The sequence below is a fragment of the Mchenga conophoros genome, linkage group LG15 (assembly GCF_057382185.1).
Source record: "Mchenga conophoros isolate Kocher_MC1m ecotype Shallow Benthic linkage group LG15, M_conophoros_male_GT1.1, whole genome shotgun sequence".
NCBI classification, from domain to species: domain Eukaryota; kingdom Metazoa; phylum Chordata; class Actinopteri; order Cichliformes; family Cichlidae; genus Mchenga; species Mchenga conophoros.
This window is the reverse complement of record NC_140540.1, coordinates 10,125,778-10,268,675: the sequence shown is the minus strand read 5'-3', so window position 1 is coordinate 10,268,675 and position 142,898 is coordinate 10,125,778. Positions and strand designations below refer to the sequence as shown.

Sequence of the window (142,898 nt, the reverse complement as noted above, 5' to 3'; positions counted from 1 at the left end):
ATTTAATATTAATTTCTAGTATCAGCTGATGTTTGCTGGAGCCACAGCTGTAAAGCTGCTGGTCATGATGTCGGTTTGGATATGTGGTGAGAGGGAAACATGAAGATGAAACCAGGAGATGTCCTTACTGAATCATCAGAGCTGTGATGGAGAAACAGGTTTACCTTTTAGGTGACATGAATGAGTTGAAGGGAAGTTATGAACTGTTTCTGAGAGACAAATAACACCAGCATCCTTTTCTAAGCAGCTGACAGCTGGTAACTGTGCAGGGGCGGATCTAGCAAAGTGTTGCCAGGGGACAGGTAGGGCATTAACAGGGAAAGGTGGGGCACAAAGAAATACTTTTCTTTCTTATTCTCATTTAAAATATCTAGCTTTTATTAAATAATTATCTAAATCTTACAACCAAAGTTTTTATCTGACGTAAAATGTATAGAAATCATACATATACCAACAAGACTGTACATCACTGTCACAACAGCATTTGTTTTCAGTCAAAGGCTTTATGGCTTTACTACCTGGGGGGCCGGTCTCTAGTCAAAATGCCCGATTTTCTGTCCCAGTCCAGCCCTGCAGGTTAATACTGGCAGTGTCACCATGCCAGCTGACTGGATTTCATCATCAGCCAGTGTTGTTCTTTATCAATATTACCAAAGTTTACCATAAGGCAGCATAGAAAGTATTTACTTGCCTTTAGGTTTTATTCAAATGTTAGTCTTTTCAGTTGTTTCCCCACTTTTTTCCTGTTTCACAATCAAACACCAGTTTGTGAGAAGATTATCTTCTTTTTTTAACAGGCAGATAAAGTTTTGCATTGGCTAATTTGTCAATTGTTTGTTACAAATGTTCATATTTTAATATTAAAAAATGTTTTTGCCCAAAACATATGTGTACTATATGTCAGTAAAAATACTATGCAAATATTGATGTCCTTGAATGCTGAGTAAACACTGACAAAGCACTGATTGTATCTCTTGTCCTTTAGCAACGCAGTATCTGAAAACTTTGCACAGTAGTGGTTAAAATCTCATTCTAATAAGAGTTAAAAGCGCATTCGGTTATTAGGTTTACAGGGTTATTGAATTATGGTTAATAGAATTGTTTTTAACATTATCTGCCAATTACATCTGCCACCCTTCTCCAAATCTGTGCCCCTACCTGGCCCCCCCAACAAAAATTTTCTAGACACGCCACTGCTGGGCGGCAGGAGTGTTTAGGGTGGAGGATGTAGTTGCAGGTGGAGGTGGTGCAGGACAAGCAGAGCAGCAGGTTTGTGAGTGTTTTTGACGTCAATTAAAAATATAAATAAGGGCTGACGAGGCTGCTGTGTGAGGTAGAGACAGGTATAATGGTGTGTATAAAGATTGGGTCCCGCTGTATTGGTCAGGCTGCGCTACAGCATCTATTCACAGGCGCGATCCCACTACTGAGCAGCACGGGGGCTTTGACCTGCTCCGTCTCCGACCTGGGCCGGTGCACCCCTCTTTAGACGACCTGGTGGTCCCGGGCTCCCCCAGGATCACCATATCGATGCCGAACTTAGCGCGGACACCCGATCGACACAGCCTGCTGCAGCTCAGAGCTCCTGAGCTCAAACGATCCTCCAACCTCAGCCTCCCAGTAGCTTGGATGACAGGCACGCGCCACCGCACCCGGCGAGAAGCAGCTACGTTCACAGGAAGTTTTACTTTCATTCATGTGAGCTCATCAGGTTAGTGGCCATCATCAGCCAAGATGAAATGCTGTAAAAGTAAAAAACCTAATCATTTCAAAATGAGGAAGTCAGCACAGTAATAACAGGTTGTTGTTTTATGTTGGCCTTTTCTTTTTTTTTGACAAAGCAAAAACATGACATAGCCTTTTTACAGTTTTTCTCAGTCGCTTTGGTGCGTTCCTCAGAACACCATTAACATTTGCACAGCAGTTAGTGCATTTCCCAAAACAATTAGTGCAAACTGCAAAACCTAGTGGATAGCCTGCAAAAGCACGTCACATGCACAGAATTGATTATCCATACCTCAAAAGCAAGTATCCATGTCAATGAAACTGTCAGTGCCATCAAGATGAAAAGTCTTGACACCATCTTTATGAACAAGATAGTCAAATGGCATTGTCATGTTTCCACTATGACAGTTTATAATTTCAGTGTTTCCCATTGCAAAAACAATTGGTGACACCTGAAAATGCTGACGACAGCACTATGGCCTACCTGTACAGCCATCTGAAATGTGCAGTAAAGTCACTGTAGATGTTATGGGAGTCTTGGGAGTAACTGAGACACTGAATACGTACGTTTCACATTTCCATTGTGTAGAAGTGTTTGTAATCCTACAGAATTGTGCAAAAGAAAAATATGCTACAGTCACTTGTTCACTGTAGAATACATGTAAACATAAAATCACCAATTTGGTAGAGCCTCCTCATGAGTGACAGCTGTAATTCACCTGAGATCAATTGTTCAATTTCGGAGACATTTCCAGGAAAAATGATACAGAAAGGTATAGGATTTGCTTGACAGATGGCCAATATTTGGCATGTGATAACTAGTTCAACAATTTTGTGTGTGATGACTTAAGCAATGGATGTATGACTATTAGTTTTATTGGGAATGACTATTCAGCATCCATAGGTATGATTACTTTTGACTGACATGACATAAGCAAATGGAAATGTCAGAAAGCAGCAGGGAAATGTATGGAAGCAACTGATTCATGTCCAAAATCATTTGCAGTTTGTTCAGAGAGAGGAGAAATTGCTACTATGATGTGCACAAATGACTGAGTGTTGTGGAGGTTGAACTAATAGTTATGAGAATTTCAATTCTGATCTGAGAAACGCACCAAAGCGACTGAGAAAAACTGTAATAAGCCGAAGGACAGCGTATGTGTACGTGTGTGTTTGTATATTATTGTTTTGTGTGTACACTGTCAGAAATACAATAAAAATGTTGAAGAATTTTTACTCAGTGTTTACAATTTTTGCAAGTATCTGATTGAATTGATGACAGCCTGTCATATTTTCATGCCATGACATGGGATGGGACCAGTCCTTATTTTAGGCTAATTGGAGTCAATAAGAAAGATTGTTTCAACTTGCTGAAAGTTTTGACTTCACAAAATCAGGTTTTTAGCACATCAGTGTCAATGTGAGCACATTCAAAGATGCACACATTTAGTTGTGCACCAGTAATCAGCTTCCTGTAGTGAATTTTATTAGAGTTATGTAGAATGTTTTTACAGTGTACATCATTATAAAATCCACTACAGTTCAGGGATGAACGGTGCACTGTGATAAGCAAGTTGTGAGAAACCTCGTGGTTTAACCAAATTTCAAGTGTATGTTGTGACAATATCAAGAAGAGCAAAGGGAGAGGTCAAGGTTTGCTGCTTGATTTTATATTTATATAGCGCCAAATCCTTTGGCGCTATATAAATTACATATTGTATTGTAAGGTAGTACACTCATTTGTCGAAACTTTAAACTAATGTGCCAGCCTTTAAAATGACTGTATATCAGTAACAACACATGAAAAAACAGTTTTAATTACCTGACAAAGACAGCTTCACATTTGGCATAATGCTAAGAAGCTTTTTCCAGCATGTTAGCATGAAGCTGAGAGCTGAGACTGAGTGATGTGACAGTTTGACAGGATGCAGGGTAGGTGTTGATGGTTGAATATGGTGGTGGTAGACAGGAGGTAGTGTTGGGAGGTATGTGACTTTGTGATGTGAACATGATGTGTTTGTAAAGCGACATGAAAAAAGGTATGAAAGCAAATATAGTTTGTAAATATTTATGCAGCTCTCTTCTTCTAACTAACAATAAAAGACCTTTCCTTTAAAAGCACTGTGGAGATCAATCACAACACTGTCTCAAAGATCCTTTGAAAGCAGATGAATATGTTTTTTCAGCTTTATATTCTTCTTCAAAAAAATCCAGTGATCTCTCGCCCTCAAAGAGTGATTTCTGAATAAATGAGTAAAGATGCATGATGTATGCAAATGCTGCTAGACTGGAGACATGAGGTCACAAGAAGGTTTGATTAGTATGGAGAAAAAAAAAGATATGAAATTAAATGCTATGGCCTTCACAGCCATTCAGAGGATTCCTCTGCTAATTGGAGTTTAAAAATAGAGGACATTATGGCCATCATGTCATGATAGCATCCCTACCACCTGAAACAGATTACATTTCTTTTAAAAATATAGAGCCTCAGAAATTACATGTTTTTTTTGACTCTGTAATTATTTTTCTTAGCAGCTAATAGCAGGGTTGCAGTCTATCCCAACTGGCACTGAGACGTACCCCGAATAGGTACAATTACAGATTATAAGTGATTAGTGTGATTAGACTTCAACATATGTGCCTATGAGTGCCTATGATTGAACTTGCAACTCTACCATCTGGATGGATGGATGGATGGATGGATAGATGGATAGATAGATAGATAGATAGATAGATAGATACAAACAACTTGCATGGGTGAGTGAATAATTTTGACAGTAAAGTGTAGTTGCCATCATACTCACCTTCTGTAACAGGTGTAACACCCACATTACACTTACAACTGTGTCATGACAGTCCTATAATAATACAATACAATGATTGGCAGCAATGGGAAAGAAAATCTCTCTTTTAACAGGAAAGTGTAAGGTAATGTGAAAAATTATAGGCCTAAGTTTCCAAACAAAAGCTTGGTTTTGGCTATGAAACGTTAATGTGTAGCTTGTATTTTTGATTTTTGAGTGACCAATGAAATCTGACTTTATAACGTCATAAGTGGGCAATCACACCTGAAGAATGAAGACTGTGAAGTTTTTATAACATGAAAAATAAATCATCGTTCTTTGTGGAGTTCATTCCAGAAATAAATTGCTGGTTCATGCTACACTGATGTAAGTGGATAAAATGCTGCGGTTGAATGGGCTGACATTTTCTTCAGAAAAATACAGCATGACATGATCTTCATTAGCAACAGGAAGGCTTTTAGTATCAGATCAATGCTGGACTTGCCTTCCATTTAAAAAGCTTTATATCTAACCGCATAAAAATCACAGAACAGTGGATAGATGGATTGTTATTAAGTGCTGCCAGTAGTGTCCATTTCCTTTGATTTCTTTCTAATGTGACTGTCATGAAAATCTCATGAGAGGCTTTGAGTGCCCACATCAGTCCATCAGTAACAATCATTGTGTATCACTCGCTACGGGCTTATGTATTTAGTGATCTCGGGCAGCTCAATGATAAGGGATTTAATTTGTTCCATTCATCATGTCTCATGTAAAAAATATTACCAAAAAGCTCCATAGAAGAGGTGGGTCAGTCTAACAGACAGTTGCCCTCTTTGATCATAACAGCGTCAGGTTTCAGCCTTTCAAGGGGGTCGCGCAGAGCAACTGGATAAGTCACTGTGCGGTGATGCAGTTTGTTTTTCCAACATGTCTAGGAGCTGGGAGGACCTTTGACCTCCAGCCATCGGCAGTGAGTTCTTCTGTTCTTCTCTATTGTCTTTCTGAATTATTTATACGACGACACTGACGCGTCAGCAGATTCATCAAGCGCACCATTGGCTGTGTCTCATTGTTTAGCCTGAGGAAAGACTTACTCGACCCCAAACGCCTCACTCTCTGTTAACCTAGGTCTCTTAATTTGATATAGCACAGACAAATGACACATAACGCACTAAATATTGCTGAGCTAGATCCAATCAAAAAACAACTTTGAATTTCAGTATTTAAAAAAAGTAAATAAAGAGCTTCTTTTGTTGCTAAATACAAAGACGTAGATGGTATCTTGCATATGATGTCAAGCTAAAATAAAAGCCAGTCATTCATGCCCCGTCCTCTTGACCTTCACTTCACATCACAGAAAAAGCATTTCAGACATAGTGTGCATTTCATGCATTAGTGCACCAGCGCAAAGTGGGGTTATATGTGTCTTGATGTGCACATCTGTGTGAGTGTGTGTCTTGCACAGTGAGAAAAGACATGGCTGACAAAATGTGCATTAGCTGGAAAATTGAGTCCCTTGTACTTTGCAAGTGCTGGTACAGTCACCTCAACATTTTCATGCCTTATTACAGAAAACCTGCTCAGAGCACCGAGCGCAGAAACACATGGCTGACATTTTCTTTGATGTAAACCGACAAAGAATAAACAACGAATGGCCCGAATCTCCTTATAAGAGAGCGAGGCATCAAAACCATCATAGCCAACCATACATTACAGAGCATCACAAGTGGTATATACAACCCTGAAATTAGACACAGTTTCTAAAGGTTACCTGCTGAAATCTCGAAAAGGTTAAACAAACAGCACAAAGTAAAAATTCGATGAAAAGAGACACTTTCCATACTGATAAAAATACCATTCTTGACTATTCAAAAGTGCCGTCTACCACAGTCGAATTTGATTCCTGGTAACTGCTGTCACATTTAATATCAGACGTCTGAGACGGGTCTCGCTCTCATGGCATTTGAAAGTTAAACGTTTGTTTTACAGCTGATTTGAAATTAAAGTGTTGGGATTAAAGCAGAAACGAGCTAAGGCCAGTAAGTGGTGTGACTTTCAGAAACAGTTTAAACAGTTTGAAATTACTAGAAGGTTTCATTAAGGAATCAGCAGAATTTAGAATTATTTCTAATGCAGGATTTTCAGGTGACTCAGGAGGTTTTACTCTCGGTGAGATGTGCTAGCACAAAGCACGCACTCTGTTCAGTGTTTCAGTCTGGTTTAATAATGAAGCAAAACAACAAACATATAGTAATCCCCATAGCCATGTTGTGTTCCTTAATTCCTAGAAATTGGCTCTTTTTTGTTGTTGTTGTTTTTTTTTTTTTTTATCTCAGATGTTCTGTTTTTAGCATTTCTTTCTCAGATTTGATGGCACCTGCTGATTGAATAAATACTTGTTTTCTCAACACTTAATGTTCCTGTGTCCACATACCCTCTGGCTACCTGCAGCATGGGAACACTCAGAGACTGAACAAGACATAGGCACCAATACACTTACGAAAAGAAAAAAAAAAGCCCACGCTGTTTCTTCTGCAGGTAAGTGACAACCTGCTGCTTACACAGCTTTTACACAACAGCGTTTACACAACCTGGATCACAGGGAAACATATTGATTTTAATAAATGTAAAAATTACCTAAGTACTCACACTCCTAACAATTTTGACAGAAATGGCTGAGCCGATGAGTCACAATTATTTAGTGACTTTGTGTTTTTTCTAAAATGCTGAACTAAAATGAGCTGCATGAACATTTCTGAGGCCACTGCTGCTAACACTAAAGTGAATCAAACTCCCTGCAGAAGCACACTGTATTTGACAGCCTATTTCACCGTGTGTGGCTGCTTTTGAGCAGAATGAAGTGCTGAATTAATGTTTTATGAGCGTGTCTTCGTGACCCTCCTCTCCCCCTGCCTGTAATGTAAAAGGGGATGCAGCTTCCCATACATTATCTATACAGAGTCTTCAGCTCTGGTCTCCTGCTTCTCCTGATTGTTGAAAGAAAACAAGGCTGCCGCCATCATGAAAACACTCATGAGCAGGTGTAAAATAGGAGGTCAGTTTTTTCCTCTTATTTATGATGTTTGTGTTGTCAGTTTTATATGAGAAGACTAAATATATAAAACTGTTACTACTGCTAAAACATTAATAGTATTATTTTTGTTTGTTTACTTTAAGCACATAAGTACATGCAATATTAATTAAATGACTCACATCCCAGCCATTGCCGACTTTTTTGTCACAATGAAAGAACCAAGCTCAGCTTTTTATTTTTACTGCCATCACTACTTAGAAATGGCTGTCTGTTAGCATGGTTATGTTTTTTATATATCAGTATGATATATGACCCTGATGGGTCATAGGGTACCAGGAGTACAGTGGCTACATTGGTAGTCCTGAAGTAAGCTTGCATAAGCCCTGATGAAGGCCATCAGAGTTGGCCTTCCTGAGGTGGAATCTCATGGAACACTCATGGGGTGGAATTCTGGTAGTTCTTATGACATCACTGCTATTGCACAGTTACAGTGCAGGTTTAAATGTTACAACTGAAACATATTTTTGACTCCAGCAACAAGCAGATACACACACAGCTGAACTAGGACATTTTCATAGAGCAGTTTCTTTGAAAAAGAGGTGAGTTTTGGGGGAACTGCTTTATAAGTGAAACTTACTTTTGACGCTGTAACTTTGATAGCTGATGGTAGATATTTACAGTGAGATTTTTGAGCATGCCCAACAGTACAGATGGGAAATGTACTGCTTAACTTGAATAACTTATGTCTTTGTGGGATCTTTAAAGCTCAGATGACGGAACAAGGAGATGGGGCCCATGCTCAGCCTAATGAGGGTAAGAACTTGATCTGTTATTGTACAAAAGAAACATAATGCAGTGTTGAAGTTTCTTTTGATTAGCTGTGACTTTGCTAACTGAACTTTCATGTAGAGCAACCACTCTTGGCTGAAGATGGTAACTGGGGAGATATGGACAACTTCTTTGAAAATGGTGTGGAATATGTTATAATGTTTGCACCACGTATCTTTGAAGTTGCGAGACTTTGGGAGCCAGAGCAGCTTAACAACAACAATGGTGATCACATCAATCAGAATAATTTCTTCAACATTCATTTTGAAATTGATGACAACAACTCTGATGATGGAAATGATGGCAATAATGCTGGCAATAATGCTGATGATGAAAATGACCACAATAACAGAGATACTGAAAATGACCACAATTATTGCAATTATAATTTTGCCGATGATGATCAAAATGCTGACAGCAGCAACGATGAAGAAGAACGCAATGAAGCTCATCAAGATGAAAATGACCTTGCTGCTGCTGAGGTTGACTATGAAGTCAACCCGGATGAAGGAGAAGCAGCGGAGGATCTGCTTCCTGGAGGATTTGGGAGACAGTTTAGAGAGGAAGACAGTGATGATGAGAAAAGTCATGCCAGCGAACAGTTCCACTGGTGGGATGAATTTGCTGACAGCGCCTCTGAAGAACAAGACTCCCTACTTGAAGGCAATAAAGAAAGCGATGAGGGTGATGAAGACGAGAGGTGAATCCAAAAGTGACATGCCAACCGTCACTCAGAGTGACTGAATGGAACCTCTTTAATAAAAATGCATCTTCTACTCAGTTGTCCTTTGATTAAATACGAGCACTGCAACACACTTGTTTTTAAAAAGATATAAAACTGCTTTTGTAAAACCAAATTACTCTTGCAGAATAGACGTACCAAGGTATGGCAGTATTCTGATTCTGATATTTAAACACAATCAATGTGCCATCCTACCAAAACAACTTAACACATAAACTTTAAAAGTGTAACAAGATGCTGAAAAATAGTGCTAAAACATCAGTCCTCAACCACAACATTTACTGTAATCCAGATGCTGATATTTTTTTAGATGTGACATTGACAGGATAGGTTAGAGTGTGATGCAGAGTCCACAGACTACTAAATGTTTAACATGTACAAGGGAAACCAGCAACATGACGAGATACTATGAACATCTCAGGAGCAAAAGGTAAACGGACTGGTACTTATGCAGCACTTTACTACTCTATTTGAGCACTCAAAGCCCTTTTTTTTTTACTACATTCACACTAAAAGGGCCAACTCTGTATGTAGTAACATGCCCAAGGATACTTTGATTACAGGACTCAAGGGGTCAAACCAGCAATCTTCCAAATGTTGGATGACCTCTTCTACTTCCTGATCCACAGTAACTGGGCGGTTACTGGTTATTTTAGTGGCGGTAGAGAGGATGGCAAGACATGACAAGAGGTAACAAGGAAAGCAGAGACAGTATGGGAACTAAACACAGCTGAAAACAATCACGATAAACCGCTACCAAAACAAAACAGGAAGTTAGCCACAGCTAATCAGGAGAGCAAGAAAGAGCTTGACACAAAGGAAGACAGGTATTGGACAGAAGAACGATAGACAAGTACAGAGAGAAAACAGAAGGAACCGAAAGGGAACACAGAGGGAACTAAGTAAATAGAACAAATTGAAACAATAATGGAACGAAATTACTATAAGAAATAAGGGGCTCACAACAACTTGGGAAAGAAATCAAAACAGGAATAATAGTAATAACAAAACTGTGAGGGACCAAGCAGCCAAGGCATAGAGGACACAGGCAAAAAAAAGATATCTTCAAAAAGGGTTTTCTTTATTTCAACCCTCAAAAAGTTCAAAAAATGACAAAGTTTTATTAGTTTTAATCTTTTAACTTTATGCATCAAGCAAAAATTTTATTATATGCAACATTCTCTGACTGGAAGAAATTTGTTTAACATTTAAACCTATTTTCTGCACATTCCAGCACATAAAATAAAATATTTTTTTGTGTTTACACTCAGTCTTTCAAATAAATGCAAGTGAAACACAGCAGAAAATAAATAAAATCAAAGACTCAGCGGTCCTGTTGCTCTATTTTCACCTGTATAGCAGGCAGATGTTTGCCCTGGTGCAGGTGTGCCGCAGCGGTCAGTGGAAGAATCCGTGAGTTTGTCTGTGAATTTCCCATTACGTGGTAGCGCACTGGGTGCTTCCTCGGAAGTTAAGGGTTTTTTTTAGCTGTAAAAAGAAGTTTTCTTCCCACGCAGTGAACAGTGGACACTAATGTTTTTGTCACTTTTTACAGAATCAAACTCAAAGTAAGGTCAGTACTTCCACGCTTTAAACGTTGCACGCTCATACTCTCTCCTGCACTCGATAGATTATCCATTGTTGATCTGCACACAGCTGTTGTCACAAACGTCGCACTCGCTTACGTCACTGTCATGAGACACGGTTTTAGTAATGCAGTAACGCGGCGTGCTTACGGGAAAGTAACAGTAATCTAATTACCTTTTTTTGCAATAGTAATCCCCTACATTACTCGTTACTTCAAAAAAGTAATCGGATTACAGTAACGTGTTACTTGTACTGCCCATCTCTGTTGTTGACAGACATTAACATTAACATCAGGTTGTTTTTGTTGTAATGATGTATGTTTCGGTGCAAAAACCTGTCATTGCCAAAATCTCAGTTTTTCTTTGCAAAGTAAAACTTTGTTAGTTTAGTAATATTGAAAAATCTTAAAAATAAACACACTGGTTGGTCTAAACAGTGTAAGAATGTTGAATGTTCACAGTTTTGCTTAATCATTTTAGGATCTGGATAATTTCATTATAAAGTTGTTAAACTTATTGCATAATTTCTCTTCTGGAGGAAGAAGAAATATATGCAGAACTAGCTGTTGACTGATTTTCATGGTGAGGGTGTGCAGGAGGTGCTATGATGAGGCAACATAATGACATTGGATGAGCCCATTAGAAACATGGGTTTTGCAAGTGATTATATTTTCAGATCAGCATTGCGTGAGGCGCATGTGGTTGTTATTCAAGGCCATGAAAAATTTGTAATTAAGATGTATTTGGTACAATTTAATAATCTAACTGTAAAACGTGTGTCTGTATGACTGTCCTCTGTTTTTCTTAGTGACTCATCATCCAATCTACTTTACTGTAGGAGGCCAAGAAAGTACAGTGTTAAGAACAAAGTCATTTGGCTGAGTAGGTGGCTTACTTTCAATGATGACATCATGATCCTTCACCATTAGGACCCACTGACAGAGCATTCACAAGAGCTGACTGACTGCAGCTTATTCTGTACTCAAACTGTAACTAAATGTATTATTACCCTCCACCTTCTTTTCCCTCAATGTCAAGTTGTTTTGGATGCTATCTCGGGAATTGGTTCTGCCACTACTTCTTTTAAAAGCACAGTGGTAAATGGAAGCGTGATGAAGGTAGGGGCCTGATTTCAGTGCACAGTTACACAGTGCTTTACAGTTTGAATAAAACCACACATTGAAGATAAGTAAACATGTTCCAGCATAGAGACAAAGTCAAATGGGTGAAAGACTGAGAAAAATGGACCTATAAAAATGAGTTTTTAGTAGTCTTTGAAAAACACCACAGATTTAGATGGCTTGATAGGCAGAGACAAGTTGTTACAAAGTTTAGGCACTTCATCCTCAAAAGCTTGATTGCCTCTGGATTTAATACTAAAGAGGGAAACAGTTAAGAGTTAAGAGAGGCTAACTGCTGGAATAAGGTCTCTGCTATATATGCAGGAGCCTGACCATCGAGCTTTTTATGTTTTTATTAAAATTTTTAAATGGATAAAGAATTTAATTGGGCAGTGAAGAGAAGAACGAAGAGGAGTGATGTATGAGTGTCAGCTAGTTTTTTGATGGGCCATCTCTTCGAGATGGAAGAAAGTTAAAGCATATATACTCAAGATTCAAATTAGAGGTTGGATTTTTGCAGTGTTTCTTAGACGAAAGAAACAAGATTGGATGAACTTTGAGATGTGAAATGTGCATTTCAAATGCTGGTCAAAAAATATACCAACGTTCTTGGCAGATTTGATATTAAGCCGATGTAATGACCCCCCCCCCACCCCAAAGAAGCTGTCGGGGTGAAAAAGAAGAAGCTTAGTTTGATTCTGTATTCAGCTGTTGTATTATAGTTAATTCCTCTTATTATACTTAATTATACTCTGTTATTCTGGCAGCTTTTTTTCTGCATTGCTGATAAAAACAAGAGTGTGGATGCTGATTTAGTAATTGGCAAAAATGAATAAAATAACATGGAGATCATTTATCCGAATTTCAGGAGCAGGCTCACACTTCATGCATCCCCTTTCCATTCTCTGTTGATATATGACCCCCCTGCACTATAAGCAGTTTGTTCTCATTTTCATGCCCCAACCTCCCTTGGGCAAACATGGGGATCTGCCCTGTCCGGAAGCCATCTCCAGTCCACTTAGAGACCTTTTCTAAATCGTAGACTCAACTCATTTTCATGCCATTATCTACTAGAAATGCTGTGAGAAATAAATGAGGATGTGGTCTCAGCCAGTGAAGCGTCTTACTAAGAAAATGTGAGATAATTGCTGTTAGATCCTCCTTCTTCTTTCAGCAGTTCTTAGAGCTCACCACAGCAGATAATATGCCTTCATCTCACCCTGTAACTAGTATTCTCCTCTGTCACACCAACCCTCCTCTGCATGACCCCTTTCATTCATTCATTCATTCATTCATTCATTCATTCATTTCTTTAAGTAGTCTTTAGGAATAGTTCTAGGACGTTTAAAGCTGTTGTTGAATGTGGGCTGACTTTTGTTTTGTTAGTCTGTCTGCCTTTTGATGCCGCTTATTGGTTCTTGCAATTGGGCTACCAGCTGATAGTGACACAGTGTAGAGTGAGGATATGGACATTTATTTTTATTGTACAGAAGGGTGACATAAATGGTAAAGGGGAAAACTGCTTCCAGGACAGAAACAACCACATTATTCTGCTAACACAACTTCAGTTCTTTGCAAGCATTTGTGCAGACAGCATGCTAACGCTAAGCTAGCCAAGATCCCCAAGTGCTCAGCGAATGCCGACCCCAGCAGCCAGACCCTTAATATCAGGTAACAAACAGATGAACAGTCAGGCTGTAGCCTCTCTTTAACATGCTGCATTCCTTTTAAGAAAAGTTTTCGGTGTAATGTCTGTGAAGGTTCTCAGTCATCCAGGTCATCATAGTGTAAGGAGCTTGGAAACAAAAGCGTCCGGACTTCTTTAAGTTTCCTTGAAGACGTTTCACATCTCATTTGAGAAGCTTCTTCAGTTCTAAGAGCAATTGGTGCAGAGTCCCAGATTTTAAGCCCTATGGGAGTGTCCCCAAGAGAGCCATGGACCCCTTTTGGTCCTACCTAATCACACGAGGCAAAGTGTGGAAACGGGTGTAGTCACAAGCAGCCAAGGTTTCGGGTGAACCCATTGTGAAACCTAGCCCCACCCTATCATGTGATTTACTGAGGTGAAATTGTCCATGTTCTGTTTAAAATGTGTAATAATTACTTTTTTGAGTAATGACTCCAACACTGATCTCAAAGAAGAGGGGAAATACCTCAACAAACATGAAACATTTGACACACAGCATGCAATTAATTTGCATTAATGTAATTTCTTTATTGCTGCTTAGAGATTGTGGTGACTCTCAAAACAGAGCCAATGAGAAACCAATGACAATCCATAAGAGAATCAATAAGGAATTGAATCGATAAGTAATATCAATAATGGAGTTTTTGGAATCTCTGTCATGCTAAAAAATGAAGCTGTTGCCAGTAGGAACTTTTATAGATGGTATTGCGTGGTGGATCCAAATCTGACAGTACTTTTCTGAGTTCATAATTCCATCAATAGTGACAAGCTCTCCAACACTGCTGGCTGCCCCAAGCCATGACAGAGCCTGCACCATGTTTTGCAGAAAACTGTTATATGTCTCGCCTGACCTCCTTCAAACATGGTTTGAATTAAAAATGTGGATAAATCACTCTCTGAGGCCCGTTGCCACTCATTTTTCAAACATTAAACCAAAGAAATGAAAACAAATTATGTATTTTTGTGACAAGCTGCTGTTAACAAAGTGGCTAAAGATACAATTTAAAATTGGTTCTTTGCTAAGTTGTCTGCTTAACACCGGTTCATCCCCTGAAATAGGTAAAATTCTTGAATTATTCATAGGTCAGTGTTAACTGTCTTAGTAAGCAAAAGAAACATTTCTCTGAAAATGGTCAGGTACAAGGACTGGACCGATAATGGGTAAAAAAAAAAGAAGGAAAAAAAAGCAATTGGCTTTGTTTTATGATTGTTAGAGCATTGAAATGAAATCAGTTAGCGGCACTTGGTGTGTCTTGTCCACTTTTTCTTATGTTCTTGGGGCATAGCAGGACATTGTCATGACTCACATTTGGAGAGTTTTATGTAATCAAGTGTCAAATAATTATGTATTGTGAATAAAAATGTTTAATCACACATTCACAGTATGAATGTGCTTTATCAAATGGCAGTGTTTTTCACACTGAATTGCAGCAGCTGCATTAGCAGCAATGATTTCTCTGCAGACAAAGAAATGAATATTGTGCTAATGTCATTGTAGGTGAAAAAAACTTGTATCACTTATACTAAGGACTTGGAGATCTAAAAGATATTACACTAACCAAAGTGCATTAAGGGGTTGCTGCATGGGGGTATACGGCACAAAGTACAGGAGATATTCTGACACTTTTGTAAATACAGAAAACAAAATATTGTAGTTAAAAGGGAATAAATAAGTTTGGGGTCAAAATACACTTCATCCCACACTACACATGCATTGAATACATATGAGTTCACACTATCCAGCCCTCTTCACTCAGGTGCCCTGATAGTAAACAAGGTCATGGTCTGTCATGCATGTGCGTCCCACACATGAGCACAGCTTTTGTGGCCAACGTAAAATCAATAAAACGCTGAATCTGATTTTATTGTTCTCCACAACATCCAGTCAACCCCACCTAAAAACAAAAATAAAACATAATCAAATTGGAGGTATGAGGTTTTCACATCATTTAATAATAACAGCTTCACTTACTGATGCTCTACAGTAAATCTGCACCCGATATCAGTTTCCTCATTGCATAGTAACATGTGTTTGTCATGACATTTGTTGTTTGGGGATCCATTACTATTACTGTGATTTCATTATACAATATATTATATTACACAGAATTGTGTTTCTTGCTGACAGGCATGGGTAAAACGATAACAGAGACAATATCATTTCACAATATCACCAATTTATTACCCATTACCTTCGTGCCTCTCCAAGAGTGGCTCCACAGTGTCTACGCAATACAGTGACAACATTTATTTCTTTTGTTTTTACAAATCGCCTGGCTCTATGGACATAGATGTGCATAGAGACAAGTTTGACTAGATATGCCACTATTTTTGGACAGGTAGTTGTTGGAAGAAGTGTAGTAAAAGATCAGAAATGTCCCTGAACATTTTTGTGGCTACATAAACAGGATTTTGTCCAGTAGTTGAAGGTGAAAAGCTGGTTGAGTTTGGTTGTGAATGAAACAAATGTAGTTAAGTTGTGTAATACAAAGCTGTCAGGACCTGATATGTGTATGCTGCTAATAACAAACAACAGATACATGTATCTGGCTCATTGTTTATTCATTATTGTTCCAAGGAAAAGAAAAAGAAAAGGATCTAATCAAAACACTGCAACACAATAGTTCATGGAGAAAGGAGGTCTGCCGCTCTGGATTTTATTCATGAGGCACACTGGAACCTGTGTGTGTCTGATGCTGCAGATTACCCTCTGATTACCCTTTCTTGTCATTTCTTGAAGTAAAAGAGTCTCTAGGCTTCTTGAAGTACATTTAAAGCTCTTCTTTGGATGTTGGCTGCCTTTTGAATTGAATTGAATTGAATTGATATACCTTTATTAGTCCCACAAGGGGAAATTTCATAAGGCTGCCGACCTATTGCACGCAATGGCGGCGCCATCTTACCCTCTGACCATACATACATTACACAAAACATCACATGGGGAAGACAGGTCAGAGAGGTATAACAATGGAAAATACACCACATGAGGAAAGATAAGGAGAAAAAAATAACTCCCCCCAGACTGAGCTCCAACAGGGAGATCAGTTTGAGAACAGAAAAAAACACCTCTGCACATAGCACATAAAAAAACTCTTAATACACCAAAGAAACACATGACAAGCAACAGGGGTGGGTAAAGGGTGAGAGACAGCTGAATTAGACAGTACATCCGAGCCTGCGTGCGCTGGTCTCCTTGATCCACCGTCAGCATCAGAAGGGAATAAGCGTCGAAGGCGTTTGGAAAGGGAGGGGGGATGAGTGTGTGCATATCAGTGTATATGTATGTGTGTGCGTGTCCAGAGTTCAGCTGAGACAGTGTCCTTCGCCCTGCTAGCCTAAGTAAACAGTCTTCCAGCCAACCCAGGTGGCCTTGCATGGAATGGGAAGGAACAGACTAAACACAGTCGTTACCAGGGTGTTGTTGTTCAGCTCCAGCCTTGAGACTGCAGCTGGCGCCAAAGGGGTATCTGCATGAAGTGATGGTGGTTTTTACTTTAGTGCGAACAGCTATGAATTTCAAAGCAGTTCTACAGTCCAACACTGGTCTCTCAATCTCCCGTTGGAGAGCCACGAGCTTCGCCATACTTGCATTCTGTGATGCTGTCATTTCTTGTGCTCAAGGAGCCAATTCTGAGAACTCACGGCAGTGTGCCTCCCCGAAATGTCATCCAATTTGCGCCCAGAGATGTTATTCCGAGCTAGCCCTTCCGAGATGTATCCAGTCTGCAGTCAGAGATCTTATTCTGAGTATTCACAGCAGCCGTAGCCTCTCCAAGATCTTATTCGTGCTGCACTCAATGAGCCCATTTTGAGAAACTCACGCCTCTCCCATCGTTCCAATCCCAGCAGGCAGCCTTGTGGGGGTTTGAACAGCTGGTTCCGCTTTCTTAATTCTTCAATAAGTCAGGGCCAAGCCAGCTCCGATCCGCCAGAACCCTGTTACCATGTTTCCGAATAGGTAGATATCTTCAGCACTCAGGCTCACCCAAGCCCAAACTTCTTGTTGAGAAAGGGGTGTCAATTGCATTTAGGGACCAGTTGATCCAATCCATAATTCCTCTTTTAGGTTTTAGAGAACAGACTGTGAGAGAATGTTCCAGGGAAAAGTAATACAAAAAACACGAGACTAGACAAGGACATAAGAGGCTAAGCAGGGAAGCTAAGGGAGAGGAGGAGGAGGAGAGGAGAAAAGTGCGACCGCCTTCGTCTAGCTCTCTGTTAAGATGATCCCACACTGCTTCAATAATGTTGAGTTCCAGGCTCTGGGGAGGCCAATTCCCAATAACTGATAATAATCTGTTGAGGTTTTTTTTATCCAGGTATGCCTTTGCTGTATTGCCAATGTGTTTGGGATCATTGTAATGCTAAATAATGAAGCCATTGCCAATGTCCAGATGGCATTGCATGGTGGATCAATATCTGACGGCGCTTTCCCTTTCTGTGCTTTGAAAGATCCCCAACACTACTGTCTGAAATCCAGCCCCAAACCATTAGAAGTGATGGATCAAAAATATTTTTTCATGTCTGTCAAACTGTTTTATGTTTGGCATTTTTCACACATTCACATTCAGCCAAAGAAATGGGAACGTGCCTATATATACAATTGCCGATTTTTTTTTTTGCTAAATTGACGTTATGTGTAGATATATCACTTTATTCTTGAATGATTCATAGGTCAGAGTTAAGTGGTTCATCAAGTTAACAAAAATAAATTTATAAAATTCCTCTAAAAACAAGCAGATTCAAGACTCGTGCTTTGCATACCCCCCCCCCCCCACACACACACACAAATCTCAAACTTTAGCTCCACAACTAAGTAGAAAATATGTGAAAGGCATAGTGAGACACAAACATAAGCAATATTGCGCAACTACCTTGTATTCAATGCACCATTTTGAGAAGTCTGCCACTCAAATGAGAAATTCTGAACTTAAAGAGCTGCACATACTTTTTCTCTCTTGCACCCTGTAATTTCAAAGTCTCCAAAGGCAACATGACAGGCCACTCATTCACACTGGTTCTGTTCGGTCTTTCGAATTTTTAATCTAACATGAGGAAATTGATTTGCTATGAATAAGGAGCCAACAACGGCAAACAGCTAAGTAAATACACGCCAGGCAAACCTGATCAAGTCAGAGGCTGCCAAACATTACACCGAAGAACATGTGCCATGTGTTCATGAATGCAGCATGCAGCCACAGATTACATTTTGCCCTCTGCGACCTGGTAACCATGGCAACAACACATGCATGGTCATCGTAGCAGAGTAAAAGTCACCCTCCTGCTCAGATGAAGGGAACAAGAAAAGTAGATGGATGAAATACAGTGAGGGGCCAATAATGGATGCGTGCAACAAACTACAGATGCATAAAAACAAGGTTCTGCTGCTGCTGTGCTCTGCTCTTGTGACTGACAGTGTGTAATGAATTGCCATAATCCCTCAGACTGCATGTCACTACATAACTCTATCCTCCCACTCTGGGTTTTTAACTTATAGCTCACTCAGCCTACTTTGTGTGCTAATCGCACTGCCATGCTTTCTTTCACATTTGCATTTGCATAATGACAATGACAGGAGGAATGTGTGCTTGTGTGTGCGAATGTGTTTGGGGAATCTAAAGTGTCCCTCTGCTGCATCTGTTAGGACTGTTATACAGTTTTTCTTGGGTATTCTCATTCAGCGTCATGAGACTAATTCTGCCATTAAGCTGGAGATCCTACAAATGACTCGCTATTCATTACCGCATCATCTACTAATTTGAAAGGCAATATTTAATAGTCATACACCAAAAACAATGAGATCATCCAGGCACTCAACTACAGGAGCCCTGTGCTCACATTAAAGTGATAAGATCCATCTGCCAGACAATATATCAGAACAAGATTTAAATTAAATAACCAAAAAGGTGTCATGGTCCTGGCAAGCCCCACTCTTCTTTCTCTTTCACTCTTCCTCTAGATTCCCCTTTTCTCTCATTTAGTGTTCGGAGCAGGTTTTCTGGTTCTCAGCTCCATCTCTGGGCAGGGCGGTGCCAGCCCCTCTGACCCAGCTGGCACACAAATCCTTACTCTTCTCATTACTCCTTAGTTCAATGGATTTAAGGCCATGCTAATTTATCATCTTTTGCCAGATTATTGTTGCCTCTATGGTGGTAAATTGGCCTCACAAGGTGTATGCCTGTTTCTGAAATCTTACCTGTTCCTGACAAAACTCTCTTGGGCCTCTCTTAGTTTATGTCCCTGCTTGTGCTTAGATGGATCCCTCAGAGGAATCGATTTACTTTCAGCTAAATCGCCTGTGATCTTCTCAAGCTGGTCTCAGTAAGCCATTCATCATTTTTACCTGTAGTTACCTGCCTACCCACTTCCCACCTTTTCGTCCTCTGAATTTATCCTGGCAGTTCTCCTCCACCTTCAGCCTAAGGAAAAGATTTAAGCGGCCTCCCTGGAGAATAGCTGCCCAGTCCCAGAAAAAGCCTTGCCTGACTTCAATCTGTCAGCCTCTGAGTCCAGATTCCTGAGGTCCTTTCAAATGAAGTCTTTTTAAACTAGTCACTGGTCTCTTGGGTCGTGCTTTAGAGTCCTTCTGCTTTGATATTAGACAAACGGGTAAAAAGAAAGACGTTTCCACCTGTTCAGTGTCTTCTTTTAAACCCTCTATTTTTTATAGCTATAGACTTTACCTGATCTCACACAATCTGCTGACTGCTAGTACTTTAATGAAAACAATGACTTGCTTTACTGAAATACTTGAAGAAGCTATTAGAAATACAGAAAAAAAGCATTGGTTAAAGCAATGTAAAGAGGGCTTATTAAAAATGTATGCAGTTTGATTCAGATCCACTTTCATAAAGTCATTAGATAAAGTCAGTACAAAGTTATTAGTATAGTTGTTTTCAAAATGGACATGATTTGTTATTTCCACATTTTCCCCATTTAAAAGCAGCCCTTCAAAAAATACTAGTAGCACCACTTTGTGTTTTAAAAGTTTCTGATGAAACTAAGGTGTCTTGTAGTTTACTCTTTCACACATGGGCAAACACACACAATGCTGCCAGCTTGGGCATTTCAGCAGGGAAGTGCACAATATAGAATAAAAAGTGTATTGGCTCTTGTCTTCAAAGATGGAAACTGTCAATCACTGATCATGACACCATATATAGTGGCATGTGCATTAAGCATCAAACACGAGGAAGCTGTCAAGGTTTAACTGTGTGGGAGGCAGAGTAGGGCCAAATTACAGGACTTAGAGACAAGGGATTACCTAAAAGAGGTAGTTTTATTGTTGTTACTACTCAATTTTACACAAATTCAGACAAAGAATGAAACTAGGTGCAAAGAACAAAGGAACAAATAACTAGGAAGAAACTAGGAGGAACTAGGAGATGAGGAGATTGGAGACATCTGGTGAACACAGCTGAACAGAATCTAACAGGGGAAACCAAAACAAAGGACAAGAGGCTATCATAATAATGAGGAAATCACTAACAGTGAAACCAGGACTAAAATATACAAACTTGAGACAAACACAGAAGATAAGAAACAAAGAAAAAAGAGTGGAAAGACAGACTAGGAAGACCAAAAGGGGAATAATCATCACCTATCAAGTAACAAACAGCACAGAAAACAGAATCATCATAAGCCCAGGAATGTAAATATAACATTATGACCAGATGACTAAATAATACAGAATATAGGATCCAAAAAATACAAAACCAGAAAAACCCAAATTTCCCAGGAATTCAAAACCCTCATCTAAAACCACGACAGAAGCAGTGCATTCCCGTCTTTCCAAAAACATGGACACGGACAGATATACCTCATTGTTATTACAAAGACATCAGGGCAATGTGTCCTGAAGAATTAGCTGACTCAAGAGCCTGGTGAGATATTTGTAAAGCAGGCTTCATTCATTCATCCAACAATGTCACTTATCCAATTCAGGATATCTGGAGCCTATCAGAGCTGTGGACAAATTGCTAGTCTATCACAAAGCAAACACGGAGAGCTAAACAACCAATCACGCTCACATTCACACACATGCAAAATATAGTTTCACAAAACTGACCTAACTGTGAGAGGAAGCCAGAGTACCTGGAGAAAACCTCCACAGGAACATGCAAACTCCTTGCCCTGTGTGGAAGCATCTGCATTCACTGTGTTTCTCCACTTATTCTGCATTCTTCTTATTTGTAAGTACAGCAGATCAAAGGTCACAAAGAGGACAGCAGGGATTCACATAATTCTTGCTTTTAGTGAGTTAAGTTCATGCTCATTTTCCATTTTCAGAATTTTATGAGATGTCGTTTTCTGAAAGCCTCAAACCTGCACCACTGCTTACAGGCTTGAGACAGTGATAAAGAAAATTGTATTCTTGAATTAAATCAAGGATTATATTCCATCCAGACAAGACGGATAATTAAATCTCTCCAAATTCAAGGGTCATTCGTGGTAACAAAGAAAAAAATCTTCTCAGGCTGAGTCGCCGTTCCCATGCATTTTATGTGTTTTGGTTTTGATAGATCCAAATAAAATATTGATGTGTGTTTACAGACATTTCTTAATATCACAGTTTTGTTCTTTTTTTTTTAAATTTTCTGCTAGTGCCAAAGGGTTTCTTTCACACTGCAGAGGCGGTTGTGAGAACAGGGCATGCATGGGGAGAGGTTATGTAACAAAGAAAGCAAAGTGCTGCATGTTTTAGTGCTGCCTCAGCATTTTGTTTTTAAGATGTTTTTGCCCAGTATGTGTTGCAGTCCCAGACAGTGACAGCCCTGAGTGATATAATCCAAAATATAAACATTTAATTTTCTCTTAAAAATCCACTTTTTCCATTAGGGTTCTGGAAAACTGTTTCTTATCTCATCTGTTTCACACAGTTTAGGTAATTACAGGCTGCTGCATACCACCAAATTACCCAAATCACTTCTCTTCTTAGCGCCTGACAAATTGCAGCATTGAGAAAGGTAGGAGGTTCTCCTTCCTCTGCCTTAATTTGGGGTATTTTTGTGGCACACAGATATTTGTAAGGTGAATGTTCAATACATGGCTGAATTATTGATAAATTTGATGAATTTTACAGTGGAAAGTTCAGAGTATTCCAGGTCAAAAAATTCAAAATGCATGCCCATCATAGGAGAATATATGATGTCCAGCACCTAGACTATGAAATCACATGTAATATTGGAATGGAGTCTGAACTCTACATGAGATGAGTTGTGTGGAGTTGAGGCAAATCTTGAATGTAATTAGTTAGTTAGTTTATCTGGTCTGGATGGGCCTGGGCCCCCTTTCCCTGGCGGGTCGCGGAGTATGGGGGTGCCTACTGGGGTCAGCGGGGGAGCTGGCCCCAGGGAGGGGTCACTTGCCCCTCCCTTCCTTCCCTCCCCATCTCCAGCTGCCTCCCTCTTCCCGCTCCACCACAACCACCCACACATGCAGGGCCTTGGAGTAGGGGTATGTCACCAGGGTGCAGAGGAGGCTACCCCCCCCTCTGTCCCCTTCTGGCTGCCTCTGCCTCAATTTTATCCCACAACTTAGACATTCACATTACTCACACTCTCATTACACATACATATAGGATCTTGGGGGTGGGCACGATACACGGAGTCCAAAGTACCATCAGGGTGTACACCCCACCCCTGGCATCGTTGCCCACCTCTCAATTTTAAATACACGTAGACATTGAGGGCTAGCAGGAGGGACCATGCGCTTACCTGCTGCTCTCTGGCAGGTAGCTCCATGCCCTCCTGGGTTTTAATTGCACCTTAGAACACACATGCATCAACATTACAATGAGCGGGTGGAGGGAGGTTTGGAGTCTTCTCTCACCCCCGTTCTCTGCGACCTGCTGGAGCAGGGGGGCTAGGACTAGGAGGAGGAGTTGGCCGTCCGACTGCGGTCTGGAGTGTGGAGCCTTCCTGCTGCTGCGGAGTTGGGGCGGTCTGCCTCCCCCCACCGCAGGGAAAAGGGAAACACCACCTGGGTCTGGGTGCAGTTCCCCCCTCCAGGGGCGGGGGCACCTAGACCCGGTTTGTAGAGTTCGCTTGGGGAGTGTGATCGTGTGTACAGCGTCTCTTTATGTCTGTCTCCACGTTGGTTGAGTGTGGAGTAAGTGCATATGAGAGCATGAGGGTGGGAATGGATGTTTGTATCTGTGTGTGCCTGTATGTCTGTGTCTATATGTCAGGTTGGGTGTCAGACGCCACCTCCCTGGGGACATCTCAGGCCCTCCAAGGTTTGGAGGCCTATCTCCCCCCACCACCACTTCCCCTGCCAGTGGCGGACCCCCTCAGACATCGGTGCGTTGGTGGTTCTTTGTGTCCGGGGATGGGTGTCCAGGTACACACCGGCTCACTCCTTGGCGGCCGCTTATCGGGGCCTGGAGCCTGGGGCTCGCTCGGGCCACTTCGGAGGTGGGGTGCCCCCGGCCTCTCGGCCTGGGGCTCGGTCACTCAGGCGCAGCTGGCTGCCGGCGGAGCTCACGGGCGCGTCACTGCAACTCCCCCTGGCTTCTGCTCCGCGGCTGCTGAGTGAGCCCTCATCTGGGACTCTCCTCAGCTCTTTCCGGGACAGTGGCGCAGCTGCCCCTCTGTTGGTCTTCCTTGGTCTCTTGTGTTCTGGGGGCCTCTGGATGTCTGGAGTTTTGAGCTCCTCCACACCTGCTTCACGCCCTGGAGGACGGGGCTGTGGCCCCCCCACACCCTCTAGCAGATTATTACATGAAGGAACCTTTTAAAAAAACAAAAAACAAGCGCGTCCATGCTCACAGGTGTACACACGGGTGATCACACCCACAAACTACACCCTTTTTGGCTCCTACCTCAAAGCACACTGTGTTCTGTTGATCTTATGTGCTGCACAATAATGTTTAACATTTAGTATTTACTGTCATATTCCCATATATCATTGTGATGTTGTTTATTCTATTACTCTTGTTCTCTTCTGCTTGCTTTCTTTTTTCTTTCTCAGCAGGTGATCCAGGTGATTGATATATGCATTTTTTTTCTCTGCCCGTTCTGTTGGTTTTTGTCTTTTGCCCTTCTCCCCCGTCCCTCTTCTCAGCTGTTTCTCTTTCCCTCTTTCTTTCTCCCCTTCTTTCCCCCAGTCAAGTCTGTCCCGTAGTCAGTAAGTGAAAATAAAATAAACAATAAAAGGTGAATCAAATGGACCATTACGGCAAGGCTGGGATGGTCAGTTTGGTAAAGTAAATCCGTTGGGCATCTTTCTTTGCCTTTAGACAACAATTAAAAAAAAAAAAAAAAAGTTAGTTTATTTGCTTGTTTTAATCAATTTTAAATCATGCTTTTTATTTGTTTTTGTTTCTAATGTCTCTGTAAAGCACTTTGAATCACCTTGTTGTTGAATTGTGCTATACAAATAAACTTGCCTTGCCTTGCCTTGCCTAATTTAAAAACCTACCTAATTTTAACAGCATAATATCCAATCTTATTGCATATCCAATACAGCATTAATGGGATATTATGCACAAAAATATTGCAAATGATTGCCATTTAAGTGGCTTTTATGATCAATTTTGCTGTCGCCTATTGTGGACTCTGGATAGCCGACAGCAAGTGATTGAAAATTAAAATAATAACCTAATAAACCAGAGAGCCAGGAGCCTTGTTGCTCCTTTGCAGTATTGCACTTCATGGTTGTTCAGCCTCAACATTGTGCCCTGGTTCAGCTAATGCAACTTGTGAAGCTATCAGTGTCTCTGAAAAGAAGTGCTTGAAATTATAGTTCAAAACTCTTCACTGGAAAATATCTTCTTGGCAACTGGAGAGCCGGCGTCATTAGTTCCAGCATTCGGGTCTCACGGGTGGAAAAGTTCTTCTCCAGCACCTCAGCAAACGGCATTTGAGGTACCAGGTTCATCTGGCTGTGAAAAACCTGCTGCTGGATCTGGTTAGCGGCTCCTTGACAGCTCTATGCACACTTGAAAAGAATGAATAACCCTCAGTAGCGTGAAGGGATTGTGTAAGCAAGCTGTCTACTGTGGCAAACGGTGCTTGTGCAGTTATTTTTATATCGTTCTCTGAACTGCAGAAGTTAGAGAAAGTTGCTGGAATAGGAAGATACTTTAGTACAAACATGAAAGACATATTATTTCTGGAGCACGTTGATGCTCTGAACAGATGGTCATTACTAACAAGTTAATTTCCATTTACTGAATAAAAATGTTGCCCTTCCTAAGCACCCTTTTCAATATGAAACCTTTCGTATTACGGCAGTTCAACTGAAAGCTTGATTTTTTTTTTTTAAAAATGTCAGCGCCATGCCATTCTTCTTCGACTTCCATGTGTTAAAGTGAGGAAATACCTTCTGAAAAGCGTACAACAGATGCTTTGTGGAGAGTTCTTCCACCACAATTTGCTATTCCTGGTATGTATGTCTGCAATTTGGACGATGGTTAGTTGCCCAGCAACACAAGCTGCAGTTATTGTGATCCTTTTAACGTGATGCTGGCACACAGGCACTGAAGATGCAAATACAGGTCAGTGAGTCAAGGTCCCCTTCCCGTCTCCTCTAAATCGCGCATCAATTAGGAACGCATATGAGGGAATCATATACTAGAAGTCAAACATGTTCTCTGTTCACTGTTACATAACTTAAAACGAGGGAGAAAGAACCTGTTGTAAAACTTCAGCATCACTTTTTTAAGCAAGAGTTCAGATTTCTTGCCAAATTCAGAATCATTGTTTGTTTTTGTTTTTTTAACAGTTTCGCTGCCAAAGCAGAGCCTCATATATGCACAAAATTTTACACCAAACATGCCCACAGGACTAAATGGGTGAAAAGCTGAATTATTTATGAAGGTTTAGCAGCAGATTTATTTTTTGATTGATCATTTTTACTGTAGAAGTCAACAGACTCTCTGCAATATACCATCTGGCATTCAGTTACACAAGAAAAATTAATGTGAGATGATGTGTGCAGGGAGCCCCACAGGACCCACAGGACTGCATTTGATTTCAAGAACATAAAAGAACAATAAGCTTTGTGGAGAAAAACACAGACAGGGATATTTTTGTGTCAACATCAGCATTTGTCTTGAAAGGCTTTGGCCTTTAGCATCTTGCCTCATTGTTTCAGTGATGTTTAAGTAGATGTGGGAGCTAGAAACAGAAAATATTGCAAGCAATACTTTAAAACATCAACCTGCTAATAACTGTCTATTTGTGAACTGTTTTTGGTCAGCGTTCATGTCAATAACATGGTTTCCAATTTGCTTTCATAGCAAGCTGTGATGGAAAAATACATCTAATTTCCTGAAACTGCTGCTAATGATCATCTTTTCATCAGGCGAAAAATAATAAAGAAAAGAAAGTATGCATCAGACTTTATTTCTATTATGAGCAGCAAGCTGATGTAATTTGGCAAGATAGGAGGTGCCTCTGTGGCGAAGGCAGACAAGTTAATTCTTGATTAGCGTCACATACAGAGTGTTGCAGGTAAACAGGACACCTTGTATTAACATCTAGCTGGCCGATATCTATTTTCTGACAGTTTCATTTCCACACAGGTGGCACCTGCTTTCTGGCGAGCATGACAAGATAGCAGAAGCACCTGGACGCGAACTACAAATATATCAGAGTCATTTCCCCTTTTTAGAATTTTCCGTGTGTGCATGCGTGAGTGACAAAGTAAGCAATATCTGTGTTGTCCTACATGGCAGGGAGCATGTGATCTAACACCCCCACTACTCATCGACTGGCGTGCAGCGCAGCGAGTGTTTGAAGAGAGCAGCAATAAAAATGTCTTTGCAGCAGCACAAGTTGAGAATGTAAAGCACGTTTTTAAACGAGAGGTGCTGAAAGCACCAGATAAAAAGCCAAAGTGAATATTTCAGCATAAAGGATTATCTTTTTTCTCTCTCACAAAAACCGTTAAGAATAAAGGCCTAATCGCAGGTTCGAAAGGCTTCAGATGGCGCAAATGAATTCACATGCACACAAAAAGCTGCCTTCCAAGTATAGTATTTGCCACTGAGATGAATGTTATCCAACTGATAATGAGCTGTTGGGCTGCAGCGAGTTGAAGTCTCCAAAAGGGAAAATGGGTAACCACAAAGTCAATGTGATAGGAAGCGAGGGAGGGCTCTTGTGGGGTTTTTTTTCTTATCAAAGCAACGCCACATAATCATATCCTTGGGCAACAGCTTATTATACAAGGTGCAAACCCCAGTGCTTCAGCAGACGCACACACTCACACACATTCAAACATAACCGTGAAGAGCTTTTTGTTTTCAGCTGAATTTCTGTATTAGTATCTACAAAAGCATCCCGTTTGTTAGAAGTAGGAATCAGGGGATCTTTTGTGGTTTGGTGATGTTGTTGCTCAGTAGTTGTGTTTGCAGGGAAGGACACAGTGGGAGTTAAATGCGAGAGCTCAGTTCACTTGTATGGATTACCTTCTTCAGCTCTCAGATGTTTATTGATCGGTCCATCTTTGTCTGACTGCTGCGTGTCACTCTCCTGTGAAGAGAGAGGGAAGTGCACAAGGAACAAGGAAGGGGCAGATTCCCCCATGTGCACACGTGTTTGTGCACATGTACTTAACCACATATAGATATAGAAAGAAAGTGGGCACAGAGGGGGAGGGGAAGCAATAGAATCTAGAGACAATTATTAAAACCGTCACTTCTCCAAAGACACCCGCTTAATTAATCAATCAATCAAATGCCAACAGTAAAATCCAAAGCAACGGAGAAAGATATCAGATATCACACACACACACACACACACACACACACACACACACATATACACACATATATATATATATATATATATATATATATATATATATATATATATATATATATATATATATATGTAATAGAGCTCCTAATTTCACCACACAGATTGTTATCTAAAAAGCTCTTCACCCCTGTGTTATTTGTCCTGCTGCTGCTCCGTATGTGAGACACAGGTAAGACTCAATGTTGTGGGGACCTAAAGTTTTATTGAGACTAAAAGGTAGCACCACAATGTGAGTCATTACATTGTAAAGCGAACGAATGTTTTAATATTTTGGGTAAGGGTTAGTATTGGGCGAGTAGTGAATCTGATAAAGGTTAGAATACACCTTAGAAAACAAACATAGGAAGCTGTAATAGAGACTAAAGTCGTGCATCTAAGTGCTTGAAAACCTCCCCGCCAAATAGGTCTTCTCTCCCCGAGGAGAAGTTCCCCTTTTTCGTGACAGAATGCTCCACCAATCCCATAATAATCTTGAATCCTGCAGAAGGAAGAAAAGGCTGACAAGAGAGTCACAGTTAAGTCGAGGACACACCTACGCGGTCTATTATCTATGAGTAATATTGTGAAGGTACCCTTTGTGATATTTCTCTGGAAAAAAGAACATCTAATTCTGCCATGTGCAGTTGTTATGTATGTTTGGCACATCCCATTCTGAACAAGCAGCGTTCAATAGCTTACACAACTTCAGCCCCACCACCTGCAGCTCCCTGTGAGCACCTTTGTGTTTCTTGTTTGTTTCAATCATTTATTTATGAGTTATTTATGATATTTATGAGTTTATTTTTGTTTTTTTCCTATTTTTCAATGGATGTTGGCGTCCCTGTGTATCTAATTGTGGTTTTCACTTCCTGCCTTAGCCCCCCAACATCACCAATGCTTCATTTTCTTTAATTTGCATATCTCGCCTTTCTGTCTTTGTTGTATTATATATGCATTTCCCCAGTGTTCTTTGTAGCCCTTTAGTTTTTTTTGTATCAGTGCTTCTTGATCCTATCCTGACAGTTTCACATGGGATTTCTGTTACCAGTAACTTCATTTAAATATCTGTTGTGTTAGTGTATCAAGCCTGACGCCAGTGTCTGCGACTAGGTCCACTTTTTGTCCAAAAAGGAGAAGTGGCTGACAGAGATACAGCCTAATAACTGCCATCTGCATCTAATTAAATATAATATGGCTTTTCCAGCTTTTTATTATTATTACACACCATCTCAGTAAAGACACCAAACAGAGCATCAGAATGGAGAAGAACAGGGATTTAAGTGACTTTGAACATGACATGGTAGTTGCATGACAGGCTGATTTGAGTATTTCAGTAACTGCTGATCTACTGGGATTTTCCCCACACATTCATCTACAGAGAATGGGCCAAAAAAGAGAAAATCTCCAGTGAGGGTAGTACTCTGAGTGAAAGTGCCCCCAGAGGTTGGGGGAGAATGGCAAGATTGCTTCAAGCTGATGTGAGGGTAACTGTAACTTGATGGGACAATGGGACAAGCTTGGAGTGATGACTCAATTTCTGAAATATCTGCTATAATCGTAGGGTCGGAATTTGGTGCAAATAACATGAAAACATACATTCTATACTTCTTTGTATCACCAGTTCAGACTGGTGGTGGTGTAATGGTGTGGATAATATTTTCTTGGCACACTTCAGTTCCCTTTGTCCCACGTGAGCATTGTTTAAACACCATAGACTACCTGAATATTGTTGCTGACCACCATGTACCCATCTTCTGATGGCTGATTTTAGCAGGATAACTAAGTAAAACTAAGCTAAGCAAAGTCTCAATTTATTATGAACCATTTTCATATTTTTATTAAATAGAGTTATTGCAGGTTGGGGCATAAATGCGTTCAAGACTGTAGTAAATTAATCGTGCCCTGTGTGAATAATGTGATGGGCGTTAGAAGGCATGATGAATAAAGTGTCAAATCCAAGATTTTCAGAGTTGGCTTTGTATATGGAAGAAGATGTAACAAGGCAGGTATTGTCACACCTGCTGATTTTATATGCAGCGTTCATGATCACAGATGCAAGCTTAGTCAGCGATGCCCTTGTCTGCCACCACATTAATCTGAATTAACTCCCTCTTGCTGAGGTGTACAGGTGTGAAAGAGCAGTGTGGAAAAGATCACACTGAGGGAGGGGGGGGGGGGGGACTATAAGATAACAGGAAGGATATGTGAGGGTGAAAAATCTAACGTATGAAGGGATTATCTGACATCCATAACTTTTCCATTACAATGTTTTTTTCATTAAATATTTTAAGGTTTAAACATTTGTGAATAAAATATGAGTTCATGAGTGTTGTGGAAATTTTGACACAAGCAGGTTGTCGTTATTTAGCCCTTTCAAAGGGGGTCAAACAATACAGAGTACAGCAGCAGTCTGCATGTTTCCTGATCCTCCAGTCTTCCTCTCCTCCCCTGTGTCTTTCTGTGTTCGTGCTAATCACACCTTCTGTTACAGCTGTTCCTCCTTCTTTGCTTCCCGCTACAGCACACCTGTGATAATTAACTCACCGGTTGACAATTCTGTGATCAGCTGTTGCTAACTACTTAAGGAGAAGGAAGCCCGTCAGCTAATGCTGAATTGTTAAGCTGGAAACAGTCTGTGTTGCTGGCGCTTCTTACTAGATGCTTTGTGGTATTTTGCTCCTGTTTCTTACCTGTTTTTTTTTCTCGTCTGCACAGGACTCCTGCTTCTCCATCTGACGCGACTTACTGAGAGACAGAGAGAATATTTTCCTGTAGGAATCAACTCTGTGGGTTTACCTGTGGGAGCCAAGAAATCCTCTGACTACTATTGCTTGCCTTTGCATTACTGTTGAACAGCCACTGTAAATAACCGCACTGAACTTATCATCCTGAGTCCGCATCGTGTCCTGCAGAACTCTCGAGTTATGATAGCATGACATTTGACATAGAAGAAAATCAAGCATAGAACCATTGGACAGAGCTGGGGTAATGAGACACCGTTTAACACAATCATTACAATAAAGAGACAACAGACACAAAAAACTGGTACAGGACATAAAAAACAAAGACGACTGGTATAGGCCTGATTACTAATACTTCTCAAGATGTATGAGAAAAGGAAACCCAAAGGAACCAAGAAGTAAACAATTCAATTCAATTTCAATTCAATTTTATTTATATAGCGCCAAATCACAACAAAAGTCGCCTCAAGGCGCTTCATAGATACAGAGAAAAACCCAACAATCATATGACCCCCTATGAGCAAGCACTTTGGCAACAGTGGGAAGGAAAAACTCCCTTTTAACAGGAAGAAACCTCCGGCAGAACCAGGCTCAGGGAGGGGCGGCCATCTGCTGCGACCGGTTGGGGTGAGAGAAGGAAGACAGGATAAAGACATGCTGTGGAAGAGAGACAGAGGTTAATAACAGATATGATTCAATGCAGAGAGGTCTATTAATACATAGTGAGTGAGAAAGGTGACTGGAAAGGAAAAACTCAATGCATCATGGGAATCCCCCGGCAGCCTACATCTATTGCAGCATAACAAAGGGAGGATTCAGGGTCACCTGGTCCAGCCCTAACTATATGCTTTAGAAAAAAGGAAAGTTTTAAGCCTAATCTTAAAAGTAGAGATAGTGTCTGTCTCCCGAATCCAAACTGGAAGCTGGTTCCACAGAAGAGGGGCCTGAAAACTGAAGGCTCTCCCTCCCATTCTACTTTTAAATACTCTGGGAACAACAAGTAGGCCTGCAGAGCGAGAGCGGAGCGCTCTAATAGGGTGATATGGTACTACAAGGTCATTAAGATAAGATGGGGCCTGATTATTTAAGACCTTGTATGTGAGGAGCAGGATTTTGAATTCAATTCTGGATTTAACAGGAAGCCAATGAAGGGAAGCCAAAACAGGAGAAATATGCTCTCTCTTTCTAGTCCCTGTCAGGACTCTTGCTGCAGCATTTTGGATTAGCTGAAGGCTTTTCAGTGAGTTTTTTGGACATCCTGATAATAATGAATTACAGTAGTCCAGCCTGGAAGTAATAAATGCATGAACTAGTTTTTCAGCGTCACTCTGAGACAGGATGTTTCTAATTTTAGAGATGTTGCGCAAATGGAAGAAAGCAGTCTTACATATTTGTTTAATATGTGCGTTGAAGGACATGTCCTGGTCAAAAATGACTCCAAGGTTCCTCACCGCGTTACTGGAGGCCAAGGTAATGCCATCCAGAGTAAGAATCTGATTAGATACCATATTTCTAAGATTTTCAGGGCCGAGTACAATAACCTCAGTTTTATCTGAATTAAGAAGCAGAAAGTTAGCGGCCATCCAGGTCTTTATGTCTTTAAGACATTCCTGCAGTTTAACTAATTGGTGTGTGTTATCTGGCTTCATGGACAGATAGAGCTGGGTGTCATCTGCATAGCAGTGAAAATGTATGCTATGTCTTCTAATGATACTGCCTAAGGGAAGCATGTATAATGTAAACAGAATTGGTCCTAGCACTGAACCCTGTGGAACTCCATAATTAACCTCAGTGTGTGAAGAGGACTCTCCATTTACATGCACGAATTGGAGTCTATTAGATAGATATGATACAAACCACTGCAGCGCAGTACTTGTAATACCTACAGCATGTTCTAATCGCTCTAATAGGATATTATGATCAACAGTATCGAACGCTGCACTGAGGTCTAGCAGGACAAGCACAGAGATGAGTCCACTGTCAGAGGCCATAAGAAGATCATTTGTAACCTTCACTAAAGCTGTTTCTGTGCTGTGCTGAGCTCTGAAACCTGACTGAAACTCTTCAAATAAACCATTCCTCTGCAGATGATCTGTTAGCTGTTTGACAACTACTCTTTCAAGGATTTTTGATATGAAAGGAAGGTTGGAGATTGGCCTATAATTAGCTAAGACTGCTGGGTCTAGAGATGGCTTTTTGAGTAAAGGTTTAACTACAGCCAGCTTGAAGGCCTGTGGTACATAGCCGATCATTAGAGATAGGTTGATCATATTTAAGATCGAAGAATTAATTAATGGCAGGACTTCTTTAAGCAGTTTTGTAGGAATGGGGTCTAAAAGACACGTTGATGGTTTGGAGGAAGTAATTATTGAAACAAAACAATAAAGAAGAAAACAGAAACACAGAGAGACTTTTACTGCTACAATTACTACTATTAATAATAGTAATAGTAAGAATAAGAATAATAGACAATTAACAAAACCGGAGACTAAACAACATTACAAAAGTCAGCCTGAGTATTAGAATCATAAGGGAAACAGGAATTAAAAACTTTAAGTAGTAGAACAATAGAAAAAAATCTAATATACAAATATATTAACTAAAGATTTCTAATTCAAAAACCAGTCCCAGAGACCATACTGAATATAAGTGAGGTCTGTGGCATTGATGATCGGGTAGTTTGTCCTATGTGGGATAGTGCGGATCGATACTGAAATATCGATTCCTCCGATACCAGTCATTTATGTTCTAGAATCGATTCTCACATTAAAATATCGATATTTTAGTAATTTAGGGTAAATTTGTAGTTTATCATTAACAAGAACACAGTGGAAAGAAACTATATCATTCGGATTGTCTACATTGGAAGGAACTACTTCCTCTTCCGCCTTTCATAGTCATGTGCGAAATATGGCTGTATAAATGTGTCGCAGCCCCTTGGCGTGCGCACTCACAACAATGACTGAGCGTAATTGGAGTCATGTGCGGACGTATTTTACATCCACAAACAGTCGAGACGTGGTTTGCAATACATGTGGCAAGAAAGTGAGGTGTTGTGGCAACACCACAAATTTGTCAAACACCTCAGAGTAAATCATATCAGAGAATCGACGAGCGTATATTGAGGCGAACTGAAGAGGAGGAGTGGACATGAACAGGTGCTGCTAGGGCGAGACAGACGTCTCTCACGGAGTCCTTTAGTGCTGCAGGCAGGCAAGGTGTTCAAATAGCGCACAACTTCAGGTTTTTTATTTCTATATGATGAACTCTGCATTATGAAGTGATAAGAACAAGTAATCTGATGTCCTGTAATCATTATGATGCTATAATTTGAGATACAATAAAAGATACAATAAATAAAATACAGTTTTGTACAAAGTATCGGTATCGGATCAGTATCGTCGATACCACCCTGAATTTTACTTGGTATCAGATCGGAAAGGAAATCAATGGTATCGCACATCACTAGTGTGGGAGAGCTGACTTAGTGTTTTTTAACAGCAGTAATGATCAGACTGTGTTACTCTTGCACCAAACTATCTTCAAAATATTCTCTTCAAACGTACAAAAAGATGATAGATTTGCTTTTTGCTTTCCAGCAGCCTGAGACATTATTTTAGACTTAGTCATTCTAACAGTGACCTTTGAGAAATACTGTGATTGAAATAACATCAGCATTGATCCAAATCCAACAGTTTCTTAAAACAACTAAGCCATTACAGCAGGTCAGGCATGGACATTATTTTTTCTGCAGAAATGATTGTCAGAAGGTTATCAGGAAGTAGAGCAACCCTCATTTATTTGAAATGCAAGGGAAATATTGTTATTTAACTTACCTTATTCATTTAATTGACATTTTATTACACTGAAATGCTGCTCTAAACTGCATTGTGTGTTATAAATGATGTTCTTTGTGACTTTGGTCCCCTGTGTAACAAGCTTCTCCCATGTATTTTTTGGAATATCCACCACCTTTCTCATGATGATCATTATCCCATGATTTTCATGGAGCTCCTGGCCATGGGTGATTGATGGTCACCTTATTACAAAGGTTCATGCTGATGATCTTGTAGCCCATGCCAGCACTGTGCAGGTCTACAGTCTTGTCCTGAATGTCCTTTGACAACTCTTTTATCTTGCTCTCAGTGGTGGAGATGTTGGAATAGGACAAAGTGATACTGTGGACATGATAAATTTAAGTTACTTCAATTAAGTTTAATTCAATTTGATTTATATAATGCCAAATCACAACAACAGTTTCCTCTAGGTACTTTATATACTATGTATAAGATAAAGACCCTACAATAATACAGAGAAAACCAAACAATTAAACAACCCCCTTGAGGAAGGACTTTGGTGACAGTGGGAAGGAAAACTCCCTTTTAACAAGAAGGTCTGCTTTTCAGGAGTATCTGTAATTGATTAATCCATTGTTGATTCTTGGTTTTTGTTTGATATCCTGTCTCTCTACATTAAAATTAAACCACAATGAAAATTAGAGACTTTATTTCTTTGTAAGTGAATAAATATACAAATTCAGCAGGGGGTCAAATAAGTATTTCTCCTAATATGGGCGTATTATGTGCATGCATCTGTGTGCACCTGCAGGTGTTTTGCGTGAGCAGGCGCTTTTGGACAAGTTCATTTCGCTCAGTTGTTCATGGTGATTGATTTTTGCAGGGCTCAGTTGACTGAGCAGGAAATGAAAGACTCCAGTCGACGGATAATGCAGCCTTTTTCCTTTTGAGCTTAATTATCCATCAAGAACCAGTGACTAGAACAACTCGACCCTACAATGAACATGAAGCACAGGGTTAATTAGACAGATGCTTGAGAGCAACATCAGTTATAAAGATTGTTTCCACACAAATGCTAATCGTGTGTCAAACTATGCATTATTGGCTATCCCCTGAACACAGTGAGAGTAACTGATACAAAAACAATGTGCAAAAAGGCTGCAATTAACTGGACTTCACTGAATCCCAGAGAGCAAGGCTGTTAAAGCATTGTCCCATGCAAGATGTATAATTCTCCTTTTTATAAGTTGTTTCAAACAGACTTTCTAAAATGTGTGCTGTCTTCATAGTAGGGGAGACCGTGGGTCAGTTGTAACACTTCCAATTTCTCCAATCAGGGCTAAGTTTCAAATGATGTGACTCATCCTGTGCATGCCCAATTCAGTTCTGCTATCACATGTGAAAAATCAGCACATTTTGTCAAACACAGACAATTTAACACGAAAAAAAGTAATTTGTATGCCAAAAAGTAAGTTTTTCTACTTTATTTCAATTTCTAATAGCATTATCTGCTTTGCAGTTAAACTCATCAAACTTGAATTATGTTATTTGTATGTCTATGGGGATATATTCTGTGTAGGTCTTTAGTGCTAATGTTTTAGCCGTTGGCTGTAATGTAAGCTAGTTCATGGCTATAGGAGTCTGGGTCAGTTGTAACAGCAACAGTCTGGGTTAGTTGTAACAATAATGCAGATGTTACAACTTACCACACTATTACTTTAACTTATATTAAACAAGTTGGGGCAACGACATCAGCAGAGAGAGGTTCACTGGTCACATTTGTATATGCGGTTAATGCCATTGGCAACACAATTCCTCCACTGTTTGTGTTCCCACACATACATTATGCAGACCACTGTGTCAGAGATGGACCAGTAGGAAGCACTGGTAGTGGAAATAAGTCAGGATGGGTGCAAGAAACAGATTTCCTCATCTTTCTGAAGCACTTTGCAAACCACATCAAGGTAAACCCTGAAAAAAATAATGGAATTGCGATGCTGGTGAACAACTACATTTTTTCAGCTTCATTGTTATGTTTAAAATTGGTGCAAGAGCTGTAGGTTATAATGCCCACTGAGCCAATGAGGCCAAACTCAAGGAAGACCAACCAAAATTAATGAAATATTCATTTGCAGAAAATTCCATAATTTGTCTTTTTTGGGGGGTTGGAATATGCTCAAAAGTTAGATTTCTGCATTCTGTCACACACACACACACAGCTACATAAATGGCTCTAAGTACAGTCATGTGTTGAATAAACAAAGATTACATGTTAATATTTTGTTAGTACCCTTATTTCATTGTGTTACATTTTACCCCAGGATATGTTACAACTAACCCAGACTATGGGGTTAATTGTAACATTTCACTCTTTGTGTTTGAGACCATACCATGCAATGGGTAACTGTGCTGCAGAGAAAATAGCTGCACTATTTAATAGCAGAGACATGTAAATACTTTGCATTACATTTTGAATCCACTACCTTTAAAAGAGCTCCAATTTACAGACAGAAATGTCAAAAATGTTACAACTATCCCTGGTCTCCCCTAATTCGTTTTTAATGATTTTTTTTTCAATAGATTCAGTTTACTTTCAGAACTTGTTTGTGTTGGGCTTTCATTAAACCTACCTAAAAGAAACATCAGTATTTCATTAATACAAAATGACAATTTCTGTGGATACTGACATTGTTGTATATATTTTGTAAAATAATGAAGATCAGAAAATTGAAGATCGATCTAAATCTGATCTTTCTTGTTTTTTAATTCAAAAGGCTTGTGCTCCTAAAAACTGCTGATAGCTCTCTGCAGGATTTAGAAACTGCAACCTCATTAGAAAAGATTCAGGTGTGTATTCAGCAGGATTGGGGGCAGAGATGCAATTCATTTGTTCAGCACTAAACCCTCTGAGCTTTTACAATGCAAGTTTGCAATGAAGACTATATTATACAGATTTAATCACATGAAAGTATAAGCATTTCTGTTTGCTGATGTTGCTAATTATCTGTTTCCAGAGCTTTTTTTTTTAACATTACTGCAGTCACATTTTTGACCAAGGTAATATTTCTGCATGTCCTTGCATCTCTAAGCATAATAATAATAATAATAATGGATACTTTATTGATCCCCATGGGGAAATTACTTGTTTTTCTCTGCATTTGACCCATTCACTCAGTGAAGCAGTGGGCAGCCCACTAAGCAGGCGCCCGGGGAGCAGTGTGTAGGGACGGTACCTTGCTCAGGGGTACCTCAGGGTAGCCGTTAAGTGGATTCGAACCGCCGACCTTCCGATCATGGGGCGACCACTTTACCTACTGAGCTATCCCTGCATGTGGGAATAACAGCGAGAGTTGAAGCATTTAGAAACAGATCCTCAACCATCTGTTCCTAAGATACACTTTTTGCATCTCTACCAAATCTCTCTCTACCAAATATGAAAAATATGCCCTCAATAATACACCCCATAATGTTGATGCACAGTACACTCAAATTACCAGATGCAAAACATGCTATCGGGTTCATTATAATATAGGTAATAGAAATACAATGTGCAAAAAATACATTTGAAATGTAAATCTTTAAACCTTTGTGATTAAATTTTAATCAACAGAAATTTTATGTAAGCAACTATTACGTAAGAACCTTTTGTAACGGGTCATGGGTGAACTCTCAAGTGGCTTACTACAACAGCATCATTTCGCTGCACTATTAGGAGAAATTACTGTGGTAATATGGCCCATTAGTGCAACAATGTCACCCATAATAGGATTACTATCCTGATTGCTGTCTGTAACAAAAGCCATATGTTCCAGTTACAGGTGCTGTCCAGCTTGAGCGAAACAGTCTGCAAATTACGATGAATTAGGAACCATGTGCTCATATTTCATGGGGGGACTCATAATGAGATGAAAAAAAAACCTCTTCGTGTCCAGAAATATCTAAACAGCTCTACTTCAAATTCCCAAATGATCCTCCTGACTAAATACCATTACTGCAAAGTTTAAAACTTAGGCAACACTGGTAGTGAACACTCACAGACATTTTATTAGGTATACCTTGCTTGTACCGGGCTGGTCCCCCTTTTGCATTCTTTAATTCAACAAAGTGCTGAAAACCTCAGAGATTTTGCTACTATAGATACTGATACGAAACTATCCCCCGCACTTCCATCGATCGTGAGCTGTTGCTGCAAGGCAGAATGGATCTCTGCTTTTATGTTGTTCATGGCAAATTCTGAGCATTATCAGAATGTCGCGACAGAAATCAACATTTATTGGACCAGGCGATATTTTTTCAATCTTCTGTTACTCATTTTGGATTAGCCTGTGTGAATTGCAGAAACAGTTTCCTGTTCTTACCTAACAGGAGTGGCATTCATGGTCTTCTGCTTCTGTAGCCAATCTGCTTCGAGGTGGGACATATTTTGCTTTCAGAAATGTTCGTCTACCTTTTCTATAATGAGAGATTTTTCTAGTAACTGTTGCCTTTCTATCAGTTTGAAGCAGTCTGCCCATTCTCCTCTGACCTCTGGCATCAACAAGGCACAGAAAACTGATGCTCACTGGATATTTTCTCATTTTTGGGCTGTCCTCTGTAAACCCTAGAGATTGTTGTGTGGGAAAATCCCAGCACATTCTGAAATACTCAGACAAACTCATTTGGCATCAACAACCATCCCACGTTCAAGTCACTTAAATCACCTTTCTTCTCTATTCTGATGCCGAGTTTGAACTTGACCAAGTCTACATGCGATTGGCTCATTTGTATTAATGATAAGTTGAATGGTGTACCTAATAAAGTGTGTTAATGTCACATAAAGCTGAAGCACATCACTACATATGGTCTCTTACCTCATTCATTTAACTTGGACGTAACCTTTAAATTTCTTCAGGTTTGCAAGTAATCAGAATGGCAAAACCATGAAGAAACAAATGTTATGTTTCAGCAGCTTTATACACTAAGCAGTGGTGAGATGGTCAAAAAGGCTTGCTGCTTTTACACTAAGAGCAACAAAAAAGATGACTATAGCCGAGGGTAAAACAGCTTTAAAGCAAAGTCAGAAAGATTTACAGCCACTCATAACCTACAGTGGTTTTGTAGTTTCTGTTGACAGAACATTACAGCATTAACTGCTGAAAGACTTTGCAGCGGGTGTTATAGCAGCAGAGCGAGCATTATATTATATGCATGTATTCCACTTGAGTGCAAATAAATTCTGCTCTGCTGCTTGTTGGACTGATGTCTGACTTGGCTGAGGACACAAGCTGAACCAAAAAATTCAGCCTCTGACTGATACCAGCTCACAACAGCATGTTGACAACTAAGAAATAATTTGTACTGACTCATAGTCTCTCATTTATTATGGTTCAGACAATCAATGGCAGTTCTCTTTGGGTAAACTGGAGTTAATATTTGATGAGTAAATGCAATCCCTTGAGCCTTTCAATACACATTGCTGATATGACCGCATGTGAGACACAAAAGCCACAATGTAAGTCTCTCATATTTTATCCAGGAATGGGTTTTTCTTCTGTTGAATGATAAATGAATGGAGAAATTAATGAAAGTGTCACACATGTACAGTACCTCTGCGATTAATGCTCCGAAATGATTAATCGCAGATTACTTGGATCCTGACAGTGTGACCAGCATCCATCATAAACAATGAAACCACGACTTACCTAGAAGTCGTGTCCTGGAGGACCTAAAAAAAAAAAAAACCCTCCCAGATTCTCTGAGCATGTGAGTGCAGATTGGATGCTTGAGTGAATTAAAGTAATTTAGAGAAGGAGAAATGAACAGATGGCCAGAAAAAGATTATAATGGAAAAGGAAAGGATGGAGCAAATGGTTGAAAATCTATGAAAGAACATGCGGTTATTAAGAGCAATCTAAAGCATTTTTAAAGTGCGGTTACAGACTACATGTTTACAATTCTTTTCATTTAGCGTTTTCCCTTCTTTAAATGAAAATTTTGTCCTCTTTAACCTCAACTACTGTCCCAACAAAACATCAAAAAAATTCACAAAATAGAAAAAAAGTAGAAATCAATCATGTATGATATCATTATGACTTGTATAATTTATGCATTGGTTAGAAAATGAAATAAACATTTAAAAAAAAAGGAGAAAATCAAATATCTGTTAAAGGGATCACGTTTTTCTTTCAAAGACGCCTTCCTGATTAATGAATCAATCTAATGCCAGCAGTACATCAGTATCAAAGCATGAAAGAAAAACAGAACTACTCCAATTCAATTAGCTGCAGCTGATCATGCATGTAATCAATACTGTGGTCTCATCTGCACACACACAAACACACACACAAGGGCAGGTAAAGGAGCTGATCAGCAACTGACCATCAAATTACTGAGAATCCTTGTCAGTGTTGGTTTTCATGTGGAGGTCACGTCTGCATGCCAAGGTAAAGATAACAAGCAACACAGGGGACATAAACCTTACAGACAGTCTCACAAATTCAAATTAATTTAATTAAAGCCAGGCTTCAAAGCGTGGAGCTGCAACCTGGCTTTTTCCTGGAGGTGAGATATGGCCCGTTGACTGGGATGTTGCCAGTTTAGTCCAGTAAGAAGACAGCTCTATTTATTTATTTATTTATTTATTTATTATTATTATTATTATTATTATTATTATTATTATTATTATTATTATTATTATTATTATTATTTTAACACCAAAATGGTATTTAAAATGGCCTATTTTGGTAAAATTCATGCTTTTTAAGGTGAGTATTCTGTAGTATTCTATATGCTCTTCAGCTCACCATCTACCAAGACGTGGATGTCAGACAGGTCTGCTTTCTGGTTCTGAAGCTGAATTGTACATTTGGATGATGCTGGAAGGAAGAAAGTGGTGATCCTTTATAATATATGAACATATAGAGGGTTTTTTTAATGGAGTGGAGGTTTTAAGGAATCCACATCTCCCTTAGGAGGAAGTTTCTCTCTCTCTCTCTCCATCTCTCTCTCTCTCTCTCTCAAAAAGAGAGCACACGGTCACTGTGAGCGCAGCCGGAATGCGCCACAGCGCATCCAGCAGTGTCACACTGATGAAGCGCGTCTACTGACCCTGACAGCCCAAACCTTCCCTCCGTAAAAGCACGAAATGCCTGCAAACACCTGGCTGGATTTCGCGGAGGCGGTCTGTTCTCCGTGTTCCTTTTACGCTCTGTCTCAGCGTTGCTTTTGCTAGGAACGCGACGTCCTGGATGCGTTATCTCCAGTGACGCTGATGTGAAGCGCAGTTCGCTGAAGCCATGTGAAGAGCGGACATGTCTCTTGTCGGGAGCACCGGAGGCAAAACGCGAGTCCAGTAGAGGAACAGTGCTCGCACTTTATTGGAGAGCAAAAAAGATCCATCCATGAGGAGACGAAGAGAGAAGAGATGGTAGAGAAGTAAGTACGCAGACAAGTTGGAAATATAAGCCTAGCAAATGACGATTAGCTGCTTTTATTCTTCGTGACTTATAACCTGTTATCAAGTTTGCACTTTAGAGAAGATGTTAAGGGGGGAAGCAACCGTTCAGTAGGTAATCGGTTCACTGATAATTGATTGAAGGTTAATACCAGGGATATTTGAACTATTCGTATTATTGTTTTGAACTTGATGACACTTTTACTTAATTATAGACAAGAAAGCGACATTTTTAATTAGGTAGACCCATTAAAAATGGACTAATATAATAAAAGTGCTTACCGCAGTTGCGTGTATGTGCAAATAACCATAAAACCTAAAACAGTCCTTTTGGTTTTCACTGGATTGTTTTTGAGCGAGTGATCCTCTCCATGAGTTGTTTACTATAAAATTATGTCCAGGACCTCTCGGGGTGGTTATGTAATTGCATCTACTGTAGCAAGCTGTTTAGGAAACGGGTTTGTGACAAAGAGTTATAAATTTGTAATGAGCGTCCATTCAGTTGCTTTGCACATTTATACTATGGGACAGCAGCCAAAATAAATAAATACATGCATGCATGCATACATACACGTATTTAAAAAATATATAAAGATATAGTATTTTAACTCATGGAGTGCAAAGGGTTGCATTCTTCTTTCTTCATTCTTCTTCACATGTTTTGCATGCACAGATTGATTGATTAACAGATCGATTGAAGTGATATTTGGGAGTTTTATATCAGTCTCACATGTATATTTATTGGACATAATTCGGAAGAGGATCGAGAGATAATGATGCCGGTTGTAAAATTAGGGCTGATGCATTGTGTTTTTTTTTTTCCTTCAGTGTGAACACAATGTGAATGAAAAGTGTCCAACCTCATGCTGATCGCTGGGGTTGAGGTAGCGCTGTTTCTTAAGAAAAACATTATAAATGTAATTAGACAAACCAAGTAAAAAAAAAAACATTACTACTTATAACAGCATTAAAAAAAACTGCCATTCCTACTGGACTTCCATTTTTAAGATTTAATGATCAGCTTTTCTGCCAGGTTACTGACATTTTAAGAAGGTGATGGCATTAAAATACTGCAACAGAAAGTTTCACTATAATATCTAATATTAACGTTTCTGAAATATCTTTTTTCTTTTTTAGCAGCCAAAAAACAAAAAATTGTTAGCTATATGCCACAAAATTCAGAAATTGTCTGCACAGAGGTCATCTTAGGTGATTCCAGTGATTCAATATAAAATACAAAAAAAAAAAATGCTGTATATACAGTTTTTGTTCTGTTTTACATATATATAGTCAGTCCTCATGTATTTACACTGTGCATATAGTAACTTATTATCCATCCCTTATCTATTCCACTATGTATTACATCTTTGCACCATTGCATCTTAAACATGCTTTAATTGTTTTTGTCTGTCTCATTGTGTCTGTGTCATGCTGATGTCATGTAGTCAGTATTGTCTGTTACATGCAATGAAAGCAAAGAAAAAAACGGAGCCTAATTCCTTGTATGTGTACAAAGCAGATTCTGATTCTTATTATTCACCAGATATAGATATTTGACGTTAATCAATCAGTCAATTTAAGATTGTTTTTCAGAACTGTGCAGCTTCCCTGGTAAAGTCTAATCTTTCTCTTTCTTCAGTGTAACCAGTAATTTGAACCTTGTTGTAAAGTTGTTCTATTTCCAATCATGATGTCTCTTCATTGTAAACTTTAAAAGTGATCAGCTATCTCCTCGAGTGTGCTTGACTTGGTTACTTCTGCAGTTCACACCTTTTTGGCTCAGTCAGCCAGTGCATTCATTCTTTTTAAGAATTAACCAAATTGTTGATTCAACTGCTCCTTTGTTTTTTCAGTCTAATGATGTCCTCACTTGCACTGACATCTATTTGGGCATCATATTCAGAATTGAAACGAAGGCTACCAGAGCTTTTATTGGCCTAATTTGTCATGAAACAACAAATTAACAGCCCTCACCTGCTCATGAAACCGTCTGTCAGTCAATTGTCCAATTAATTTTGAGTATCTAGAAATGGAGATCGTGTATAATAACGTCTGATTCCAAAACAAAAAATGTGTAAAAGCCTTGAAACAAGGCTGAGCCCAGACTCTGTTTTATTTTAAATCCTTTATTTATGTGAAGAGGAAAAAATTTAACTGTCAAAAACTTAAGGACCCAACTGTATACATTGAGAGATAAAACATTACAATTCAACCCTGCTCTTTTCTTTAACACATTAGTCCAGATTTTCTTAAATATACATGTGAAAGAACCTTTTTCCACATCTGCTCCATGCTTGCCGGTCTTCTGGACCCGACAGGATCCTGGTAGTTGGTCAGAAACTTTCCATTTCCTTAAGGAAATGAACTCCTCCCTGTGCTTGAGGAATTTAGAGTAATGTAGGGGGAAGGATAATAAAATCCTGGGATGGTTATAAACCACTTCGTGACTGGAAGAGAAGGTGTTGAAATGCCTCTTCGACCCATTACACAATTATAAAGTGTTCTTGAGACTATCTCGCTTGCCCTGACACAAGTTTCTCAGAGAGGTCACAAAGAAATGGTAACTGCCGCTCAGTGTTGTGTAGTATATATCAATTTTGAGTTCAAGACAAGTTAAAAGTTTTATGCCTTTTAGGATATATATTTGATCCACAATAGGCAGTTTAAACAGAGTATGGGTTGTGGTTGAGTTTGAAGTTGAAAGCAGCTCTTTGAAGTAAATTTATGAGTCAGAAATGCCTGTAAACCATTTAAACAACAATGTTTTGAAGTGTCAGGTATTTAAAAATATGAAACTGAAAATCATTTGTACTCGTTTACATTTTAAAGACAGATAATTAACAAAAGCAGTTATAAATAACAGTCTGCAATAGTGTTCCGGGACAGCCAGTCCTGGAACATTTTATGAGTTTAAAGGGTGGTAAGATTTCTAATTATCTCACAAACTTTTTCCTTTATGTGATGAAGAAGCAAACAGTAATTTAAACAGTTAGTTAAATGACAGAATCAATAACTGGCAATTATTTTGTTGACTAAACCATCTTTTTAGGCAGAAATATCACAGCTCCTTTGGTCCAAGCTTCTTCAGTGAGAGCTCCTTTTTTGTTTGACACATTTGTTAAAGGTTTATTATTACATTTAGCCCTGTTTAGTTGGAATGAATAAAACATATTATGATACTGCACTGTCTGGATGGTGACCATGGGAAATAGTTACTCGCAACCCTATTATATTATATTATGCAAATCTCATATGGCGCATATTGTTTCCTGTTTATGTCTGTGATAAAAAATAGCACAACCAAGTCTAATCATAGGAAAGGTGAATGATGTGATAAATGAGGAAACATGTAAAGACACTGATCCACGTAAATCATTTGTGTCCTTGCAGTGGCTGCACCTGACCTTCTTGACCCAAAGGCTGCCGCCCACAACTCCAAGCCTCGCCTGTCGTTTTCAACCAAACCAGTGGTGCTGAACACCCCAGAGGACGAGTGCGACACTCGGACTACGGTCATGAGGTGGAAGACCGTATCAGCTATCTTTTTCCTGGTGGTGTTGTACCTTATCATTGGGGCAACAGTGTTCAGAGCGCTTGAACAGCCTCACGAGAGCTCCCAGAAACTGGCCATTCTTACTCAAAAGCTGGACTTCTTGGTTGCGCATGCATGTGTAAACTCCTCGGAGTTGGAAGAGCTGGTCCGGGTAGGTGGAAGCTTTAGTGCCATAATAATAATCCTAATTTATTCTGTTGTGCAGGTCTTAATGTGTAGCAAAACACAAAATTTGTCTGCAGATTTTTAAAACTCAGGGAGAACACTGAGCACTGTGCAGTTTGTACCTGGCAGCTTAATGTTGTTTAAGCACCCCTGAAACCCTACCCTGCCTCTAACATTATGCCTTGCAGAAAAGTATAATAACTGTAAATAGTTTTTACCCCACAGCTGTAAAAGTCTGATGGAGTATTGTCGTCACCCTGCCGGGGAACGACCAGGGGGTGTCAACACCCAAGTTTGCAAATGTGATAACTCAAGAACAAGGCGACGTAGGATTTTGACATTCATACCATAGTTACAGCTAAGAATCTCAGAAGAGTTTGAATCTCTTGTTATATCCATCACCATCTTTGTTCCAATGCAGGACTCTCTGACTGCCATGTGTCTCTGTCATAATGTCTTTGTTTTAAAGCTAAATAATACCATTCTTTAAAGATAAGCAAATTTGGGGTTCTTTTGTACCTTTTCTTATCCATGAAATGCATTTTTCAACAGTGATTTGTGAGGGTTTTAGAAGCCTTAGACAATTGATACAGGGTTACAAATCATGAAATGCATCTGTTTTGCTAAATGGAACTTTAAAACAAAGTTTCATTCTAGGGAATTCCATATCACAGCATATCTTTACTTACTTTTTATCTGCAGTTTCATTTGAAGCAACAGAATCGAACCATGCAGGGAACTTTTTATTTTCTTGAGCTCACCATATGCCAAGCACCGGAAAATTACTACTTGAGGCTGAGACTAGCGCGGGAGTACCTTAAGAGAGGCACGTTTAAATGTTTTTTGAGCTGTAAACTAAATGACATGGAACCCATCATTGCTGGAGGCTGATGCTAATTTTGACATTTCTATTAAAGCTATTACAAATTAGCATGGGATGAACAAAAGGGCTCAACAGCCCATCTACTGTTTAATCACCCCAAATCTTGAATGCTAGTGCTGATGTAAATCTAACCATTTTGAACTGCTCTGCAAAATAAAATATACAGAAAACGAATATAAACTATGAATTGCAGCAAAATAAAGCACAATACTGCCAAATTACCCATCTGGGTCCTCAGGTTTGTGTTATGTTTGCCCTTTGGGTATTCAATGTTTGCTGAAAAGAAAGTCAAAGATGTAACTACAAATCAAGCCATGAAGTCTCAAGTTGAACTAGTAAATCTCACTAAATGAATCCAATCCATCAACTTGTAACTGCACATCAGTCACTAAAAATAAAAATGCACTAAAAAAAGATATATTGACGGTGCAGCCGTTTAACTCGTGAAGTCACGACTGTTTCTCTATGGATTAGTTTATCTAGCAGGCAAACTTGTCAGGGTTGATTAAAAGCATTTCCTCTTGGGGAATCTTGTTGGAGCATTGCACTTGTGGATGATGATTACTTTTCTAATGTGCCAAAGCTGAAAGGTCTTAAATCTCAAGGGAAAAATGATTTTCTACCTTTTCTAAATTTGGCCGCTAGCTGCAATTTCTCATTAAGAGTCTGCCACTTGGAGCCAAGAAAAACACCTTCAACTATCAAAATGTGCAAGACCAACGTTATGTAGTAACATGAAAAATTAAAAAGGTAATATATTAAAAACCAATATATGTATTTTTTTTTCACATAGTATGGTAGGATGCCCTAAAACATTGCAACAATGACCAAATGCAAACAAGTAATGAGCCAGCAAAGTAATGAAGGTCTACAGAGAACATAAAGCAAGTTTATTATACAATTTCCAATCTATGATTTCTTTTCATAGTATTCATTTTATTTATTTTTTGTCTGTTTGCTTTAACCAAATCATCGTGTCACAAGTCAAATTAAGCTATTGGCATAAACATACAGTTTAATGGCAAGGATGATTTCATTGTGAGTGGAGCAAACATTTTTAAAATAATAAAAAATTCTAAGCAAACACTTCAAGTGAAAAGCCCATCGTATACTATAGCCTGCAAACCAAAAGCTGTTTTAACGATTGTTTTTAGTTACTAAATTATAGAACAGCAGCGCTTAAATCATTGGTGCACGCTCTGATATGGATTTCACCTCGTACTGAAAAAACCCCTCTTGATTTAACAAGCAGGTCTTCTCATTCATAACATGAGAACAGGAGAAAACTTTCACAATATAACAAGATTACTTTTCATATCACTCTGGGTTTTATTGTTTAATACTTTAAAGGGCTTCAAAGTGTACTTAATGCGTATTTACCTTTTGTGGCATTAAAGTAATAAAAGTATTGGCATACGCTGTTTATAGTACATGTGTGCTCTAACATAATTAAAACCAATTTCACGCTGAAAGGATTTATTACTGCCTGTATTGAAAAATGTGTCGTGGCCACAGTTGTAACAGATGGCGGTTATTTATCTTTAAATTGCCGAGTTAATGTTTAATGGTGATGGTGGTGCTTTCAGAGCCGAGATCATCCGTCTTTCACATTGTTAGAGTGAAACCTGAGGCTCTGGACAATGGAAATCATCCTTCCAGCTCTCTCTTTCGGTCCCACTACCTGTTACATGACGTCCAACAATAGGGCTACGACTATACAGTGAAGCTTATTTACGGTTAAGACATACTTAAAAGCACATCATCAGGAAAACATATGGAAAGCCAGCAGTAGCAACAGTTGATTCTGCATCATCGTCATCTAAAAGTAGGAACCCACGTAACAACTTACATGACAAAAAGCAACTTTTTTTGACAATATGCACTGAGATTGGATCAGTCTGTAACAAAGTAGGAGTTTTTTTGACAGACCATCAGCTGTAAAACTGATAAACAGGATGAGGATGTTTTTTGCTATACAAGTATGTCTCTTGTCCTGCGTGTCCCTTTTTCTGCAGACTGTCCTCTGTCTTTAGATGCATCTGAGCTCTATGGGTTTCCTGGACTTCTGGAGCAAATTGGAACTAATTACTTGCTCAAGAACTTAACCTAAAAATCCAGGGCGAGTTGTCTCTGGAAGCATTTAGAATCACTTTAATGTTTGGTATTTTGAGGCTAATTGTAAGGCAGATAGCAGTGTTGATATAAATCTTTTATTGTGTTTTCACGAGACTAGAGTCCAGCCAAACTCTAGTCTCGGGCAGAGGTGGGCAGAGTAGCTGCAGTGAGTACACCAGCCTTTCAAGTAACTATTACTCTTCTGATCATTTATTGATAGGCAGCTTCAACTGAGGTCCCCCCTCCCCCTCCCTCACACACACACACTTTTACTTAATGATGTATACAAACACACACACATGCACACACCTTTGCAGGTTCCTGCTGATAAAACACTACTCAGCAGAGGATTGAGGAGAGATGTGCTCTCAAAGGGAGTAATTAAAAAAAGTGAGTGATGTTAAAAGCTCCAACTCTTTCTCTCCGGTCTATTTGCCTCAGCTTTGAGACGTCCACTGCGGTCTTCACGTCATCCTTTCTTATCTTTTATTAGTTTGCATATAGCTGAGTGCCAAAGCGGTGAATTAATAAGCTCACTTGGCTGGGACACAAAAGGGGGCTGACTGAGCCAGGGCTTTCTGATCTAATGATTTGCTAAATTGTGTTTTTAAAGCCACTGTGAATGTAGTGGAATTAACTTTGACCTCCTCCTCCTCCTTCGGTTTATTTGGGAATTATGAGGTTTAGACAAAAACATGATTAAAAGCTAATCTTGGTACATGTATTAAGTCTCATAATACAGCTGTCCTCCAGTGGGCTCTACCAACTCTATTATAGCAGCTAATGAGTGGAGAAAACTGTAAATCAATTAATTCTATGCTTTTGTGCTTTTCCTAATTGTCGTCATTTGAGCTCGTTCTAGTGACTGATGAGCAACATACGGTGTCTTGTACACTTACTATATTATAGCAACGTAACTCCAAACCTGAGGTCTATTCATATTAAATCCAGCTGATGGAAATAATTAAAAAATTCTAACTCTTTTTGGTTCTCTTTTTGGTTCTTTTTAATTCTTATTCTTATTTTTATATTTTTATGACAGTATGTTTGCACTGAAGCACCGCAGCAATTTCCTAATGTTGTAAACCTGCTCAACATTTGGCAATAAAACCCTTTCTGATTCTGATTCTGATTCAATTCTTACATTTATTAAAAGAAAAGCCACTCAAGAATTAGATCCTTTTTAGATCTTTTTTCTTGGCCTCAAACTGAACAGAATGCATAATCACAGGGGAGTAAAAGCTTTAGTCCAGCGAAGTATTCCTCTGCAAGTTAATGGCATCAGATCTGTAGTAGAGTATCTGCTCCCCTGTCGTTTCAAAGTGTTTCTCTTTCATTTTGTCTCAGTAATAATTCTAGCGAGTCTCTTTAGTTGCCACTTGGGCCAAAAATGCTTTTTTCTTACTGCAGTAAATTAAACTGTTCCCCTGTTGACCTGAGTCTCTCTCTCTCTTTTTTTTTAAACCTGGTGGGATCAAGTTAATCCAGCATTCAGAGGAAATGACAGTTCACTAGCCTTGATCTTTTATCTTTCTTGTTTTATCTTGATGCTGTAATCCTTGATACCAAACAGCCAATACGATCCTTCCTCTCCATCTCCTAGTAGCAGAGAGAGGCCGGGGTTTGTTTGATTAATTATATTAGCTGAGTCTGCTGTACTCATCGATGTCTTATTTGGCTCAGGTTTACTCAAGCTGGAATCTCTGTCCATGGATCTGAAACATCAGTAATCCAAATGAATGCGTCATGATGAATCTGTGACAGTTTCCATGGTGCTGTATGCGGTAGACTGATTTTTTAATTGTGCCCTTTTTCTCTCTTATTACACCTTAGATCTAAAATCAGAGTTCTCAGAGTGTGTCCTTGGGTAACTTTTTGTGCAGTCCATGAGGAGGAAAAAATTAGTAGACTAAACAAGGAAATTTTCATAATATTCATAACAAGGAATTCAAACATTTTATTCACATACACATTTTTCTCTAGCGACCAGTGGTTACCTGGGCAACTCTCAGCTTTACAGCTTTACCTACATACTGTAATATCTGTGCAGGTTATACACTAGTGATTAGAGATCGATATAGGTTAAGTAGGTCAGTTGAACTAGTCAACTCCCCCAAAAAAGAAAAGAAAAACAGTTAGAAACAGGTAGCAGGAAGAGCAGGAAGATCACAGACACAGACTGTTGTGTGCTATTGTACAGTACTGTTGTAGTATTGTTATTATATTCCATTAACACACTTTAACCTCCTAAGATCCAGAAGACAAAATGTTCTTTTTCAAAATTGTAATTTTTTTACGTTTTATGTTCTGCTTCTGTCCCTTGAAGTGGACATCAGGTCTTGTTTGATCACAGAGTGATATGATGGCTGAGTTGAGCAGAAACATTTATGGATATATAAAGACAGATAGAACTATAGAGGTGGAGTCAGGAGCTGTCAGCTGTCATTTTGGAAGGGGCAAAATGATGACCCCCAAAGTTGATCACGGATAAGACGTATTGCATAAGCAGGGGCTCTGAAGTTTTGGGATGTGGTTTGGAATTATTAGGCTTGTTGCATTCTATTTGGAAGTAAATTTTTAAGTTCAAGTTTTAATGCTTCCTTTGGAAATGACCATTTCCACCTTGTTTGTGTGCTGATTTTTTTCTAAAACCTTATTGTCTGTTTTCTGTTTGATGGAACCAGAGGACCACCCATTTGGTGGTTTTGGGCCGTGTCGTCCTGTTTTCATGTTTCATGCTAAAAACTATTTCAGCATGGTATTTATGCTATTTTCACTTTTGTAAGTGCTGACATTTTTTTCTTCTCAAACCCGGTTGCCTGTTTTCTGTTTGATGTTATCAGAGGACCACCTGTTTGGTGGTTGTGTGCAGCGGCGTCCTATTTTCATGCTTCATCGTGAAAAAATATTTCAGTCCAATTTTAGGATGGTTGAAATTAACCTGATAAAGACAGGAGACGTACAGTTTAATGCACTTAGCATGTATTTTATTAATTACATAAATCAGCAGGATAAAAGGAGAAATCAAACTCTTAGCTGGTGTGTGTCTGTGAATTACACACGTTTATACAAATAGATTTATTTGTTAGGTTTAGGAAAAGATCATTTTATGGCTAAAAATAGATATTTAACATGCTGACAAAGAAGATGAACAAATTTTAACAAGCTGTTTTCATAAACTGTTATAAAACTGGATGTGACATCACACACTGGTCTTAAACTCATTGTCACTGTGGAAATTTGGAGTCCGATATTCCCTTCAGTTTGCAAGCTGCATACGTAGCTAACTGCTGAATCCTAATTAGTGCTTAGTAACAGACTTATAAAATACTGGAATTTCACTCACTAAAACTAAAGAAGAAACTCGTGCTGCGCAGCAAACTATATCATTTGTCAGGTCATTGCAATTAAATGCTCCCAAAGGCAGAGACACTACAAATGGTTGGATCTAGCAGCATGGAGGTAAGGGCCTAGCAGACGTGACTACAGCTTCCTGTTGGGCACATGTCAAAGTAGCAGCACCTATAATTCAGCTGTTAAGAAAATGTATCTCGTCTAGAGTTGTTGTGAAGTGGCGAAACTATCAATAGAGGGCAAAACCATTTTTGTACCAGTCTGTAAACATTTTACTGCAGTAAAGTCATTTTGTTATAAAAGTAACATATGCAGATTGATTCGCTTATGAAGTTGCCACTGAAAGAAATAACATTTTTGGCACTTTTGGCACTTCATTTTTTTTTTTTAAATACCACTTAAAAGTATTCTTGATGCCAAGCTATGAATAGCCATCAGGAGACCAGTCACTTATTAGGCCGTATTATGGTGTCTTAGGCGGACATCTATCACGGTAGCTGAATTCTGCAATCTCCCTGAATTCAATTTTTCCCTCCTTCTGGAACACATCAGACATTTTAATGCATTAGCTTTCCAAGGCATAATCTATCATAAAGAAAGGCGATAATGCCACAGCTGTCTGCGTCTGGCTATATTTATCCAGTATGCAGTTTGCCAGCAGGGTGAACTCACTGTAATCAAATGCCCAGTGTTAAGTATAGACTGAGCAGACTCTATGCAAATAGGTGAGAAAAGAAGCAAGTCTACATGTTGCATGAGAATTTCAATAAGGAGAGATCATTTAGAAGAACTGAACATGATTTGTTGAGAGAGTAAAATTAAATAATGTATTTGCCGATTAAACTCTGATGACCCTTCATGGCAGAGCAGAATCCCAGCATTGATTTAGGACAGGATCCCTAGATGGTGGTGAAGATGTAGATTGAGGCTTGGTGGATAGAGCTCTGTTGGGTGTGGTGGGGATGGGGAGGAGATGAGCTGCACAAATGAGACTCTGAAAGAGAGAATGACAGAGTACTCAGATTTAACAACACAGAATGGAGGCAGATTGGCTCAAAGGAGGCAGGCAAGAAGATGATAGGACTGTAATGTCAGTCAGTACTGACTCAGACAGCGTGGGAAACTGGTAGTGATGTAAAGAACAGACTAGTAGCCGAACGTCCAGGAAAGAAGGCAGACGATTACATTATTATTCAACTTACACATAAACTTCATTTTGATGTATAGAAAAAAATGTAAAAGCGATTTTTCAAAACATCATGAACTTGTGCGCAGGTCATTCCACATCTTTTGCTTGTGACATGTAAACTTTGGCATGGAAAATAGCGGCACATATTTACTGTATTATTTATTTCATGCTAAGGCTGTTTTTTTTTTCTTCTTTCTTCTGCAGCAAGTGGTTATAGCAATTCGAGAAGGTGTGAACCCTTCGGGAAATTCATCCAATCAGACGAGCCTCTGGGACATGAGTTCCTCCTTTTTCTTCGCCGGGACTGTTATCACCACCATCGGTAAGCAGAGAAATTTCTCGTTCGGTTGTGAAATAAAATGGAAATGCAAATAAATTGTAAGAACAATGTGGAAGCATTTTGGATACAAGTGGATACACTTCAGTCCCACTACCAAAAAGTGTGAGCCAGTGCCTGAACAGGCCTTAAATAGTTGTTTTAGTTGAATACTTGACCTGATCCAGTTTGGTCTATAGCAGCCTCTCACTTGAGATTATCCCAGTAAATAATTTTGTACCTCATTTGCAAATTGTGCCCTCAATGTTAGCTACTGTGCTCTTTATACATAACAGAACTTAAATGTCCAGCTTAAATATGTAGTAATGTAATTTGGCTTCGTACAAGCAAAAAAACAGCCTGAAACTCAAACACACTTCCCTTTTTTCCATCATTTACACCATTTGCTCTCTCTCTGTCACCTCCAGCTGTAAGAGCTTGCTAATCAGAAAAAAGGAATGGCACGCACACAAACACCCACACAACCGGTTTGACAGCTCATCTGGCTCTTCCAATTGGACCATGACAGTTCGCCGTGTCTGTTCAGTGGGCTGTTGGGCTCCATTTCACATCTGTTGCACCTTTTCGGAGCACACCCTCCTTTAAAAACACCCTAAGTGTGATCTTGATAAATATTTTAGCGTCAGACTTTGTTTGCTAACACTAAGACTTCTCCTGCAACCTCTTTCCAGATTTCTAGATTTTGGTGCACTGCGCCAGGCTTGTGCTTGCAGTTCCGCTCATGAAAAATTCCCCTCCACACACACACACACACGATGGGTATAACATATCTGTGTGGTGGGCTGTTGAGCTTCATTTCATATTTCCTGGATTCTGTCACAGCTCATCCTTGTGATAAAATGTTGCTAATGCATTGCATTACCATAAATGGATTTTGCCTTCTGGCTTTAAAATATGCTTCCCCTCGAATTTATTGCGAAAAAGCAAAGACTGCACTGTGGGTTTTTCGTCTGCTCACCTGAGACTGAGTATGTTGACTCTCTCTTTTATACTCCTGTGCTCCAGTGATTTACAGATGTCGAGTTTTCTCAGTACAAGCAGGTTTACTAGATTTTCTATGCAATGTGAGTGCAGTAAGTGATGCAGAGAAGTGAAAGAGCTCTGCTTTAGTTTAAAAACTAATTAAAAAAGCATGAAGCATCCAAAACTGTCTGAAATTAAGAATTGAAATCTTTTTTGGTAGTAAACTGTGCTTGAAATTAGATTTTGCCACAGAAGTCTCGATCCCGGGTGGTGATTTTGTTTGTAGTATCTCTGATGGTTGTTCGTGCAAACAACATATAATTGCTGCTCTCTCTGTTGGCAATCATTTTAATTTTGCCTTACTGGAACAAAATGTTCTGTGGCCTTTGTGCTGCTATGCAAAGACATCTTGCTTTAGAGAAGCCATTATGTCATTTCTTGTCAGCGCACAGCCTGTAAAGAATCTATTAAGAGTCCAGACAGGAAACCATTTCTGAAGCCATATCAAACATTACATTTCATACACACATACTCCTTTGTTTATGTGATCTTTAATTGGATGCCCATTATTGAAACATAGCATACCCCCCTTCATCGTTGCCCTTTATCGAGGTAATGAACTGGAATAACTTTGTGGGTTCGGTTGCCTCTCCTGGCTCCTTCCTACCCTCTCCTGGGAGCAAAAGAACAGTAATCATTGATCTCACAGCATTTCTCCCCCATGGGATTTCTTTGTTAAGACTGGTATACTTGGAAATTCACATTTCTACTGTATTTACACCAACAGATCTCAAATGATTCATTATTTATAGACTGTAGAAAATTTTTTATTATTCTCTCATACAACTTTGCTCCTTTTGGACTCTGTTGGAAGTTTGTTTTTACAAGAACATGTTGCGACACGTTGTGCAATGGTTTTCCATAAAAAGGTATATTTTTTATATATTTTTGATACCACCTCAAACCCACTGTACCAACATCTGATTCAAGGAAAGAGAAAGAGCAACCAAACCCGGAGCCTGTGTCTTTTTGAAGTCACTCTGTTAAATGTTGTGCAGCTGGTTTTCTCTCCCGGTGTCACTTAATGAGTTTAGAAGGAAGTCATTAAGCTTTTACTGTCCACTGCAATTGTCATCGCTCCTACGAGAGATTGAACAAGACCTGACGTGTTACTATATGCAATCATCACATAATCCACTCAACTGTGTCGGGAAAGAGGTGATCCAGGGCTCCTCCTTCTAAAATCTTAAGGTTAATGTACTGTTCATGAGGCAATGCTCTGAAACTAACTCAAGAATACCTTTCATGGTTTTTGAAGTCTGATATATTGCAAGTCCTGTAGGACAACAGCATCTCGGTAGAGCAGAAGGCAGATAATGTATTTTAAATGCATGACTTCTTATGTTTTTAGATATTTTTAAGAAAATATGTGATGGTTTAAAATTGGCTGTGTTTGCCCAGGGCTGTCACACTATCAGACTACCACATCACAGTTACAGTCACTCAGTAAATCAGTATATTAACAATGCTGATATCTGCATAAAAGTGTGAAGCCAGTCATTATTTCATTATATTTTGCTTCCAAGGACCCAGACTTAAAAAACATTTCAAAGTGGTCTTGAGTGGTCAATTTCAATCCAGTACTTGTATGCGACAACCACAGAATAGTGATTAGCAAAAAGCAATGAGCTGAACACTTGGTATGTCTCAGCATGGTGTAGCCTTAAATTTTTGAGGTAACCGGATAAGTGGAGGACAGAAGAAGAAGTGCTAGGACTAAAAAAATATCTACAGATGGACAGTATCTGAAAATCATGTCCTTTAAAAATCAGGAAAAATAAAAATCCAACAAGGACCTAGCATAGGACCTGTTCGGGGAAACCTCGTGAGAAATGGTCTCAGTGGAAACAGGTTTGCCAAATTACTAGAGCTAGATTGAAAATAAGTGGCAACGAGTAAAACTTTTGTTTCAAATCATTGTCACTATCCACAGAGGTGGTCAGGAGAGAGGCACACCAATGAGTGTGTGTACAGCCATCTTAAACACATGGTGGAGGTGCTGTCATGGTTTGGAGCTCAGTCAGTGGTTTTGGAGCTCTTGGAGATCAAAACTGATGGAATTAAAAACACTGTCAGATTTTGATCCATATGGAAGTCGCCTGATTAGATTCATCTGAGTTTTTCAGCTTTCCTGCCAGTGCAGTAAAAGCATATCTGGTTAGAAAAACATACAATGGACATGATCAGTCATGGATTGGCCTCCCCAAAGCCCCAAACTCAGCATTACTGAAGTAGTGTGGGATCATCTTGCTAGAGAATGAATCAAAAGGCATCCAAAACTAGCTTTGAATGCTTTTTTTTTAAATAAGAACTATTCCTGAAGATTACTTAAAGAAAAAATGCAAAAGCTTACCTGAGAGAGTTCTAGTTGTGTTGAAGGATAAAGGTGGTCATACCAAATATTGACGCTTAAGGTGTTAGAATTGTATAAGCTCTGTTTTTGCCTCATACTCTATACTTATACTGTATTTCCATGTATGTTTGCACGTTTCAATGACAAAACTAAAAAGAAACATTTTTTTATTTATATCTGTCATGATTTTAATCAATATGTAGTCATCATGACACTCCTATTAACTATTTATTATTTGATTATTTATGCATAACGAGGTAACAACATCGCTTAATGAATAGACAGATGAATGAATACCACAGATGTCTTCTGCCACATGTGACTAATACCCTTACCGTACTAAGCTTTTATGTCTGCTATTGAAATAAAACAAAAGATGAGCTTAGAATATAAACTAGAATTAATTCAGGAAGAAATGAATTAAGTACAGGTTCAAATTAGAGCGCTCCTGCTTCTCATTTGTTTTGCAATGTCACCCGCAGGTTAAAAAACCTAATCCGACATCCTGTCTCCCATTGTACTGATCTTAAAATTACTGAGCCATGATTGACAATTGTTCTCACATTAGGTGTCACCCTGCTCCAATGTGATCATGGAAAGTTGTTAGAAGACACCCTGCAGCTCATTTCCTGAGACAGATGACTACATTAATGAAGAAAAGTGGATGTAGTTCATTATGCAGATGCCTTATTAAACGTTAAATAATGAAATTGATATTGCATTTTGATGGGTGTGTGGGGTCAGGAGTACGAGAGGCGCAGATTTTGTTTTTAAACACGATCTTGACTGATTTTCTAGCTGCAGCTAAATATGGGTTTGGGGATTAAAACAAAGGCGTTAAACCTGTAATAGACTCATATTTTTGTTTCTCAGGTTTCAGAGGTACAGCTCAATGACATGGAAGACTACTCGCTTCATTTTCCCCCCATTTTTCATTCATGTTAGAGTTGGCTGAGAATAGAGGGTGAGAATAATAAGCTTTTTTCCGAGTCAGAGACGTTACGCAGCTTCTACTGAAATTTCTCACAGCTATTCTTTTGTGCCTCTCAGCAATCATATCATAGCACAGTCAGACTTCGTGAAAATTTTCTTGTCTGGCAGGTTTTGTTTTGTTGCAGCCTGTAATGAATGAAGTTCTGAAATTCTGTTTTTTTTTCACGTGAATATTTTCTCTGCTTATTTATCCATTTCTATTTGTGTTATTTCAGTAATTGCAATATATGTGGTACAGTATAACAATGTCTAAGGCAGGACAGACAGGAAAAAAAGCACAATGTATCGCCAACTACAGCTCTTGTATAAAAAAAGAACAGACATACAGCACGTGCAACACAACAATTATAAAATACACAGATACATAAATCAGCAATCTTCTTGTAGTATGAGTGTGAGACAGAGAGAGCATGCCCAAAGGCAGGCAGAGATGGAACCAGAGTCCCAGAGGACCAAAGACAAAAGGGAATCAACCCTGATAGAGGCCTGTCACTCTGGTACAATTCAAGAATAGGGTCCCAGGTTTCCAGGCACTCAAGAACCTGGTGAGCAAATGCTGCCCCGAACCAGTGGCAAACTGGTACTGCAAAGACCCTCAATGTCTAACTTACAGATAAAATGAGGGTCAGTGAAGGGGTGAATAGGGCCACTGCAGCAGCCCCACGAAACAGCCTCTGGGTACTGCACTGCCCCCCATGGCCTATGTGTGTGGTTATATGTCGTGAACCATAATTATTAGAGTTACTACTCAAAAGGGGGGTTGGGGTGAACTACATCAGCCATCCGCAACCCCCGGGCCACGGACTGGTACGTCGTTTGGTACCAGGCCGCGAGAGTTGAGGCTTGGGTGTGACATTTATGGTTTTCAGGGTTTTATCGGTTTTTATTGTTATTTTTTTGATCGTTTTATTGTTAACTAGGTTTCCATGGGTCTTTTCCCGTTTGTTCTGAATAAATCTTCTTTTTGTGGTACCGTTACTGGTTTTATTTTGTTGTAATTATCAGCGACACCTTAAAGGTCAGTCCGTGGCGCAAAAAGGGTTGGGGACCACTGAACTATATGATTCACCCCTCTCCCCAAGACCCTAAGGGAATGAGTGATGTGATGTATGGAGCTGGGACATGGAAGACCAAGTAAGAAAAGAGAGAACCAGCAAAGACTGGTTCAGTAGGCAGCCCCATTCCCAACACCCTGCCAGAGGGCGGTAAGAAGTCAGACGTCAGGCACACAATGACAATGACAACGGTCCTGAACACCGCCATGTCTAGGGCAGCACCCAGCACCACCACCACAAAGAGTAGACTGGAGTGTGCAGATGAGTCCTGAGGCTTGGAGCTCATCTGCACATTGCGTCACAATAGGGATGAGACAAAATGGTCTGGACAAGCTCCCTGAGACAAGATGCCCTAACCCACCCAATTGGCCTACAGGCACCCACGAGCCCTGGAGGCACAGACCGGACATTCTAACATGGGTCAGCCCACCTTACACATCAAGGTGGCCGGTGGGGGTGGGAGACCATCCCCACATAAGGAGGGATCCAGCCAGTGACCAGGCAACGATTTGGTTGCGTTGCTTGTCGTGTAGTACTGCTTCTCTGCTCATTTGCTTGCATATTTCTCTGACCCTCAGGGTTTTGGGTTTGGATTTTGGACTTTGCTCATCTTCTGTTTAGGACTTAAATCTGAGTTTTTAATCTAAATAAACAGTGCCTTCTGTTTAATCTAACCAATGTCTGTTTTCTGCATTTGGATCCTTCACTCTTCATGTTCCTTTTCATTACAGAAGAAAAACCAAACACTCGTTCACACGATTTTTCATGATTTAAACTGACAAGCGTGATATAGCAAAAGTAGAGAGCAATACGATTTTTAAAAATGTGCAATTTCATGAATGAAAGCTCAGAGAAAAATAAAACAGATTCAACTATGAATCAACAATCGCCTTTAATTTTTATGTTAGAAAGTATGCAAATTGTACATTAAAACTATGTTCTGCTCCAGAGGATAGAATAATTTGGAAACATAACATCACTGAAACTGTCAAGATCCACTCAACATTCACTGTGTGTGTGTCATTTCTCTCAGGATTTGGGAATATCTCTCCTCACACAGAAGGTGGGCGGATCTTCTGTATAATCTATGCCCTGCTGGGGATTCCCCTATTTGGATTCTTACTGGCTGGTGTCGGGGACCAGTTGGGAACTATTTTTGGGAAGGGCATTGCCAAAGTAGAGAAGATGATCGTGGTAAGATATGTTCTCTATCCATCAGTGACATTATACATGAATAAAGTTGTAAAAAGTGAAATTTATTGCGAATTTAGATTAAAAATGAATACAAATCTGTTGATAAGGTAGATAGGCACTGACTTTTATTACCTTGAAGAGTGTAGCATCTGGTAGATTCCTAGAAGAAAGACAAAAAAAGATGAGGGCCTAATTATCAGATGTTTTTCATTTCCTGATGTACTTTGTTTATCTGTAAAAGTCAGCTGAACTCATACGTCCCCTCAAAAAGTAGTTTAAGAGTCTCCTGTTTCAGTATAAAAGCACTGACAAAAGCATTTTGTCAGGGTACTGATTTTGATGTATAGCTGGCTCTGTCCCTCCCCGGGGAGGAAAAGACAGGTTGGAAGGTCGTGGAGACAATGGAAAAAGATGGACTGCCACCTGCTGAACTCACTGCCGTGCAGTGAAGGTGCTGAAAACCATCAGCTTCACTGGTCCCCATGGAAATACAGTGATGCAGTTTTAATTTGTTTCTATAACATTCACTGTAGATTACCTTTCAACTGTGCATTGTTGTACTATGCTTTTTTGAGAGCGATGCGGACATAAGACATCACAGACAGAGTGATCTGAGGGCTGTCTGCTCTTTATACTTTACCTCTGAGGTGCTGTGCTTTGGTCTTACATAACTGCAGAGGAAAAGGGCATGATACCAAGAGACCCAGCTGAAAGCAGTCACCATTAGTGCAAGGGCAGCACAAAAAAGGACAGCGTGCAGAATATAATGCACAGTAACTCAAGCAAAAGACGAACTCTGGGGATAATGAAGAAATGAAATGTGCATGCTGTTGTTGAAGCAGTGCAAGTGCTGACTCTAATGTATCAATTAGCATACAGTAGCTGCTACTAAAAATGTAGTAAATCTGTTATTAGAGCATTTCCAAGGGATGTCAAGTCATGGGTGGGCGTTCCATCTGAGAGTGGAAATGATGTCGCATGAACTTCACAGCTTGAGATGTTAGAAAACATACAATTTATTCCTAGGAAGAGGTCAAAGAAAGTGACTCATTACAATATTCAGATCCATCCATCCATCCATCCATTCGCTTCCGCTTATCCTTTTCAGGGTCGCGGGGGGCGCTGGAGCCTATCCCAGCTGTCATAGGGCGAGAGGCGGGGTACACCCTGGACAGGTCGCCAGTCTGTCGCAGGGCTAACACACAGGGACAGACAACCATTCACACTCACATTCACACCTAATGGCAATTTGGATTTTCCAATTAACCTATCCCCACAGATCCAAATAAATAAATAAATAAAAGCATGGGTTGTTGTTGTTGGTGTTTTTTTCAGTTATTACATTATATGTAGTATACATATTGACAATATCTAAGGCAGGACAGGCAGGAAAAAAATTGGATCGGAATCGGAATAAAAGGATAGCATACAAATAAAAATTCACGATGTATCGCCAGCGGCCGCACCTGTAAGGAAAAGCAAACATCTTGTTTTATTAGCACATCAGAAACCAAAGCACATGGTAACTATTCATAAAATTCAGCCGCAGTGTTTCCATGTAAAGCTTCTGCGCTGTTTGAATTCTTTCAAGCACTTCCCTTTCGCTCCCACAGATTGAATTTAAAGTTTTAGTCTCCGAAAGTGCACATCATGTATTCTTCATGTGAGCTAATCTCCCTACAGAAGTGGAAAGTCAGCCAGACAAAGATTCGCGTCATCTCCACGCTACTCTTTATCCTGTTCGGGTGCCTCATCTTCGTGGCCCTGCCAGCCGTCATCTTCAAGCACATCGAAGATTGGAGCACTCTCGAGTCCATCTACTTTGTCGTCATCACGCTCACCACCATCGGCTTTGGAGACTTTGTCGCTGGAGAAAAAGGTCACTTGAATTTTTCTTTTGTCTTTCATTTTTATGTAGAATCAGTGTATTTATAGTTGAATGATTTATCGGCCAGCCTGACTCAAAGGATCTGCGCAGCAGTGATAAGCCTCCCAGTGCACTACAATTATATTCTGTGCCTCACTTTAATTTACAAGCACCTTAACAGTAGCTCTTATGAACACCGATAACATATTTAACTGTAAAGACCACCAAGCTCATAGCCACTGATTGTGTGAGTCTCTGGAGCTCTACCAGAACATCACATTAGTCTCCCAAATGTTGTCTTCATTTGGTGCTTTGAAGATGTTGATGGGAATTACTTTATATCCAAGCAAGCATAACAGAGCCACTGGTCAGATTATGTTTCTAAGGAGCCAGACCTTCTAGTAATTTTTTACATTAGTTTTGGACAATCGTTTTCCTTCGGACATTGGCTCATTTCACAATAATTATTCCCATTTTGTTCTACCATATTGTTTCATCTTTGTGAAACAGCAAGCTTGTTTTACAGTTGTTGGGGGTTTTTTTGTGCAGAATAAACAATGTGTCACACTGTGTCTGATGGACCAGTTGGCATTTTGTTATCTTCAGATATACCCTGCTTCCTGCTTATTTTCAAATTTTATACAGCTGCTGGAAGTAGATTCATTCTCCTTCCATAAATAAACCCGAGAAGAGCACTGATCATGACTCACCACAAGAAATGTAATAAGCGTATCGCATTTCTTGAAATGTCACACTATTTCATGACGCAAGTCTGTAAACACCCTAAAAGAATAATTATAAACAATTAACTAAACACACTGTACATAATACAGTATGTCTGTGATAGAAAAAGTAAGAGGGTGTACTGTGCATTTTTCGTAGCTTGTGTGTATTTGTGTAGCAGCTGGTATTAGCTTGATTTGACCTTCTTGGCAGATAACAAGAGAGAGGCAGATGGGACAAATCACAAACACTTAGACTGCTGGATTAAACTTCCCTGAACAGGCCTAATGATTATAGATTAGATTGTGGCACCTGTGCCAACCCCCAGTAGCTACACTAAGCTAATCAATGTGGACTCCCGTTAGTTAAAATGTTGTTGTAATGGGAGATTATCTAACTGCACACTGAGCTGGCTGGCTCTGACTCTTCATCCCTGCTGATATTTTACGGAGTCATTGAAAGGTAAGGACCATAATGGGGGCTGAGGCGGCATTTAAATGGGCTTAAGGTAATATGTTCACAATGACAGAAAACCAGAACCAGCCCATGAACTGATGCAACATGGATCTATTATAGAAAAATCATTATATAAAAGCCCCTATTCCTGGGTCATTCATAGAAATAGATTTGGGTGAAGTCAAGCAGAGCGTTGTGCAAAAGTCTTTAGCTACCACTCATTTCTTCCAAGGAGCCAGACACCTTTTTTTGAAAGTGTTCAAGAGACTTTCTTAAAAGTTTTTCTTTGGTTTTTCACTCATTTTCTGTCCATTCCCTGTACCTGACTGTTTTCAAGGCTGACCTACAAATCATTCAATCGTTCAAAAAAAAGGCCCCTAACTCAAGGGAACAACCAGTTTGGGAAAGAACCTATTTTAAATTTTATCTTTAGGCATTTTGTTATTAGCAGTCTGCTGCAAAAACAGATGTCAAATCTAACACTTTTAAATGCATAAAATAGCATATTTGCACCAACAAGATGATTCCCAAGAATCTATGAGCTAAAAAAAAAAAAAGCTTTAAAAGGTTGGGGACCAAAGAAATGTCAGGCCTTAAAAAAATATCTACAGCAGATGAAAAGTATCTAAAAGTCATGTACTTAAGAAATTGAATTCAGGTTTAAAGCTTTTTTCTACCGCCAGCTGTGAAACATGGTGGCAACTCTGATTTGGGGCTGATTTCAGCCAGTGCTGTTGGGGATCTTGTAGTAAATATTGGCACACATATATTTAAATTAATATTTGCAGCTATTTCTCATTTTCCAAGCAAAATGTAAATGAGAAATGACAGGCGGCTCGAGACTTTTGCACAGCACTGTAAGTATCCCAGAACGATGTGACCGACTTTTATAACACAGTTTTGTTTGTTGTTCTTCAGGTGGGTTCGAGAAACCAGAATACCTTGATTACTATAAACCCGTGGTGCTCTTCTGGATTTTGGTGGGCTTGGCATACTTTGCTGCAGTGCTAAGTATGATCGGAGACTGGTTTCGGGTTATCTCCAAGAAAACTAAAGAAGAGGCAAGTAGTGCTGTTAAGTTGGCTCTTTTGTTGGTTTTACTGACAACATAAAGCATGCAGATATGCAGAATCTGAACTGAAGTTGAAGAAAGAACTCTGTCAGCCCCTCGAATCCCAAAATTTATCTTAGAGTCTTATGCTAATAGCATCCCATGCTTGAGGAACCAAGCTCGTGGTTGGCACTTACTGAGAGGTCTATTAGCATTTTTCATTTTCACGTTTTTTTTTTTTGTTTTTTTTTTATTGCTGTTTGGCCTTTATTTCACACAAAGTATCCAACAAGTTTGGAACATTTTCCAAAGCCATCCGGCAGGCTGGATTAGAGTCTTTGCTGGGTAAATTCTGGCCCCCAGGCCTTATGTTTGACACCCCTGCTCTACAAAGTATATTGAGAAGTTAGTATTCAGTGAATTTTCACTCTTTAAGTAGCAAAGCCAACAAATTTGTAGTTAATGCATTTTTTTTCCAATGACAGAAAGGTTCAGGTTACTTTTTTTGTACCTGTGAGTACAAACATTTGGTCTGCAGTAAGTTAATAGTCCTGCACACTTTTAAAACAAACACAAGCCTAATCCAACCTAATGAATTGAATAAATAATCATAAAAGAATTTCCACATCATGAAGCATAAATAATCAATATAAGCAAAACTATGATCTGTTCATCTGAAAGATGGCAGCTGGAAAAAAAGCTGTTTTTAAGCCTTGTTGTTTTACACTTCACCCAGACGGAAGAAACTAAAAATCGCTGTGCAAAGGGTGGAAGGCGTCAAGTAAAACTGAAGCAATGAGTTGTTGTAACTGTCTAATATAGAAGGACACTGAGTTCAGCTGTGGCTCACCAATCAGCCTTTTAGATCAAGCGCTTTGTCTCAGAAAATTCTCAATCATTTCTTTCAAATTACAACCAAACAACTGTACATGTGTTAAAGTGTTTCACAATGATGCTAAAGATTAACTATCCACAAATATAACTTTGTCAATGGAGGGGTTTCTTTACAGTTACTGAATATGATCCTATTTGTCTCGACTTTTTTAGTTTTTTCCTCACACACAGTTGAAAGTGAAATGCTCAATCTCCATCCTGGCCCCACCCTGTTATGTAAAAATGCCATTTTGTGCAGGACTTGGTCAAAATCTTTGGTGTGTTTGCAGTGGCTGGTGCTGATAAATATGATACTGTGCTGCTGTGGCAGGTTCATTATTTATATGTAGAAAGAATGGGAAAAGCCACACATTCATGCACACATTGAAGGGCATATAGCACTCTATAGTGGGAAATCCTTTCACAGCCATAATTAGGAGTACAGCTGTGTAGGCTGTGAGCTCCGCAGGGAATTGCATTACTGACAGACAAAGTGGGAGACTGAGGGAATGGATTAGGGGAAGGGAAGAGAAAGTGAAAAGACAGCAGGGAAAGCGTGCAGTGTTTGTGCTCCAATGTGCACCATCATTTTCAATTCAAGTGTACCTTAGAGCCTAATAAATAAACAAAACAGCCGGGAGAAACGGGTCTAATTCATAATGAAGGTGGGATCAATGATGTGTTGGCCTAACTCCCTCTTCCCTGTCACTATTCAGGAACCATAAATAAGCATACTGTGCAAAGCACATACAGTATATATCCGCCAGAGGCCTGTTCAGTAGGTCACACACAGCTCAATGACAAAAACTCATTTTTAATTCATTGCTTTAGGCTCCTGCATTAATATTCTTTGGGAAAAAAATCTCAACAGGCCAGTGATGAATGGTTGGGAAAATGTCTGCAACCTCTAATGTGTGTACAACATCTTGTGCCAAATGCAGCAAAAAAAAAAAAAAAAACTCGCAACACAGACCCATTTCTAAAAATCACATTGAATTCGGAAACATTTTCCTGCTTTTAAGTCCTTTTAAGTCCGCTAACCTCAGGTTAATGATAGCACAAGAGAATGAGACTAAATGTACTAATGCTTTAAAGGTTTTTATTCTCATTCATTTCCCACTTCTCATAAAGTTCCACATCTGCTGTTGGCCTTTATGGTAGCTAACTTTTATTGCAAATAATGAATGAATGTTAAAAAGGTCTGTCGTGCTCATTTGTTAATTGGAGTGCTGGTATATTTTGTGGAAGAATGCTCTGGATAAGAGCTATTAAACAGGGGTTTGCACTGATTAACAGAAATGACATTTTATAAACCATGTTCATGTAACACATCCAAGTTTTTTTGTTTTTCCTGGATTTAGTGCTTCAACTCCATGTTCTACATTAGAGTTATAAAAAATTACTTTGTCTCTTCACATGAATTAAATTTTAATCTGACTGTGTGACAGAGGATGGCAGTAAAAGTGTCTCTAGTGTAGATGCTTAGAACTGTGCCAGAAATAGAGAAGCCTTGGGGTTGCCATGTCGGTGTCTCAAAACCACCCTTACAACCAGCAATAAGAAGACCAAAACCAGCCTAATATGCTGCAATGGGATCCCCATATTAGTACGGCAGTGTATGTACATGATGAGTAATGTTGGTAGGTTACTGAAGTTAACAAATTTAATATGAATTTTTATTTGTAGATATTTGATTTATTTATTTATGACCAAATTTGGCACATGGGCACATTTGGGACCCTAAAAAGTCTTATCCATATCGGATATTATGATCTCATCCGGTTGTCTAGCAACCTCCTGTCAGTTAAATTTACACATTTTAGCTTTTATGAATCTTTAACAGCCATTTTAACTTCAAGACAACAATAAATTTATGTCAACAGAATTTGAATACTTGGATATTGAACAATATGCTATTCTCATGGTCCTGTGTTTTGGAACCCTAAGTTTTGGAAAGTTTTTGTAATTTGGAACTTTGTATTCTTGGTTATTAAGTGTCCTATTTCAGTTGTGACTGGTTGTTTAGGGTTCTTAGTTTTTTATTGTTTTATTATACTGCTGCTGTGTTTGGTCTTGACAACCTTGGTAGTCTGTTTTTTTTAGTGTTTAGAGTATATTTTTGAATGCTTTACATAGTCTAGCCTCCCCAGTGTCCTTAACTACTTGTTTCTGCTCCCCTTTAGTTATTTTCTGTTTTATTTTGGTAGCTGATTGTTTCTTGTTTTTAGTTTTTCTTCCTTGCCCTGTTTTTAAATTAGGTTCAGCTGTGTCTCGTCACCCTCCTGTATCCACTTCCCTTGATAAACTCAGTGTACATATTTAAGCCCAGTCTTTCCCTTCAGTTGTTGGCAGAGCATCTTATGCCATTCCTGTGTTTGCTGCCTGTTTCTGAGTTGAGCGGATTTAACCTTCTTTCACCCCAACCAGTCGTGGCACATGGCCACCCTTCCCTGAGCCTGGTTCTGTCGGAGGTTTCTTCCTGTTAAAAGGGACTTTTTCCTTCCCCATGTTGCCAAAGTGCTTGCTCGTGGGGGTAACTGTTGCTGGGATTTGGCGCTTTATAAATAAAATTGAATTGAACTAAACTACCTTTCATTTTTTCATTGGCCTTCAGATTCTGGATTCTACAATCACCCCGAATAAACGTTCACCTTGTGTTTAATTTTGTCAACTTTTAATGCTATGTTAAAAGTAGCCCAAATCTGTGGGAAACCCACAAATCTGGCAACCCTGAAGACAGCTTCAGCTCTTTGTCCAAAACGTGCACACAAATTACCAACAAGTGCAACTGCACAATCTATCATAATAATTTTATCACTGTAAAATACCAGCAATGATATAATTCACACATGTTACCCAAACACAAGTAAACAGAGACATTTAGTGCAACTAGACTTTTCTAACACCAGGTGTAGATAGAGAAACTTAGAATCACGTGTTTGATCGCCTTCAAACATCAATCTTCATTCTTTTTCTGCAGGTTGGGGAGTTTCGTGCACATGCAGCAGAATGGACTGCAAATGTGTCAGCAGAGTTCAAAGAGACCCGCAGGCGACTCAGTGTTGACATTTATGACAAGTTTCAGCGTGCTGCATCCATCAAGCGCAAGCTGTCATCTGAGCTGGGTATTAATGCGTCCATCAACCAGGAAATGACCCCTGGCAAGAGGACGCTGTCAGCTAACTTTTGTGAGGACAGAGAGGGTTATCCCACAGTGAATCTTTCCCTCAGTCCTGTCCCGGGGGCCCTGGCGAGGAACGGCAGCCTTTATCTAAACGGCCTCAGTCCAGAATACGCCGACCGACAGGAGATCGCCATCATCGAAAACCTCAAATGAGGAGCAGCGTGAATAATAAGATTTGGGGAGCTGTGTAAAATACATCTAGCCACTGACAGAGATTACAGATACAAACATGCTTTTGTGTTCATTCACAGAGCATCGCTGATGACATACCCAAACACATTTGTTAAGTAGACTGTGTTCCAACCATCGCATAAATCAGTCATGAAGCCATGTACCTTCATGTGTGTGAGCCTCACACATAAAAACACACAGTTTGGATTTAGTCTGTGAAAGAAGTCTGAAGTCTTTATGTCATCAACGTGACTGACTGACTGCTGTGCTAGTGACTGAGCCAAATAAAAATAAAAAATAAAAAAAATTGTTCCAGACTGGAGCAAATGATTGTATTGGAGGCATGAGCTTGAAGAAAAAAAGAAAACTCCTCCTGAGCAGAGGAAGGAAATGAAAACCCTGTACCGAGGTAGCAACACACTGGGCATCCTGTCCTCCTACCCCCTGCAAACAAAGACCAATAAATTCATCAAACTTCGGAAGCAATAGACGTGTCTGTGCAAAGCTCCTGCTGAATTTTTCAGAGGCCCTGAAATCTGCATCAGATCGAGAGGATCCTCACTGATAAAAACACTGCATCATCAACAATGAACACGTTCTCTACAAGGCAGCAGCTCTGTGCTAACACAAAGGAATGTCCCTCTTTCTTTTGCTTTACGCTTGTTACAGCATGAATTTATATGCCTTGCATCTGCCGGTCAGTCTGCCCTCGCTATAGAGATGAATGTTGACATATTAGTTCCTTTGTGACTGACATTCAGTTTCTCATTATGAGGAATATTCCACTTGTGCCTTACTAAAAAGTATACTGAACCTTTGAGGATGACGGTGTGTGAGAGACTGAGCAGCGCTGGTGCGAGCTCTCATACTACTTATTTTTGAGAACAGCAGTGATAATCATGTGTTTGGGATGTGTCTTGGAAAATAAGTGGACATTTTTTTTCTTTGACTTGAGGGAGTTTGCATGACAAGGGAGGAGAAAGCATTTTGAGATATATTTGATTACTTGAGGTAACATTTGAGAAAAGGTCACCGCTTTATCAACTGTCTTAGTTTTTTTTCTTTAACCATCTTAATGTGCCAACAGTTACATTAACCACAGTGCCAGGCTTTCTGATCAAACCCTCTAACTCGAGTATACCAAAGCTATGATCCTGCTTTCCTGACAGAAGAATAAGATATTTCTAAAATCTAGCATTTCAGGGTTTTGAAAACTGAATTTAAATGAACTTCTGGCATTTGAGGTACTGTAGTAGTAAAATATCCGAAGCTGTGAGGCACATCTCCACCTTACCGCTCTCTGTGATTGAGCTGGTTGGGGAATAGTTCCTCTATTCGTAACGATAAGGTCTGTTATGTATTGTTGTTAGTGAATGTATACAATCAGAAATCCTTATTTACTGTGTGTCACATTAGTGACCCGATTAAGGCTTTACAGATATACTAGGGGCATCATATAGAAGAAGAAATTATTTAAATAAATGCTGCTCACTTACAGGTTTGGGGATGATGAAAATTTATACTAATGGCAGGAATGTTATTCAGGCACTGCCTATATCTCACTTCCACTTATAATTACTCTATGAATCTATGAATATGAATCTACTTCTTCTTTTAAATTATTAAAATATAAAAGTTAATCAATTTTTAAGGGATATTTTCCATTTTTGTCTCTCCTAGTGTATAGTGCATCTTGCTTGTCTGATTTTGTTCAGTGCATTTAAACAGCAACAGCTGGCACTGTCCCATTCATTTAATAGTGCCATTTACAGTTTTGCAGTTTGTCTTATAAGATGATTTGTTATGCCATATCAACCTTCCTCCATTCTGCTGCCATTAAATACTGCTAATTTGTCAAAGCTGTTGGCATCTTAGAGGTACCCAAAGTGTCCTTTGTCTTGACACTCCAGTTGTGGCAGTAGTGAGGCCAGTCAACCCTTTAGTTCAAGCACACCAGTTACCCTTGAATGCCATTTAACATGCAGGGGTAATGTAAATGAGGATGTTTTAGCAAAAACCACAATCTGGAAATTGAATGCTAAGCTAAACTGAGAGCACAAAGGCCCCAAATGGGACACAAATGAAGTTTCATGGTTGATAGGTTTGTGATTTATAGCACCTCCCCCTGCATCCTTATATGGTCTTTGTTGTTCTTTCACACTTTACAGTTTGGCTTCATCTAATATTCCCATAGCTGCTTTGCCAAGACACAGACAGTGATGAAATTCAGGGAAAAGTAAATTAAAACAGCTTGAACCAACCAAACAAGGTCTTATATAAGGATTAGTTGTCAAATATGTATGTCCATGAACTACCAATTGTAACGTTTAACTAACTTAACTCCAGCTTATATTAGCTTGATATTTCATTACTCATTTAGACGACTTTGGGGGAAAAAAGTAGTTTGTGATATGGTCAGCAAAAGTGACCTTTTAATCTGACCTCAGGATTATGCCAGTACAGTTTTTCTATGTATCTAATATGTTCCAGTTCATTTAAATAAATAAAAATGCAGAAATATGTTTCATTTTTGTATGTATAGAAATCAAATCTGAAGTAATTCTGCTCTTACAAAAAGAAATCATAACTATTGCTGCATATCATCCCATCTCCTAAAGGTGTAAGAAATAGTTTTAATATGTTTTTATTTTTGTTTGTTTGATTTTTGCCTTTCTAAGATCTTTACAGGCTAAGACATTACTTCAATTTTACTTCCCAAGTGACATTAATCCCCAAGTGTGACTCAGTTTAGCGGGCACAACATAATCCCTGACATGTTTTCTTGGTTTGAGCAGAGTCTGGTCGTGTGTGTTATAAAAGCCATTCGCTATTATGTGTAATAAAATCAAAGGGGCATCACTGAGGAAAATAGAAAGGAACTTTAACAAATAATACTGTTACTTCTCTTTATGTTTCTAAAAAGCAATCAATATCATGTAAACACTTACCTGTACCATGTGCTGAACTGCAATACACTGGGAGAAAGACTATTAGTACATAATTGCTGAGTAGTCTGAGGAAAGCCATCCCAGCTTTAGTGTAGCTTCTCAAAGCAAAGACTGTGCTGCTGCTTCCCTTGTCAGATACGTGATTAACAGCCTGTGAGTGCTGCAGAAAGTCAAGGAGGACCGTCAATGAAGTATTATATAACATGTCAGGACACGTAAGGCCACATGCACATGGTGGTTTGTATGACCATTAACGACTGCACGACTGAGCGTGTGCGTTCGGGTTTGAAGAAGCTCATTAAGTTTCCGCCCACACACATTACGTTTCCTTCTCTTTTCCCGAGGTGACAGTTTTTAATTAGGTCTGTAGCTCACATCAGAATCCTGATTCGAGCATGGTGAATGTATCCACCCATCGTTGACAGCTGAGAGGAGCCTCATTATAGACGTTAGCACATGCATCATTTAACGCAGCGATAAATGCTTGCAAAGGTGTTCCAATAGCTCATGTGGGTATGCTGTGAAAGGCCTTTTAAAGCTCCAGCCCTCATTAATTCAGAATCAGAATGTCGTAAACAAGAATCATGTATCAATCATAGTCATAATAACAACTTGGGTTTGGAAGATGCATGAGAATTTTACAATTTGTGATGGAAGGACAACACAAATAATTTTCACTGTATTTTTTTTATATATTTCTATTTGTTGAATATATGTGAAGGCTTCATGGACACGTGATCTTTTTTTTTTTTTTGAAACATGACATCATCAAGTGTTGCATGCTATTTTAAATGTTGTTTATTGATCATGAATTTCCTATCCGGGGCTTTGTTTGGTTTTTAAAAACAATATAGCATTGTATGTTTCCAGTGTGTTAATGTATGGTATGTCACATTAAACCATGACCACTTTTTTGAATATTTAGAATAAAAGGTTTTATATGAAAAAGGTCATTTTGTTTTTGTTCTAAAACATGATTTTTTTTAAAGCACAATTTTTTTTTATTGTAACATTTTACAAATCCAATGATAAGACAAAAAAAGACTGTCTCTCTGTATATCAGCGATTTCTACTAAAGATGTAGAACTTTTTAAAAAATGAATTATATGGTTTTAGCTTAATATGATTAACCAAATAGCTGAGCACTGTAAATTTCACCAGATTAACACGGTAACAGTAAATATTGTATTTGTTAGTGATGCATGGGGCACATTTAGTGTCATTATTCCATTATTCCTGCAGCAAAACAAATATTGCTGTTAAATTACAGTAAAGTGCCTGAAGCTAGATTTCTTTCTGGTAACAGTATTTTAAATAAATCCTGCAGCAGACTGATAAAACGGGACTAATGAGCTCTGAACTTTGCTGAAACCTTCTGTTAATGTTTTTGGGAAGTCCAGCAAAAAGAGCACTGCAGTAATCCAGTCTACTGAAAATGAATACATGAGTGATGGAGGCTCATGTCTTGGTTATATTCCTAAAATGGAAGAAGGCTGTCTTTATGATAAAAATCAATGTGAAGTTTAAGCTCAAATCAGAATCTAAAATAAGACTTTTACTGTGAGCTAATGTAACTAACGTATTAATTAACATATCATGTCTGATTTTAGGCCCAATTAAAAGAACTCACATTTTGTCTTTTGTCCTTGTTAAGTTTTAAGAGGTTTGTGGTGATCTATTTGTTGCTGTCAGTCAAATACAGTGTTAGAGAGTTCGTCATCTATCTCAGATAGGTATAGCTATGTATCATCTGCACAACTATGGTAACACATTATGCTGTGTGAACAGGTTGCCAAGTTGTAGCCCATATAAGGGCAAAAGTAATAAACCAATACAACTGCCATGTGGAACACCACAGGAAAAGTCATGAGTGGCTGATACCCAATCTTTCCTGTCAGTGATATATGATCTAAACCAGGGATGTCAAACTCATTTTACATGGTGGACCACATACAGCCCGCTATGATCTTAAGCGGGTCAGAAGAGTGAAGAAAGTCCCTTTCTCTAAGTGTAAAGAAGTTTAACTACACATTTACTTCCTGAGATATTGGGCAATTTCAACAGTAGGTTTCAGTTTTTCTACATGATAAAGAAATTTAAGAAATTTAAGAATTTAAGAAATTTAAGAAATTTAAGAAATGCTGCTGTGGTACAGCAGCATTTCTTAAATTGGGCTTAAATTGTAAGAGGCAAATGTGTAGACTTATAAAAGAGGTTCTAGCAGCTCATTGCCCAGACTCTCCTGTAAGTATAAAGCAGGAGGTTTCTCTTAATTTACAGGAAATGCCCCTTTTTTTCTTAGAATGGTAATTCTATAGTAGATTATCTAATTGGCTATTCAATTATCTATTGCTTAGCTATTTTGGTGTAGTATGAATGGCAGTGAGGGAGGTCTTAATTCGTAAGATGAGCTCTAAAATAAAAAATACAGTTAAAAGACCAACATTTACGGCCTCATTCACATTTTCTGAAGATGTCCAGTAGTACATCTTTAGCACGAAAAGGGAAGGTTTAATCTGTAATGAGTTTGAAGGTTTTGGTCTGTAATTAGTTAGTATACTAGTATCAAAGTTTGATTGCTTTAGTGGTTTAACTGTGGTTGTTTTAAAAGTGGAAGTAAAAACTCCAACCTCAAGTGATGTGTTAAGATCATTGCAACAGACTCAGAGATTCAGCAAAAAATGTGTTCCAGAGAAGGAGTGAGGACTGGATCTAGTTGTGAGGTGGAGGACTTGCAAGGCCATACAAAAGGTATATTGCTTTACATCAGCAGAAACACCATCTTGAATAACTGCCAACTTGTCCAGAATGAACTCTGCTGCATTTCTTCTTGATAAACAACGTGTGTTTTCTGTGCACCTCAACAATAAAGGACACAGTAGTGCGATAATCACGTAAGTAATGACGCACACCGTCTGATAATGGACAAGTGCTGACAAACTGATCTGAGTCACAAGCTGCAAAATGCTCGTCATGGTTCACAAGCACAGCATGGACCGAGAAGCCTACTCATGAGTGACTGCACTGACACCTTCACTTACCTCGAACGTTTTGTATTGAGAACTGTTTGTGCAATAATGTACAATTCTTCTCTAGGTCGTCCTCGACTTTCTTCTGTGCTAAATACAGAAATACCGGTACATAAAGCAATTTGCAACAAAAGCACTGACGCCTCTCCGTAGCCTACTACAGTTTCCCTTAATGAAAACTGACAGGTTACTTAATGACTTTCAAGATGGAGAGTGACATTGCACATCACCTTCCAGCCTCTGAGCTGTCAACAGACAGACAGGACTATAAGCACATTCTCGAATGCTGCATTTCACCAAGAGGACACAGCTTCTGACTCTGCTCTTTTAAGAAAGGCTATGATTCACTGCTCCTTGCCTTGCTTTTTATTTTGTAGACTGATAACAAAGTAAGTATTTAAACAATCATAATCCACAGGTTTTATAACTTATTTAACAAACAGGTTGTGTATACAGGAAAACTGCTTTAGCTAGAATTCTGTGAAACCCTTTTTTCAAAGCCCTCTGATCTTGCAGCTGGCGGAAGACTTTAACTGTATATAGCTGTTGTGGACCTTTGTAGTCACTCCACTCTGAAAAGGCTGCTTGTGATGTACTTAATAGCAAAGAGGTAGACTACGGCATCCTGAAAAATGCAGCCACAGAGCCAACTTGGTTGGAAATTCGTTCATTAGTGATTCTGTCTGCAGTGACATCAGAGACAAGCTGTGACTCAGCCACCAACCACAGTCGTCTGTAGTTGAAGAGGTACATGTTGAGGTTACCTCACACACTGAAAGCGAGCTGGAACTGTGTGTGGGTGCGTGGGTTGTGTGTGGAAAGACTTTGACAGGTCCTTTGTAGACTTTCAGTTCTACAGTTTTTTAGATTATAATTGGCCTCATGATGACTTTTTCTTAGATATTTCTGTTTCTTCGCACTCATTAAGCGCCGCTGAGTTGTGCAGCTGTGACAGCAAAATAAAATAGAAGGTGGAAAATTGTTTTTAAGATACACAATGTAACACACATTTACTTTTGTTGTTCCACTGTTGCGTTGAACACTGGAATACTCACCTTTTCATTTGGCCTTTAGTCTGTCAATGCTCAATATTCCCAATGCACAATATCTGTAATAGCAACGCTGTAAAGCCTTTTAAGAGCATGCAACATGTTGCATTCAAGACTTTGTTTTTTCCTCCTTTGTCATTCTTTCCATTGTGCATTACACATTGTGAAATGATCAGGACCCACACAGTGTTCAATTGTCACACTGAGCGCCTTTATTTTTTAAATACAGCGTTCCCACTGCTTCAGCGCTCGGAAGCCAGCTTTTCAGCTCCTTCCCACACCCCACGCCACTCCTTCCTGAGTCCAGGCACTAAAAAGGGGCAGATTTCATTAGTTCTAATTCCTCTCACCTGTCACCTTGGTCCTCCCGGCACAGCCCCTTGAGCTTACTGTACCACCCCTCCATTGCAGCAGAGCCAGAGACCACACCCCTGCCACAGACATCCTTTCCCCACTAAATTAAAATGCACTTTGCAGCTTTAAGAAGCTAAAGTGCAGACAACAGTAGTATTCTACTAGTAAAAGTAAAGTTTGTGAACTGTATGCAGTGTGATTCCTGTGGAAATTTAGCCCAGAATTGAGAGACAATTTTCAGAAATATTTTCAAAATTAATTCTCAAAAATACTTTAATGGGTGAGCAACAATGCAGTACTCTGATATTGAATCAGTTTGAATGTTTGTTTGTATTTTATCATATTAATGTATTGCTGCTACTTAACACAACAAATGTAGCACGGTTGTATTGTACTAGCTGACTTTTCAAAAGAGTGACCTAACAAGCAGTTAACTAGTTAGCAGTAGGTGCTGCTAGCATCTGACAGAGCCATGCTAGCTATTTCCTCATCCACCTTCTCAATACACTATTGCAAGCAGCAGGAGGAAGACGGCACCCCCGTGCATTTTTCAACAGGTTGCTCTGTGCTGATTATGAAATGTAATTACATTTTACCAGATACTGGGGAAACTGACAAGGTGAGCTATTAAAAAACAAACAAAAATGTCCAGTCATAAGGTATTTAAATGAGATTACGAAGCCAATTATAAAAGTCAAGCAGGAAACAAAGAGCAGCTCTTTAAAGCCAGATTAACAATATTTAAACTCTGACCTTTCTATTTGAATCTCATTTTCCTATCATGTGCTGGCTGTTGCAGAAAGGATATCCTCCCATGCTGGGAAGATGAATAACATCCTGACCTTTACTTCAATACTTGCTGAAGAACACAAATAGATATCATTTAAAGAAGGTGTCCCTGATAAATAGAAATGACAATTATAAAGCTTTTAAAATATCTTTAAAAATTATTCTACAGTGAGCTGATACATTCTAGGATACGACAATTATTCAGTCCAAAAATAGTAAACTTCATAATTTGGATCATGAATAGCCATCAACCCACATAGCAAAATTGGTATGGCCCCGATCTGGCCCACACAATGTGCTTACACGTAGCCCACATACCGCAAAGAATGACGGCCCTTTGGTGGCCCAGATCTGGTTTGCCAGAGGTGGCCCACACATGGGCCAGCACAAGGCCAGTTGCAGACATACTGGTGGTCTTGTGCTGGCCCATGTGTGGATTACCTCTGGCAAACCTTATCTGAGCCACCAAACGGCCATCATTCTTTGCGGTATGTGGGCCATGTGTAAATTGTGTGCAGCCACGGGCCATTTGCAGACACACTGCTGGCCCTGTGCTGGCCCAGAACAGTTTCAGCTCTGGCCCCAGATGTCAGCCTAATGTGTACCTTAATTAATCCATGTAATAACAACGTGCTGGAACATAATAGTGCAAAAGCAACATGACGGAACTCTGTTCAGACATTGAATGGACTGAGTGCTCTACAGCACTTTTCTACTGTCTCAGATTGCTCAAAGTGCTCTATACAACATGCCATAATTACCCAATCACACACACTTTCGTTAAACTGAGTGCTTCCTAACGACATTTATACACATTCAAGCTCTTGAGATGCAAACTTGAGGAGCCAGGGATCGAACCAATCACCTTGCAATCAGTAGGTGACCTGCTCTACCTCCTGAGCTACAGCCACCTGCTGGCACAGATGAGTAAACCGTCACTAGGTTTTGGATAAAGTGTACACTCACAAACCTGTCAAATCTGCATTTGAAACGTTGGCTACTATAGCAGTATAGTATTGCAACGTGGCATTTGGATCTTCTAACTAAAATAGGAAAATAGGAACATAAATAGTGCCATCATTGCCAGACCTGGCCCACATCTGGTTGACATACACCCTGCCATGACACCGGTCAGTCAGAAGTGCCAGCTTGATGCCAGATCCGGGCCAGACCTGTTTGTTATGGGCCTGGGCCACATAAACCAAACCACAATCGAGCCAGATATGGCATGTCATCACATAGACAGTACCAGCTATGCCAGGCCTGGCCCATATCTGGATGACATACGTCTTATCATGCCAGAAGTCAACCAGCAGAGCCGGCTTGATACCAGATCTGGGCCAGATCTGCTTGCTATGTGGGAAGGAAGCCAGGGCTTACTTTGCATTCTGTTGCAGCCTTAAAGTTACGCCTGTTTATGAGAATTTCATCATTTCTCTTCAAACTCCTACAGATGTTACTGAGAGGTTAACATACTTCTGAAAGCTCTGCAGCAGGAAGTCTTTGCCCTAGGCATTAAAACAAGATTTCACAAGGTCTGCAAAGATTTTCACTCCATTAGACAGGTTTATGATTTGATACCACAGCATAGTCAAGGAGCCTCAGTGACCTTGAAGGTTTTTGTAAACCTGTGTGAATAATCAGTGTTTTTGTAAACACTGATTATGCTACCAGCCAAAAAAAAGAGGAAACATTGTAGCAAACATTGTTGAACACAGAAAATGTTCTTGCACAAAACATCTGAACTATTGAATGGATAAAAAAAAGTAGTTATTCTGTACCATATTTTTATGATGAAGTGTGTGTGTGTGTGTGTGTGTGTGTGTGTGTGTGTGTGTGTCAGAGAGCTGTCAAGGCTGATGTGGAAGTCAGGTGTGGAGTCATAACAGTTGTCACGGTTCATATTTTTCAATGCTTTGTACCACCTTCCACACCAGCTAAGCTCTGCACGTTGAATGGATGGCCTTCAAAAGGTGAAAAGTGCAGTATCAATGGCTGCCTCCATCTGAGCTCCAACAGCTCTTCATGTCTATTTCTGCTCAGCAGAAAATTTCCAGCTAATGAGAAATGTATTCAATTTACATGGAAATGTCACATGATAGTTCATATTATTATTCACAGTTCCAGCTATCTTTCAGAAAAAGAAAAAGAAACTACTCAAAAGAGAGCAAAAGACTGATAATATTCTCATTATATTCTATACATTGTTATAGCAACTGTTATAGTATAAGAATGAATTTCCTCTGAAATGAACCTATTTCTCTACACATAGAGCAGTCCAGTTTCAGTTCTCTGTTAAAGCCAAAAATATGGATACTAAAAATTCTCCACAGGTGTATGTTGGCTACAGTAGGCTCCAGCTCCCATTAACGTTTCTTAATTCCAAACTGGACAACCAAAGAAAGAGTAAACTGAAGCGGATTTTTGAATTTGTGCCATGATGAGTTCTTAACAACCTCACAACAATGACAAATCTAGAGATCACTGTTCCTATCTGTTTGCCAACAAATTGTTACAATATGTAATTAAACAAATGGGATTCAACTTGTTAATTATACTGTATCTGTGGAGATAATTACAGATGTAACTGTGGGTATATGTTTCAAAAATTATCACAGTCAGGTTAAAAGACTTTCCTGGGTTTCCATTGGCTATATTCAGCAAACCTAAGCACTCCATGCACACACACATTCTTATATTTGCTGAACAGTGAGGACTTGGTAAAAATACCTACAAAGTGGGGTCACATTTAGGGTATAAGACATTCCTGCTCTTATACCCAAGTTTTTCTAGGATTGTGGGAGTGGCATGTACAAGATCATTCGTTTCTGTAATGCTGGAAGTGAGGATGATGAGTAGAGTAGGATCCCTTCTGATAAAACTCTTTTAGCCACAGTTTTCATCCTTAGCTCAGTAGATGCACGTGTCATAGCAAGTGGCTGGGCATCATCTAGTTCCTAAGGCCATTCTCTTCTACCAAGGTCAGCTCATTATGTCCATAATCTTCTCATAAGATTGTCACCTTTTTGAAATACATTAGGGCTTTTCACAGAAGATGTCTTTCCTTGCCAGAGCAGGTTACCTGTTTTTAATAATGTCCAGTACCATGTGATGACTAAAAAAAGTCCTTTATATTCTGCTTTTTGAACCGCTCTCTATCCCACCAAACACTTATGCACATACGCATGTACCACATTTACACCTACTCAGCTCCTGTATTTATAACTATAATTGGAGTGTGCTGAAGAACTGAAATGAGACATTGTAGGTACCTATAAGTACAGCTGTTTCCAAGGGCCTGAAGGGCATTCATGCATAAGAGCAACTCATCGCTGAGGCCAAATTAGGAAGGAGCGTTAAATCCATCTGCATACAGAATTCATGCACGACCACACTCAAACTGTAACTTTGATTGCTGTTTTAAAGCACTTGTCACCTGGGAAATTTAAAATAGCTCTTAAGGACAGGAACACATGAAATGTTGGCTTTACTCTGTACATATACAATAAAAAAGGCAACGCTGAAGTTTTAAATGTGCAGATACTGAGTCAGTGCACACTGTTTAGCTACTGGCAGTATACTGTATTTTCAGGTAAATTTCCCAGTCATTTAGAAAACAGGAGATAAGGGGTAAACGGATATGAAGAAAGTTGTGATATAACCTATTACACAAATTATGGTCATTACTACTCTCATTGTGAATAATCAGCATTTTCATCAGAGATAAGGACCTACCTCATAATAGCAGAGCAGGTCAAGAAATACTCAAAGAAAGGTGACTCAGTTATCGTGCTCAGTGTCTGAGGAGCAATAATTTCTTCAAAAGTCAAATAAAATCATGGACAAGACAATAACTCATACATTGACTTCCTCAATTTAAATGTTATATAACTACAGTTATATAATGGTTGCTGGCAGGAAATAAGTGCATGCTGTGGGTTTAAAATACACACAGTATGCTTCTGCATATACCATTATTTTCTGCATACACAAGCAGCTACATTTGGTAAATTAGAGCCAGTCATCACAGACAGACATTATCAGGATATAATTAAAACCATATACTCAGTCAGGAAGCAGCTGAACTATTAAAGGTGAATAACAGCAGTTAATTTAGCAGGATTTTAAAAGTTATACAACAGCAGAGCTTCGCTATTTCTGGCCTGCTGCAACAGGTGTGGAAGAGTCTGATAAACAATAGTTTTTAGCACATGTCATGTAAAAATAAAAAAGAAGGGGGCAAAAGGGAAATCTCAAAGGTAATCTCACACATGAGTTAACATGAGATGAGTCCTGCCTCTAAACAGGAAACACAGGAGAAAGGTGGACACTGAGGAAGAGCTTTCATAGTCCATCACATCAAATGTTAGCTTTCAAGTTCTATTTTTGTTTGATTTTTTTTCCTGCACACACCTACTGGCTGTACCCAGACACATGCAATCTTGTCAGAGAAGTGGAATTTCTGAGTTATTTTTTCTCTGCTTAGTGCAGCTGTACATTTATTTTTATACTGGCAGCAGATCAAGAGTAGTTGTAAACTAGAGTTACAATAGGGAAAATGAAAGAATAACCAACGGACTTAAGTTCCTAATTTTAATTTTAGCTAACTATTTAAAGGTCGTGTTTACGGTTGGTGTTTGTCCCAGTTGTCACAGGGTACATCCTGAACATGTCACCTATCTGTCACAGGGCTAACAATGAGACAGACAACCATTCATCCATTCATCCGTTTTCCTCCCTTTATTCCATTCAGGTTTGGGGGGGGGAGGCTATCCCAATTGTCATAGAGCGAGAGGCAAGATTCACCCTGGTCACGTCGCCAGTTTATCACAGAGAGACAACCCTTCGCATTCCCAAGTTCACCAATTAGCCAAAAATGTGTGTGTTTTGGACTGTGAGAGGGAGCCAGATTATCCAGAACTCTGTACAGAAATATCCCAAGCTGGCAGGTGAATTAGCCCTAGGACCTTCTTGCTATGAGGCAACACTGCTCTCCACCACATCATCGTGTGGAGAAATGGATGGATGGATATAGCTTGAAGCTTAGTATGCGGGTTTCCATTAGGAAAGCTACTACAAACCCATTTTACCTGCATTACATTGCATGCTCAACACTAAAATTAAATGAAAAATGCCCTTAGTTTTAGTCATTTCCTGAAGAAGCTGTGGGTGCATATGTATTCATTGAGACTTGTCTATATATGAGAGTTGACCATGTTCACAAATTGTTGCATGTGTACTGTTTTACCTGTTCAGAACTTCTTAAACCAGCCATACAAATATCAAAAACTAAACTAAACTAAAAATGAGGTTGAAAAAAAATACATAATGGAAATAATAATAAAAAAGAATTAAAATTAACAAAATTTGCAGGACCTTTCATTCAAGCATGAATGCAATGATGCAATCATTGTCCAGAATATGACTAGCCAAAGCTGTGCAACAATCATTTCAAATATTTTCCAGTTCTCAACTGGGTACAATCAATCAGAGTACATAATGTTTTACATGTTCTGGGTTTTGATGGTTCATTGGGGTATAGGAAAAAACACACACACACTAAAATCTCCAGACTGGAGTGCTTTTAATAGAGCATCAAGTAGTGGCTCCTTTATGATCCCGTTATGGGAAATATAATACCTGCATGGAGAAGTCAGATCGAGAGTGCTGATTGAAGTGGTTACATGTTTCCTGCACTTTTGTATTCTTTCTCAGGGCAGCCAATCACTCATCAGGGCTGCCTTACGCAGAAACAGATGCCCACTCAGACCTCTCAAACATAAGTGACCAAACAAAGCAGCAAGCAAAGAGAGGGGCTTAAGTAGACTCAGCACAGGTGCAAACAATAATTAATCAGCACAGGTGTTAGCACTGAGCCTAATTAACTCAAGACTGCTCAGTGGAGAAAACACAACCGGGAAGGACATTTAGTGAAAGAACACAGCGAGGCGCAAATGTTTGCTTTTCCCTGGTGTTTCTTTTTTCTTCTTTAGTGTTTCAGGTTAAACTTCAGGCTGCATGAGACAATCCTCTCACATGGAGCTCAGTCAATATTCCTCGCAAGAAAATGAGCTTGAAGACAGAGACACTCACAGACAGGAGTCAGGATAAGACCACATCAATCAACTGTGTAAATGTTCGTTTGAGTCTATCAGCCTCAATCCCCTTTCTGCTCAATCTATCGTTTATAATGAGTCTGGAGATGCATTCAGTGCAGCTGAAATCTATGGCATCATTGGAAGAAATGGGGCTTCAATACACATGAATGTTACTCGAGAGAGTGACAAGAAATCAGAAAACTGTTATGAGTTACTGGGATTGGATAAACAGAGTATATTGTGTTTGCTCTGTTAATCATACCACATGCATCACAGGTAAAACAAAGTGATCTGCAAACAGGAAGTCACGGTTTACTGCTGTGAATAGGAAATACTTGTAACTATACTGTGCATCCTCTGGGCTGCTTCTGTCATTGCTGCTGGGGTATTAGAGTCTATGCTTCAATGTGTTTTGGGTCTTCTGTAGGAAGGAAACATCTGGCAGCGGGTATTTTCCCTCTGGAAGATGTGGTTTTTATTCCTGTGAAGTTTGTGTCGTGATGTGGAAAACTGGTCTCAGCAGGCACATCGTGCGCATTAACAGGAGGGGACAGGAAGACTCCTTCCTCCAGCCCTAAAACCTGCTGCCACATCAGACAGCTGTGCCTTTCCAGACCCAAACAGTCAGCTGCAGCCATTGTCAAGAACATGAGATTAAACCCTTATTATGTCACAGGCCACTTTCCACCCTGATAACATTCTTAAAAACGCATTTCCACCATGCATTGTTATCTATCATAAATCTAATCTCTGAATACTTTGGTGTCAGCAGGAGGAAAAAAAGTAAATCAAATCGGCTCGGTATTTTATTGCAGCACAGTAACAAATTGAGCTGAATCAAGTGTATAAGGGCAATTTTTCTTTATTTTCAATCAAAAAGGTATTCTTCATCATGATGTTCAGTTATCTTTTTATCTAGAAATCAAGGCCTAACACCACAAGAAAGTAACAGTGTAACGTAAACAACTTTATCAAGAGGATAAGCACTTTTTTTTTCTTTAAAACTTTAAAGATTCAAAGGAACAATAGACACAGACATACATTACAGCTATGGCATTAGAAATGATTCTGTTTCCAGGTTTGATAAGGACAGGGTTTTTTTGTTGTTGTTGTTTGGTACAAGTTGTACCATATGACAGAAACTCTCCACTAAACACAGGGATGGGTGTTTTTATTGGAATCAGTAAAAAGTGTTATATAGATGTTGTTATTGGCACTTCTCCACCAGACACCAAATTGACTTGGACTGTATTTGGAAACAAAATGTTGTACCATGTTCTTGTAACACATTTACATATTTTGGCCCCTTATCCACCTTTATGGTTGTTTTAGAATAGCAAAAGAGGAATTTCGGCACACGTCTAAAGTGCATGATTCGATACAGTTTCACTCCAATAATCAAATTTAAATCAACTTGGTTGTTTGTTTTGTTTTTTCCAAACAGGAAATTCTTCCCACCCTCATATGACTTTAGCCCTGTTTTGGCCCCAACTCAGGCGACCTACAATTATCCTATATGGAGATCTCTTCTTGATCCTTTAACATGGCAGAATCAGAAGTCACGGTCCCAGCCAGAGAACTCCTCTTCTGCCTTCGTCTGATCAAGAGGGAAGCGATCAAAGTTGATGTAGCAGGGACCCTGAAAGAGGATGAAATGTTAATGAAGCTCATCAAACAGCCTATCCCGTAATCTATTTCTAATCAGTAATATTAAGCACTCTTAAATCCCCTCATTTTAACAAAATTCGGCTAGTGACGAAATAACACCCACATAGTCCCAATGAAGCAAATTCAACATTTTTGGGGAGTTGATCATTTATTTTAAAGAAGCATTTACTTTTGAATGAAGCATTTAGTAAAAATATTTTTAAATGTTCATTTGAAAGCATAATCCTACAGTTTTGGTTTTTTTTTTTAATCTTAACACATGACTAGGAAGAGGATGAGGACAAGAAGAGCAAGAAACTGGAGCAACTACGATAGGCTAATTTCCTTTCTGGGGCCAGTAATGATATGAGGGTGAAAAACTTAGGGTTGTTTTCCATTTGGACTTTCTATTTTTTCATGTTCATGCAGTGTGTAATAACCTTTCAGACCCAGGTTTTGTTAATATAGTCTGAATACACAGTGGGTTTCATGTATCAAAACGTTCTTTAGCCACTGCGAAAACCAGTAATATTTGCTCCACACAATCCTGCCTGCGGTCCTTCTTTTGTTTCACTTTCTCTAAACATAAAAAAAGGTTCTGCTTTCCATGTAAGAGTAACACTGGTTTGACTTGCCTTGCGGATAAGCCGTGTTGTGGGAGCCTCAAGCTGACCCACACGCAGCTTGTGCCAGTTCATACTGCTGAACCACCTGAAGGTAAAAAGGGAGAGTTTGTCATTACTATTACTATTATTATTATTAAACATGGTTTTATAATCATAAAATAATAACAAGGTAAAAAGGCTCAATCAGCAGTGTAGAAACATAATCTATAAAGACAAAATCACCATGCTGTACAAAGAACTTTAGACTGCTAATCACTTCCCTATTTTTCACATAGTATATATTTATTGTAGTAAATGTACTCACTCTATAGTAATACCGCTATAATAATTACGCAACATCGTATGTGCTATGCACTTGAGGTGGAAAGGTGCATAATGTTTATCATTACAGATTAGTAAATGTATAAAATTACTGTTGCCTGTTCAATATAGGCAAAAATGCCTTGTTGATGCCAAAGGTCAGAGGAGAATAGCTGACCTGCTTCAAGTTAGATAGGAACTCTACAGTAAATCAGATAACAACTGGTTACAACCGAGGTAAGCAGAAGAGCTCAGGAAACTGACATTACAATTCACACCAAAATTGGATGATGGAAGTTTGGAAAAAAGCTTTCTGTTCTCAATTTCAGATGCAACATTTGTATAGTAGATTCAGAATCTGGCATAAACAACGTGAAAGCATGGATACATCTTGGTTGTACCAGTGGTTCAGACTGGTGGTGTAGTGTAATGTACTACAGTACAGGCAGCAGTAGGTGACCAAAGAAGAGAGTTTTGCCATGGTTACCTGTGATGCCGGATATCTTTGATCCCATTTTTGGTGTTTCCTAATCTCTGACCAGGCCGAGGTCTGAAAAAATGCATCATTCAGAGAGAAGGCAGTTCAGAAACTGCTTTTGGTTTCATGAGCTTTCATTTTTCAAGAGGTGTGTTTTATTACAAATATATTTCTATATAAATACAAATGCATCTAATGATGGAATGCTTTCTTTTTCAGACATTTTTGTCATTTTTCATTATTCACACTGTACTTTGAGGCACTGTGGCATTTCCAAACAAGAAAACTCACCGACCAGATTTTGGGGGATTTTTAGTTTTTTTTGGTACACCTGCTTAAGTGCTTGTGAATTCTATTTCAAATCAGCCAACGATATGGAAGCAAACCAATGCATTTAGACGTGCAGTTCAAGCTGAGCATCAGGATGAGGAAGAAAGGTAATTTAAGTGACTTTGAACGTGGTTGTCGGTGCCAGACGGGCTGGTCTAAGTATTTCAGTAACTGACAATCTACTGGGATTTTTTCTTACACATCCATCTTTAGAGTTTACAGAGAATGGTCCAAAAAAGAGAAAATATCCAGCGAACGATAGTTTTGTAATAATTTTGTGTTTAAACCAGGTTGTCAAACATAAGGCCCGGGGACCAGAATCGGCAGACTCCAATCCAGTCCACTAAAAGGCATAAATTTAGAGACTTTTAAACTTTTAATCTCATCAGTTTTACAGCTTATGATAAAGACCTTCCCTACAGCCATCCATACTATACTTAAGTAATTAAATCCACTCTTCTATAGAAATATCAGTTTTTACATTGAATTCACAGTCAGCAAAAACAGACAAAAACACACATTGACAAACTATATTGTATACTTACGGGACAGTGTGTGCAGTGAACTACTAGATATAGTTTTCTGTAATTTTACACATTTCATTGGTCCAGCCCACTTAAGATCAAACTGTGGCCCACGATGTGGAAACTACTTTGAAATCTCTGTTTTAAATGCTAAAGCCTACCTGACTATTAATACTACCCATGTCCATCCCTTTAACACCTCAGTGTACCAATTTTCTCATGGCTGCTTCTTGCAAGCTAATATGCAATAATGTCACAAACCTCAAATCATCTCAAACTGATTACAGTGAGTTCACTGTGCTCAAACGGCCTCCACAGGTACCAGATCTTAGTGTAAAAAGCTCTTCTGGGATGTGGTGGAACAGCAGATTCACATCATGGATGTGCAGCTGACAAATCTGCAGTAACTGTGTGATGCTGTCATGCCAATATGGACCAAAATCTCTGAGGATGTTTTAAGCACCTATGCCACAAATAAGACAAAAAGGGGTCTAATCTAGTATTAGGATGGTGTAGATAATGAAGTTGCCACTGAGTGAAATTTTCATAAGGTCTAATTCCATTTTTCTTTTTTGTACAATTATCAGTGACCTATATGAAAATGTAATCTATGTGCTCTCAATAAACTCAGCTGTTCTTACCTGCACAGTTTACTGATAATGGACTTGGCTGCTTCGCTCATATAAGGTGCATAATGGAGCTCCCCATCCAAAATTTTGGCATAAATCTTCTGGGGCTCTGAGCTTGAAAAGGGAGGGCTGACCATTTGAAAACAGAAAAAAAACGTGTTGTTAATAAATGTTTAATTTTTATTGAATGGTATTAAAAAGACTGAAACCTGAAATTGTGAGACACTGAGCTCTGAAAAAGCCATACAGTGCTGCTGCCATCTGCTGGTAAACATTAAGGTTATTTTATGTCTCTGTTGGTTAAAAAAAAAAAGTATTATTATTATCATTGTTATTACCTTCCCGCCAATAGTTCAAAAATCAGGATGCCAAGAGACCAAAAGTCAACTGCAAAGTCATGTCCCTGGTTCTTGATGATCTCTGGAGCCATGTACTCAGGAGTACCAACAAATGAGTAGGTTTTCTCACCCCGAACCAGCTCCTTTGCAAAACCAAAGTCAACCTGGATGATGACAAGCACCCACACAAGAATCAAATGTGATGATAAAGTCTTCATTAACTGAAATTCACATTAAAAAAAAAGTTTGTTTGCTTTAGAAACTTGTTTACAGCTAAAGACGCACCAGTTTGACGTAGCCCTTCGCATCCAGCATCAGGTTCTCAGGCTTTAGGTCTCTATACATGATGTTCTTCTTGTGGAGGTAAGCATAGGCCTCCACCACGCAGGCAGTGCAGAACACAGCGACACGCTCGTCAAAACGACCTCTAACATTCACAAAGATGCAATAAGTTGGACAACGGTTTTCTTAAAAATTTCTGTAAACTTCCATCTGCTACAGCTTCTACAAAAAAGTATGTATTTTAAACTGGGGAACTCCAAATATAGAGCATGATTTCACTTTTCGTCTTACACTTCTTTGAGTTTGGTCCAGATTTCCCCACCACTACAGAACTCCATCACCATGTAGATGTATCGTGTGTCTTTGAAAGCTCCATGAAGTCTAGAAACAGCGAGAGCAGAAAACATTTTCAGGTGCTCTGCGCTCAACCGATGGATTTAAAACACTGCAGTCCACATATCTTTGATACCTGACAATGAATTCACACTGCACAGCTTTAAGGATCTTCTTCTCAAACAGCATGTGCTCTTCCTGTCTCTTGGCAACAATGTGCTTCTTGCTGACTCGCTTCACGGCGTAATATTTTCCATGGGGCAGGGTGGTCATCTTAGAAGAGCAAAAACAGTCATCAGTGCTAAATATTTTACAACCCCAGTTCCAAAAAGAGTCAGGACAATGTGTGAAATGTTTAAGTTCTCATGTCAGGTAACAATGTAACAAAGTAATATGGTTGGGTATAAATCGAGCATCTTCGACAGGGAGAGATTCTCAGCAGGGTAGAGGGGCAGAGGGGCAGTTCACAAGGAGGATGGGGTTCAAGCGCTATCATGGAAAGAGTAAGCCATACATGAACAACATCCAAAAACACCAGTCTTCTGCAGGACAGAGCTCATTTAAAATGGATAAAGGAAAAGTGAAAAACTGTTCTGTGGTCAGACGAATCAAAATTTAAACTTCTTTTTTGGAAAACATCCTGTACTCTGGACTAAAAAGGAAGCAAATTATCCCAACTTTTTCAAGACACATTGCAGCCATGAAATTCAAAACAAGCTAATATTTTTTTCTGAAAGTCGTACATTTCCCTATTTTTAACTTTTGATATGTTTTGCTTCTTTTATATCGTGATTAAAATACAGGTTGTGAGATTTTCAAATTATTGCATTCTGCACTGCATTTCACACAGTGTCCCCACATTTTTGGAACTGGGGGGTTTGGATTTACTGCAAATGAGAGAAATATCCATATATGTTAAAGTACATAAACGTTTAGTGGCTAATGCGACCGTAACTAAAATGAGGGGTTAGAGCTGAGCACAAGTTAGCTGAACAACAAATTATAAATTTTTTCTGACTGTGGGAGTAATTACCTTTAGCAGTTCACAGACTACCTTATACATCACATCAGTGTTTACAGTAGGCTGACAGAGCCTCTCTTTACAACAGCAACTTCCACGTGCCAGTGCAGGGTAAACATAGCTATAATTATTATGTCCTTTTTCCATTTCGATAGCTCAAACGGTTGTGACACATGGGACCATAATACATCATCCATTATGACTGTGTTAACCCTGTTCTGGTGTGGTGGTGAAAACTACCTCTGTAGTTTCTACCTTTCTAATAAATGTTTAAAATATATATATATATATATATAGTGTGTGTGTTTTTAAACCCAGACAAGATGCACAACTGACCAGCGCCACACGGCCAAATCCTCCAACTCCAAGTGTGACAGGATCTCCTTGATAGCGACCCTCCTGATAGAAGACTGGAACCAGATCCTTCAATCTCAGAGTGGAGCTGGGGCTGAGAAAGAGTGGTGATTTTATTTTTATTTTTTAGATTTGTTTTCACTAATAACTGCTTATTGAGCTTATTCTGGTGACTGATTGTTGGTTTTGTAACATATTTTAACCTTCACCTTCAACAGCCCCTCACCTCAACTTTTCTGGAGGTTGCGCCTCCTGCATCACTTTGGAGCTGGAAGTGAAAATAAATTTGACAGGATATGAGCAGGAAACTAACTGGGGCAGTCTATTTCACCTCCACGTCACACTCTCGGTAAGGTGGAGGAAAAAACAAATTGTGGTTATGCAATCAACAGTGCTTTTTTTTCAATACATACTCATCAAAGAGTTCCAGGTGCTCTACGGGAATTGTTTCTTCAAATACCCTAAACAAAAGGCATCATTAGTCAAGCTGTGCATCTGTAAGCAAGTGGGAAAACACAACAGACAGCAAACAGACTGTAAAGCAACCGAAGAATTGTCCTCTCCAGGAGCAACAGCTGTCACTGCAGAGCCTGAGCGAACACACTATCACATTCGGTTACTGTCGGAATTGAGTGCTGGGTCAGACTCACTCCTTGTCAATGGAGAAGCAGGTAACAGGGCCGTCGGCAGTGCAGGTTGCTGTCCTCAAGACCTCGCTGCAAGACAAAAAGCATTGCCAAAATTCAAGTCTGTGGAAATGCAGTGAATACAGCTGCAGAAAGAGAACCTCATAGAGATATTTTAATTGAATAACATATATTAGCAAATACTAATATGTAGATTAAAAAATATGCAATGTGAAAAAGTACTGCATTATTTTGAGAAAAATAATTCCCAGTGAAATTGCAATGGTGCTGCATGTCCTGCAAATTAGAGGCAGACAACACAAGCTAGATGATATTTGATATTTATTAAAAATCCAATATCCTCCTTGTATAATCAAAACAACCTCTGTTATTCCACCAGAGGATCACACACACACACACACACACACACCCACACACACACACAGTGTTTCTGTATGCATGCACCTCTACTGACAGCCACAGCAATAAATTTGCTTCAATGGCTCATTTGCATCTTAGCAGAACTGCGCAATTTAGGGAAAAACGTGATGTTTCCGTCACTAGAGAGCATTCGGAGGATAATCTGAAGAATCTGCAAAATAAAAATGTCACAGCTGACAGCAGCTGAGGAAGGCGCGAGGAGCACATCGTGCTGCACGAGGCTCTCGCAAATGTCCTCAGGCATGTGTTGTGTCTCCATGGTTACCGTATGAGGGCCTGTTCCCCGAAATGCTCCCCTTTTCCCATCCTGCGAATCTGCTTCTGATGACCGTTCACGTTCTTAGTCACCAACACCTGAAGGGGAAACACGCACACAGGCAAACAAACGGAAAGAATAAATGTTATGCACACAAGAGAAATATGGGTTTGTGAAATAGGCTGGATAAAAACTCTGGGTGTGACTGGCCAAAGACGCACGTTAAGATATCGTTACCTCTCCTTTGAGGATGATGTAGAATGCATTTCCTTCTGTTCCCTCTCGAACTATAACATCTTTGTCCTGGTACTTCACCTAGAAGAGACAGAATTAAAAATAATATTAAGAAAAATGTGTACTTTCAGATTCACTCCAAGAGCTGAAAGAAAACATCCTTGTGTTCAGTGTATTTGATTCTGTTGTGTCGTAGCAAAAAAAGACATCGAGGTGCACACCTCCTCCATGGAGTCAATGATTTTGGACAACTGGACATCATTCAGGTCCTTCAGAGTGTGGGCCCTGAAATGGCAAGTGGGAATTTAAGAGAAAATTAGAAATAGGGGAAGCATTTGCTGCATTAGTGCAGCGAAAAATACCAAAACTGTTATGATAGAGTTACAAAGAGAATCCGAGGAGTCGGGATGAAAGTTTTATCATGGCTGCTGAGTCTAGAAACTCACGTCTTCAGGAAGCCCATGAGCTGTTCTCGTTTCTTCTTGGACTTGTTGGTCATAATGCTTCTGTAGGTCTGTCGCTCCATGCACCACAGATGCACAGGTGTCTTTGCTGCAATATGAGCACACAATAATAGAGATAAAAATAAACAAAAATAAAAAGAGTAGTGGACTCAGTTAACTTTGAAGCATATTTTACGATTAAGACATTTGAACTCTTGAATTAATTTAACTACAACTGTAACAAAAACTGATTGAACCTTTAAAATTATTGGGGTTTTGTTTGATTGAAAATTCACAAATACTGTTCAGATGTAATAGATGAAATCTGAAATAAATGACATAAAACTATAGCCAGATGCACTCTATTACCATCGCAGAACTCATATGACAAAGTGAGATAAATGAGAGACAAGCTTGCTGCAGATGGGAGAAAACTGCCTTCCCACGGGTGGATTGCATTGTAAAGGGATGTACTTGAACACACTGTTTTTTCTACATTGAATCAGGCACCTTTGTTACAAAACTACTGTGACTAAAAAGCTATTATTTTTTTCTGTCACTGTTATGTTAGTTAAGTTATGTTATTGTTTTGGTTTTGTCACATTTTACATTTCATTGTCCGAAAAAGCTGCTACCTTTCATAGCACAAGGCATGTTCATTATATCAAAATGCGACTCCAAGCGTTTGTGATAAGCAGCAACATCCTCCTTCACATGTTTTCTGCATCCATTTTGGGGATTTTGGACAACCAGTCCCAAAACCACACTAAACCAGTTTCAATCAGGATACTGTTTGGGTCCTTTCAAAATAAGAGTTTCTTCTTTTTCAGAAGTGTTATTGTTAGTCAGTTTGTTCTCCCCTCAGTGACTATAATGTGTCCAAATACCAAAGCAAACTATGATATTCTCCCCACCATGCTCTAGAGTTAGGTTGATGTTTTGTTGTTAACATGCTGGGCAGTTTTCCTCCAATGCACTGCTATGTATTTCTGTCAAAAAGTTCATCCATTATCTCATATGTAGAACATATGTGGTCATATATTATACATACATACATGTCTCCACATAAATTACATTATACTATATAATACAATCACTACAACCCTCTGCAAAACCCTCCAGGAGGCATCATTATACAGGCTGACCTTTGACTGTTGCTGTCCTTTTGCAGTTGTACAGAATCGCCAGCTCTCCAAAAACATCACCACTAGTAAGAGTTCGGAGGTCACGGCCAGACTGGCTCACAGAAAGCTCACCAGCTATAAAGAAAGGGCAAAAAAAAATAGATATTAAAATTTGCTTATTTGTGAAATGATGCTGTAAGAAGTTAATAACCCAGTTTTAAAAATCTTCCGTATATACATGGAGCAATCGCAGATAAAAAGACAGACATTCATACTAAGGTGTGTGCCTACCTGCCACAATGTACATGCTGTCTCCTTCAGAGCCTTCCTGAATGACTTCATCTCCAGGATTGAAGTGAGATACCTTTAACAGGTCCACCATCATGGCTATTTGCTCATCATCTAACCGGCTCAGGAAGTCATTCTTCTGGATAGCTTTGACAATTAGGCTCGTCTCACTGCCGATAGAAAGTTCAAAGAAGTCATCTACAACATACAAACTGGGTATTATATAAGTTGTTGGAAAGGTGCTGATGCTGACCTGACATTTTTCTTCACCCTCGCCCGTTTAATCTCCAGGTTCTCCGGGATTGGTTCTGAAGCTATGACAGCTGCACGGCTCTTCCTGACCTCAGGTTCAATCTCATTACCGGTCTGAGAGGGAAAGTCTGTAACAGAAACAAATGGATGGTTACAGATCGCCATTAGAAATCGCATCAATCATGTGTGTAAGTAGATAAGTAGATGTGTCCCTGTTCTGTGTTCCCGTGAAGAGCTGCTTACCGAGATCATGATACTGAGTCTGCAGTTGTTGCAGGAGTTTCTCTTTCTCGGTGAGTCGTTTTTCTGTGAATGTGAAGAAAAAAAACACATATTAAATGTGCAAAACACATTAAAAGTGACGATTTCTGTGCTTTGTATATAAAAGATGGATATGGGTCTGAAACATAAGCCAAAGTAAATTCTCTCTAATGGCCTGCAGGGATCCACTCCTCTGAATGCAAACGTAATGAATCACCCTAGAATGACCCTAGTTGTCTCTTGATTTATGACTTCACTAAATACCTTAATAGTGAGTTTATTTTATGAATCACCCGTTTCGAGTCTTTGAGTCACATACTGATGTCACTTTTGTCAATTAAGATCACAATCAAAGACAAATAACATAAAGCATACATTGGGCATGGATACATTTATGACTGACAAGTCATAAATGTATGTAATGTCATCCATTCATGAGTATATAATGTCATCCACTTATCAGCCTGATCCATCTCTCATTGTGGTTTAAGCCCATAAACCAATGAGTAACTGCATGGTTTTCTACATGTGTACTCCGTGTTTTATGTACAGTGGGGCCATGCTAATAACTGATCCATGCTATTAACTGATCTCTGGCCATGATCAGAAAAAAAAAGTCTAAAATTTTAGTTGCATCCCTCCAACATTTTACACTCATCAGTCACATAATTAGGTACATGTTGCTAGTACTGGGTTGGATCAGAGCTGTCTTAATTCTTCATTACATAGATTCATCATGGTGCTGGAAACAATCCTCAGAGACTTTATTCCATATTGACCTGACAGCATCACATGATTTTGTCACATGTCATCCATGGCATGATTTTCCCATTCCATCACACCCCAAAGGTGACCATGCGAGACATTTCAGTACAGTGAAACTCTCATGTTCAAGTAACCAGTTTGAGATGACATGAGCTTTATGACATGCCACATTAGCCACCAGAGGATGGACATGTGGTCATAATAGGATGATAAGATCTAATACTAAGGCACCCAAAGTGTGCCAAGAAAATATCTCCCATGCCATTACACCATCATCACCAGATCATGGATCCATGGTTTGATGTTGATGTGAAATGTTGACCATCTACCATCCAAAACAAGCAGCACAAGTGGAGACTTATCAGACCAGGGAATCTTCTCTAATCCAGTTTCTGTGAGCACATGAAGCTTCCTGTTCAAACTGCTTCAGCCGTTTGTCTTGACCATGTCTACCTGTCTAAGTTCCACTGATTCCACATCTTAAGTAAAAGTCCTGTGAAGGCCTCATTCTGGTTCTCTAAATTTGAACTCAACCTTCAGAACTTTAAGAGCTCCACCTTTAATTCATGTGTTCGTATATATCCCAATATTCACCTCAATGAACCTGCTATTGCACAATGAAGTCTCTACAATATTTAAAGCTTATATAGTTATTGTTGTACTCACCTAGGTCCTTATTTTGCCTCTGCAGCTCCTTGTTGATCAGACATTGCTTTTCTAGCTGCTGCTTCAGCTCCTCTATTTGCTTCTCCATAGCTACAGCGGGAATAAGATTTTTTTTAAAAGGAAGATTTATGGGAGAATTTCATATAACAGGAAAACGAGAAGTTGTATAAATTATGCACCTGAACACAGACATAAAATGTAGCCCCAGTTGTTGTGATATTTGTGGAAACTCCTACACACAAAGCCATAAAGGGTGATATTTAAACTGTAACTGTGTTGATACCTTTTTCTCAAAGCACTGAACCCTACTTCACTGGCAGCACACAGCAAGAGCCCTGCTGAATAATGCAGACTAATGATGGACAGTCAACGGGGTGCTTTCTGAGTGCTGTCACACCCTGCCAGCATTTGCTGAAGATCTGTTACAGTTTCTGTGACTGATAATGACACAAAACCTGTCAAAGCTGTATAAAAACCCCTTTAAATGATAGATCGCTTTTTCCAGGCTTTGCGTTTATATGCAGATTATTTATATTTGCTGGTTGTGGGTTGTTACACTAATGTGAGACATAAAAAACCCTGTGACTATGCATAAGCAGGTCATATTAACTGACAGATTCATTAGCACTGCTGCATGAGCTTAACAATGAAGTTAACCACAAGCCAGATCCAATACCTCTCTTAATCAAGGTGACCTGTTTAAAGAACCTCTGCAAACAAGATTCCTTTTCTGTTTTCTTTTTTTAAACACTCCAATCAATACAAACACACTTGGATATGTGCCCATTTTACTAAACACACAGTAAAAACCCTGGAGAGGCTGTTTGCCTGTGTTCACGGCACACATCGTATGACCCCAGGTTACTGCTGCCTCACCCTGAACATTGGACAGGCCTAAGATTAAACTAAACTCATAAAGTCATTTAGTAAAACACCAGCAGAATGTGACAGGGAAATATAAACAGCTCCTGTTCTGCGAGGGAGCATGGGCACTTAAAAAAAGACATGTACAGCGGCCTAAACTAGATATTTTTCCAGGGATTTCAGTACAGAAAGCGACGTGACTGCAGTGCACATAGCTCATAAATGTGTTACAGAAAAGAAAAAGACCTTAATGGTCAGTTTACACAGATCATAAAAATATGTCCCTACATGCTTACTTGAATATCAGATTTGCCTCAGGATGGTTCGTTAAATTGTCACCAAAGCACACACTAAGACAGAGCCGTGCACAAACACAATTTGTAAACTTTCTAGGAACTTGTAGCTGTTGAGAAAGACAATCTGAGCTGATTGAGATGATAACCTTTAGTGCCTGCAGGCTGACACTCAATGGGGGAAATTGCTCAGTTATTCTTCAGCCCTGGGGCAACTGATAGGTAGGTGGCTGTATTTCTGTTTGAATATTTGCTGTTTCATTGGTCCATGTTTGTTATTTTTGTTACAATGGTAAAAAAAAAAAAAATCAAAAACAAAACAGGTTATTATTTAAATACTGAATGAACTTTAAAAGTGAGCAACATTCATTTAACATGCGTATATTCATATATTCTGTAAATGATCCTGGAGGATCCCAGGAAACATGATATTAAAGCAGACAACGCCAAAAAAAGGAGAGAGAAAAAGAAAGAAAAACAGATATTTGTGTCTGCTTTTCAGCTGCACGCCAGGAACATGATGCCAGCTACCATTATACTGACACAGCCAGCATACAGTCCACTTCATACTGCTTCATTATTAATTCATGGCCATGTGTAACTACAGCTGAATTCTCATAAGATACTCTGTAATAGAAACCTGGAAGGAAGTCATGTGCTTTGTCTTTATTAGGCAGCCTTTTCTCAGATATGACGTTTTGTTAATCGCTGTAGTAAATCAAAAACCAATAAAACTTAAGCTGAACCAATGCTGATCTGTACTTTAAACACAGTAATATATTTAAAGAACCGATAAATGCCTGAAGGTGGCCTGTCTGACCTAATCTACAACTCTGAGACACTATTTGCACGTAATCTGTGGACGAATAGACTGAAGCCACACTCACCTGCAGGCATGGTGTGATCAGCAGACAAGGTGATCTAATGTCCTGCCTATGAAGGCCGCATGGATCACAGGAGCCAAATAATCACCTTGAGCTGCTCAACGATATCCACTTTTCCACTGCAGAGAAGTTTTTTGCTTTCTGTGCAGTTTTTCTGACCTGCTTGAACCCCAGATGAGCTACAGACTGGACACACCTGAGCAGACACACCGCATGCAGCCTGCAAACTCTCTATCAATACTCCTTCTTCTACTTTTCCTGCCACTGCATACTTTCTCAGCTTACATTTCCCCGTCTACAGCTTTACTATTTTTACTTCTCTCCAGCTCTCTCTCTCTCTCTCTCTCTCTCTCTCTCACTAAATCTTTCCTTCTTTTTCTGTATCTATCAATCTCCACGGCTCTGGTGTTGAATCATTAACCATAACCTGAGGCTCCTCCTATCACACCAGGTAGAGGAATACAGGCAGCAGGAGTACGAGAAGGAGAAGAAGAGGAGGAGGAGGGAGGAGGAGGATGAGCTGGAGAGAAAGCTGGGCTGTAAAAATTATGCTCAGTTGAGAAAACACACAGCTAAAGTGTGATGTTGCAGCACGTTATTCATCCCGAAAGAACACATCGGGCAAGTAGAAGAAAAGCGTACCAGGGTGCTTCTTTTATACCTCATTCACATTATTTTGTTACCTTAAAAAAAAACAGGAACTGATTTGTGATTACTGTGACGTTTATTAGCAGTAATTGTTTCTCACTGACGCAGATGACAGAGAAGTGAGGAAATTAAAGTGGGAGCACAAGCAAACAAGTCACTGCAAAAGCTGCCACAAAGCTGAAGTAGAAGCATAAAAGCTGCACAAGTCCTCACTCTTCTACCTTCATATTTTTGTCTTTAGAAAGAAAAAATGTGTTCGCAACAAGCACCTTTCTTCCAAATGGCTGCATTCACATAAGAGCTGGGGTAGTGTGGAACTATTTTAGGGTAGATTTTATCTGCCAGATTCGGAAAGTGGCTACTCCTTCAGGTTCCTGTTTTTCCACAGAGTAAATGCCACTGAATGTTTTCTAGGCCACAAATGACTCTAAATGAGGTTAGAGGGTTAGCATTGTGACAAAGGGCGTGGGCCTTTATTGTTCACAGTTAATTATTGATATCTTCCTGGTTAATCTGCGACATTAATGACTCGAGCGCTCAGAGATTAAAGGCCTCGGATTTCAGCGGTGCAAGTGAAGGGTAACTCAGTGACAGGCAGCATATGGGTTATAACATTTTTCCACTACAGGTCAAACCTGGTGATACGTGCTATAACAAAATAAACCTGCTGCGACTTGCTATCGATCACAGTGAACGGCCACTTGAAGCTTCCAGACAAACTCAAGATGTAAAAATCACCAGTCGATCTTTATCACCCTTTAATTGTAGTGTAATTACAAGATACACCATCGAACATACAATGCCCAAATATTGCACCATTACATGATATTGCAATAACACCGTGATTGTCTTTACAGCCCATACATAAAGTTTATAAATAAGGCGTGAGTTTAAAAAAAAAGATATTAAAAGGCAGGTGAATGTGGTAAACATGCAAATAGCTGATGGATTCGTGACATTCATGAAAAGCCTCTTTTACTTCTGAAAAAGCAAAATTAAATTCTCATCCATCCTCACGCTGACAATTAAAAGCCACCAATTAGCACCATTATCACCTATTTTCTTCATGCCGATGATTGAAAACACTTCCTTTTATAGCCAGCAGTGGCGTCATTTAAAAATGGCATGAATCCTACACTAATACCACCTAGCACAGTAAAGCTACATATTAATCAGTGCACTGTTGGTAATACAAAAACAAAGCTGATGTACTGTCTACTGATAATAAAAATACATTCAGTACATGTACATGCTGATCTGGTCCTTGTGTGATGCTTACGATACTTAATTACACTTTATAGCAGCAGATACTGAAGCACCACACAGGGCGTTAATGGTCTTTACCCAGTGTCGGCTCATTTACCACTGGTGTCGTTTACTGTACAGCATGCAGCGTATAAACACAGGAAAGTTTCATCCTTTAAGGCATGCCACAAACCCCGAGGAAAACACTTCTTGAAGGCTCAAAACTAAATAAGCATTTGATGCAAAAGGGAAAAAAACATAATTAGCAAGAAGAAAACAACAATAATGCTGTTTTTAATTTTAATAACCAACTCTTCACTTTTTTTAAATAGCAACAAGCAGAGCACTTGAACTCTACAGTGCAGTCTACATACTACAGGTGTGCGGTGCACAGACGGCCTTTGTGACTGAAAGTAGGTAGCAATCAATTGATCAGCAATATTTTCAAATTGACTAAAATGTATTAAATACTTCAAAATAGCTTTACTGATTTTACTTCACTGTCATTTTTTTATTTCTACATGACTTGAACATGAACCTGAGGTCATGAGGTAGATGAGCAGAGTTGCAGCTGCAAATGTTGTATTACTTCAGTGTAAGTGCCTTCATATTGCTCGTTAGTCCTTCATTTGCTCCTCTCTGATACCACAGGCTTGCTTCATTTCCTCCCGGTGTTCAAAGACTGCGTGCACAAACTGGCCAAACAAGCGCTCCATATAGCTCTCGCCTAGAGGAAAAAAACCCTGCAAGAAGGCAATGTGTCCCCCGTGGGCCGTCAATACCAGGGCGACGTTAGGAAGATCCTGAACTACGGACACAGGGAAGGCTGTGAGAGCAGGAAAGAAAAAGCCCAAATGAATATAAACAGACAGCAAAGTAGACACAAAGCAGACACATGAATCGGAAACCTTTTGTAACCCGGAGACTTCAACGTCCATGATTACATATAAAAAAGGAATTGTGCTAAAAAGAATGAGACATTTCCTAATATAATAGAGATAAATTCAATCATCTGTTTTGACGTCGCTTCAGTCCATCTTAAATGAGCTCACACACAAAGATGAAAGTGTTTGAGAGAGTGTTATCTTGCATGTGTGGATGCAGTATTAAACTGTATTCGCTTACATATGTTTTCAGTAGTGTTCCTGAGTCTGTGGCAATGAACCCACTGGCACCTAAGGGCCTTAAGATATCAGCCTTGGTTTTTAGCTTTGTCACTTGCATACAGAGAGTTTGCTTGATTCTCTAAAATTCCAAGATCATTTGCAGCTTTATTTTGAGAAACTTTACTGTCAACTATTTTTTCGTGTAGTCTTTAACAGAGTAGTAAACGCTGCCCCACCTTTACTTCTGAGAAACCTAGACACTCTTGGATGCTCTATTTATACCCAACCGTGTTACTAATGTTCCACCAGGTGTTTTCTTTAGCAGTACACTTTTAATATGATGTCTTGTACAACTTTCAGTAAAGCATTCAATTTTACACAATGTTCCCAACTTGTTTTTTTCGAATAGGACCATAAAATCTGAAAAACGTCACATTTATGAGTAAACCATTACAGCTGTTATTTCCCCTTTGCAGTGCTTATACTGACACACCTCTCCTGTTGTGTACTCACCAGTTTGTGGAGAGAAAGGGTCATCAGCAGCATTGAGACACAGGATGGGTACGGCTGTATTGGGGAGCTTTTTGCCTGGGCTGGCATCGCGGTAATAATCCATACATGAGCTATAACCAAACATCAGAGACGTATAGCGTTCGTCAAACTCACGGATGGACCGAGCCTACAAAAGGGTGTGAAAACAAGATGACGATGAATGGAAAGTCAATTATACATCTAAGAAACTGACAAACTGTGAGTAATATTGTATCATACCTTCAGGACATAGTCAACATCCACCACTTTCTCTAAAATCTTCCTGTGCCTGTGAGAAACAGATTTTGGGGTTTTATTTAACTGGATTTACAAACGCAAAACTGTTAGACAAAATTTATGAACCCAAATGTATCCAACCTGGTGACAGCGCGGTGCAAGCATCTCGTGATGTGCCTGTTGAAGAGCAGCCAGTTGAGCGGTTCCTCCATCGAGTCAGAGGACTTACGTGCATCCCAGGGTACGGAGATGGTGATACCGGCAACCAATCCTGACTCGGTGTGCTTACGGGCCAGGTAGTTTAACAACACCATGCTGCAGCAGGGTGAAAAGAAAGGAATCATGCAATTGTTAAAAATCAATAAATAAAAGAAATGGAGGAAAGACACAGACGACAAATCTAGGTCCAGAAATGGAGGCCAGCAGAAACACTATGCACCAACTCACCCTCCCAAAGACACACCAGCCCCAAGCACAGGAGCACTGGGGTAGAGCCCTTTGACATGCTGCACCACACACTCAAGATCTGAAGTATTGGCAGCACAGTAGGTGACTGGTGTCTGAAGCAAGCAGAGGAATACAGGAGGGGAGTTACATGCAGCACTTAAGCCTCAGATCTTCTGTTAGTGTTATTATTGGTCTGAAATGGTGTATCAGTGGAAAAACTTAAATTACTACTTAAACACACAGAAAATACTTTCAATTCACTTTTTTTGTTTGTTTGGTTTTTTTTTTTTAATCTGAAACTGTTTTAAATTGGGATTAAATACATTGGCAACCCATCTACCAAAGGCTAGAATCCTTGCAGGGGGGATCAGAGTTCAAGACCACCACAGTTTCCTACTTCTCATTTCTGTCCTCCCGCTCTAAAATCCTCACTTTCCTCACTCAACTGGGGTCCTTCAGAGTGTATTGACATGTTACTTACAGATTTTTAAAAACTAATTTGATATTATTCTAATTTATTAGGTATTCATTGTACTTACCAGCAGCTCCTCCCCTCCAAGACCTCTGTTGTTGAAGACCACACATCTAGGAAGGAAAGTATTTATGAAAACTGCTTCAGGCAAATACCGGGCACAAGCTACAATAAGCTTCCTGCTTAATGTAAACTTTCCTGTTAGCGCTGCTTCAAGATCACTTCATTTTGTGTGAGGAGTGCAGCTGACCTGTAACCGTGGCGTGTGGCCTGGCTAACCGCGTGAAGCACATAGGACTGCTGGCTGTTTCCTGTAATCCCTGGGAGGATGAGCACTGTGGGACGCGTGGAGGATTCTGGGTAGGTCACACTGGCCTGATTGTCCAACCAGTCAAGAGAGATCTGACCACCATCCACTGTACGGATCAGCTCACTGGGAGATGAAGGGACGAGACAAGATATTCATTATTTAATTAAATGTTTAGATTAAGATTTTTAACCCTCTTGTAAATAGTGGTGAACTGAAAAAAGAGGGTTTCTTCCTACTTGCGATAACTGACAGGGGGTCTGGATTTGAGGGCAGCACAGACCAGCGTTTGAAGTCGGCCTCCCCAGCACCACGGAGTGGGACTGAAGCGCTCAGCTACCACAGGACAGTGCTTGAAGAGGAATGCACTGAAAGCCTCACTGCAAACCAGAGCTGGTCTCTGAAAGGACACAAGACCAGATGAAGGCGTTATAAAAGCACAGCTGCTAATACATTCACACCTGTGAGAGACAAGAAAACATCCAAAACACACCAGGCGAGCAGAACAAGGTACAAAGAAAATAATGGCAGTATCAGTGGTATGTAGATGTGATGTGACCAGCTCTGCAAGAAATACATCACTTGGAAACTTTGATGTGATGTTACACAATAGCATTTGATTAGCAAGTAGCTAACAATGAGAAAATAACTCTTACCAACGTTTTAGATATTTGAAAATAGTATTCAAATATAATCAATTCAAAATTCATATTGTCTTGTTTACAGTCTGTGAAGATATTTTAGATATTTATTTTTTCTGCATTTTCTACATAAACAAATTCTACTATTGACCATACTTTGAAATTATCCTCACTTTAGCTGCTTAAACTTAAGTAAAACACTTATTATGAATAAAGCTGATATACTGCTTATTACCAAATGATCACTCATAACCATGATCTTCTTCCAGTTTTATTTATGGAATCAATAAAAGAGAGGCTTTAATTTTGTAGAATAAAAGATCATATCTCATACACAGATGATACACATATTACAATATTATAACCTACAGATTTAATTTTATACAAAATAAAGTTAATTTTTTTTAAAAAAGGTTCAGAGCTTTGAGTACAAACCTCTGAACCCAAACACTAAAAACTGTAAAATTATGGACCAAGAAATGTTAAATAAGCTTAAAAATGTAAATAAATAAAACGGAAAAACAGTTTTTTAATTAATTAGAAAAACAAAATACCACAGATAAAGTCGAATAGGAGTTAATAGGATATAGTGATCTTCATTTTAAAGGAAATAAAACGCTTAAAAATCCAACTAAACTGTAAGTCAAAGCGGGTATGGCGGAGTCTTTGCCGCTAACTTCGACCGCAGAGACTGACCTGACACTCGCGGCCCCACAGATAGTACATTGTGGCTGTGAGGGAGCAGATGATCACCGTGTATGGCCTGGAAACACACTCCCAGTATGTTCTCCATACCTCCGCATGAGTCAGAAACATGACAACGGTCTAAGTGCGGTTGACAGCTGAGCTGCTAGCCGACGACGTCGTTAACCGACACAACGGAATAACAGGACAGAAAGAATATGATATTTAATGCCCGACAACCTGCCTTCATCAGAAACATCTAACGTTCAATATGTTGTACTTCGACTCTTCCCAGCAGCCTTGGCGATATTACGTTAGACGCCGGTAGCCATCAGGTAATAAGTCTGGTGTTTTCTCCGGGAGCAGCTGCTTCCTAGTTCTCACAGGCGAAGCTCCTGATTGGACAAAAGCTCCAACTTCAACGTCATGGCTACGATCCATGTAAACTACAAATATGGAGATATAGTTTTTCTTTTACTTTCTATGGGGTTATTGAAAATGAGTATATATACGTGTATGTATATATATATATATATATATATATATATGGATAGATAGAAAGATAGATATACATTTTTTTTAAATACACGTAAAATATAATGTAGTTGTAAGGAGGATTTCTGTAGTCTGTTGATTTCCAAGATAGTGGAAAAGGGGGTGGGATTAAATAAGTTTGTTTCTTCCTGCTCCTTTTTGAGCATGAAAGTTATTTGTAGTTGTGGTTGCTCGTTTTCCTTTTGTTTTTCTTTGTTTGTTTGTCTCGTTTTAATTCTATGTTGTTATACTGTTTCAACAAGTTCAAAATAAAGATTCAATCAAAAACAATCAATAAATGATTGCATTACCGCCACGAGCTGGTGTGGAGCTTGGATCGAAACTTTTGTTTATTTACGGCTTTAAAAACAAAAATAATTATTTTTATCAGCTAAGTTGGCATTTTTAAAATATTTATTAGATCTATTTTTCGTCTGAGGACTTGAATGAAATTGAATTGCCTTATTTCTGCCTCATATTTCTAACAGTGTATCCTGTGCTGATCAGTTCAGTATGTACAAATGTATCTCCTTTTCCCTCCTCACCTCATTTCTCCTTTTGTACACTTCAACTTACTCTTGTTTATCCCACCTTTCCCTCAGGTTGATTTATTATCACCATAAACGTTTGTTGTGGCCTTTGCTCCATTCTCCTCCTTCATGTCTTTTGACACCAAATATACAAGTACCCATAAAAATATTGCCACTAGCCCTATTACGTGAATTAACATTCACTAAAAATACTGGTGGTTGGCAGTGCTAATCCTCAGCCTCATATTAGACATCTACGATATCAATTTCAAAACCCTATGTTAGCTTGTTCTCAACTAGTGAAATATTTAGCAAATTATTAGATTAATTAGCAACAGGTCAGGAATATTTCTGCATCTTAGGGAGGCAGAGTTTCTCCGAAGTAAAGATGGGCTGAAGTTCACCAATGTGCAAACAATTGTGAAACAATTTCAGAATAACATAAAATCGCTGAATATCTCATCATAGTATATCATCAAAATATTCAGAGAATCTAGAGGAATCTCTGTGCACAGAGAACAAGTGCAAAAAGTCAGTATTAAATGGCCGTGACCTCCAGGCCATCGCGCAGCACTGCATTGAAAACAGGTATGGTTCTGTCATGGAAATCACTGCAAACAAACAAAAAACTGATGTTCAGTTTACTGCTAATAAAAATACATTCAGCACACATACATAGTGATCTGGTCCTCATGATACGCTTACGATTCATTATTACACTTTATGGCAGCAGATACAATTATCTGAAACCCCACACAGGGTGTTACTGGTCTTTACACAGTGTCAGCTCATTAACCACTGGTGTCCCATCCACACTCTACAGCATGCAAAAGTGTAATCATAGGAAAATTTGACTGTCTACAGAACATGAACCTGAGGTCATGAGGTAGATGAGCAGAGTTGCAGCTGCAAATGTTGTATTACTTCAGTGTAAGTGCCTTCATATTGCTCGTTAGTCCTTCATCTGCTCCTCTCTGATACCACAGGCTTGCTTCATTTCCTCCTGGTGTTCAAAGACTGCGTGCACAAACTGGCCAAACAAGCGCTCCATGTAGTTCTCACCTCGAGGAAAAAAACCCTGCAAGAAGGCAATGTGTCCCCCGTGTGCCGTCAATACCAGGGCGACGTTAGGAAGATCCTGGACTATAGACACTGGGAAGGCTGTGAGAGCAGGACGGAAAAAGTCCAAATGAATATAAACAGACAGCAGAGTAGACACAAAGCAGACACATGAATCGGAAACCTTTCATGTGACTTCAACATCCTTGATTACATTTTAAAAAAAGGAATTGTGTTAAGAAGAATATAAATTCTCAACAATTACAAAACTTGATTTATCTTTTGTGCGCCAAATCTGACAAGGCCTACTGAATCAGCATTTATGAGTAAACCATTACAGCTGTTATTTCCCCTTTGCAGTGCTTATACTGACACACCTCTCCTGTTGTGTACTCACCAGTCTGTGGAGAGAAAGGGTCATCAGCGGCATTGAGACACAGGATGGGTACGGCTGTATTGGGGAGCTTTTTGCCTGGGCTGGCATCGCGGTAATAATCCATACATGAGCTATAACCAAACATCAGAGACGTGAAGCGTTCGTCAAACTCCCGGATGGACCGAGCCTACAAGGGGGTGTGAAAACAAGATGACGATGAATGTAGAGTCAATTATACATCTAAGAAACTGACAAACTGTGAGTAATATTGTATCATACCTTCAGGACATAGTCAACATCCACCACTTTCTCTAAAATCTTCCTGTGCCTGTGAGAAACAGATTTTTGTTTTTTTATTTAACTGGATTTACAAACGCAAATGTAGATTTAGCAACCGTAACTTATCCGACCTGTTGAGAATTTGGTGCAAGGATTTCGTGATGTGCCTGTTGAAGAGCAGCCAGTTGAGCGGTTCCTCCATCGAGCTGGAGAACTTCAATGCATCCCAGGGTACGGAAATGGTGATACCGGCAACCAATCCTGACTCTGTGTGCTTACGGGCCAGGTAGTTTAACAACACCATGCTGCAGCAGGGTGAAAAGAAACGAATCATAAAATTGTTGAAAAATAATAATAAAAGAAATGGAGGAAAGACACAGACGACAAATCTAGGTCCAGAAATGGAGGCCAGCAGAAACACTATGCACCAACTCACCCTCCCAAAGACACACCAGCCCCAAGCACAGGAGCACTGGGGTAGAGCCCTTTGACATGCTGCACCACACACTCAAGATCTGAAGTATTGGCAGCACAGTAGGTGACTGGTGTCTGAAGCAAGCAGAGGGATACAGGAGGGCAGTTACATGCAGTGCTTAAGCCTCAGATCTTCTGTTAGTGCTATTACTGCTGTGAAATGGTGCACTGAGGATGACGTTCTCCATATTTATATTAAGAAAAACACTGAAACTAACTATGCCTGAAGAAATTAATCTTAGAAAACTGGTCACAAATGCATTGTTTTGTTGGGTCAAAAGCTTGAACTTTTTGGCCTCAATGTCAAGCTTTATGTCTGGAGGAAACCAGGCAGCCAATACCATGACATCAAATTTAGCGCGGTGGTGGCAGCATCATATTGTGCGGATGTTTTTGTGAGATTAGTCAGGGTCAAGGGCAAGATAAACGCAGTAATATATCAAAACATCCTGCCCCAGAGTGCTCTGGAACTCATACTGGGGTAAAGGTTCATCTTCCAACAAGGCACACAAAGCACACAACCAAACAAACAAAGGAGTGGTTTCCACTCTGCAAATGTCATTGACTGGACCAGCCAGAACCCAGACTTGAACCAATTGAATGTCTCTGGAAAAAAAAATCAGAAAATCGGTGTATGCCAACCTTCCCCCTCCAACTGGATAGAAGAATGGGAGAAACTGCCTAAAGGTTAGCGTGCCAAGTTTGTAACATCATACTCTAAAAGACCTGAGCTGTAATTGCTGCCAAAGCTGCTTCTGCAAAGTATTGAGCAAAGGCTGCAAATTCCTATGTACATATTATGTTTTTATTATTAAAACTCACAAGCACTTGGGTGTTCTACTTTGCAAAATTTTGTGGTGAAAAATAAAAATTTTGGAATAAGGCTGTAACATGAAAAAAGTGGAACAAATGAAGCACTCTGAGTACTCTCTGGATACACTAGAATCATTCCATCCACATTGTTTAATGTGCCCGCACCACTGGCAGGAAAACAACCCCAGACAGTGTTTTCATATTTGAAATCCTCACTTTTACTCCTCCAAACACACCTCTTGTCATTATGGCCAAAAAGCTAATATTTGTCTCATCTGACCATAAAGTTTTCTCCAGAAGGCATTTAGCTTCTCCACGAGGGCAAATTTCAGTCAAGCTTGAATGTGTTCATTCTGGAACATGAGCTTCTTTCTTAAACAGTGTTTTGAGAATTAGATTTTACTTAACTATAAATTATTAGGTATTCATTGTACTTACCAGCAGCTCCTCCCCTCCAAGACCTCTGTTGTTGAAGACCACACATCTAGGAAGGAAAGTATTTATGAAAACTGCTTCAGGCAAATACCGGGCACAAGCTACAATAAGCTTCCTGCTTAATGTAAACTTTCCTGTTAGCGCTGCTTCAAGATCACTTCATTTTGTGTGAGGAGTGCAGCTGACCTGTAACCCTGGCGTGTGGCCTGGCTAACGGCGTGAAGCACATAGGACTGCTGGCTGTTTCCTGTAATCCCTGGGAGGATGAGCACTGTGGGACGCGTGGAGGATTCTGGGTAGGTCACACTGGCCTGATTGTCCAACCAGTCAAGAGAGATCTGACCACCATCCACTGTACGGATCAGCTCACTGGGAGATGAAGGGACGAGACAAGATATTCATTATTTAATTAAATGTTTAGATTAAGATTTTTAACCCTCTTGTAAATAGTGGTGAACTGAAAAAAAGAGGGTTTCTTCCTACTTGCGATAACTGACAGGGGGTCTGGATTTGAAGACAGCAAAGACCAGCGTTTGAAGTCGGCCTCCCCAGCACCACGGAGTGGGACTGAAGCGCTCAGCTACCACAGGACAGTGCTTGTAGAGGAATGCACTGAAAGCCTCACTGCAAACCAGAGCTGGTCTCTGAAAGGACACAAGACCAGATGAAGGCGTTATAAAAGCACAGCTGCTAATACATTCACACCTGTGAGAGACAAGAAAACATCCAAAACACACCAGGCGAGCAGAACAAGGTACAAAGAAAATAATGGCAGTATCAGTGGTATGTAGATGCAGTGTCAGTGTGCTGAATAATACCAGCTCTGCACTTTAATGTGATGTCACACAATAGCATGTAATCAGTGAGTGGCTGACATACAGAAAATAAGTCTAAGATCAAAACTCCCCTTTTCCCTTTGATACAGTCTGTGCAGAGATTTGTTATATTTGCTTATTTTTTGGCATTTTTAACATAAAATTCTTAATTCTTAAATTCTTCAGCTGCCAATACTTAAACTTAAAGTGCTTAAACTTTAGCACAATGCTTAATATGAATATGAACAGGTCACACAACAAAGTCAATGATAAATAAGCTCACAGAAAAAGCACCCAGTTATAGAAGTGCAAACATGTCCGTCTAATTGCAAAGAAACAGGAGAGACATTAGGTGCAAAGGGTGATCGAAAAACTCTTCACAAACACATTTCCTTTTGTTTGGCAATTTTCGAGTGGAGTCATTGCTTTTAAACATTACAGATTACAGATTACAGGAAGTATGAAAGCCATGAAGCTCCTGGTACGCATTTTTTGTGATGGCACAGTCAGTCTGCAGCTTTCGACTTTTACGCGACCCCGATCTCTAATACCTGGTCGGTAACTTCTTGGCTGCGTTGTTGTGGTTCCCAAACACTCCCACTTTGTGTGAAACCCACCGATTGTTGATTGTGGAATATATAGGAGGAAGGAAACGGCGAGATCCCATTTCATCACTACGCTTGAGTTCACGAAATCTTCAGAACGACCCATACAGGTGCTTTATTTTATACACCTGTGATGACTAATTTGAGCTTTAGTTGTGGTCGGTGGTGTGATCGGTTTAATTTTTTTTCCCTTTACCAAACAGACTTAATTCTACATCTCGCAAAAGCGTACAAGACTCAGCTGAGGGGTAAAGTAGAACTTTTTTGAAGTAAACATATAAATTTTTGTAACTAATTGGAAAGTAGCATAGTGAAAAGGAAACAGAATAAAGTAACCACGGAATCTGACCTGACACTTGCGGCCCCACAGATAGTACAGTGCGGCTGTGAGGGAGCAGATGATCACCGTGAACGGCGTGAAAACGCACTCCCAGTATGTCCCCCATACCTCCGCATGAGTCAGAAACATGACAGGACAGAATGAAGTGCACTAATGTTTAATGCCTTCATCGCCAGCATTCAGCGTTGAGCTCTAGAGCGCGCAGGCGTTCTTCTTTTATTTTTGGTGAACAATAAATTATTGCATTACCGCCACCAGCTGGTGTGGAGCTTGGACCGAGACATTTTACTGTTTCATGAAAAAATGTGGCTCATTTTTTATTTAATAGACGTTTCAAAAAAGAAAATGAGAAGGCGAAACTAAAAAGAAACAGCTGGAGAAACACTTTACAGCTAATTAGGTTAATTAGCAACAGGTCAATAACATGATTTGGTATAAAATGAACATCTTAGAGAGGCAGAGCTTCTCAGAATTAACCGTGGTCCGAGGTTCACCAATCTGCAAAAAACTGTTTCAGAATTATCATCAATATAAAACTGTAAATATTTAGAACATCTCACGGTCTACAGTACATGATATCATTAAGAGAATCTGGAGAAATCTTTGTATGCAAAGGATAATTCTGATGTCTATTGGATGTCTATGATCTTCAGGCCCTCAGACAGCACCACATTAAAAGGCAGGCATGATTCAGTCATGGAGATCACTGCATGCACTCAGGAAACTTCCAGAAATGATTATCTGTGTTCACCATGTCATCCACAAATGGAGATTAAAGCTTGTACCATGTAACCATGTAAAGAAGAAGCCAGACGTGAACATTATGGGACGCTGCCATCTACTATGAACACAGTTCTTTTAAATTGGACTGAAGCAAAGTAAAAAACTGCTGTGTGGTTAAATGTCTGGTGGCATGAAGACTCCAGCGACACTTGAAGCACTATGGAAAAACTTTATTAGCTGACCAAAGCGTTTCAGCTTGTGGCCTTCATCGGGGTCATTGCAAAATAAACGTTTGAGTTTAGATAAAGGAAGAAATCTTGGTAAAATTACTTCAAATATTTGAAAAGATATAGACGCTGGACTAAAGAGGGGAGGGACCATCCAACTTGCTGGCTTTACTCAATGCTTAAATCCTGCTTCTCTGTTGGTAAGAAAGTGAATTAGGGCCGATGGAACTGGCAGCTTGCACATATAGACAGGGTCAATCAGTGTTGACATGTATGTACAGATTTTAAAGCAACACACGTTCCATCCAGATAACATCTTTTTTCAGAGAAGGCCTTGTATGTTTCAGCAATACAATGTTAAACTACATTCTGCAGCTATTATAACAGCCTGGGTTTGTAGCAGACAAGTTTTGGTGGTGAGGTTAACCGCCTGCAGTCCAGATCTTTCACCAGCTGAAAACATTTGGTGCATCAAAGAAGACCGAGGATTTTTTGTTCCGCTAGAATCCTTCATCAACATTCCAGAGGTGGTCTCCTCAATTCCCAGATATTCTATCTTTTATATCTTTTATATCTTTTATTAAAAGAAAAGGGTATGCTATAGTGGTAAACATGACGGTGCCCCAACTCGTTTACTGTCATCAAATTCAAATGACCTTGTTTTCTCTTAAAAGGATATTTTAAGTGTTTTTTTCTTGTGCATAGTCATAAACACTGCTCCTTACTTTGAGATGAAACTTCAGAATACTAAATGCTACTGCAATTCTATTCTTTTATACCTCTGCACACATCAGTATGTGAATTATAAAGATAAGTGAAATCTACGGTGTTGTCATAAAGTATCCAAGGTTGTATTGCTGGCAGTAGTACAGCTGGACTAAAGTTTAACTGAATAATTTAAGTAGTTGTTGCGTTCTGTGTCACTAGCCGCCCACAGCTTTTTATTTCTCTCCGCTCCCTCTGCCAACAAGTGCCTTATGTTGTGTAATCCTAACTTTACCCCTGTAGACATACCCAGGGTTAGCTGCATCTTATTGTATCCCATTTTTTTTTTCTTTTAATGCTACTCTTTTAAATGCACTTGTTCCTTATTCCTGTTTCTTAGCACCTTTCTGCATCTTTTTACATATAGGTCCATACTTTGTTGGGCAGACACAGTGTACACCCCCACAGTGGATTTTAAATCAGTCATGTGATTGAAGTGCACAAAGGAATGATTGTAGACTTTGATATTTATGCCTCGTCAACAGTTTTCTTGACTATGCGAGTTCTTGTGAAGGTGTTTTCATTTCCATGGAAATAATTCTGTGATCATCCACTTTGGTGGTATTTTGTGCTCTTTCATGCTTTTTTGATGTTGTTAAGCTTTCCAGTAAACTCCTTCTTTTAAACAATGAACCATATTGTTGATTCGACCACTCCGAAGTTCTTGCTTTTTCTCTGATTGGTTTAGTTGAATTTTGATTGGGTTTCTTCAGCCTTATAACGGTGCCCCTCACTTCCACTCGCATCTGTCTGATTGTTTGATTTAAAATCTTCCGTAGTAGTGTGCAGAGGCAAAATTACACACACACGGTCCGAACTGTATGTGCATTACCACCACCCTCTGCTGGGCCCTGCTAGAAACATGTCTTGACATCAGTGGCGGAGCGGGGGGTGGCTTACTGGGCTTAACCCCGGGTTGTTTTTTCAGAAGCCCGGGGTCTTTTGGAGTGTAATTTTTTCATAGCTAGATGCCTGTCTGACAACTGTATAAAACAAAAACTACACACAATATTCAAAGCACATAGTGCACACTGTGGGAATTTACGACTGTGCGTAAATCCCCCCTAATATTGGTATGATCCGAGCTCAGACACTGAGGGAGGGGGCGGGGGGAGCTGCTGCTTGCAAGTGCGCTGTTGGAGAAGTGCAGCCAGGCAGACAGAGGGGAGAACTGAAGTTCGACCAGGTACCAAAGAAAATCATTCGTACTGTACAAATAATGTAAATATGACGGTGTATCACGAAAGATTGATATCAAACTGATCACTTGACCCATATTACGTTACTTGCTCTTCAAGTGAATCAACAAATGGCGAAATGAAAAGCCGAACAACAACAATGCTGTTTCTTTAGAGAGTCTTAGCTTACATGTATGTTTATTTCATATTTTCAGTTGTTTCCCTCCACGTCTAAATAAATCGGTTTCAGTAATGTACTGATATACAAGAATGGACATAAGGGGCTTCTTTTAAAGAAAAAACTCTGGTAGATGTTATTTTATATATTATGCTTTGTATGTTGTTCAGTATATTCCTATTCAAAACAAGAGGAATTTCAATACACAGCAGTATATTCACAGTTGAAACCAGATATTTACATACACTTTATGGAAAACCCAAGAACATTTTTTTACTGTACAACATCAATTTAGAGTAAACTTGTTTTGTTTTGGATAAATAAATATTGAAATATCTTTTGAATTAGTTAAATGTCAGAATAAAGACAGACAGAGCTGTCTCTTTTTATCTCTTTCATCAAATTTAGGAGTACATGTACACTAAGTTTATTGTTAATTAATAAGAAAACTCCAGACGATTCCATTCTGAGCTGAAGAAGCTTCTGATAGGTTAGTAGAGTCCATGTCCATACAATTTGGTGCCATTTAAAATTATGAAATACAGATAGTTTCTCTCTTTACTCTTAAAATTAACAAATATGTTTTTTATATTTATCAATCTAAAAAAATAAACATTTAGTCTGATTTGATGTTACAATTAAAAAAGTGTTTGTGTTTTTATCTGAAGAGTGTGTAAATATCTGGTTTCAACTGTATATTTGATGATGTTGGTGTTTGGTTTGATTGTCAGCAAGTTATGCAGGCTTGTTTGCACAACAAGGCTAAATAATTATATAAACTTTTCTCAATCTAAATAGTGGACTTTGGTAGAATTAAAAAATAAGTGTAGTGCAGGTCTATGATGATTTTTAGTGCTACTATCATCTAGTTCTGATTCTGGTTCTGTCTTGGTTAAATCCTAAGTAGTCCTGATTTGAACTGTTGTAGTCCTGTTTTAATTCCGGATCAGTTCTGGGTCTGGTTGAATTGGGGTTTAGTCCTCAAGTCTTGATACAGCCCAGACTTTGTTCTGCCTTGCTGCTTAATTAAAAAACTAGTTTAAGGTGTCCTGCACATGTGATATATATTTTTCCCTATATGAAGTCATTCTTTTTTGAACAAAACTCAAAACAGAGCCTATTAATCTTTCAGTCATTTCTAACCCCCCCACCCCCCACCTCCCACCCCAATCCCACATGCATACTACCCTTTAGGGCTAAGCCCCGGGTGTATCAAATGTCTGCCTCCGCCTCTGCTTGACATTGTCCTGTAAGTCACAGTTCATTTAAAAGTTTGTGTTGTAACCTTTTCAGCTTTTTTCCTTTAGTGTACAAAAGGAATTGCCATTGGATGGATCTACCACAAATTGTGAAAGAAGGGCATCCAGTAAAATTTAAAACATCTTAAATCTTGTCAGGCACATGCTTTTTAAAACACTGTTAAGACTGTAGCAAATCACATTTCTCACCACAGTCAAAAATAAGCTGCAACACCAAAGGAGGACTAATTTACAGTGGCCCCTAAAGAGGACTATTTGGATATGTGATTTTTGATTTTCGTTTGCTGTAGTATCCTGTAATTTAAGGAGTCATGGTATTATATTGGTATTATCATTATTATAAATTACTGATTCAGTACATAGTATATGAAATCAGCAATGTCATCATCCCAACTAAAGCTAGAATGCTAGATAATATGTATATATCTCTAAATATAATTATCTAAATTTTGAATGCTAAAACATATAATCTCATCTACCTTCCCAATGAAGTTTATGCGCAACTTCAATTAGGCAGATCCGCAGTCACTCATCTGCCTGCTTTCCTGGGTTGTTTGGCTGCTACTAGTCTCTTCTTGACTCCACTACTTTTTCCCACGTTGTCAAACTCAGTACTGACATCATTACTCTAATCCAATCACCTTCTTGCCCACATTCTTTGAGCCAATTAGCCTCCACTCTACGTGGTTTAAATCTCTACTCTTCGTCTTGATGCATGCTCGATCATCCAGGTAAGTAAATCCCCAAAGTTGGATTATGTTCATGTGCTAGTTTCAGTCATTGTGCGATGTACTGTTTATAAGATTGGGGAAACCTGCAGTCAGCTGAGAGTGAAGAAGTCACTTGGATGAGTGACGAAACGTTTCTCCCACTGAAAATGCTACGTCCAGATGAATAGATTCAAACTTTCGGGATCTACTCTCTGTCATTCTCGCTTTCAGACTCGCATTCATGCAACCCACCTCCTCCCCATCCTCACCTCATAGACATATCAACTGGAGCTTCATCCAAACCTCACTCATCTTCACCACCACCACCATCTAGATTCTGCTCTGCCATGATAGGTCATCAGAGATTAATCGCCTAACCCCTAACCCCTAACCTGCAAATCATGGTAAAGAAATGCAAATGAAGACCAAGACACAACAATTTATTCCCTCTTTATTGCATGAAATCTGTCAAAATCTGCCCCAGAATGAGGTCTGTCTTTTCTTCGATTTATTTCTTGATTGTCTGCTGTGATGATTATTTCATCTAGTTAAGCGGGATTCCTGTAACCACCTCTGACTCAATACCACATTCGTCATTTCCACGCTTGATTTTGAAGAAACCTGAAATAAGAAGACAACAGAGGACGACACAGTTTTAGGCCAGCATTCCCACTCATCTTCAGCACTTTGTGTGACGTAGGCCTGTATGTGACACCGGCTATGTGCCTTACACTTTCATCCATACCTTCATCTCCCCAATCAGTATTCCAGGAGTTTGCAGCCAGCCAATAGGGCGTCCCATTCTCATCACCCCAGCCCAAGATCTTAATGGAATGACCGCCCAGCATATCCCCTGTCACATGCTGATACACACCTACAGCAAAAAAAAAGCTCATTAAAGCAGAAGAAGGTTGTTCCTCTTTTGAATAATACCCATTTTCTGACAGGCGTTCTAAAGTGTCAGTGGAGTTTTTTCAGATTAGTGGTCGACTTGCTTGCTCTCAAACAGTTGCCCAATATTAAACTGAGACAAAGAAGTACGTTACTCATATAGAGTGACATTACTGGAATTAAATACATAAACCTCACCACTCTTATACAGCAGAAAATCTTCATAAACAGTGAAAGATGCCTCCACAGGCCCGTTCTTGTACAACTCCGTCATGATCTGATCCAGGTCCGACGGGACGCCGTATGTGCGTCTACCTGAAGAGGGACATACAGGAAACTTCAAGGACTGCAACGACAAAGTAAACCAATGCTAGGAGGGTGCAGAGTTTATTTTAATTCTCTGTACCAAAGTGTTTGTCCTTCTCATATGATAGTGAGTATCCATCAGTGCACTGCTGCACACACTTAGGAGTCTCTGAACTCCCACACGGAGGACGACTTCCATTCACATGATGCTCACAGGGGGCGATGGTGTAGGGTAGACAGCCTGTAATAAACAGTCACGGTCAGTCCATTTAAGTCAAGTCTTTTGCTCCTCCCCAAAACTACTTAAACTGAATTCAGCAAGTGGATAATGGACTTACCAACTTTAGAGTCATACAAGCCTCCTGTGACAAGCCCTTTCTTTGCCCAGAATTCCCAAGCAGCAGAAGGATAGCCACCATAACAGCTACATCAAACACAAAAAGACATAATGTGCACCATGAGTTATGTTATAGCTGTTTTACTTCATTTGATTTTTGAAGACTGTAATTATAAACCATCACGGTTTCTCCAAAAAAACTTTTCCATGAAAACTTCATGAGTAGAATTAATGAACAGCCCATTTACTTATATACACGAGCCATTACTAATGCTCACCCCATGCCGCATTCATCACAGCAGGCCAGCAGATCTTCAGCGGAGATCTCCACAGAGATCTTACCACCACTTTGGATACATAATCTGTCAGATATTGCCTCAGCTGCCCCAAAGGCCTGTGTAAAAATCAAACCGGGAACACTGAGAACATGGAAGTTGGTAATGATTTTTTTTAATGTCCCACCCTATCTCCTCTATTTGGTGGTGGTGTATTTTTAATTTCTTGGTGTGTCATACCCAACAGGACCCACAGGAGCCTTGATCTCTGATCTGTTGGATTGTGGCACAGTTGGGCCACTCTTTGCGTGCGTCAAAGCTGTCAGGAAGTTTAATGCCTTCAATATTATGAAGCCTAAACAAGAGAGAAAACAGAATCACTGCAGATTAGCTCAACCTGCTGACTGTCACATGTCATCTCATGTGACCAGCTGTCCAAACCACCTGATAAACTTACACCTCTGGTAGCTTGGGTCCATTCAGTATGGTGCCACACAGCTGTTTAACATAGGTGGCATCGATATTCTGGAAATTCCTTGTGGCCTGGAGCAAATAAAAAGGAAATTGGAGCAGAGAAATCATCGCTTACGGGTTGTTAACAGCTTCCTAAGATGTGGAAATATCCATAAAAACTGATTGCATGGTCTCACCGTCCAGGTGGTGTTAGCCTTGTTAATAAAATCAACCATCTCAGAGGAGAGAAGGGAGTGGTGAGGGTGTGCCCAAGTGGTGGACACCATCACCACTACAGAGAGGAGGAACAGTGGACTCATCCTGCAAAACAGACATCAGTGATCATAGGAGGTGACCAGGAAACTGTTTACATGCACACAAAAGCACATCTCAGTGGAGCGTTACAAGGAAAGGGAATAAGGAAAGAGGCCATTTCCTTTATTTATAACCAACATGTGTTTTGCAGTAATGTTGCAAATACATTTCTGTACATAGGAACTGGGTCATGTATGAATGCAATGAACTTGGTTATTAGAAACATTCTTTCTGAAATATATCTAACACTGACTTTAAGAATTAGATCCACAATTAATGATAAATGATACTTTTATTCCAATTTATAAAGAAAAAAAAAGTTTAAAAGAACATTCATATTATCAGATGAATCAGAACTGCAGCTAGATTTAACATATATGTACATTGATTCAAGCTAAAAACAAAAAATGAAAACTTCAGCTTAAGACAATCATAAAGTATTAATCCACATGCATATTGAACTCATATGTGGGAAAAAAAAAAAAAAAAAAAAAAATCAGCATATTTGCCAAATGTCTTAATTTTTTACCTGGGTTGCTGTTTTAGTAGATCTTTTTCGTCGTTCTTCTTCTCTCTGACTCAAACCTTACAGTTACCCTTCTTATAAGACTACAGTTGTTGATCACATGCCTGTATAATAAATGCACCTGCATGTCTCATGTGACTAGAAGCCTGCCATTCCAAAGGTTGACCAAGCTCTTAAAATTATTATACGTCAATAACGAGATGCAGCTTTGTTTCCTTTATTTAACCATCAACCTTCTGATTCTTAATTTTTTGTTTAATATGTATGAACTTCTCCCACACACACACACACACACACACACACACACTTAAACTCTGCATCAAAACATGAAATCACTCAAAATACAGGATTAATTGTTATTTATTTCTTCAAATATGTACAAATCAAAATGTCACATTACATAGCAATGTTTTTAGCTCTCCTTTGGTTCTGTACAAAGTTACTCTGTGCTAGCCTTTCAACGCACCAAAGCAGTGTTAAGGACACTTAGCTAGCAGTCTCAGTATGCCTTTTTCTTCCCTCTTTTGCTGATGCTATAAAGGACCTGAAATTACATCCATTTTCCCCTTTTCATCTGTAATAAAAACTACCCTGATATTGCACATAATTGTTTTTCCTTAATTTTAAAAAAAACATAACGATGAAACAGATTAACACACAGAAAAGGACCGAAAAGGTTCAACTGTGATTGGAAGCCGTCGAACATACAGCGGAAGCGCTGCAGAGTGCACCAATGTAACTTTTTAGTGTTTCTGCTAGAGAAACACAAGTGGAATATGGAGCTAGGTTTGATGTTTTTCTTTCTTTTCTCATATCACAAGTGGTGGTGGTGGTTGTTGGTAACCCCCCCCCCAAAAAAAAAAAAATCCTAGTATGTGCAGGATTAAACTGTGAACGTTTGTTTTCAATTATTCAAATACGATGAATAATTACAATTCAAACAATGTTTCAAACAAACTATTTAAAAAAAACAAAAAAAAAAAAAAACACCCTGAACTGTGGAAGTGTACCATTTATGGCAAATATACCCACACACACCAATGTGTGTATATAATTTATCTAGACACAGGATGGACTGCTACAGATCAAATCATTTAATGACACCAGCCTGCTAACAGAGTCATACTTTAGAGTGTCCATCATCCTGTAACAGCCACAGTGAATCTGTAAATTCCTCTAGAAACAGACCTTCAGAGGGGGCACAGGGGCTTCTTTTGTATAGAGGCTCAGGAAAGGAGGGGGTTAAATTAGTTCAAGGTCTCTGCATGTCACTGGTGCCTTGGGCCTGTGCCGCTGTAGTGCTAAGGTATTGCCAGCTGAGGGCAGCGAGCACCATAGCAGCAGAAAGGTACATGGGCGACAGGTGGTGGGTCCTGGAGCGGAGGCTGGACTGCGACAGGGCGGACTTTTCACGGATTACAGCCAAGATGTGGAGCGTCTTTTCCCGAGACGGGTCGGTGGGGGACACCTTGTGTAATATCTGGAGAGAGAGAGCACATTCAGTACACCAATATGGTGGAAGCAGTAGAGAGAGACTGAGTTTAAAAATAAATAAATAAAAATAACCCACCTCCTGGCTGTACTGGGCGATAATTGTCTGCACAGCACTCATATTGGTGGCTTCCATCATGAGAGTGACTGCCTGCCCCTTTCGGATCTTCACCACTCCCTGAAACACCATGGGGTTGTTGTAGCACGTTGACAGTGTAGCTATTGCCATCACCTGGTCAAGAGAGAAATGACAACATGTGAAGTGGAAGTGTTTGATCATTTCTCATGAGTCAGTATTCATTGGTCTCTCTATTTAAGCGCAACATTTTCCATCGTTTATCAGTTACAGAAAAAGTTATTATTAAAACAAAATATTAAAATGTTTCGCAAACTTTAAATGCAAATCAAAACATGTTCCAGTAAGACCGTAGGACATGGACAGAATGGTTTGTTTTCTGAGCTTGAAAAATAAATAAAAAATGAACAGGTTTAAATGTTATGGTTTGGAGGAGATTGTGACGCAGCGCATACCTGTGGAATGGCACAGAAATTAAAGACGCTCTGGTTGCGCAGGCGGGACAGGTAGGCAATAACATCCGGGACGTGACGCAGAGCATCAGTGACCAGCAGGTTGAGACAGGACAGCGCCGACTCCAGCTTCTCAGGCTGGGCCAAATCCTCAAGACGGCCTGCAAACTGGCTCCAAGCCTGCACACAGCATGTAACAAGGATTTTATTTATCTGTACTGGCACCAGCCTTGGCTGGATTCTGTTCGTTATGTACTTCTTAGAAGCCTTGAGCAAATTTCTTCAAATTTAGTACAAACACTTATCCCACAGACCCGAGAATAAGTTGATTAGAGATTGGAGGCCAGGGTGAAAGCATGGCCACATGACTGTCCTTTTATTGTAAAACTGCAGGCTTCCTGAGGGACATCTGAAACTCTTCTTTGGAACGTTGACCGCATTTGGTCCATTTTCTGTCAAGACAACCCAACACTACTATCATAATGTTGAGCTCCTGGCTCTGGAGAGGTCACTATCCATGGCTGATAGTGTCCTCTCTGCGTTTTTCTATGCAGGTAGGTTTTCAATCTGATGGAATTATGAATGCAGAAAAGTACCATCGATTTAGACAATTTCTCCAACACCGCTGGCTGAAGTTCAGCCCAAATCTTGGGGGCATGACTTTCATATACCGTTCACCTGCTGTAGATAATTTTTGGAGACCTGCTTCCTCTTCTGCCCTCCACTTGTCCAGTTTCCAGTTTTAAGGACATGCTGCTAAAGATATGCCAAGTTTTCAGCTAATACCTCTTAAAGAATCACTTTGTTGGTACAAAAATACCATTTAAAAAGCTGTTAAACTCTGGCATAGACTCAACTAAATAAATGGGAACAAATGATGTGCTTTTGCAACAGGCTAGTTACCAAATGCCCAAAGATACCATTTAAAATGGGTTATTTGCCAAGTTAACCGTTATTTGCAGACATCCCACGAATTAGGTGGGTTTGTTTTGGGGTTGTTGTTTTTTTTTTTCTTTTCTCTCCATAGGTCAGTGTTAAGTGGCTTAACAACAATAACAACAACAGTCAAGGGCTGAGGCAAAATGAGTGAAAAAGCAGCCAATGTCCAAAGACAAACTCTGAAATACCTACAGAAACCCTGGAGAACTCTTGCTTCTGACCACTTTAAAAGGAAAGAAAGTCTGGGTCCTTGGAAGCAAAATATAAAAGAATGATAGGTGCATCAAGATTTTTTTCATAGTACCACATTTTCTAGTGTCACAGTGATCTTAACCTTTGACCGGCAACATAGATTTTCCTAGAGCCCAAGTAAAGGTTTGCACCACATTCTCAGAAATGTCAGAAAGGCCTTCTGTAGCCAACACAAACAGACGTTTGTACAACATGAAAACACTACAAATAGGACCACAGCCGTCACTAGTGTTAAGCATAAATAAATTAAAAAAAAAAAAAAAAAAAAAAAAAAAAAAAAAGGACATTAGACAGTATAAAGCCCCTCCTGCATAGAAACAAATGTTACAAAGCACATTTTGTATTATGAATATGGCAGGTGTCTGTGAAGGTTCTCAGTCATCCAGGTCATTGTAGTCTAAGGAGCTTGGAAAGAAAAGCGTCTGGACTTTTTTAAGTTGCTTGAAATATGGCAGATATTGCTAAGTATTTATGACTGCACCAATGAGTTCAGTAGGAAATAGCATAATTCCTGGAAAATTGCCCCATTCATGTGAACATGGTCACAGCTAGATTAGAAACCCCTGGGCTGACGTATCGAGTTGATAACCTCCTTCGTGCGACTGCTTGGCCCGATTAGGGTAAGCAAACCCAGATAAGTGAAAGATATCTTGGGTATTCTAAACTTGCTTCATAGTACCGGACCCTGGTCAGGCACACTGGTATTAGACAAGAGATTTTGTTTCTACCTCTTGTGGCCAGAAGGCACGTCCCTCTTGTGTGTCTTCTAGATAGTCTCGGATGATGTTAGTCTTTTGGAGAAACAGGCCCATGGAGTTCGCAAGTTCAGTGTCCTGCCCAACTTCAGGGTCCTCCAGCTGAGACGCAGAGAACAGCCGGGACAGGCCAATGCCGACTAAACCGGCAACATAGTGACAATACTGCACAAAAACAAATCACAGTGCAGGACTTAAGAGAAACAAAATCCTGGCTTATGATTAAACATTCATATTATGTAATATTCAGAGCTGAATCATATAGCTACATGACAAGATTCTTTAGATTAAAAATCTCTTCTACAGGAGTGTCCTGGCCAAGAAAGACAGCAGTACAATCAGAGGAGTTTTATAAAACAGTAACACGCACGCACGCACCCATAAAGCAATTAAGTACAGGCAATAAAAAAGAAATATATAAAACCTCTGTCTCAATAAATAATGAATAAATTAGTCAAAGCAAAATTGTCTACTGCCATAATTAAAGGAAACATTTAAAATCACCTTCCTTAAGTTCTGGTTGATTCTGCAGCTGATTTAAGAAGTAAGGAGCTGCAAATCTGAACGCTACTGTAGCTAATTCAATAAAATTGTAAGCTTACTATCTGCTCCTGAGCTGTACCAGTGAGTCAACAGCTAGTTTGTAGCTTACAAACCTCTGATAACATCCATTCAGTTTTTAATCAGAGTGATGACATTTTATTCAAAATAAAAGGCTTTTATTTTGCAATGTAATAATTATTTTGGGTCGTTACTCCAGTAATTTTAGAACTTACTCTTTATGTCCCCCCCCCCCCCAACTCAAAGCAGTCATTTATGTAGTCATTATGGTGCTAGAACAACTAACAGAAGCATAACATTTACCTGGTCCCACTCCTTCATAGATCCCACTTTCTTCTCCAGGAATTCAGCCATTCCCACTCCCATACGGTGGCAGATATCCGAGATGACGTCTCTGTATTCCTGAGCGAGGTTTCTGAATTCCAGCGATATCTAGTTTTAGAGGACAAAGGTTATAGTTACCAATTAGTCACTGCCTTAATTTGCCCAAACTTGGTAAATAACCCTTGACAACCCACTGACCGTTGGGAAGTCTTCCAGGACCTGACGATCTTTCTCCTGGCTCTCCATGAAGCACCACTCATCCTGGTACAGGAAGGTGTGGAAGTCATTGAGCATGGGAACCTTCTTGTCCAGAGGAATGGTCATGTCATCCTCCACTGTGTCCAGTGCACGCAGAACCAGGTAGAAAATGCAAACTGCATGTCTGGATCATAGACACAAGGAGGATTTACACAATGATAAAGGTAGCAGGTATGTCAAGTGTCTATATGTGAAAAACTCCTGCATGGCTGCATCAAAGATATTTTTTATATTCCTATTAATACTACTCAACAATAAACTTTAAATGCAGAAAAAGAAAAGGTACATGGCAGCCTTCACCTCTGCAACCCTGAAAAGCCTGCAATGGAAACGTTAATTAACACCCATTTTATTTATGGAGAGTCTTTCAAGTACATAGAAATGTAGTTTGATATCAAAATTTTATTTAAGATTCGTGTTTAATATCTGGCTCAAAATGAAAGAATTAAACTAGGGTTCATAAAAGGAATGAATGCCTGTCAGTCTGTCTTAGATTACAGGGATATTTCATCCCAAATAATGAATTGGGAAGGTCCTGGTCCAGGTCCCTCTCACAGACCAAAGATATGCATGTTAGATTAATTTGTGATTCCTTTACCCGCCATGGTATTTTGCTTCACATGATGCTGGTAACAACATCACACAGCCAGGACAAAAAAAGTCTGTCATACAAAAACCTAACATGTACTTTTTGAATGTATATCTTTAGTTTGAGTACTTGTTTATAAAGTTTGTCATCATAACTTGCCTGATGACGCTTTGGTGCTGTACTGTGGGTCAACTGCTCTCAGCGTTTCTATTATTTTTGTAATACTCATCCTAAATGTTGCCTCGAGCATATGCCCTCCATACAACTATAGTTAAAGACTAAAACTGGCACTGAAACGAATCCCAACTAAAGTAAGACATTCTGGAAATAAACACTAAACGGAATTAATAATACTAAAAAAAATGTCAAAAGTCGACAAAAAATAGAAACTTATGAGATAAGTTGAGGGATTTTTTTTTTTTTTTAAAGGGGGAGTGTTTCGGCCAAGACCCTTTGTTTTGCTCTAAAGAAAACAAACCGTGTGCACGCACACACGTGTCCTCACCTGGAGCCAGCTCCAGTAAAGTTTTACTCACCTCAACTCACCGTCCAGCGCCTGAATCACAGCTGCAAAGCTGCGACTGGTTTGGTTCAGGTACAGGTAGCAGGTCCGCAGACTCTCAGTCATGGACTCCTGACAGGAGAGACAGAGAAAAGCTGTTTGTCGGTAGAAGCCTGCAGGTCTGAGGGCGCTGGAGGGTCGGGCGGCCTCTTGCAGGCCCCTCTCCCCGAGCCTCCACCCGTGCAGGAGAGAGCGTGGAGCGGAGCCGCAGCCACGCGGAGCCACCGAGAGAGAGCGCTTGAACACGGACAGAGACAGCGGACACTTGCAGCAAGCTCCGGCCATACGAAAAACCGACAGCGAGAACGACTCTGCAGCTATGAAACCACACTATCCATGTTGACGCCACGCCTGTTGAGGAAGCGTGAAACATGAAGTCCATGTAGAGGACAAGAGAGGTGAACAACGCTGTGTGGACGACGCTGCGTGGAGTTAAATAAGCGCCCCGCGGATCTTTAAGCACTTTAACCTTGAACCGTGGCTGAGCGTGGCCAGTGCGCAGCGTTTGTAGATCTGCTGTTATGAGCAGGCACACTCCTCCCACCCCTGCCCCCAAAACAACGCCAGCTGAAGTTCACGTTCATAACCTACTTCCCGCATGCTAAAAATGGGGGGGGGGGGGGGTCCGATTTGGGGTTTTTGCTGCACTAAAGCCTTTTTTCGCTAAAGGTGAGCAGTGTTTTCTTTTTAAAGAAAGCACGCATTAGCTGCTATTTAGTTGTATCTCCATGCACGCATGCAGCTAGATAATGTTGGCTGTGCGCGATAAGCAAACAGTCAGCTGTGGGGTGTCGACTGCGACTTTGTGCAATATAAAGCCTTCATTGCAATAGAAAAACAAACCTTAGCAAGTTTGAACACCCCTCCCCCTGAAAAAAGCAGAACTCATGAAAACTGTATTTTGCTGACATCTGGTGGGAGACAGCGTGAAGGACGGGAAAATTCGTGACCTGCAAGTCTGTGATACTCCAGGAAAAAGATTTTTAAAACAAATATATGAGACGTATACTAAAACAAACGGACAACTCATTATAACCTTTATTTCTCTTTTTAATGTTTACATCGATTGTGCTCAGACATTACTGCACTTGTGTTGCTTTTGCACAACAATTTGGCTTTTAATACAATCAGATGACAGACTTGAGCTCTAACGTTTGACATCCTGTGCAGGTTTGTTCCTCGGGTGCTTTAATCCAAATCTTAAATGAAGAATATTTTTACTGTGTGTGTGTTTTGTTTAAGTAATGCTGCCAATCCGAGCACGAAGCCTCGTTGGCATGGTGCAGTCTGCAGGCTCTCCGGGTCCTGCCTCTGGGTCACATTGGCGTTAAAACAGTGGGATTATCCGTCAAACACGCGCACAGCATCTCTCCCCACCGGTGCGCCCTCCAAGCTCATTATGTAAGGTAAATCCCAAGTCAATGGTCATCTCTGCCTGTGTGAGTAGACTGTGTGAGCGCAGATCTAATTTGACAAAGTCCAATTAGCTGTCTCTGTTTTCACCCGGATCGTTTGGAGCAAAACTAAGGACCGTGTTGCTCAGTTAGGTTTGAGGTGTAAAGTGCCAGATATGGATATGTGCTTTTTGTTTTGGTTTGTTTTTTTTTCCTCTGCGCAGACTCACTGTGATGATGCTCTGAAAAGAGGAACGGCTATCTGCTTTTTAATCCGCGCAACATCCTTTCTCTGCGTGTGGCTGATGTGTTAGTATTCAAACGAATCTATAAATATGAGCTCAGACTGCGTTTTCGAGTAGATTTTACTCACATAATCCAACTTTGGCATGACGGCTCTGCATCCACCCATCTTAAATTTAAACAGGTTGAATATCTCCTCCGGGTGACCCAGCGACTTCAGGATGTCCATGTTGCTTCAGGTGTTCAGCGGTTACTCTGGCAGACTGACAAGATGTAGCCCCATCAGATATTCGTGTCTCTGAGATGCGGCAGCACCACAAACATGAGCGAGGACACGGTTTGCGGCCGGGAGCCTCGTCAGATCAACGGAGCGTCTGATTGGCTGGCGAGTCATGGGCTTAGAGGTTAACGTCCAATGAGCGGCCAGAGTGACTGGTGTGATGCCCCGCCCCGCCCTGGGCTGTCAGTGGAGCCCAGCTGCTGATTGGTCCGTTAGTTAATCAAGAAAGAAACTGTCTGCTCAATGAAATCGTGGTAATCCCGGCCAGGTCTGATACCTGTTGACTGTTTATACACAGCAGCACCTTGTATGTTATAAAAACAAAGGCACTGGTGAGTCTTTTTAACCAGGAAGGAAGTGTTGTAGCTCCAGTTAAGGTTCTCGGGTACTTCTAAAGCTGGAGATCATTCTCACAGCTGCTCATCCAATGTGCAGGTTGGTTGGGAGTTTCCATCCCTCCTGAAATCCACAATCATCTCCTTCTGTTTTCTTGACACTGATGCAGAGATTGTTATCCCATGCATCAAAGCATCAATCGCTTTACCCCCATCCTGCAGTCAGACTCATCATTGCTCGTGATGCATCCCACCACTGTGAAGTTGGAGCATACTGAAACTACTGCGAATACAAAAATTGGACAAGGAAGCTGTCCTATGATAAAAAAAAAATCAAAATCCGACATTGCATTCGTGTTGAAAATATATTTCCCTGTCAATTAAACGACGTGCTTGTAAGGTCATTTGCTCATTTGCAGCTAAGGAAGGCCGCAAAATCCGTGATAATCTGAACCGATTCATTGCCAAGTAGATCATCAACAGTTCAATAGAGGACACCTAATGGCCAAAGTCAAAACACGGTGAGCACACAGCCAAGTGTTTCTCTGCTCCTTTTTAAATTGAATATTTTTACATTTTCCCCTCATTTATAGCCTTTGTCTACAAACTAGACATATACAATGTATGTATATAATATATATTGTTGTGCATATTTACAGCCAGCTGCCGACTGGCCTTCGGGCTAACCAAAATTTATTTTAAGCCAAAATGAAACCAAAGAGAATCATGCCCCCTCCTCCCAAAAAAATCATGTGGCTAGACGGTATTAACAGGTATTAGTCAGTGTCCACAACAACACCATCTAACCTCACTTAGCTTGTTTGTGTATGTGTGAGAAGTTGTTTCCTGATGCTTTAAAATACCCGGTTCACTCTGTAACACATGCTTATATGTTAGTGCGTCCCTCTGCATCAGTGTGAGCTGTAACTGGTGTATTCCAAGTTTTCAATGTTGCACTTGCACATTTTACATGCTTTGAAAACTAAGGCTCAGACAAGCTTGTCTGTCAGTCCCACACTTAACCTTTAACTGATTTCCTCTGTATCATTAAATGTTTATAATTATTAGGACAAAAACCTATTGCTGTTATTATTTTCAGTAATTATATTGTGCAAAGTTTCAAATAAATCCTTTACATTTGATATCTGTGTATGAACACTTTTAAAGTTTACTCTATATTAGATCTAAACCCTCCACGCTGGAAGGCCAGTTTCACTGCTAGCACCTGGCACCCTCGGAGGGGTTTTATAAATATCGGAAAATAGTTTGAAGTGATTTGACTGAAAACACTAATGCGATGCTGGACCGTGCGGAGGAAGGTGAGAAATCGACACATCAGTCTGCAGTTTGGGGAACTCAATGAGCAGAAGAAAAATTAGAGGGCTGTGCGCTGTGTAGACCACAAGAGGAACACACAAACTTCTCAATGTTGCACTGCTCACACAAGGGCCAGAGTCTCTTTGTCTATGACAGGATAATTCAGGCGGTATGAATTAAATCCCCTACATGACCAGAATGATGTAGAAAGGTGTCAGCTGAGCTAATTGTAGACTCGACTAAATACCGACTTATCCAAAATGTACCATGTACGGAGGAGCGAAATCTCCAGGCAAGCCAAAAATGTCTGAATGTTATTACCAATATTAATCCCACCTGCCCTACCTCTGCTGTGTTCCAGAGTGTAAAGAGATGCAGCAACCGCTGATGTTCATGGTTACTTCCTCTTTGCAAAACTGGAAAACTGCTGGAGTGTGACACAAAGTAAGTAGGTTTAACACTTTCTAAGGGAGATGCCACCTGTATGGGTGAACACTGGGGCCTATATATGGACTGGAGCCATAGTTTCTCTTGCTTTCTTAAAATTTCTTAAGATGACAATCAATTCATTACATCTATTACAAGACAAGATATGCAGTCAGTGTGAGAGGAATTCAATTTAATGTGAAAAATATACAACAAGACAAACAGCTTTTGTAGCCATATTACCAAGTTACCTGTAATTTGAGTTTTTGTATGTCATACTTGCACTGTTCTTGTCTTGTTCTACTTGCATAATGTGTATGTTTAAGCTGTGGACCCTAAGCTTCACAATTTCATCTCTCTGTATACTTATATACAACTGGGATGACAATAAAGTTTCCTTTGACAGTTTGAAATGTGTCAGATCTTAAACGTTATGTCTCAAATGAAGATACACAGATTTCTTGAATGAGAACGCTGCAGTCTGGCACCTCTGGCTGTGGCAACATGCACCATATGAGTTTACTGACCTTGATGATCTAAGACAGAACCAGGAAAGGACTTTTTACTTTACTTACTCTCTTCCTCGGTTTTTTTTAAGCTTTGGATTTTGCAAAAAATACTTTCTTCCATTAAACTCGGAAGCTTTAAAACTAACAAGTTGTATGAGCGGCCTGATAGCTGAGTACTAAGAGTGAAGGCCAAAATCTATCAGCAAAAAAAGAAAGAAAAAATCCCCCCAAAATTAAATGAATAATCTTGACAGGCGCTCAACATGAGCATATTTCCCCAGTCTTGGCTCATTTACACTGGCTTCCAATACGTTGTAGAATTGATTTTAAGATTTTATTGCTTGTTTTTTGAATCTCTAAATGGATTAGCTCCGTCATACCTCTATGATCTGTTAACTAAAAATACTCCTAATAGAACTCATGTCAGCTGATAAGTTGCTTCTAGTTGTCCCTAGAAGCAGGCTAAAAAACAGAGGAGACCAGGCCTTTGCGATTGCTGCAGCCAAACTTTGGAACAGTCTGCCTCTTGAAATTAGGGTCTCTCCAACACTTGACATTTTTAAAACCCGTTTGAAAACACATTTTTACTCTGTAGCTTTTAATTTTGACAGAGTTTTGTTTTGTTCTTTTTGTGTGTTTGATCTACTTTTTCTTTTTTTACTATGTCCAGCACTTTGGTCAACCTGTGTTGTTTTTGAAAGTGCTTATAAATAAATTAATTGATTGACTGATTGATTGATTGAATATTTTAAAAAATGTCTTCTGAAACACAGTTAGAAAAGCACCACACATAAAAGAGCACATATGCAAATTAGTTCTAAAAAAAATCAAGTTGCCAAGACAAGTTGCCTCTACTCGCTTACCTCCGTCAACTGAAACCACAGGAAGGAAAACACCTAGAAGACAGATTAAAAATACAAATACAAAATATGTCAGCGTTGTTTAAAATTACACAGTGAAAAGCACCACACAGCTGTTTTAACTGAAATATATCATAGATGGGAGCAGACTTCATAAATAACTCTGTCCTTTTATGAGGAAAGACTCCTGAGGGCTGATGTTTAATAAAAGAAGCAGCTCTTCAGCAATGTTTAGGTCATAGCCACAAAGGCCTGAGTATTACTGGAAGGAGGAGCTACGTACTGACAAATGACAGCCTGGCTGAAAAAATGTAGTGCAACAGATCAGGTTATGAGGCTTTTTCTGTCTGGAGATCCTAAATTAAGACAGAGCCTGGCAAAGAAGGGTTATAAGTTTGGCTGAGGTGAGAAGACTGGATGGATTTTCCAATGTGAAATAGTTTCCAGGTGTTGTAACAAGACGATCACAAATTGTTGTGTGTATTTGTTTTGTTTTAGGCAATAGTGAACCAAATGTAGTCACACAAGTAGTTCAATAATATGTTACCTGCGGGAAATGAAGAGTTATTGAGTCAAGTAGTGTCTGTTTAGTTAACTACTAAATCTATATATAAAAAAGAAGAAATGTGACCACATAATACAGGTCGGTTCATCCAACAATATCAGCTATAGCTGGTACAGTTTGATAAAAACGTATCCAGTGTGTTATCCTGCTGCAAGCAGCCATCACAAGATCAGTACACTGTGGGCTTAAAGGGATGGTAATGGTCAACAACAAAATTCAGGCAGTCTGTGGCTTTTAAATGTTGCTAAATTGGTACAAAGGGGCCCAAACTGTGTCAGTAAAATATTTGCCCGCACCATCAGCACCACCCTGAACCATTGATACAAGGTGCGAGTGATCCATGCGTCCGTGTAGTCCGGAATTCTTATCCTACTATCTGAATGTTGCAGCAGAAACGGAGAGTCCGCAAACCAGGCAACATGTTTCAAATCTTCTGTTGTGCAGTTTCGGTGAGCAGGTGTGAAATGTGGACTCGGTTTCTTGTTCTTAGCTGACAGGAGTGGAACCTGGTGTGGTCTTCTGCTGCTGATGAAGCCCATCTGTTTCAAGGTGCTGTGCATTCAAGGATGCACTTCTGCATATGCTGGTTGTAGCAATCACTTATATGATTTACTGTTGCCTTCCTATCAACTCAGCGCAGTCTGGCCGTTCTCCTCTGACCTCTGACATCAACAAGACTTTTTCACACAACTATTTTCTCTTTTTCTGACTGTTCACTGTAAACATTGGAGATTTTTGTGTGGGAAAATCCCAGCAGCAGTTTCTGAAATATTCGGCTGAGCTCTTTTGGCATCAACAACCATCTCATGTCCCTGAACCAGGTCACTTAAATCACTTTTCTTTGCCATTCACACAGCAAGTGTCCAACAAGTTTTAGCTCTTCATCAGTACCAGACACAGTTCCCATAAAACTACAGATGTCCTTAAAAGAACCGAGGTTTAACATCGTCATTGTCCGGCTCCATCCATCCATCCATTCGCTTCCGCTTATCCTTTTCAGGGTCGCGGGGGTCGCTGGAGCCTATCCCAGCTGTCATAGGGCGAGAGGCGGGGTACACCCTGGACAGGTCGCCAGTCTGTCGCAGGGCTAACACACAGGGACAGACAACCATTCGCACTCACATTCATTCGCACATTCACACCTAGTGACAATTTGGATTATTCAATTAACCTATTCCCACAAGCTGCATGTCTTTGGACGGTGGGAGGAAGCCAGAGTACCCGGAGGGAACCCACGCAAACACGGGGAGAACATGCAAACTCCACACAGAAAGACCCCGGCCTGATGGTGGAATTGAACTCAGGACCTTCTTGCTGTGCGGCAACAGTACTAACCACCGTGCCACCGTGCTCATTGTCCGGCTTTTGTGTGAAATTCATTAATAATGGATATATTTGCATCACAGGACAAGCTGTGGTCACCCCTGGACACGTGAAGCCTGTGCAACTAGAAGGACCAATCTCCTCTTGGAGCTGACATCATCCTGGGCTAACGCACAGCAATCTGGGATGAAAGTTTTGGAGTATCTAAAATTTAATCAAGCCACAAATCATTTTTTCCTCAATGACTCAGTGAACAGTAATTTTTTAGTTTCACCACGACATCACTGATGAATGCTGTGAAGACGACAAACAGCATTCTTGGGCAGTGATTGAAAGACAGGAGGAGATTATCATGTACGGGCCTTATTATCCTAACTATAGAGAACATAGTGAGGACCTCGTTATCAGCCAAACCCAGGAACTTCTGGAGTCAGAGAGTTTCTCTGAAGACATAAAGGGCTACATCTTCACTGTGAACAGCCCAAGTTTGGCAAGATATGCCAACCCGTGCATGCTGAACTTGGTTCATAAGGCTCTGGAGAGGTGGAATGCACTTGGAGTGAAGACTCATATTGGCCATATGAAGTGCTTGGGCTTTAGAGGAACCAGAGAAAATCTGTTTCAGGGTGTTAACTACAAACAGGTGGAGTGCCTAAATCAAACTGTGGACTATGAGAGTTATGTTAAAGCAGCTGAAATGAGCACCGATCTTAATCTTTTGTGTGAAACTGTGTTTTCTCTTCTTAAGCGCTTGCTGGGGCCTCAACAAGAAAACATCCACTTTGCAGCCACCATGCAGAAGCAGGACAGGAAGACTTATTTTAAAAGCATGCGTTCTATATTTGAAAGCAAACCAGCGCATGAGAAGAAAAAAAATCCTGACGCAGAGGGTGAAGGCACTGATCGACTCTGCAGAAGTTCTGCTTTCGATGAGTACCGAAAGTCTCCAGGAATATTTAGAAAGAGGGCGTGTTTTTGCACTTGGTTACACATTTAGCTCACAAGCATGTGATGCTGGCCTCGAGGATATAATGAGACTTGCGTTTCAGCAGTGTTGGAGGGACTTGGTACAGGACAAGTGTGCAGAGGTCATCAGAGAAAAGTTGACTGAGGACTTTAACCACTGTGCCCTTCAGCTTTTTACCAAAAACACCGTGAACATCACAGAGCAATTTTTACAAATTGGGAAATTAAGAGGACTCAAAGGCTCCACGTGCTTTTGAGAAGAAGATGAAGTTATTGTAAGACACTGTCATTAGAAACAGAATGAATTCCACCACCTTTGCATACTGTTTGCATTATGTCAAAATGCTGTGTCTTTATTAGTGTCTTTGTCTACAATATGTCACAGATCATACTGGAGTGGAGTTTTTACATAGAAGCAGTAGCAATATCCTACATTTACAATGGTTGCCTCCATGCTTTTAGAAAGCAAATTGAAGTAATGCTAACATACTGTACAGTTAATCCTTTATACAGCTTATTGGTCAGTCCTTATATAGTAGATGGTAATCCGATGATGACGGTGATGATAATGATGTGGTTTGGCGCTAAACCTTTTAATTAAAGTCCAGTGGTTGCATGCCTGTGCATCTGTCAGCAGGGGGAGCTATGTGGCCTCCACATCACAATCATCACGTGCACTCTTCCTGCGCAGGTAGTTTATCATGTGTTGTAAGAGATGCCAATACTGACGTGTATTTTTCATACTTTGAATGGAAGAAAGTGATAAGGAGCTGTTATTATTGCACTGAGTAGTAGATCGTGTAGCGATCGGATAACTGGCACTGGGGAGTGGTGGATCCCATAAAGTAAGTTTAGGGGGGAATAGTCATTCAAAGGTTAGATGGGCTAATTACACAGTTGCCTTTTAACTGCAGATTCTTGTCAGCAGAAATACCGATCTGCCAATGACAAAACATACTGTTGTGCAGGATGGCCCACTGCCGTGGATCCCTGGGACACTCTATATAACCTGTTTTATATTTGCTTTACCTTCTATTGCAGTTTGAAAAGAGTATAACAGATCGCTCATTGTTTCAGTTTGCTGAATTTAACCTGCATAGAAACACTTAATAGTTTGCGTCTGCTGCAATCTTATTACATTACAACTGAACTACAAAAAAGTACTCGTTTAATTAAACCTGCAAACCCTAAAAGGCACTGTACTTTCCCCTAAACAGCGTGCCAGTTTCTTTGGATGAATCCAAGGGAAGATTTTATCCCACACAGTTAAAAAAAAAAAAAATCAAAGCTTTAAGCACCATGAAGAAAAATGTGTGGAAAGTCTATTGTTGAATTGCCTTGATACAACCAGTGGAAAGTGATCAACTCTACTATATTTCTGGTTCTTTTATATACATGTATCTGAGCTGGCCTTTAAATACACTTTCTGTAAACCTGGTGGTGCAACTTTTTACATTAAGTTTAAAAATTGTGATTTTCTTTTTAAACATTTTTTGTGTATTTTAATGTTTTTCCTTTTTGGCAAAATATCCACAATCATATGCAAAAAAAAAAAAAAAGTTAATTTAAAAAAAATGACTATAACTATTATTGTCATGTATTATGTTACAGTATTTATCTGTCGAGGAGGGTGACGAAAAGTTTTCTGTCGTGTTACTGAGTGAATCTAGTCACTGCTCTTCTTTCAGATTTCTATAACAAAGTCCATTCAAGTCCTTGTTTGCTCTGAGTTCACACACAGTGTGTGCAGCACTGTAAGGCCTCGTTTCTTCTGTAGTAGCTCCCAGATTTCTGTTCCTGCACTGACAACGCTGCACAGCGGGCAGGAAACAGATGGTCTGAACCCAGAGTCTGTCAGGAGACTTTAATAGGTATTCTGTGGTTAGGTAGGTTTTTGAGATGTTGGGTTGTAGGTTTTTTCTAAGCCAGGATTAGGCTGTTCCAGGGTTCAGCTTTGGAGCCAGAGGACCCGTTGTGCCCCCCAGGGGACATCTTCAGGGGAATGGGGCCTCCTTGAGTTGCCATGTAGGCTGGCAAAGCAGAAATCTGGAGAGATAATGGAGAAGGTGATGAGAAGTGGAATTTTTGCCATCTTTCTGTTCACTTCCCACTACCTCTGAGTGACACGTGGTTAGGGAGGCATTGATTTTTACACTAATGTCTACCAAAAGATTTCGCCATTGAGGTGTCTCACCTGTGCATGTGAGCTGTGATGTGTGTACAAGCTGTGATTTTCTGGCTCCGTCTTTATCTGGCGAGTCTCCTCTGCAGTGGTGGTAGTGGTGGAGGTGGTGGAGGCGCGGGGAGTGCTGCTGGGTGTAATCGGAGCCCCCTCATTGCCTGGTGTCCCTGCAGGGTACAGCACAGGTGAGGTTACAGGTGTTGTACACATGTGATCCATCCTTGATACGTAAACCTGTATCACATTTGCACTGATAAATCTAAAAACGTTTATTTCTTCGGTTTGAAAGTACAAAGGACAACAGGTGACAGCAGAAAATTATCACTCTAATGTAGAACACAGGGGAGAAACGACATTTACGGCTCTGCTCCTGCTTGCTCTTAAATAGAAACACAAATATAATCAAGTGTGTTTTTGAAGCCCACCAGTTTGGGATTTATTGAGGTTCTTAGGTTTGCGTTTGCGGGTCTGGATCCCCTCTTTCTTCATAGCCAAAGGTCGAGGGACCTGTCGAGACACAAAGACAAAGAAAGAACCTTAAAGAAAACGCAGGTTGTATTAATATACATTAAACAATCAAAAAGGCTGGAAAACAGTTTTTAAGGAAAAGTTGATCACTGACTTGATGCAGTTTCTTAATGTCTTTTCATTTAGATGTTCTGCATTAATTTTTATTTTGCAAACCATCATATGTGCAAGTTTAAGACAAAGTTAGAGAGGCAAGGCTGAGATGGTTTGGACATGTGTAGAGGAGGGATAGTGGAGCTGCCAGGAAGACCACGGAAGAAGTGTGACAGAAGAAGATACAGGGATAGGTTGAGATGGATGCGACCCCTAAAGGGAGCACCCGAAAGAAGAAGAGTGCAAGAGTTCTCCCATTGTTCTCTCTCTTACCCCGTGGAGTTTCATGTAGAGCCCACAGGCGTTGCAGACCGGCTCCCCCTCTGCGTTTCGTCGCCACAGGGTGGTGGTGGTGGTGTGACAGTTGGTGCAGGACAGGCCCACCCTCCTCGAGGCAGACTGCCACAGATAAAACATGTCGGTCGTCAGTGGAGTGACATTTAGCAAAGAGATGAAAGCATCTGTTTTACAGGACTTGCTAAAGGAGAAGATGAAATCGTGGGTGACCAACCAGCCGTCTCTGGGGTTTGATAAGAGGTCTGTTGATGCCGTTCATCTTATGGTACAGCCCGCAGGCGTTACACAGGTAGTGACCGGTACCGTCTCGCCTCCAGAGGGGGGTTGACATCGCTCCGCAGTTCACGCACTCTCGGCCCTCAGCGAAGTCATCAAACAAATCTGATAAGAGATGACAAATATAAGCCAAAAAGTTCTTTTTCTTGAGATGGGGCCACTGGTCATTTCTAACCTTTTGTAAGTAAAATACAAAATATGATCTGAAGTAACACTCAAATATTACTGGAACAGTTATGCTACAATACTTCTTAGAGAAATTAACCTCCAGCCGCTCTGATACCGCAAATATAAATCCATTGCTTTCCTTTTTTTTTTTTTTTTTTTTTTTTTTTTTGGCTGATAAAAAAAAAAAAAAAAAAAAAAATCCATTGCTTTCCTGTACATTCAGACCCTGACAGTGATCAAGCAGTACAGTGGCATTCATGCACCAGCAGGAGGTGCAGGCTGGTTCCACTCAGGGGCCCACACAACCGCAACCTGGAGTCCTTCCTTAGCTCGCAACCCCCCGACCCCCACCCCCATGAGATAAAGGGTGGCTGGAAATAAAGATGGAATAGAGCTCAGTCCTACTGAAATGTCTATCATACCTCTTTCTCTTTTTCTTTTTCACTTAGCGGGACATCTGATAAATGTGATAAATGTAATCTTCACTCTCTCATCTGGCACATAACAAAGTGTCTCCCAAGAACCTCTTAACTATTTGGGATAGGAGACATCAATCTTTGGAATAGAGGTGAGAACACTACTAGTCCTTCTTCATATTTCAGCAATGCCACCACCAGCACGAGCTGTAATCTAAAATACGTGTCAGGTCTGAGAGCACCTTGATAAACAGCAGAAAACAGCAACGTATTAACTGTGGACGTCCCGTTCAAATCCTAATGTGTTTTAATCACACACACTTCGCTGTGCATAATTGCTCTTCTTCAGATAGCGTAAATCTGGCCCACATGTGTTCCTCCCTCGCCGCGCTGTGCAACCGGACAGGCAGTTGCACACATGCAGGCCTCCTCAAGGCTGAGAGCCAAACAGACACGACAGGGCGAGCTAACCTTGAGCGAGGCAGCAATTGTAGCCAACACAACGCAGCAACATGAGACAATACACAAAAGAAATATCTAAATGGAAGTTTTCATGCCCACTGTTTATATGTCAGCGTTTATCATAGTGCGGTTAAAAAACCCAGACACAAATGCTTTAGGCCAGGAGTGAAAATAGAAATACAGAGTGTACATGGTGTCAGCTGTTACAAGGAAAAGGCTAAAGTCAGCAAGATAATGATTGTATCTGTAAACTTATTTTTAACATTAAAAGATTTAACTTTAATAGAATGAGTATTTTCTGAGTATTTTCTTGGGATTTTACACTTTTGCATTTTGGGAAACATAACCAGATTAATTAATCAGATTATCATTTAAGTCATAAATCTTTCTGAAATTTCAATGAAACTTCAATTAAGAAAAGTGATTTAACTCAACATGCTGGCCAACACAGCGTGATTAGCTACTATAAGAAACAATAATAATTATAATAATGTACTGCTGTAAATTAACAGTTCAATTTTCAGCAATGGCAAAATTTTAGGGTACATACTGTACTAAGTATTCCACTCAAGTTTTCTGATTTAAATTCTGATTTTAAAGTTTTTTTAAAAAGATTTTTTTTAAATGTAAAAAAGGGGGGCCAGCATGCGAAATAGGACACATTGTTACACATTATCCAACAACACTGTTTAATTGGCCCCATGAGTGAAAGAATGAAAAGACTAAACATGCCTGAATGCATAATAATAAAATATTTGTATTAAAATATCACCTCTTTCAGGGTTTATTTTTGATACCTTATTTAAGCCTTCAATTTGTTCTTTTTTTTACCTTGCTGTTCTTGCTTTACCTAGTAAAATACATTTTATTATATTAATATTTTATTAACGCATATTAATTATTACAATTTAACCTGATTTTAGGGGTACTTTGTTAGATTTTACTTTAATAGAATTTTTGTATTTTTTTCCATGTTGTTCATACAAATTCCACCTAAACTGCTTTCATGACTTCCAGGAATTTATCAGAGTCATAACATAGATATTAGAATCTGAAATATCGATGAATTATGCTGTCCTTTAGTTGAAAAGTTATCCCCCCCCCCCCCCTCAATCTAATTAAACTTGAGCAAAGGATTGTTCAATTTAAGCATAAATAAATCCATGCATTGTATCCCACACTTAATAAATGCCAATATTGTTGTTTTCTACAATCAATATATTTATGGTTTGCAATTTTAACACGACCATGATAGCTTTGCTCAAAAGACAAAACTAAAGTGAATTTAGTTGTTCCATTTGAAGATCAAAACTGATTTTAGTTTAGTGCCCTCACATCCATTCAAGCTAAATGTCACTGAGCATTTCTGTGCGTTGATTAATGAATGAATTCTGATTAGATTTTATTTCCTCTTTTCCATCTTTACGGAACAAATGAGGGAGTTTCCCTTTCCCCAGAACAATGTGCTTTCGGCACCCGGCTGAAAGCCTCTTAATTAAACACAGAGACTTGATTGAATTTATTGAGATTGCACAACAGTGAGGTGTTACTGTTACGCTTGTAAACCAAATCAGAGTGAACACAGGGGTCTTTGTGACGAGTGTGATTGTAATAAGATGAAGAGCTCCGTTTGGATCAATGCTGTTATCTCTCTTTTTTAGAGATAATTTGAGAGATGCTTTTTTTTTTCTCCATGAAACTGTTGAGGGTCGGGGGGTGGGGAGGGGGGATGTGGCAGATGGAAACTGTACATGATATTTAGAAATGAGGAAGTAATGAGCTGTTAATCAGCTGTGAATAATAACTGATGTGGTGAAGAATGAGCGATAACGACTGGTTACTTCTGAGGATACTGAACTGGAAAAGTGGCCAGTTGTGCACGTTTGAATTAAAAGATGTTGCCCACCATCGTTCTGCATAAGTTCAGAAACTTTAGATGTAGGGGGGGAAGACAGTTTAAACAAACACAGTGCTTATTGGTGATGCAGACTATGCAAAACGTGAGCCACACAAAATCTGACAGCCTAAGCAAAATGAATGTGTTGTGAAATCTCCGTCATCCATGGTTCAGAGTACACTGCAGGCTGCAGCTACAGGCCAAAATCACATCCAGTACATAAAGGTCAGATATTAGATTAATCTGTTCACCTTAAAGTGACTTCTAACATGTCTTTTTAAATAATAATTAAATTATATATATATATATATATATATATATATATATATATATATATATATAAGAATCGTGAAAGACTTCTTTAATAAATGATTGATGATATGTGACGCATGGATGAGATTCCCAGCAAGTAAAATCTGTCCTGATCCAAAAGGCCACAGTCAAACACAGCTCATAAACCGCAAATGGTGTTATCAACTCCACTTGTGTTAAATACTAATTTCAATCTTACCAATAATATTGCTCAGATTCATTCATAACTAATAAATAGCATGTTTCCTGTATGTTGTTTATGTTTAACTATTGTAAGTCTAACTTTGGGTGTTTGGATTGAGCCTGATGCGTGTTCATATATATATATATATACATATGTATATATATATATATATATATATATATATATATATATATATATATGTGTGTGTGTGTGTGTGTGTGTGTGTGTGTGTGTGTGTGTGTGTGTGTGTGTGTGTGTGTATAGATAGATAGATAGATAGATAGATAGATACATACATACATACATACATACATACATACATACATACATACATACATAGATATATAGTTAGGTATAGATATATATAGGGATTTAGAGATGTGTGCCACACATTTAAAACGGCTTATAAAACGTATTATTAATTTTGTTGAATTATTATAGATATAAAACTGTGTGGATTTGCACTCAAATGCATCTCAATTTAGGTTGTGTGAAAATGTTCATTTGTGATCAGCATAAATGTAAAAACGTGAACTTTTAGAAGATTTTCCCGAAGTCTATATAATTTTATATCTTTATAAACTATCAGAAATTGTACGTTAAATGTGTAAATATGAGTAAAAACATATATTCTTGTTCATGGTGTTAATGTTTTAAAATTCAGTTACCCTTTCTTTAAAATCACAATCTGCCTCTTTACAACCGCGTAAAAGTAACAAAATGGAGCCAAAATTGATATTGACCATTAATAATTAATGCACGTTTTTATATTTTTTAGTTTCGCCGATTAACTCTTATTAATTCCAACTTTTAATCTCTAAATTAAACAAATAATTGTGTTCTCCCTTTTGTAATCCATTTCATTTGTGCGTTTTTCCTTCTTAAAATACTGAAACACTGTATTTGTGTAAAAGTGTATTTTATTTCCTCACCTATGTTGGGGTGTCTTGTTGTCCCAGGAGGAGCGCCAGTTTGGAGACCGTGGAGAACCGGACTGTCAAAGGGGGACGCCGGCCACGTTCCGCCCACGTTAGGGCTCATGTAGGCCGAATAAGGGCTGTGATACGACCCGCTCAGACCGCGAGCGCTGTAGTGATCCCTACAGTTAGCGGAGATGTTCAGCGGACTTGTGTAAGAAACTGCCGTCTCCCGGGCCGTGGCCACCCCGGAGGACAGAGGCGGGCTGGTGGAGAAAGTGAAGCGCGGAGACACCGGGGAGTGGTTGTATGAGGGCACCGAGTCTGCCCCCGGCTGTGCCCACGCAGAGTGGCTCGACGCCGGGCTGCTCTGCTGCGACGCACCGGGCGCCTGAAGGTAAGGAAGCGCAGGAATCATGGGTGTGACGACCCGGGTGGTGGGGACATAAACCGGAGAGGTGCCCGCCGAGGCGTTATGAAGAAATCCGGCCTCGTATGAAGAGGGTCCGTGGTTGCTTGTCATTATGCCCTGGTACATATCCTCACCTTGAAGCTGGACATCCGCGTCGGTAGAAGGTATGAAGGCTGTGTGGATGCGGTTACGCACGGAACTACTGCGTGTTACCGCAAAACATCTGGTTTAAAGCAGCTCGCGAAGCTGGCTTAAGTCAGGCTACTTGTTCAGATCTGATCAAGTCAAGCAAAACAGCGCAACACTCAGAGAAGTGAAAATAAACGCATTAGTGAACACACAAGAGAGGAGGAGGAGTGACAGACCCTGTGATCAAGATCCAGCTGTCATTATCTATCTCTCTCTCTCTCTCTCTCTCTCTCTCTCTCTCTCTCTCTCTCTCTCTTTTTGCCAAAAACAAATCCAAACATTTTTTCTAATGACGTTTCCAAAACTGCACAGTATTTATTTCATGGATTCCAGATAGGCCTATCACATGGATTTGGCGAAGGCCGAGCACTTTTTGGGGGGGTCTATTTTCTTTCTGACCTATTATCTTTTGTTTAGAGGTGATTTTTTTTAAAATGTTGCTGTTTTTAAATGTTGCATTTTAATGTAATAAAAACATAAATATAAATAAAGACTTTCAAGTCTCCAAGGGAATTGGAGACTCGCTGCTTCACGTGGATCTTATTGGAGTCTAGCGGTTTCTTTTTCTGTCCTTATCGATTTTAAAACATCGCTATAAAATCATTTTTAGCGCTAGCACAAAATATCCAAATACTTTTTTTTATTAAATTAAAACCTGGCTGAACTCATTGAACGCCGATTTTTTAATTGCTGTTTTATTATTTATTTTTCGCTTATCTGAAATGAAGAATCGGGAATCTAAAGATCTAAACTTTGTGTTTCTTTTTTTTTAATGTTTTTTAAATCTATCAGATTTCAATTCTCGATTTTAGTCTTCTTTTTTGTTCTGTAATTATTCTGTGTGCTTTGACTTATATATTTTATAGGCTATTATTAAATATTTTTTACATCTGATAATTTCTCTCTCTCGCTCTCTATACAATAAAATAAAATAAAATAAAATAAAATAAAACTGGAGGCAGAGATATTGGTGTTATTGTTCTAATAATGTGTTATAATTACGATTAGCAACTTTCTTTCTGGTAATTCGAAGCGTCTTTTTTTTAAGGTTAATATCCGTTATTTACGACAGTTAAAAGTGCACATGCATCAGGCTATAACCTGTTGGAGGACGCATAGATGTACTTAGATGCGGAGGGATATTGCCTGTAAATAAATGAGCTGTGACCTGCAGGGGTCCCACGGGCCATTTATTCATTCGTGTTTTCGTCACAGCACTTCTCCACAGCCAGAAATGATTTTTCTTTTGTTGTGTGTTTTCATATTATTATTATTTTTGTTTTGACAAAATGAAGAATTGCGCTACTTTAGTCGGAAGTGTCCGGCGGCTGTTGTCCTCTCCAGGACAGATTTATACCTGTCATCAACACCAGTAAACCTAAACACACGAGGCCATTTCATTGTGCAGCCACTTCCCACTGACATCCCCTCACTGAATTATGTACTTCTACAGTGTGTGTGTGTGTGTGTGTGTGTGTGTGTGTGTGTGTTTGAAGAGACCAGGGATTCTGCTGTATGATGTGTAGTTTAAGCAATTATTAACTGTGGTTATTCATAATAATTCATGATGAATGAACCAATAAAACTATCTGTTTGGTATGCAAATCAGTGCTTATTCTTAGAATTAATTGGCCCCGCTGTAATGAATTGAAAATACCCTATTAATATTCATGAGAACACAATCGATCTATCAGTCTGTGCATAAAGCATGAATAATAACCTCTAACCTTCGTACTTTAGTATCGATTCCCCCCCCCTTTTTCTTGAACAAAGTCAAGGCAAACAGTGCAATATTGCCTGAGTGGAAACGGGCAACTGTCATCAATGTGTAACCATAGGCTGATAACAGAGCCACCAATTGCTGGCTAATAATATCTGGGCGTGGGTCTGTTAACCTGAGAAAGCATAAAGTAGCGGCAAAGTCGATTCATGAAAGAGACGCTTCGAGTTTTACAGCTCCAGTCACAGCGTGGAAGTTCGTTTTGTGACGCGAAATTTCTCCGTTCGCGTGTTTCGAGCAGGAGAAGAAGAAAGTGGAAAATTTCTGACGGTTGGTTGGCGGGAAAAAAACCCCCC

The 142,898-nt window shown here is 39.6% G+C and overlaps 8 protein-coding genes, 1 non-coding gene and 1 pseudogene across 17 annotated transcripts; 3 read left to right on the top strand and 7 right to left on the bottom strand.

The window, feature by feature from the left end:
• Nucleotides 1–1,358: 1,358 nt before the first annotated feature.
• Nucleotides 1,359–1,657, bottom strand: LOC146557793 (signal recognition particle RNA). The gene has a single exon (XR_014888805.1).
• Nucleotides 1,658–8,040: 6,383 nt separating this feature from the next.
• Nucleotides 8,041–9,142, top strand: LOC146557792 (uncharacterized). Of its 3 annotated transcripts, none has more exons than XM_085247277.1 (3): nt 8,041–8,144; nt 8,311–8,358; nt 8,455–9,142. In XM_085247277.1, exons 2-3 carry the CDS (start codon nt 8,316–8,318, stop codon nt 9,075–9,077), a joined length of 666 nt encoding a protein of 221 aa, XP_085103403.1. In that variant the 5' UTR covers nt 8,041–8,144; nt 8,311–8,315; the 3' UTR covers nt 9,078–9,142. The 3 variants fall into 3 exon arrangements, with proteins under 3 accessions (XP_085103403.1, XP_085103404.1, XP_085103402.1); XM_085247278.1 differs by having other exon boundaries at nt 8,075–8,144; nt 8,316–8,358; XM_085247276.1 differs by lacking the exon at nt 8,041–8,144 and having other exon boundaries at nt 8,151–8,358.
• Nucleotides 9,143–41,868: 32,726 nt separating this feature from the next.
• Nucleotides 41,869–72,661, top strand: LOC146557791 (potassium channel subfamily K member 2-like). Of its 2 annotated transcripts, none has more exons than XM_085247320.1 (7): nt 41,869–42,207; nt 45,617–45,930; nt 53,690–53,807; nt 60,280–60,437; nt 62,124–62,319; nt 64,405–64,547; nt 68,391–72,661. In XM_085247320.1, coding segments are annotated over exons 1-7 (1,287 nt in total). In that variant the 5' UTR covers nt 41,869–42,206; the 3' UTR covers nt 68,748–72,661. The 2 variants fall into 2 exon arrangements, with proteins under 2 accessions (XP_085103446.1, XP_085103445.1); XM_085247319.1 differs by having other exon boundaries at nt 60,280–60,440.
• prkg3 (protein kinase cGMP-dependent 3) lies at nt 52,947–97,640 on the bottom strand. Of its 3 annotated transcripts, XM_085247314.1 has the most exons (22): nt 97,295–97,640; nt 95,251–95,340; nt 93,802–93,864; nt 93,560–93,686; nt 93,310–93,476; nt 93,040–93,153; nt 91,898–92,003; nt 91,673–91,736; nt 91,455–91,532; nt 91,227–91,315; nt 90,545–90,610; nt 90,308–90,355; nt 90,121–90,162; nt 89,877–89,988; nt 88,656–88,792; nt 88,478–88,567; nt 88,190–88,331; nt 87,905–88,068; nt 87,579–87,695; nt 86,093–86,155; nt 85,315–85,390; nt 83,885–84,671 (listed from the first exon to the last, which is right to left on the bottom strand). In XM_085247314.1, the coding sequence occupies exons 1-22, from the start codon at nt 97,302–97,304 to the stop codon at nt 84,585–84,587; spliced, it is 2,052 nt and encodes a 683-aa protein (XP_085103440.1). In that variant the 5' UTR covers nt 97,305–97,640; the 3' UTR covers nt 83,885–84,584. The 3 variants fall into 3 exon arrangements, with proteins under 3 accessions (XP_085103441.1, XP_085103442.1, XP_085103440.1); XM_085247315.1 differs by lacking the exons at nt 83,885–84,671; nt 85,315–85,390; nt 86,093–86,155 and adding exons at nt 52,947–53,290; nt 60,573–60,600; XM_085247316.1 differs by lacking the exons at nt 83,885–84,671; nt 85,315–85,390; nt 86,093–86,155 and adding an exon at nt 52,948–53,290.
• Nucleotides 97,641–98,680: 1,040 nt separating this feature from the next.
• Nucleotides 98,681–104,004, bottom strand: LOC146557789 (phospholipase ABHD3-like). Of its 2 annotated transcripts, none has more exons than XM_085247324.1 (9): nt 103,854–104,004; nt 102,524–102,684; nt 102,228–102,410; nt 102,045–102,090; nt 101,506–101,618; nt 101,200–101,373; nt 101,062–101,110; nt 100,804–100,969; nt 98,681–100,010 (listed from the first exon to the last, which is right to left on the bottom strand). In XM_085247324.1, exons 1-9 carry the CDS (start codon nt 103,866–103,868, stop codon nt 99,802–99,804), a joined length of 1,116 nt encoding a protein of 371 aa, XP_085103450.1. In that variant the 5' UTR covers nt 103,869–104,004; the 3' UTR covers nt 98,681–99,801. The 2 variants fall into 2 exon arrangements, with proteins under 2 accessions (XP_085103450.1, XP_085103449.1); XM_085247323.1 differs by having other exon boundaries at nt 103,622–103,987.
• A 240-nt stretch (nt 104,005–104,244) lies between these two features.
• On the bottom strand, nt 104,245–110,085 carry LOC146557788 (phospholipase ABHD3-like). Of its 2 annotated transcripts, XM_085247321.1 has the most exons (10): nt 109,879–110,085; nt 108,593–108,753; nt 108,296–108,478; nt 108,113–108,158; nt 106,824–106,936; nt 106,519–106,692; nt 106,388–106,436; nt 106,130–106,295; nt 105,736–105,834; nt 104,245–105,284 (listed from the first exon to the last, which is right to left on the bottom strand). In XM_085247321.1, exons 1-10 carry the CDS (start codon nt 109,996–109,998, stop codon nt 105,136–105,138), a joined length of 1,260 nt encoding a protein of 419 aa, XP_085103447.1. In that variant the 5' UTR covers nt 109,999–110,085; the 3' UTR covers nt 104,245–105,135. The 2 variants fall into 2 exon arrangements, with proteins under 2 accessions (XP_085103447.1, XP_085103448.1); XM_085247322.1 differs by lacking the exon at nt 104,245–105,284 and having other exon boundaries at nt 105,300–105,834.
• A 5,274-nt stretch (nt 110,086–115,359) lies between these two features.
• On the bottom strand, nt 115,360–118,250 carry ctsbb (cathepsin Bb). Its single transcript, XM_085247325.1, has 10 exons — nt 118,016–118,250; nt 117,369–117,492; nt 117,176–117,261; nt 116,959–117,073; nt 116,722–116,837; nt 116,445–116,530; nt 116,207–116,347; nt 115,999–116,115; nt 115,655–115,783; nt 115,360–115,530 (listed from the first exon to the last, which is right to left on the bottom strand). Exons 2-10 carry the CDS (start codon nt 117,489–117,491, stop codon nt 115,454–115,456), a joined length of 990 nt encoding a protein of 329 aa, XP_085103451.1. The 5' UTR covers nt 117,492; nt 118,016–118,250; the 3' UTR covers nt 115,360–115,453.
• A 110-nt stretch (nt 118,251–118,360) lies between these two features.
• fdft1 (farnesyl-diphosphate farnesyltransferase 1) lies at nt 118,361–126,255 on the bottom strand. 2 transcript variants are annotated; one of them, XM_085247318.1, is made up of 8 exons: nt 126,039–126,255; nt 124,246–124,343; nt 123,061–123,244; nt 122,842–122,970; nt 121,951–122,142; nt 120,035–120,211; nt 119,583–119,735; nt 118,361–119,492 (listed from the first exon to the last, which is right to left on the bottom strand). In XM_085247318.1, exons 1-8 carry the CDS (start codon nt 126,135–126,137, stop codon nt 119,265–119,267), a joined length of 1,260 nt encoding a protein of 419 aa, XP_085103444.1. In that variant the 5' UTR covers nt 126,138–126,255; the 3' UTR covers nt 118,361–119,264. The 2 variants fall into 2 exon arrangements, with proteins under 2 accessions (XP_085103444.1, XP_085103443.1); XM_085247317.1 differs by lacking the exon at nt 126,039–126,255 and having other exon boundaries at nt 124,246–125,063.
• Nucleotides 126,256–131,709: 5,454 nt separating this feature from the next.
• LOC146557785 (uncharacterized) lies at nt 131,710–132,746 on the top strand (annotated as a pseudogene).
• A 64-nt stretch (nt 132,747–132,810) lies between these two features.
• Nucleotides 132,811–140,984, bottom strand: gata4 (GATA binding protein 4). The gene is made up of 6 exons (XM_085247260.1): nt 140,237–140,984; nt 135,804–135,970; nt 135,566–135,691; nt 135,097–135,178; nt 134,684–134,838; nt 132,811–134,535 (listed from the first exon to the last, which is right to left on the bottom strand). The coding sequence occupies exons 1-6, from the start codon at nt 140,757–140,759 to the stop codon at nt 134,410–134,412; spliced, it is 1,179 nt and encodes a 392-aa protein (XP_085103386.1). The 5' UTR covers nt 140,760–140,984; the 3' UTR covers nt 132,811–134,409.
• Nucleotides 140,985–142,898: the final 1,914 nt, after the last annotated feature.

Excerpts from the sequence above, each read along its gene's own strand:
- ctsbb (XM_085247325.1), bottom strand. The coding sequence starts at position 117,491 with ATGAGTCCACTGTTCCTCCTCTCTGTAGTGGTGATGGTGTCCACCACT. Across the intron at positions 117,074-117,175 it reads GGACCCAAGCTACCAGAGGT|GCTTCATAATATTGAAGGCA; the intron begins GTAAGTTTATCA and ends TCTCTTGTTTAG. Across the intron at positions 116,116-116,206 it reads TGAGAAGGACAAACACTTTG|GTAGACGCACATACGGCGTC; the intron begins GTACAGAGAATT and ends GTCCCTCTTCAG.
- LOC146557792 (XM_085247276.1), top strand. The coding sequence starts at position 8,256 with ATGGGAAATGTACTGCTTAACTTGAATAACTTATGTCTTTGTGGGATC. Across the intron at positions 8,359-8,454 it reads CCATGCTCAGCCTAATGAGG|AGCAACCACTCTTGGCTGAA; the intron begins GTAAGAACTTGA and ends ACTTTCATGTAG.
- prkg3 (XM_085247314.1), bottom strand. Across the intron at positions 93,477-93,559 it reads AGGGTGAAGAAAAATGTCAG|TGAGACGAGCCTAATTGTCA; the intron begins GTCAGCATCAGC and ends TTCTATCGGCAG. Across the intron at positions 90,356-90,544 it reads TGCTTCTCCATTGACAAGGA|GGTATTTGAAGAAACAATTC; the intron begins GTGAGTCTGACC and ends CCTTTTGTTTAG.
- fdft1 (XM_085247317.1), bottom strand. The coding sequence starts at position 124,556 with ATGGCCGGAGCTTGCTGCAAGTGTCCGCTGTCTCTGTCCGTGTTCAAG. Across the intron at positions 122,971-123,060 it reads TCCTGGAAGACTTCCCAACG|ATATCGCTGGAATTCAGAAA; the intron begins GTCAGTGGGTTG and ends CTCTAAAACTAG. Across the intron at positions 120,212-121,950 it reads GTGCCTTCTGGCCACAAGAG|GCTTGGAGCCAGTTTGCAGG; the intron begins GTAGAAACAAAA and ends TGCTGTGTGCAG.
- LOC146557789 (XM_085247323.1), bottom strand. The coding sequence starts at position 103,741 with ATGTTTCTGACTCATGCGGAGGTATGGAGAACATACTGGGAGTGTGTT. Across the intron at positions 102,091-102,227 it reads GCCACACGCCACGGTTACAG|ATGTGTGGTCTTCAACAACA; the intron begins GTCAGCTGCACT and ends TTTCCTTCCTAG. Across the intron at positions 100,011-100,803 it reads CCCTTTCTCTCCACAAACTG|CCTTCCCTGTGTCCGTAGTT; the intron begins GTGAGTACACAA and ends CTGCTCTCACAG.
- LOC146557791 (XM_085247319.1), top strand. Across the intron at positions 53,808-60,279 it reads GACTGTTATCACCACCATCG|GATTTGGGAATATCTCTCCT; the intron begins GTAAGCAGAGAA and ends CATTTCTCTCAG. Across the intron at positions 64,548-68,390 it reads CCAAGAAAACTAAAGAAGAG|GTTGGGGAGTTTCGTGCACA; the intron begins GCAAGTAGTGCT and ends CTTTTTCTGCAG.
- LOC146557788 (XM_085247321.1), bottom strand. The coding sequence starts at position 109,998 with ATGTTTCTGACTCATGCGGAGGTATGGGGGACATACTGGGAGTGCGTT. Across the intron at positions 108,754-109,878 it reads TGTGGGGCCGCAAGTGTCAG|AGACCAGCTCTGGTTTGCAG; the intron begins GTCAGATTCCGT and ends GTGTCCTTTCAG. Across the intron at positions 106,937-108,112 it reads TTGGAGGGGAGGAGCTGCTG|ACACCAGTCACCTACTGTGC; the intron begins GTAAGTACAATG and ends TGCTTGCTTCAG.
- gata4 (XM_085247260.1), bottom strand. The coding sequence starts at position 140,759 with ATGTACCAGGGCATAATGACAAGCAACCACGGACCCTCTTCATACGAG. Across the intron at positions 135,692-135,803 it reads TCAAACCCCAGAGACGGCTG|TCTGCCTCGAGGAGGGTGGG; the intron begins GTTGGTCACCCA and ends TATCTGTGGCAG. Across the intron at positions 134,536-134,683 it reads ATCACAGCTCACATGCACAG|ATTTCTGCTTTGCCAGCCTA; the intron begins GTGAGACACCTC and ends TTATCTCTCCAG.